Source organism: Oncorhynchus mykiss, chromosome 14 (genome assembly GCF_013265735.2).
Source record: "Oncorhynchus mykiss isolate Arlee chromosome 14, USDA_OmykA_1.1, whole genome shotgun sequence".
Taxonomy (NCBI): domain Eukaryota; kingdom Metazoa; phylum Chordata; class Actinopteri; order Salmoniformes; family Salmonidae; genus Oncorhynchus; species Oncorhynchus mykiss.
In genome coordinates this window covers 23,357,087-23,501,265 of record NC_048578.1, presented here as the reverse complement: position 1 = coordinate 23,501,265, position 144,179 = coordinate 23,357,087, and the positions used below count along the sequence as shown (strand labels likewise).

Genomic DNA, 144,179 nt, shown 5'->3' with positions numbered 1-144,179 from the left:
TAGCGGAGCGGTCCACAGTAGGGGTCGAGTGCAGTTTTCCACACACTGCACTCCCTTCAAATGGAGAAAGTGTGAAGGTCAAAGGTCACACCCCAGGAGAAGGGGGCTGACCCAGAGCCTCATTTGAAGATGGAAGAGGACAGGAAGTGGGTTGAGGGGGGTGGCGGTGTCTAAATAAAAGGCAATTATACGCGTCTAGAGAAAGGGGCTTTTATTCTATCTCACCAAGGCCAAAACACTCACAATCTATATTTCAGTAATGAGATTGGAAGGGAAGAAAAGTTGGTGCATTATAATCATTGCCAAGACATGCAGATGGAGAGAAATTATAAAATTAGCATCTCATGATTTAAAATGGTAAAATCAGATCAAATCATGTCAGACTTAGATGTGCAGGTTTGACGTTCACACTGTGATTTATAATACAAAACCTTCAGTATCTGATTAAATATTCATATACAGAGTCTCATATTGACAGGTATCCGCACACCTTGACTTTTTCCACATTTTGTTGTTACAAAGTGGGATTCAAATGGATTTGATTGTCATTTTTGTCTCAGCTTTGCACATATGGATTGTACAATATTTGCCCATTTATTTTAATTATTTTTTAAAGGTCTCTCAAGTTGTTGATCATTGCTAGATTTTCAAGCCGATTTAAGTCAAAACTATATACGCCACTCAAGAACATTCGTTGTCTTGGTAAGCAACTCCAGAGTAGATTTGGCCTTGTGTTTTAGTTTATTGTCCTTCTGAAAGGTGAATTCGTCTGTGTCTGTTGGAAAGAAAACTAAACCAGGATTTCCTCTAGGATTTTGCCTGTGCATAGTTAGCTCTATTACGTTTATTTTTATCCTTAACTCCCCAGTCCTTGCCAATGACAAGGATACCCATAACATGATGCAGCCACCACCATGCTTTAAAATGTGGAGAGTGGTACTCAGTGATATGTTTAGGGCAAATCCAACACAACGCTTTGAATTCATGACAAAAAGTTACATTTTTTGTTTTGTTGCCGTATTACTAAGTGCCTTGTTGCAAACAGGATGCATGTTTTGGAATATTTGTATTCTGAACAGGCTTCCTTCTTTTCATTCTGTCATTTAGGTTAGTGCTGTGGAGTAGCTACAGTGTTGTTGATCCATCCTCATTTTTCTCACATCACAACCATTACTCTGTAACTGTTTTAAAGTCAACATTGGCCTCATGGTGAAATCCCTGAGCAGTTTCCTTCCTCTCTGGAAACTGAGTTAGAGGAAAGACACCTGTATCTTTGTAGTGACTGGGTGTATTGATACACCATCCAAAGCTTAATTAATAACTCCACCATGCTGAAAGGGATATTCAATGTCTGCTTTTTGTATTTTTACCCATCTGCCAATAGATGCCCTTCTTTGTGAGGCATTGAAAAACCTATCTGATCTTTGGTTGAATCTGTTAAAATTCACTACTTGATTAAGGGACCTTAATTGTATGTGTGGGGTACAGAGATGGGGTAGTCATTAAAACAATCATGTTAACCACTATTATTGAACACGGTGAGTCCTTGCAACTTATTATGTGATTTGGTAAGCACATTTTTACTACATAATTTATTTAGGCTTGCCATAACAAATGGGTTGAATACTTATTGACTCAAGACATTTTAGCTTTTCATTTTTTTATTCAATTCTAAAATGTTCTAACACAATTCCACTTTTCTTTATGCGGTATTGTGTGTAGATCAGTGACACAAAATCGAAATGTAATCAATTTTAACATGTAGCCAAATTCCATAATAAGCATCACAATATGAAAAACATGTCACCACTCTGATTGTCACACTGAAATACGTTTTTATTTTATGGGGTTCAGTGCCACATCTACCCAACTGACTTCTGAATATAACTGACATTTTCAATTACCAGGAGTCCCCCACAAGTAATGACAAACATTCAAAGTCATCAGTTACAAATATAGGCTTTATGTTTCCCAGTCTTATTTGACTGAATTTGCACCTACTTGTAACATATTGGATTACGTTCTCATCTTGGAGGCATCAGATTACTTTTTGTTTTATTTTGGTCCAACAGTTTCTCTTTTGTCAGTCCCTTTCCTCTATGTGGAGAGTGATATTGCTAATACTTACCAATATTATAGATTTATTCCAAAACGTGTTTAATGTGGGCACACCATGATTGACGGGGCAGTGTTGAAATTGGAACCCGTTTCAAGACCAGAATGAGTCCCTGGGGTTGAAATGGGTACCACATGGAAACAATCTACATTAGGCCCGTCCAAATCGGTTACTGCAATGGATACCATGACTGCCTTGGAGGGTTACTCCCAAGGTTGAGTGATAGATGGCCACTTGAGTTGTGACCAGCCAACCTGAGGGAGGGTGGTTGCACCATAGCTAACCATGTATGAAAACAAACTTGATGGACAGCAGTATCATGATCAGTACCCTAGTAAAATAACACTTTTAGGATTTAGATCGAATGCATTGGATATCTGTGGTCAATTTTCCCTAACCATTTCCCTGGCAAAGTCAAAAGGGGGTTGGAAGTGTGTCAAAAGTACCTTTACTGCAAAGTCATCAGGACTAACTTTATCTTGTGGAAACATTGTGGGCTGCCGAATTGCCTCACATTAATTGTCAAAGGGCACCTAGTGGTAAATTGGTACAAAAAAGCAGACATTAAATCCTTTTGAGCATGGTGATGGTGTATCAAAACACACTGTCACTATAAAGATACAGGCAGGTGTCCTTTCTAACTCAGTTGCCAGAGAGGAAGGAAACTGCTCAGGGATTTCACCATGAGCCCAATGATGACTTTAAAACAGTTATAACGTTTTATGCAGGTGATAGAAAACTGATGTTGGATCAACAACATTGTAGTTACGCCACAATACTAATGTAATTGACAGAGGAAAAAGAATAACAAATATTCCGAAACATGCATCCTGTTTGCAACAAGGCACTACAGTCGTGGCCAAAAGTTTTGAAAATGACACAAATATTATTTTTCACAAAGTCTGCTGCCTCAGTTTGTATGATGGCAATATGCATATACTCCAGAATGTTATGGAGAGTGATCAGATGAATTGCAAAGTCCCTATTTGCCATGCAAATGAACTGAATCCCCCCCAAAAAACATTTCCACTGCATTTCAGCCCTGCCACAATAGGACGAGCTGACATCATGTCAGTGATTGTCTCGTTAACACAGGTGTGAGTGTTGACGAGGACAGGGCTGGAGATCACTCTGTCATGCTGATGAGTTCGAATAACAGACTAGAAGCTTCAAAAGGAGGGTGGTGCTTGGAATCATTGTTCTTCCTCTGCAAGCGCCTGGACCGTCTCCTAAAGTTGATTCAGCTGTGGGATTGGGGCACCACCAGTACAGAGCTTGCTCAGGAATGGCAGCAGGCAGGTGTGAGTGCATCTGCACACACAGTGAGGCGAAGACTTTTGGAGGATGGCCTGGTGTCACTTCTCTCCAGGAAAAACATCAGGGACAGACTGATATTCTGCAAAAGGTACAGGGATTAGACTGCTGAGGACTGGGGTAAAGTCATTTTCTCTGGTGAATCCCCTTTCCGATTGTTTGGGGCATCCGGAAAAAAGCTTGTCCGGAGAAGACAAGGTGAGCGCTACCATCAGTCCTGTGTCATGCCAACAGTAAAGCATCCTGAGACCATTCATGTGTGGGGTTGCTTCTCAGCCAAGGGAAGTGGGCTCACTTACAATTTTGCCTAAGAACACAGCCATGAATAAAGAATGGTACCAACACATCCTATGTGAGCAACTTCTCCCAACCATCCAGGAACAGTTGTGTGACGAACAATGCCTTTTCCAGCATGATGGAGCACCTTGCCATAAGGCAAAAGTGATAACTAAGTGGCTCGGGGAACAAAACATTGATATTTGAGTCCATGGCCAGGAAACTCCCCAGACCTTAATCCCATTAAGAACTTGTGGTCAATCCTCAAGAGACGGGTGGACAAATAAAACCCCACAAATTCTGACAAACCCAAACATTGATTATACAAGAATGGGCTGCCATCAGTCAGGATGTGGCCCAGAAGTTAATTGACAGCATGCCAGGGTGGATTGCAGAGGTCTTGAAAAAGAAGGGTCAACACTGCAAATATTTACTCTTTGCATCAACTTCATGTAATTGTCAATAAAAGCCTTTGACACTTATGAAATGCTTGTAATTATACTTCAGTATTCCATAGTAACATCTGACAAAAATATCTAAAGACACTGAAACAGCAAACTGTGTGAAAATTAATATTTGTGTCATTCTCAAAACTTGACTGTACTGTAATACTGCAAAAGAATGTGGCAAAGCAATTCACTTTTTGTCCTGAATACAAAGTGTTCGAATTCAACACATTACTGAGTGCCACCTCATATTTTCAAGCATAGTGTTGGCTACATCATGTTATGTGTATTCTTGTAATCATTAATGACTGCGAGTTTTTCAAGATAAAACAATTAATGGAATAGGGGGCCTCCTGGGTGGCGCAGTGGTCTAGGGCACTGCATCGCAGCACTAGGGAGGGTTTGGCCGGTAGCCAGGTGCACGGTGTTTCCTCCGACACATTGGTGCGGCTGGCTTCCGGGTTGGATGTGCTCTGTGTTAAGAAGCAGTGCAGCTTGGTTGGGTTGTGTTTCGGAGGACTCATGGCTTTCGACCTTCGTCTCTCACGATCCCGTACGGGAGTTGTAGCGATGAGACAAGATAGTAATTTCTAACAATTGGATACCACGACATTGGGGAGAAAAGGGGGTAAAAATGTATTTAAAATAAATAAATAAATGGAATAGAGCTAAGCACAGTCAAAATCCTAGAGGAAAACCTAGTTATGTCTGCTTTCCACAAGACACTGGGAGATAAATTTATCTTTCAGCAGTACAATAACTTAAAACACAAGGCCAAATCTTCGCTGTTGTTTCTTACCAAGGAGAGAGTGAATGAAGTGGCCGAGTTACAGTTTTGCCTTAAATCTGCTTGGAAATATATTGCAAGACCTGAAAGGCTTGTCTAACAATGATCAAAAACCAATTTCACAGAGCTTAACAATTTTGAAAAGAATAATGGGCAAATGTTGCACAATCCAGTTGTGGAACGCTCTTAGAGACTTAGCCAGAAGACTCACAGCTGTAATCGTTGCCAAAGGTGACTCGGGTTGAATTCTTATCTAATCAAGAAATATTCTTTATTTTTTTATTTTTTACAAATGATAGAATTTTCGTTGACTTTTACGTTATAGAGTATTTCATGTAGGAACTAGGAAACTCAGAAATTCCAGACTTCCTAGCTGGTTGTAGTTATACATGTGACTCGTTCAACCAGTTAGCAAGCCGGAAATGTCAGAGTTTCCTAGTTCCGACTAGCACATGATCCCGGGATTATTTTTGCTGCAGATTTTGGTCGGAGTAAACCCTCTCGCTTTGCCTCTTCCTCTCTGATAAAACCACCCCTTAAACTTGTCCAGGTGAGATCTTTTGTCCCTGAAGGCAGTGGTGGAAAAAGTACACAATTGTCACACTTGAGTAAAAGTAAAGATATACTACATGACCAAAAGTACGTGGACACTTGCTCATCAAAAATCATAAATGGAGTTGGTCCCCCTCCTTTGCTGTTATAACAGCCTCTACCCTTCTGGGAAGGCTTTCCACTAGATGTTGGAACATTGCTGCGGGGACTTGCTTCCATTCGAGGTTGGGCACTGATGTTGGGCGATTAGGCTCACAGTCGGTATTCCAATTCTTCCCAAAGGTGTTCAATGGGGTTAAGGTCAGGGCTCTGTGCAGGCCAGTCAAGCTCTTCCACACCGCTCTTGACAAACCATTTCTGTATGGACCTCACTTTGTGAATGGGGGCATTGTCATGCTGAAACAGGAAAGGACCTTCCCCAAATAGTTTCCACAAAGTTGGAAGCACAGAATCATCTAGAATACAATTGTATGCTGTAGCATTAAGATTTCCCTTCACTGGCACCATGCATTGGGGCAGGTAGCGTTCAGATTTTTAAGCGCTTACGCGTTTCAGCACTCGGCGGTCCCGTTCTGTGAGCTTGTGTGGCCTACCACTTTGCGGAAATATGATGAACTGATCTGTTGGAATGGTGACATCCTGTGAAGGTGCCACGTTGAAAGTCACTGAGATGTTCAGTAAGGCCCTTCTACTGCCAATTCTATGGCGATTGCATGGTTGTGTGCTCAATTCGATACACCTGTCAGCAACGGGTGTGGCTGAAATAGCTGAATATAGTTATTTGAAGGTGTGTCCACATACTTTTGTAAATATAGTGGATCTTTAATAGAAAATTGAAAAATACTACTTGAGTAAAAGTCAAAGTATTTGGTTATAAAAATGCATGTAATTGCTAAAATGTACTTAAGTATCAAAAGTATAAATAATTTCACATTATTTATATTAAGTAAACCAGACGGCATGATTTTCTTGTTTTTTAATTTATGGATAGCCAGGGACTCTCCAACATCATTTACAAACGAGGGATGTGTGTTTAGTGATTTCGCCAGATCAGAGGCAGTAAGTATAACCAGGGATTTTCTCTTGATAAATGTGTGAATTTGAACATTTTCCTGTCCTGCTAATTGTTCAAAATGTAACAAGTACTTTTGGGTGTCAAGGAGAATGTATAGAGTAAAAAGTACATTCTTTTTTTTTAGGGACGTATTGGAGTAAAAGTTGTCAAAAATATAAATAGGTACCCCAAAAAATTATTTACGTACTTTCAAATATTTTTTACTTAAGCACTATACACCACTGCCTGAAGGGCATGTGTGCTATGAGCTGTGTTGTTGCTGTTTTGAAGAAATGTTTGGAGTGTGGTCGAGTGTTCAAAGAAGGTATGTTTGTTTGATTTTATCAGTGTCTGCTTATTCAAATTTGTCAAAATGCAAAAGTTTGTGTAAAGTTATCATTCTGCAATAATGTCCTTTGTTTTCAAATTTACTCCATGTGTTTGGAGAGTGTCAGGTTGTCATGTGTTTAGGATCTTATAATCTTAGTTCAGCAACCTCTTCCATGGTGGAAAGTCATGTACAGGTCTAGCCCAGAACAAGAGAACAGGAACTCGATCAGAAGTCATGTACAGGTCTAGCCCAGAGCAAGAGAACAGGAACTCCATCAGAAGTCATGTACAGGTCTAGCCCAGAGCAAGAGAACAGGAACTCCCATCAGAAGTCATGTACAGGTCTAGCCAAGAGCAAGAGAACAGGAACTCCATCAGAAGTCATGTACATGTCTAGCCCAGAGCAAGATAACAGGAACTCCATCAGAAGTCATGTACAGGTCTAGCCCAGAACAAGAGAACAGGAACTCCATCAGAAGTCATGTACAGGTCTAGCCCAGAGCAAGAGAACAGGAACTCCATCAGAAGTCATGTACAGGTCTAGCCCAGAGCAAGAGAACAGGAACTCCATCAGAAGTCATGTACAGGTCTAGCCCAGAGCAAGAGAACAGGAACTCCATCAGAAGTCATGTACAGGTCTAGCCCAGAGCAAGAGAACAGGATCACTCAAGAACATATTTACTGCATCATTCGTTTATTCTGCAGCAGATGGAGTACCGGCTGCAGGAATAGAGAACTAACATTTGTGCGGACAGACATCTTTTTGTGATTACGTCAAGTCTTCTGAATAAGCCATACTTGAACCTGAAATAATATTAGGCCTATGATATAGCTACAAAATGACGGGTGTTTATTTGTATTAGGAACTGGTTTGAGTGTTTTTAATTCTTCAACACGGTCAGTTGAAGTTCTCCTTTATTATTTCTCCCCGCTGGTGGTTTGGGACCTTTCCAACTTGTTGACATTTCCGAATTTCTCCAACCCTTTCCAATTTTGAGTTGTAGACAATCAAAATAAAACCGCCCAACTTTCTTGTGAAAGAAGCGAAGCGTGGATGTCCAGATGAATTGTTTCTCGAAGGCCAGACCAGGCAGTCCCATAGAGACCAAAATGTGGTTGGAGTCACAAAGTGCAAATGAGACTTTTGAAACACTCCAGCTATTCAGCTTTATCTACTATCTCGATTTCAGATCCTTTTCTGTTGGACATTCTACACGTCCTTGTTGGATAAAGCTGATGCTTTCTTTTCGCTGTGGCATTTAAAAAATCTGGGATACAAAAGGATGAACAGTATCCAATTATGTCCAGCCAATGCTAGTAGTCAGAATATTTTGCAGGCTAGCGAGATGGCTCCGCTAGATAAAACATTTTTCAATATCAAGAGCTTCCCTCAAATCCTGCGGGTAGCTTTCTGATGGGCTGGTTATCATACAAAAGGTCACATTCATGAAGCAATTATATCAGAATAATTTTTGGGACTCCAACAAAATAGACTTGTAGAACTCTATAAGACAATCCTGTTATTTTACCAGCACAGGGTTTCCAGTCCGAATCATCTATAATTGAAATGAACACCATTGTATGCATTGAGATACAGTGCTTTGCAAAAGTGTTGAGACCCCTTGGATTTCTTCACATTTTATTGTGTTACGAAGTGGTATTAAATTAGATTTAATTGGCAAAAAAATTCTCAACAATCTACACTAAAAAAATCATGGCTAAAATATAGTCGATGCATAAGTATTCAGACCCTTTGTTTACGCAAGCCTAAATTAGTTTAGGAGTAAAATGTTAACAAATCACATAAGTTCTATGGATTCAGTCTGTGTGAAATAATAGGGGTTGACATGATTTTTGAATGACTACCTCTTCCTCTGTCCCCCATAAATACAACATCTGTGAGGTCCCTCAGTCAAGTACTGAATTTAAAGCACAGATTCAACTAAAATAGCCAGGGAGCTTTTCGAAAGAATCATGAAGAATGGCAGTGATTGGTAAGTGGTAGATCGGTAAAATATAAAATTAGACATTGCGTGTCTCTTTAAGCATGGTCAAGTTCATAATTATGCTGGAGATTATGTATTAAACCACCCAGACACATCAAAAATACAGTTGTTCTTCTGAACTAAGCTGCAGGACAGGAAGGAAACTGCTCAGGGCTGTTACCGTGAGGCCATTTTGGTGATTTTAAAAACAGCTACTCTAGTTCAATGGCTGTAAAGGGAGAAACTTGAGGATGGATTAATATCATAGTGACTCCACAATAATGACTTAAAGGACAGAGTGAAAATAATACAAATATACAGAATAAAAATATTCCAAAACATGCATTCTGTATGCCACAAGGCAATAAAGTAATATTGAGGGGGAAAAATAGCGAAGGAATACACTTTTTGGCCTAAATGCAAAGCCTTATGTTTGGGGCAAATCCAACACATCACTGAGTAACTGCATCCTTATTTTCAAGCATTGTCGAGGCTGCATCATGGTATGGGTGTGCTTGACGTCTGCAAATACTGGGGAGTTTCTCAGGATACAAGTTAATGGGATGGAGCTAAGCACAGTCTGCTTTACACCAGAGACTGGTAGAGGAATTCACCTTTCAGCAGAACAATAGCCTACAGAACAAGGCCAAATTTACACTGGAGTTGCTTACCAAGAAGACAGTGAATGTTCCTGAGTGGCCAAGTTACAGTTTTGACCTAAATCTGCTTGAAAATCTATGGCAAGACTTGAAAATGCCTGTCTAGCCATGAACCCCTACATCTTGACAGACATTGAATAATTTTTTAAAGAATAATGTGCAAATATTGCAGAATCCAGGTGTGTGCAGCTCTTATAGACTTACCCAAGAAGACTCACAGCTGTAATCGATGCCAAAGGTGTTTCTGAATACTATTGAGATTCATATATTTTAGTTATTTAATTTGTATTCATCTTAAATGTTTTTTGGAAATGTTTTTCCACTTTGACATTAGAGTATTTGGTGTAGATTGTTGACAATTAAATCCATTTTAATACTTCTTTGTAACACAATAAAATGTGAAGAAATCCAAGGGGTCTGAATTATATTCCAAGGCTCTGTATATGATTGTATTCAATAACAGTACCGTTTAAGTAAGGATGAGCCTATGGCACTTGTGAATGCATAGCTCTGATCTTTGGTGATTGAAAACTTGGCTTTACAGTCTGGTAGTTTATTGATACTTAATTCCCGGTGGGAAAAATGTGTTCTTTTGTTGGGTCATTGTAAGGTTGTTTGCTAGTTGAAACCAGAAAATTATAGATTTAACTGGTTAACTGAAAGATAACAACAAAAATATGACATTTTTCCTTTATATATTTTTTGACATCATGAAAAAATGTTTGCCTGAAATTTGTAGAACCAGAAAACCAGTTTACTACTATAGTATGATGTTATTATGCCAAATTTTGCTCACTGGGGTTATCTTTTGATAAGACCTGCATCTCTCTTCTATGGTCACAACCTCACCCCAGAGGCTTGGAACTGAAACCAATAGGAAAGGCTGAAATAAAAAGAAAGTGAATTTGAAAAGCAGACATGTTCATTAGCTGGACTCACTGGACCAGGATACTTGGGCCCAAACAATGTGGCACTCTCCTAGCATACAGCACAATAAAACGTCTAATTTCAATACCCATTTATGAGCTCATTAGAGAGAGAGACTTGCTGAAAAATAATAGCCACTCAATTTAAGCCTCACTTTCAAACAAAGTAGTGAAGTAGACTTTAGACTTTTTAATTGATTCCGTTGTGTTTGCTGTGAATTTGCCACTGATTAATTGCACTTCAGTGATCTAAAAAAAAACGACACCAACTGAATGTTCTAACTTTCACCTAAAGTCACCTTAATTAGCATGGATTTGTGTTCTGTGGATTGAGCTCAGTGGTTGCAAGGAGCTCAAGTGGAGAGGTGGTGGTGATAAGCAACGTTAATAAAAGGTTTCCATGGCATTGAAAGCCAAAGCCTTTATGTCATGAAACTGACTGAGAAAAGCCCTCAGACGTCTCGCTGATTTGGTGCTATAATGTGAGCGTGCTCCTTCCTGGTTACGAATATTAACCAGTAGCTACACAATGGAGGCAGGCCGGTGACTTCAGAAGACTTGGTCGTTTACCATTAGATTTTCCATTAGACAGTAGATCTAGTCAATATGGACTAATACCATCTGTTTGCGAGTCTTACTGATGTCAGGAGAGCTCATCATGGAGAAAATGTCTCTATTAATTTCTACAATATGCAATTGGTGTATTATACTGAAAACACCATGTAGATGTTGCTTGTATTCAATATTGTTTATTATTATTTTTTGTATGTGAATATTCAGAAATCTTGGCCCGTATTCAGGAAGCATATGAGAGTAGGAGTGCTGATATAGGATCAGTTTTGGATCTTAATTAATATGATTATATAGAAAGGAGTACCTGTTGATTTGACAATAACCCACAATAATTGATTCTAATACTAGGCGTGTAAATTCTACTTCTGTTATTTGTGTGTAAGCCTACCCCCATTCACTTTTTCCAATCACCCAGTCCTGCTCAGCTGCCATTTTGTGGGTCCCATGGGAACTTCTTGTTCCTGTCAATCTTTAATGGAAATGCCCTTAAGAGGCTTGAGTGCCGCTGGGAACAGACCCTTTCAAGATGTATGGCGTCCGTTTTTTGGATCCAAAAGAAACAGATCCCTTCTTCTGTAAATATTCAGTCCCTGGTCTCAAATGAAAGCCTGTGAGTGAAAGTGAGCTGCACCCACACCCCCATCAGCATACCCTCCAGTCATGCTTTGACCACCACGGGGGAGGAGAGAGGAAGTTCATACCATTAAAAATACCAGCGCTTTGAGCAGTTATTCGTGGGTCCCACAATTTCCATTGATCAGAGACCACATAGGGCGACTGGTTTCACATGATCCCTCTTCTTTGCTTTGGCCCGCAAAAGTAAAACAAAGGGTTTTATTTGTCTGTCGTTCATGCAGCAACAGTATGGTTTATTAAAAACTCTTATTATAATTATCAAGGTTTATTAAAAACTCTTATTGTAATTATCAAGGTTTATTAAAAACTCTTATTGTAATTATCAAGGTTTATTAAAAACTCTTATTGTAATTATCAAGGTTTATTAAAAACTTGTATTGTAATTATCAGGTTGGAGGGAGAGTATGGATGTTCTGTTTATTCAAAAACAACCATACTGATGATTTGAAGTTTGGGCTTTTGTAAAATGTGGGTCTTCAAACATTTACAGTTTGAGTGAGACAAGACAAAGCATAATCTGTGTTGATACTGTTATGTGCAGCTGAATGACATGTCCTTTAGTAACTGAAGTTTAGTCAATAGAATTGTCACAATTTACTCAGGAAATTACTGTACTAAGCAACATGATGGTTTCAACAAACAAACAAGCAGTTCATATAAACAGAAGTAATTAGGAGCGGTCAGTGGGTTCAGTTGATTTTCTATCATTGAATTACTATGCAGAAAAAAGAGGAGAGTGAATCCACAGTAAATGGTTCAGGGTAGCATGAGACCTGGGTTTCAGTTTGAGTATGTCCTAGTATGTAGTGGGAACTGCCTGTGGTTTCATCTCATGTTTGACACGTGATTTCTCTGATAAGTTGTGGAGACTACGGTGGCCCTAATGGGACAGATCAAAGCTGAATCCCTACAGGATCTCTTACATCCACTCCTATTGTGTCATAGACAGAATGACAAATGTACTACAAGATGCAATGGGAGGTTTTATCAATATTATACCAATATATATATGGTATAATATGTGACCAGATCTTTACTCCCTAAATAATAATAGTAGTAGTTGTAGTAGTAGTAGTAGTAACAGAAGTAATATAAGTAGTAGTAGTAAAAATAGTAGTAGTAATACTACTATAGTAGTATTGGTAGTAGTAGTAATATTTTAATTTTACAGTGCATTCGTAAAGTATTAAGACCCCTTGATTTTTTAAAAATGTTGTTACTTTACAGCCTAACGCTAAAATTGATTAAATTGTTTTTTTTATTTCTCAATCTAGTCACAATACCCCATAATGACAAAGGAAAAAAGTTTTTTTGAAATTGGATCAAATCTGAAATATCACATTTACATGAGTACTCAGTACTTTGTTTAAGCACCTTTGGCAGCGATTACATCCTCGAGTCTTCTTGGGTATAAAGCTACAAGCTTGGCACACCTGTATTTGGGGAGTTTCTCCAATTATTCCTAGCAGATCCTCTCCAGCTCTGTCAGGTTGGATGGGGAGTGTCGCTGCACAGCTATTTTCAGGTCTCTCCAGAGATGTTCGATCGGGTTCAAGTCCGGGCTCTGTCTGGGCCACTCAGGACATTCAGAGACTTGTCACGAAGCCACTCGTGTGTTGTCTTGGCTGTGTGCTTAGGGTCGTTGTCCTGTTGGAAAGTGAACCTTCGCCCTAGTCTGAGGTCCTGAGCGCTCTAGAGCAGGTTTTCATCAAGCATCTTTCTGTACTTTGCTCCGCTCATCTTTCCCTCGATCCTGACTAGTCTACCATTCCCTGCCGCTGAAAAACATCCCTGCAGCATGATGCTGCCACCACCATGCTTCACCGTAGAGATGGTGTCAGCGTCCAGATGTGACACTTGACATTCAGGTCAAAGAGTTCAATCTTGGTTTCATCAGACCAGAGAATCGTGTTTCTCATGATCTGAGAGTCCTTTAGGTGTCTTTTGGCAAACTCCAAGCAGGCTGTCATGTGCCTTTTACTGAGGAGTGGCTTCCGTCTGGCCACTCTACCATAAAGTCCTGATTGGTGGAGTGCTGCAGAGATGGTTGTCCTTCTGGAAGGTTCTCCCATCGCCAAAGGAACTCTGGAGCTCTGTCAGAGTGACCATCGGGTTCTTGGTCACCTCCCTGACCAAGACCTTTCTCACCCGATTGCTCATTTTGGCCGGGCGGCCAGCTCTGGGAAGAGTGGTGGTTCCAAACTTCGTCCATTTAAAAATAATGGAGGCCATCGTGTTCTTTAGGACCTTCAATACTGCAGAAACGTTTTGGTTCCCTTTCCCAGATCTGTGCCTCGACACAATCCTGTCCCGAAGCTCTACGGACAATTCCTTCAACCTCATGGCTTGGTTTTTGCTCTGACATGCACTGTCAACTGTAGGACCTTATATAGACAGGTGTGTGCCTTTCCAAATCATGTCCAATCAATTACATTTACTACAGGTGGACAATCAAGTTGTAGAAACATCTCAAGGATGATCAATGGAAACAGGATGCACCTGCGCTCAATTTCATGTCTCTTAGCAAAGGGTCTGAATTCTTATGTAAATAAGGTATTTCTGTTTTTAAGTTTTTGTAAATTTGCCCAAAAAATCTCACATCTTGTTTTTGCTTTTTCATTATGGGGTATTGCGTGTAGATTGATGAGGAAAAACATGTATTTAATCAATTTTAGAATAAGGCTGTAATGAAACAAAATGTGGAAAAGTCAAGGGGTCTGAATACTTTCTGACTGCACTGTATATGCACTTTGATAAATCTAAAGGCTCTACATAGAATACTCTGTATTCTATAATTGACAGTGTTGGGTAGTAAGGTAGTCTGAAGGCCAATTCTGTCTGTAGCTAAAAGGGTAATAAGCCTTTAGCCAATCGACAGTCCATCTTACAGTATGCCCCAGTGGGTTATCACTGTCTCCTTTAAAAGTGTTGCACTCCAAATTCCTATGGCGCCAAATGTCTGCACTATCTAACTTGAAGTGTTCCAAAAAGTTTCCAGAGTAAGATTCAAGGTGCAAATCCATCAGGACTGGGGTTGCAAAGGGAGGCAATATTATTGGTAACTTTCGAAGTTTACCAGTAAACAACCAGAATTTTGGTATCTTTTCAATGATTTTGTGTAATCTATCACAAGAAATCTAGTGGCCTTTTTGTGTACTTCACATTATCACAGGTGTCTGTAATTACAGTATCTGGCCATCTGTGTGGCTTTATTACACGTAAAATATATGAAATAACGAATGAAGATGATTTCAAAATAGAATGACAAAGCTGTTAAACATTATCCTCAATTTAAACCAACTTATTGAACACCGGTGGTGTTTAATAGGAGGGTTTCAGCATGAAATATGAAAACAGTCAATAGTTTGCAGAGTTAATTCAATATAATTCCATTGTTGATTAGATGCTTTAAAAAAAATCTTAGGCTATTTTCTCTGTAACCATGTGGTCTATCTACTAGAAACTCATGGACAATATGGACACAAATACACAAAATGAATACTATTTATCAATAAAAAAAATATATAGAATAAATTACCAAAGTGTAAATTACCAAAGGAATGATAGATTGCCATAGATTCTCTGTTAATGACCAATTACTGAAGATTCCAGTAACTTTATTAAATTACCAGTAACTTTGCAACCCTAATCAGGACACAAAGTTGGCCTGGGACATGAGCTGGAAATGTGATTAGGGCTTAACCTGCTTTGGAAGAGAATGATCCACAGAGCCTTCAACCCAACACTATAATTCTACTATGGTTCCTCAGGAAACACTTAGCATTTATTTGACATAAACCTGTTTACTGTGACACATGATGAAGCCCCTCAAGTGATAGATGCTTCTGTTTAATGCGGTAGTAGTTCTTGGACACTTTGTGGTTTAGGTATAGGCAAGAGAGTCTGCGGTTGCTTTGGGCTGTTTGAAATCCAGAGCTGAGCCAGGCTCTCCAACATACTCACTGAAACGCCTGGGTGCTACTGGGGAAATACACCTTCTCGCTTTCCTGAGAGAGGATACACAAATTCACACACACACACACACACACACACACACACACACACACACACACACACACACACACACACACACACACACACACCTCCCCTTTCATTTAGTAAGCAGTGGTTCATCAGCGGTGGCCTGGTCCAGTGGTTAAGGAAATGGTGATCAGAGGGCGGCTGTTTCAAATCCCATGAGAGGAGACCGGCTGCTTTGTCCTCAAGCAGGGCACTTCCCCAGAATTAAACGCCTAGCCATATGAGTGCTCTCTCCCAACGGTGACTTAAAATGGGCCTTATACATCACAACAGGCTGTAGGAGGTTTTTAAAGATTCATAAAGGAATGCACATTTAATTACAAGAGGAAGTCTAGATTTGTGAGCTGACAATTGACCCTTTGTGAAATGTGAAGTTAATGAGAAATTGCTTAAAATATAATTTTCTATAGAAAACTATTTTCTATATATCTCTACAGCAATACGGTTCATCCTGATTCAGTAGCCCACATAATTGTAATTGAGGTTGTGTTGGGAGTTGCAACACAACTCCATTTGTTTAATGGCAATGTGACAGCTTAACTCTAGCAGAGAAAACGGGCAGAAAGCTGGCTCTCACAGAACTCACTGGAACGTTTGTGTGACTGGTTCAGAGTCTTGGTACAGGAGAGGGAACTCCACCAGACCTTCAAAGGGACAGCTCTTTGGGGAAGTGTTGACAGACTGGTGGTTTGGACAGCTTGCAACCTATTAAACATGCACTACGTACACACACACACGTTATGAACATATAACACACAAACATGTACAGGCATACACACACACACAGACACACACACATAGGGACACAGGCCTACAGGAAGCCACTGAATTATAGATACAGAAACAGGAAATTCCTCCCCCTTACCCTCTGTCACTCAAGCTCTAACCTTGTACCTAATCAATTAGCAGAGCTAAAGGCAATTTGCTGGCCTCCCCTGCAACTCACTGAATGTATCTCTAATTTATGAGGGCCTCTCGAAACCCAGCACACTCTACAGTTCTATAGAGTTCCTACCTAGTGGGTGGCCACTGGGTACTGTGTGTACCCTTGGAAACAGTCATTGCATGTTGCGCAAATCAAAGAGCAAGAGCATGAGATCTAATTTCCATCTGTACAAATTCGGCCCATTGTACAACTATGTGGAAGTAGCCAATGTAACTGTAGACAGATTGTTTGAGAAATAGTCTAGGATTTTGGCTAATCTTACATGGATCTCCAAACCCTCCATATGGTGTCTAAAGCCCCATCCCGAGCCGTCATGGTGTTTCCATTTGTAGAAACCTGACACCGGTCCTTGTATCCAGCCATTAAGTGTGTACCAGCCCCATCAATGCTGCATCTGTGAATCTCCCCAGGAGGCTGGGATGTAATCCCTGTTCCTCCCAGCCGCCAGCGGATCGGGAATCTTCCTGTTCACTCTCTCCCAAGAGGATCAGCTAAACATATTTCCCATGAAATTCAATGAGGTACAAATACCATTAAACATGGGATTTAGTGCGAGACTACTCCTATTGCCCCTATAGGAACAAATATGTTTGAATGACCATATCTCATTCCGGTATTCCTTCCTGTTGTATTCTGGAATTCCTTCCTGTTGCATTCTGGAATTCATTCCTTAAACATAATGCTCATTCTTGATATTGTGACCGTTGACATATAAATTGTATGTTGAAAGTTGCTTGTCACTGTGACTTCACTTGCTCCTTTTCAAACTGGGCTAGGTGTGTCACTCATGCTAGGGACACGCATCCAAGTACATAATAGATCAAACTAAGTGTTGTGGTTGCCTTCGTTTACAAGGGAGTGTCTACACACTGCACATTATTTACTGGTGTCCCTGGCTCATATTTCACTCACTAACATGTAGAGTAAATAACGATGAGTCAGTCCATGGGAATTTCACATGAACTCAGAACACTGTCTAGCAATGTACGAATGGGTTGTTGTCAGTATAAATCAACACAGTGAAGTGATTAAATTATCACAGAGGACAGCATTTCCTTGATTTAAATAGTCACTAACTAATGAGCACGTTCACTAGACAGAACACACAGGGGCTACAGGATGATGATCAATTTTCTATGGGACTGATCAACACATTCGCTTGACGGGTATGGTTTAGTTTGCTTTAAAAATGCATGTGGAACAAGGCTAAAACGCCTATTAAAATGGGAATGTTAACCTCCTTGCCACAGGCGTTAATGGGAAGTCGCTCAGTAGATGCCGTCCAAATGGTTCAACTACATTATATTGCCAAGCCTCCCCATTCTTCTCAACAATGTAATGAGAATTGTCACCTAAACTAATGGATATTCCATAATTATCTCCAACCAGCTTTGATTGTAGAATTATTATACAGTCCCTCCTTTGAGCGGCTAGTTTGATTAGGGTTAAGGTGCAGGAAACCCCTGAAAAGTTAATTGGAGGAATTAAATTGTTAATTTGGTTACTCTTCACTTATGGGAAGCCTCTAACATTTGACATTGCTTTGAAAAGTTTTGACATCTTTGAGCACTTGACAGTAGCCTACTTGGGCACCTTTCGAGTGTGTTATGTAAGGAGGGAAAAACTCGGTCTTGTTTCCAAGGTGATGAGAGACTATCTCAGTGATTGATGTACAAGTCGTGCCGATATGCTTTAATGCCCACTTGGACCCACTGTCGAACGGGAGATGACCACCTTACAGATGTATGCCATATCACTCAATTAAGAGTAAACCGTTCAAACATAAAGTAACATGTTATTTCAAGTTAATTTGACTAGGTACTAAACTATACTGTTGCTCTGTGTTTCTTTACACCTTATTCACATCTATCAATTATAGGCCCGTGTGAAGGGGAGAATAAGTTTACAGGAAACGCAGATTGGAGCAGTAACAACTCTCAAAGTTAACCAACCAAACCAACCAAACAGTATTGGCAAAGGTGCTCCTGAAAAAATGTGTATACAAACAGAAAATCCAATTGATACTGTATAGAAGTTGTACAGATAATAGCAAATCTCCTCTCCCAGTGAAAATCAAGCCATGTTATGTGTGTGTAGCCCGGCTTAAAGATGCACTCTTAAACTTTTGCATAATTTCATCCAATAGTTTTGAAAGTTGTGCTCCAGATCCAAAACGTCTCCCTGTTCCTTGGGCACTAGGTCATCCATTTCGTGTGACTTGTTACGAATTTCATAATTAGTTTGATATCATACGAGTTTAGCAATTTGTATAATATGTTACAAATCCAATTAGTACAATATGTTACAAATATTTATTGTAACAGAGTGTGGCGTCTCGAGTGGCGCAGTGGTCTAAGGCACTGCATCGCAGTTACTAGCTGTACCACTAGAGATCCTGGTTCGAGTCCAGGCTCTGTTGCAGCCGTACGTGACCAGGACACCCAATTGGCCCAGCGTCGTCCGGATTAGGGGAGGGTTTGGCCAGCAGGGAGGTTCTTGTCCCAAAGCGCACTAGTGACTCCTGTGGTGGGCCGGGCGCAATGCACGCTAACACAGTTGCCAGGTGTACAATGTTTCCTCTGACACATTGTTGCGGCTGGCTTCTGGGTTAAGTGAGCATTGTGTCAAGAAGCAGTGCGGCTTGGCTGGGTTGTGTTTCGGAGGATGCACGGCTCTCGACCTTCGCCTCTCCCGAGTCCGTACCGGAGTTCCAGTGATGGGACAAGACTGTACCTACCAATTTGATACCACGAAATTGGGGAGAAAATGTTTTTAAAAGATTCCGGAGTAGTAGGTGCATTATGCCTATTATAATGCATTATGCCTATTAAAATTCATTATGACTATTATAATACAGTATCACTATTATAATGCATTATAGCTTTGCATTGAGAAAAGTGTTTGAGACACTTCTATTGTATAACGATCTTAGCCCTACAGTAGGTGTATGCGTACCGGAGTTGCAGCGATGGGACAAGACTGTACCTACCAATTTGATACCACGAAATTGGGGAGAAAATGTTTTTAAAAGATTCCGGAGTAGTAGGTGCATTATGCCTATTATAATGCATTATGCCTATTATAATTCATTATGACTATTATAATACAGTATCACTATTATAATGCATTATAGCTTTGCATTGAGAAAAGTGTTTGAGACACTTCTATTGTATAACGATCTTAGCCCTACAGTAGGTGTATGCTCTGTGAGATCTGGAAACTAGTAGTTTAAGTAGCCTCCTAGGTGTATGCTCTGTGAGATCTGGAAACTAGTAGTTTAAGTAGCCTCCTAGGTGTATGCTCTGTGAGATCTGGGATCTAGTAGTTTAAGTAGCATCCTAGGTGTATGCTCTGTGAGATCTGGGATCTAGTAGTTTAAGTAGCATCCTAGGTGTATGCTCTGTGAGATTTGGAGACTAGTAGTTTAAGTAGCATCCTAGGTGTATGCTCTGTGAGATCTGGGGACTAGTAGTTTAAGTAGCATCCTAGGTGTATGCTCTGTGAGATCTGGAGACTAGTAGTTGTAGCAGGTTATTTATTAAAGCAGGAGGGAGATGACACCTCCAGCAAATTGCCTTATTATTTATAATGCTTCCTCGCTTGTTGTGTGAGAAGTTTTACAATGACAGCTCTTTGGAGCACTGCTGCTGCAGGGAGGATTAAGTTGAGACCCTATACCACCCGAACACTTCGGTTATAGGTCTTAGCCCTCTTTGCTTCCTCTTGAAAGAGAGTTATTTTGGTCAAGTGGGCTACTTTTTCTCGACAGAGTCTCTTTATCCTTCGGCAGTTGAGCGACACCGTTAACACTTTACTTAACAAACAGTTATAATACCTTATTACTACTTATGTATGCCAGCCTATTATGTGAGATCATATGGCTCTTAATATGTTATACATCTATGCAACACTTCACCAGACATGGCTGTTAGTCAGGATATAATGCCATTATAAGGTGCTAACAGCAAATTATAATGCATTATGACTATTATAATGCAGTATGGCAATTCTAATGCATTATGGCCATTATAATTAATTCTGACTATTATAATGCATTATGACTATTATGACTATTATAATGCATTATGACTATTATGACTATTATAATGCATTATGGCTATTATAATGCATTATGACTATTATAATACAGTATGACTATTATAATGTAGTATGGCTATTAAAATGCAGTATGGCTATTACAATGAATTATGGCTATTATAATGCATTATGACTATTTTAATGCATTATGCCTATTATAATTCATTATCACTATTATAATGCATTATGCCTATTATAATGCATTTAGACTATTATAATTCATTATGACTATTATAATACAGTATGACTATTATAATGCATTATAGCTTTGCATTGAGAAAAGTGTTTGAGACACTTCTATTGTATAACGATAACACACCACAGTTAGTGATCTAACTATATTTGTTACTCTCAACCCTTATTTATAGCCCATGTTCCAACAATGGTCTCTATAGTGTGCTTCTAGCCTTCTGGACCCACTCCATATGTTGATTTGACCTCTCCTTAATTGTATGTTCTGTATGTTATACAACGCATGAAGCAATATAATATATACTGTATATTGTGAAGCCTCCGGCAGTTTTAAGTATTTGTGCCACTGGTAAGCTTTGAAAGGTACCCCTGGCGAACACACAGAACTGAATAACATTTTCATGACACCATTACTATGACAGGGCTCATTATGGAATGCAAATGTATTTTTCTACTTATGATGAAGAAGACAGTCATTTCAAACATGTCAAACAAATCAAGAGACTATTAATGACACAGTGATCTGAAAACAAAAGGGCAAATTACTTGAGATGTTCTTGGGAGTACTAATGTCTGTGAGGATGACAACTTCAAAGAGTTTGAGATAGCACACACACACAAAGATCCTCTGAAAATATGCTTCTGAACGTGAGATGGGCGAGGGGAAGTGTGTGTGTGTGTGTGTGTGTGTGTGTGTGTGTGTGTGTGTGTGTGTGTGTGTGTGTGTGTGTGTGTGTGCGTGTGTGTGCGTGTGCGTGTGCGTGCGCGTGCGTGCGTGAGAGAGAGAGAGAAAAACATCCACCAGATGATTAGAAAAACAGATAGCTTGTATAGGGTAATTGGTTTCAATTCCACTTTAGACTCCTTAAAATAACACCAGGACTTGGCTGTTTTCTTTACTAACACCAGGGCCAGGCTGATTTCATTACTAACACCAGGGCAGGGATGTTTGCTTTACTAACACCAGGGCCAGGCTGATTGCTTTACTGACACCAGGGCAGGGATGTTTGCTTTACTAACACCATGGCCAGGCTGTTTGCTTTTGTAACACCAGGGCAGGGATGTTTGCTTTACTAACACCAGGGCCAGGCTGATTGCTTTACTGACACCAGGGCCAGGCTGATTGCTTTACTGACACCAGGGCAGGGATGTTTGCTTTACTAACACCAGGGCCAGGCTGATTGCTTTACTAACACCAGGGCCAGGCTGATTGCTTTACTGACACCAGGGCCAGGCTGATTGCTTTACTGACACCAGGGCCAGGCTGATTGCTTTACTGACACCAGGGCAGGGGTGTTTGCTTTACTGACACCAGGGCAGGGATGTTTGCTTTACTAACACCAGGGTCGGGCTGTTTGCTTTACTAACAACAGGGCCAGGCTGATTGCTTTACTGACACCAGGGCAGGGATGTTTGCTTTACTAACACCAGGGCCAGGCTGATTGCTTTACTGACACCAGGGCAGGGATGTTTGCTTTACTAACACCAGGGTCGGGCTGTTTGCTTTACTAACAACAGGGCAAGGCTGATTGCTTTACTGACACCAGGGCAGGGATGTTTGCTTTACTAACACCAGGGCCAGGCTGATTGCTTTACTGACACCAGGGCAGGGATGTTTGCTTTACTAACACCAGGGCCGGGCTGTTTGCTTTTGTAACACCAGGGCCGGGCTGTTCGCTTTACTAACACCATGGCCCGGCTGTTTGCTTTTTAACCAAAGATGTCCAATACAGCAGGTATCTTTGCGACCTTTGCCCTCACAAGGTTTTGCATTCTAATTTAGTTAGTTGTGTATTTTGAAGGGATGAAACACACACACACACACACACACACCCACACACACATCCAGCAAATGATGAGTTATGGATCTGAAAACACAGAGCTGTTGATTCAGGTGCCATCTGATTATTTTTGGCCACCAGGAGTGTCTGGAAAATCGGTGATAGATGTTCCAGGCTCACCTCTTCACCCCACTAAAGAAGACAGTAAGGGCCCCTGCTGCGCAAGGACTTTATGAATCTAACGTCTGATACTGCCAGGGGAACCTGATCTTTTTGCTATTTTCCTGAGTTTCTACTAATCTCTCATTAAACTGGCGATAATGGCTGAAACCTGAGGTGCCATCAGAACAAAGGGAGAAGCATTAAAGAAGCCCCATACGGAAAAGATGAAATGCTGAGATATTGTATTATACGGAGCTCTTATGTTTTATATTCTGCTCGTCATAAGAGAGGACAGGAAGGGAAGTCTTTGACGCTTTAAAGTAGCAAGGAGGCAAAGGAGAGTCTAGCACCTCACTGGTTGTGCTGTGGCTGCACGACGGAGCCAAACTTAATGTGCTTCCTGTTGCAGTACAAATTGAATGTTTTTATCAACACCTACTGCTAGATTAATCCAGTGGTGTCTTTCCCCCTGTTCTTTCTCTGTGTGTATATGTGTGTGTGTGTGTGTCTGTGTGTCTGTGTGTGATTGTGTCTGGCCCAAAATAGGTTTAAAGACAGAACTAGGCATCCACAGCGCTGTAACCTAACCCTCCCACACAGTAGGCATGAGACCCACCATCTGTTGTTGTGAGAGGATACCGAGTCACTGTGTGTGAATGCCCACCATGAAATCTCACTGCATTTGAACAATGTTCTGTTTGAGAGCAGCTGTGAAATACCCCCTCTCCATTTTGTGGCTTCATCAGCCCCAAACCTCTCCTGATAGTAAGCAAATATCCAAATCCTTCATTTGCCAGTTAGAAGGGAGCATCTTTATAACCTTTAATATGTGTTCCTATTTAACAATAGTGGTCACACAGGGGGGAAACTATTTAACTAACTTGCAGACTGGTAATCCTAGTAGAAATTAATTTCACATACTCGAGAAATAGACACTGCCATTTCTTATGTATGTTGTTGTTTCAAGTATCAGCCAATCAGCCGTAGCCTTGCTGAGTTGTTAGGCACACACAAAAAGAGGAAAATCTATCCCACAGTTCATGCAACACAAACACCACTGTGTGTGCAATGGAACCTAGCCATGACATCACTGTCCTGGGACTTATGGTAGACTTTTGAAATGAGCCAAATGAATGTTTGGGGTGTAGTGTGAAGTGCTGAAACATATGTAGTCAGACTCTCAATCTCTAAAATAATCACTACGACTACCTCTGGCTATACCTCTCAACATAAAACTCTCAACATTATTGGTCTACTTGAGAATAAGAGCAAAACTATTGGATAAAACGTTGAGTTTAAAACACTGAAAACAGAGTATCCTAGTGGGAAATCTTGACTGGGAGAAATGTCGGGAAAAGCCGCCAGCACTTTGATTTATCATACAAACATCAAAACACAATGTAGAGCTAAATTCGGCAGTAAAAGTAGCCATTAAATGTGTCCAACAAACATTTTACAGAGCGGCAGCGCCCACTTCATCATCCATCTACCTCTATACCACATTGACATAGAAATGATCACAGATACAGTAGTAATCCCTCATTATAAAATGTCCACACCGCTTTGGCTCCGAACGATAGGAAATCAGTGTACCCTCGCCGGCGGCTAGAAAGTGATGCCTGTCCATCTCCTTTGCCTTCAAAGCTGACCCACCATCCCTTCTGAAAGCTAAGCAGTCCAGAGGACTGAGAAGAGCTTGGATTAATTGAGAACCCGGGAGAGTAAAGCCCTTCAGATGGAGAGGGTATGTATTATGAGGAAGGCTTGCCTTGACAAAGCATTCATCTCCTCAATGGTTTCCTTAGGAGTATCCTCAGTGGAGGTGGTTCAGGTCAGATAAGGTTAGGTCACTCTTTCTCTAATGTAAGGAGAAGACTGACATAGCACTCAGAACGTCCCTCAGAGAATGTCAGGGAGACCTCACGGCTTAAGACAAAAATATAAACAAGCTGTACTCCTTTTTTAAGCTCCCTTTCCCTCAGAGAGAGCTTTCTGCTTTTCTTGCAACATTTAGTGTCGATTTGAATAACAAATTCAAAATGCACAGTGCAAATATGTGATTTACCAAAAAATCCCCAAGGCACTTTGTGTCTGTAATTTTTTTATTTATATATCAAACATGGTCAGAGCTAATTTCCCCCCTAAATAAGCAGTACTCACTTTCCAACTGAGATGGTAATGTTGTTTTGTTTTCAAAAGCGTATTAGGAAGTGAACTAGTACAGGACAAACATAAAGTGTACTAGGTTGTTGTACAGTACAATTAGTGATTCCTCTAGATGGCTGCCTGCATGTCAAACAAAAAAAAAAATGAAATGGACAGCACTCCAACATATAATCTTCAGTAATTAATTTATTGACCTGCATGTACACATTTGTGACTCCAATTTCAGCACTCAAAATGAAATAGGCCATCATTATAATTGCCCCCCATTATCACCCATGCCTGTATGGTAAAAAGGAAACCGAAATGGATTGTTATTGCTGTACACTCAAATATAGTTGAAGAAAACCATGAATGACAATCAACAAGACACCAAGCAGCTACAACTGTTCTCCAGTGGTGTCCATTCAGTCTTTAACAAACAGCTGGATGATCCTCTTGGACCTGTGGGCACTACAGCCATCAGACGTCTGGCATTGCCATGAGCCATCAGCCACTGAGGGAATGCTTTCTTTGAAATCAAAGAAAGCTGCTATACTGCCCATGTTGCATTGTGTCCAATGGCAGCAATCCTGCTGGACCTGTAGGCAGCCTTATACTGTGATCCAACATGGTTGACCGACCGGTGGTTATCTCCTGCCAGCTCTGTTTGGATGGATCATGTGGAAACTCAATTGGCTGCTGTCACCATTTTGGAGCTGAGCCAAAAGGTGGATCAATACAGCCCAAATGCACTTCCTGGACGACTGCTGTCATTGAACTTCACTCGTCATGAAATAATCATTGTCCAAATTGAAGACCATGATTATTTGAACATTTTAATCAAGTGTGGAACCAACGCAGCTCTCCAGCACCAGAGTTTCCCAGCCCTGCTCTCTAGATAGAAGATGCTGTGAGTCTCTGACATATTAAAGATGGACTTGACACAATAGTCATATTTTAAACCGTTCAAGAATCAGTGTCATGGTATTAGAAGAGATTTTTACGTGCACAACAAGTCACATGATATTCTAGACATTCTGCAATGCAGAACACCCATCCATCTATCCAACCAACCACCTCCCAGAGCCTTTACCCTCCCTCATCCCTCCCCAGTCATTGTTACTCTTAACAACAAAGTCATAATCCCGGGCTTGCGTGTTTCTCACAAAACAACCCACAAATGGACCAGCTGTCATGGAATCTGGTAGTCTCTTCCAAGATAGAACCATACAAGAGCCAAGAATGGAAAAAAACGATGACTGAGAAAAGTGCTTTACAAACAAGATAGAAATAATAAACAGATACTGAAGCAGACAGCAGCAAATTATTATTTTAGTGCCGAAAGCCAAATATTATTTCCCCCCCAGGAGCTTATCTGTCTCCTATTATATATCGTATATGAATTGTATCCATCCAAAACTTGGTTTTGTTTTAGCACCCCTTTTAATTACACATTTATTTTCCCTCTTGCATGTTTTCTTATCATTCTGTCACAGTGTAATTTAAAGCTTTATTGTGTGTAGACCTATTTACAATTGTCTTCAATCTGAATAAACAATGCTGGCCTTGCCAGTTGCCACGCAAAGTTGGGATAATAAAACATTAAAAAAATATTTAAATTCAACACCACTCCTAAAGTACAGGGACATTTGTATGCATCTTGTTGAATTCAGTCAGACTATCTATTATGGTGTTGTTCATCCATCATTGTTAGTCAGTTTCACTTAATTGGTAGGTATATCTTCTTTTCCAATCGGGACTGAGAAAAATTGGGAAACAAATAGTACAATATAACTTGACCTACATGCCTGTAGCATTGTAGAGGCGATATTATGCTGCGTGAATTTTTTTTTACACGAGCATTGCATGTCATGTGTCACTGTCCCTACCACTCTACGTAACCCCTTTTGCTCCCCCACCCTCTCCCATTCCCTCATGCTCACCTACGTCGCTCTCAGCAGTTAGTCCATCCGAGCCACTCTCTTTCCCACTTACCAACAGAAAATACGTTCGAAGAGGACTTGCTTTCGGCGGAGAAAGAACAGCGGCGGGCAAACACAAACTCTCACATACCTGATCCTAGATGTAGCCTAGATAACTTTTCAGGGTCTATAACACGTTTTACATGATCGTTTACATAACGATTACGCCCGTATTTTAATTTATTTATGTCCACGACATTTGATTAATCCATCCACTTTTCGGGAAACTTATGGAATTCTGAAACATTTAGTGAACAAGGAGTTATTTTGGTTATCAATCCCTTTGTAACAATTCAGTCCACTTGTACAGGAGGATGTATTTGAGTGTAATTTCAAAGGTGTAGGTGTAGTGGTGCGTTACCTGGAATCATTTAAACAGAATTTTACATCGGAAATCAAAATGGACCTTTGGGGAGTTTACCTATTTCATCTCGTCTTCTTCGGTAAGTAAACATGCGTACTTTCTACCTGTACTGCCCTACGATATATTGCAATTAATGAGTATTGATAGACACGTTCCTCTGATAAAGATTTAATGGAATACAGAAACCAAGGAGATTTTCAGTTTTGCAACCTGTTCGCAATATGCAGCAAACCCGCATATTTGGATAACTCTTTCTGTTGAGCAAATAGGCTACTAAAGTATATTTAGGAAAATCAAGTATGCTTTTATTTTCTATCACTGACCTATGTATATTTCAATAAAAAAATGGTCCCACTAGCACAATTATATATTTCGGTGGAAGTTGATTTTATGGTAGAAATTATGAGGAGTGATTTAGTTGTTGCCCTGCAATAATTTAGCCTACATTTTAGTTGTCGGATATTATGTTTACGCCATTTGGAGAATCTGTGATTACTTCCTTGCAATGTATGCCACATTGAATCTCAATATGAGGTCGAAATGTAGTGACTGACTAGCACTTCATAAGTGTTCTATGGTGTCCTGATACCTGTATAAATAATTTATATGGCCCAATAATCTGCATACACCATTATGACGGGATATTGTCAACATGTAGGCTATTGTAGGAACTCATTGAAATTGTGTGTGTACGTGCTTGTGTGTACATTAACTACTCTCTGACAGCATTAGGCTACAACCTAGCCCAAAGACCTGCAGATGATGATAATGAGTTGTTTCATTTTAGTATTCAAACAGGGCCAGATTAAGAAATTGCCTGACCACAACCCCTGTAAACAAATCCATGCATCAAAATGCAATTCGATGGGTAGTAAGTATATTTACTGTTGAAGAAAAAGCCACTTTATAATAAAGCCATAATAAAAAATATGCCTTTTTAAAAACGCATGTCATGCAATTCTACCTCATGTACATGACAGAACACATTAACTGAATGTTTTTTAATACCACAACTTGATTTAATGGCTGGGAAAAAAACGGGGAAAATTCGCACACTTTTTTTTATGAAACACCATTTTCCACCACCATGCAAGAGTGGCCAATGCTACTTCCAGATTTTGTGCCCGCTTTCAGCCAGGGGTAAACAACAGACCACTGCGACCTGATTGGCTGAACGCAATACGCAACATCCTGTGCTATCATTCCTAGACATTAACCACTCTATCATTATGGTTGAAAATGGTGTTTCATAAAGAAAGTATGCATATTTTTCCTGTTTTTTTTCTGCATTCAATCGAGTTAAGGAGGCAATCGAAGCCTTTGTAGCCCGAATGGAGAATGGTTAATGTACAAATTGGTCCACGGGGATACGAGTCTTGTCCAATCTAGCTGTAGCATTCATAGGACTCTATGAATCCTATGAATATCATTCTATCTAATCCTACTTGGGCATATATTTACTCAATTCAACCAGATACATCACATTTTTCCATCACTTTATGAGTGGTCGGACTGCTCTGCACTGAACTGTTCTACTGAACGTTTGACTGATTTCAGAGTAACAGTATAGAAAAGGTGACACATTCCCCCATATTAATAATTTCTACCAATTTCACAGAGGTACTTGGGTGGCTTCGTCATCATTGTTGAATGGCAGACTCTCTCAGTGTGATTGGATGAAGTCGCTATCGATTTTTTGCCTCTGATGCGTGCAAGTGAGAAAGGAGAGCCACAAGTTGTAAACTATCAATGTCTATTAGTCAAGACAACACTGACATGTTCATCCTGACCTTGTTGCAAGGCGGGGGTAATACCATTATGGTTATTGACATGGCCATGACACCAGAGTTGATCATTCCTATCTCAATTGGGAACTGGCATTCCCAACTTATCAACAGCTGGCTAACAGGAGAACAGACATTTACACTAAATCCTGCCTCAGTATTGATATTCTCTTCAGCAACTCTAGGACTGTCTTCATTAGAGAAATGAAGGGGTTGGAGGTGGGGAATTCTGAAAGGAAATGAATACAGTTATGCATTGAGAATCATAACATGATATGATTCAATGTCTATTCAATAGACATAAGGTGGAGAAGAGGTCTGTTTAAGCCAATTGGATGGTCTGCCATTTTCTTCTCTGAAAACGCAAGGCCAATGGTCTTAACATCCTTGAAACTAACCACATCATGTAATTATGCACAAGCGATAGTTAGTTCCTTTGGGTTAGTGTATACCAGCCTTTGAATTTGATTTTGAATTCAAGGTAAGGTAGCTAGAACAGATGAAGAAATTAGGTGTTTGCAGTTGTCATTGATAACGGATGGATCTTGCCGGTATGCATCCACAACAGTAGCTTTACCTCAACAGAAGCATAATGGTGCAATTTTCCAGCTTAAGTATTCAATCATTGTCTTTTGTTCTCACACAAACTTGCTGTATTTTAGGTGTTTTGTATTTACATTGGCACATTTCTGAGGTAATTGCATTGTTGTTGAGCCATTTGTCCAAACTAATGAGCACAGGCAACAATTCACAGCACAGGCACAGTGTACATAGATCACAATTTCTGTAGATGACATTATGCATTTATGTGGCCTACTGACGAGGCAGCAGTGTGGTTGATAAGACTGGGGTTTAACTCACATAACCATGTCAAACAACAGCATATAGATAGAACAGCCTGTTTGATCAAACTGCTCCCATTGCACATCGCTAACACTGGGGATTCATAATGATGTCAATTTCCAGGAATGCAATAAAAGAGCACATACTGTACTAAAGGAAACACTCGGTCTGGGATGGAATCAGTGACCATCTGTAAGAACTAGACTTACACATATTACCATCTTTCCATTTCCGTGGAGAGCATTATGAGAATATATGGTTAAATATAGAAGAATATTCTACAGCTGAATTTACACTGAGTGTACAAGACATTAAGAATACCTGCTCTTTCAATGACAGACTGACCAGGTGAAAGCTATGATCCCTTATTGATGTCACTTGTTAAATCCACTTCAATCAGTGTAGATGAAGGGGAGGAGACAGGTTAAAGAAGGATTTGTAAGCCTTGAGACAATTGAGACATGGATTGTGTATGTGTGCCATTTAGAATATTTAGAATGTAAAATAATATAAATATAAAATATTTAAGTGCCTTTGAACAGGGTATGGTAGTAGGTGCCAGGCGCACCTGTTTGAGTGTGTCAAGAACTGCAACGCTGCTGTGATTTTCACTCGCAACAGTTTCCCGTGTGTATTAAAAATGGTCCACCACCCAAAGGACAACCAGCCAACTTCATATAACTGTCGGAAGCATTGGAGTCAACATGGGCCAGAATCCCTGTGGAACGCTTTCGACACCTTCTCGAGTCCATGCCCTGACGAATTGAGGCTGTTATGAGGGCAAAGGGGGTGCAAGTCAATATTAGGAAGATGTTCCTAATGTTCTGTACACTCAGTGTACAATATATACAGTGCCTTCATAAAGTATTCACACCCCTTAACTTTATCCATATTTCAAATCAAATCAAATTTTATTTGTCACATACACATGGTTAGCAGATGTTAATGCGAGTTTAGCGAAATGCTTGTGCTTCTAGTTCCGACAATTCCAAAACTACTACCTTATACACACAAGTGTAAAGGGATAAAGAATATGTACATAAAGATATATGCATGAGTGATGGTACAGAACGGCATAGGGAAGATGCAGTAGATGGTATCGAGTACAGTATATACATATGAGATGAGTAATGTAGGGTATGTAAACAAAGTGGCATAGTTTAAAGTGGCTAGTGATACATGTATTACATAAAGATGCAGTAGATGATATAGATTACAGTATATACATATGCATATGAGATGAGTAATGTATGGTATGTAAACATTATATTAAGTAGCATTGTTTAATGTGGCTAGTGATATATTTTTTACATCAATTTCCATCAATTTCCATTATTAAAGTGGCTGGAGTTGAGTCAGTGTGTTGGCAGCAGACACTCAATGTTAGTGGTGGCTGTTTAACAGTCTGATGGCCTTGGGATAGAAGCTGTTTTTCAGTCTCTCGGTCCCTGCTTTGATGCACCTGTACTGACCTCGCCTTCTGGATGATAGCAGGGTGAACAGGCAGTGGCTCGGGTGGTTGTTGTCCTTGATGATCTTTATGGCCTTCCTGTGACATCGGGTGGTGTAGGTGTCCTGGAGGGCAGGTAGTTTGCCCCCATTTTGTTATGTTACAAAGTGACAATCAAATAGATTTAATTGTCATTTTTTTGTCAACGTGGAAGATTTTTGATGTATTATCATTTTTATTAATGGAAAACGAAACACTTCATTAGAGAAGTTTTCAACTCCCTTAGTCAATACATGTTAAAATCACTTTCAGCAGCAGATTACAACTGTGAGCCTTTCTGGATATGTCTCTAAGAGCTTTGCACACCTGGATTGTACAATAATTGCCCATTATTCTATAAAAAATGTGTCAAGCTCTGTCAAGTTGGTTGTTGATCATTGCTAGACAGCCATTTTCAAGTCTTGACATATATTTTCAAGTTGATTTAAGTCAAAACTGTAACTAGGCCACTCGGGAACATTCAATGTAGTCTTGGTAAGCTACTCCAATGTTTATTTATTTATTTATTTGCCTTTTGTTTTAGGGTATTGTTCTGCTGAAAGGTGAATTTGTCTCTGAACCAGGTTTTCCTTCAGGATTTTGCCTGTGCTTAGCTCTGTTCTGTTTCTTAGACTCCCTAGTCCTTACCGATGACAAGCATACCCAGATCATGATGCAGCCACCACCATTCTTGAAAATATGAAGAGTGGTACTCAGTGATGTGTTCTGTTGGATTTGCCCCAAACATAGCGTTTTATATTTAAGACAAAGAGTTAATTGCTTTGACACATTTTTCGCAGTATTACTTGAATTATATGTTTTATAATATTTTTATTCTGTACTGGCTTCCTTCTTTTCACTCTGTCATTTATGTTAGTATTGTGTAGTAACTACAATGTTGTTGATGCATCATAATTTTTCTCTTATCACAGCCATTAAACTCTGTAACAGTTTTAAAGTCACCATTGGCCTCATGTATAAATTCCTGAGCGGTTTCCTTTCTCTCCAGCAAATGAGTTAGGAAGGACGCATGTATCTTTGTTTTGACCTGGTGTATTGATACACCTTCCAAAATGTAAAATGAATAACTGCACCATGCTCAAAGGGATATTCGATGTCAGGTTTCCATCTTTGCAAACCATACGAAAACCTCCCTGGTCTTTGTGGTTGTGTGCTTGAAATTCACTGCTCAATATAGGGACGTTACAATTATCTGTATGTGTGGGTTACAGAGATGGGGTAGTCATTTAAAAATCATGTTAAACACTATTGCACAAAAGTTAAGTCCATGCAACTCATTATGTGACTTGTTAGCACATTTTTACTCCTGAACTTATTTAGGCTTGCCATAACAAAAAGGTTGAATACTTACTGACTCAAGACATTTAATTTCTAATTAATTTGTAAACACTTCTAAAAACATAATGCGGTATTGTGTGTAGATCAGTGACACAAAATTTGTAACACAGCAACATTTGGAAAAGTCAAGCGGTGTGTGAATACTTTCTGAAGGCACTATGCTTGTGTGTATGTATGTCTATACACTGCTCAAAAAAATTAAGGGAGCACTTAAACAACACAATGTATCTCCAAGTCAATCACATTTCTGTGAAATCAAACTGTCCACTTAGGAAGCAACACTGATTGACAATAAATGTTGCATGCTGTTGTGCAAATGGAATAGACAACAGGTGGAAATGTATAGGCAATTAGCAAGACACCCCCAATAAAGGAGTGGTTCTGCAGGTGGGGACCACAGACCACTTCTCAGTTCCTATGCTTCCTGGCTGATGTTTTGGTCACTTTTGAATGCTGGCGGTGCTTTCACTCTAGTGGTAGTACAACCCACACAAGTGGCTCAGGTAGTGCAGCTCATCCAGGATGGCACATCAATGCGAGCTGTGGCAAAAAGGTTTGCTGTATCTGTCAGCGTAGTGTCCAGAGCATGGAGGCGCTACCAGGAGACAGGCCAGTACATCAGGAGATGTGGAGGAGGCCGTAGGAGGGCAACAACCCAGCAGCAGGACCGCTACCTCCACCTTTGTGTAAGGAGGAGCAGGAGGAGCACTACCAGAGCCCTGCAAAACAACCTCCAGCAGGCCACAAATGTGCATGTGTCTGCTCAAACGGCCAGAAACAGAGTCCATGAGGGTGGTATGAGGGCCTGACGTCCACAGGTGGGGGTTGTGCTTACAGCCGGGTCAGTCATGGTGTGGGGTGGCATTTCTTTGGGGGGCCATTTGCTCGCCCTCCATGTGCTCGCCAGAGGTAACCTGACTGCCATTAGGTACAGAGATGAGATCCTCAGACCCCTTATGAGACCATATGCTGGTGCCCTGGGTTCCTCCTAATGCAAGACAATGCTAGACCTCATGTGGCTGGAGTGTGTCAGCAGTTCCTGCAAGAGGAAGGCATTGATGCTATGGACTGGCCCGCCCGTTCCCCAGGCCTGAATCCAATTGAGCACATCTGGGACATCATGTCTCGCTCCATCCACCAACGCCACGTTGCACCACAGACTGTCCAAGAGTTGGCGGATGGTTTAGTCCAGGTCTGGGAGGAGATCCCTCAGGAGACCATCCGCCACCTCATCAGGAGCATGCCCAGGCGTTGTAGGCACGTGGAGGCCTCATTTTGACTAGTTTTAAGGACATTACATCAAAGTTGGATCAGCCTGTAGTGTGGTTTTCCACTTTAACTTTGAGTGTGACTCCAAATCCAGATCTCCATGGGTTGATAAATTTGATTTCCATTGATAATTTTTGTGTGATTTTATTGTCAGCACATTCAACTATGTAAAGAAAAAAGTATTTAATAAGAATATTTCATTCATTCAGATCTAGGATGTGTTATTTTAGTGTTCCCTTTATTTTTTTGAGCAGTGTATATATATATATATATATATTCCTGACTATTCTACAGTATTTCGATATATATATATATATATATATATATATATATATATATATATATATATATATATATATATATATATATAAAATATCGAAATACCGTATCTTAGGTTGCTGTAAACCTGATGACTCATTAAGACTAGCTGGTTTTGTGAAACTACAGTAATCTCTACCTCTTTGGGTTCGAGAGAGATGTAGACCAAGAGGGATGATGATCTTCCTTCCAGGGCCTAGGGTCTCAAAGAAGACATTCATCTAACAGGAAGGCCAGATACTGCATTCAGATGAGTTGGAGCTCAGTGTGAATAACCACCTTGTCCACCCCAATGAGAAAGGAGAAGAATTTAAAAAGCCAGAAGAGACTGTCCAAGCATTGATAGTATCTGCATGATGAATGTGCACACGGTTTGCCTTTGACAGATCCATATGGGGGCCAAAACGATACAGGATTGAATACGTTTGTGCAATGCAATGTTCCCTTTTTGGTTTTTCTATTTATTCGCCCACCATGTTAACTTAGAGATACCATCTATGGTACATCAGTCAGATCACTACCATTTGATATCAAGAAGCCAAGTCCAACTGTAGCGCAAGGTGATTGCATTGAATATTATTGGTTCATATTGAATGGGTAAGAAATGATCTCGGGTGGCATCGAGACTAGGAACCATTTCAATTTGAAAATGATTGACAACTACTCCATACCAGGAGTGAGAGTTTTGAATTGGTAGGGATTAATCTAATGGCTGAAAATTAGCTTTAAACTATCAAACTTAAGACATTTCTGCTTTAGAAAAATACAACAGGCACTAATCACGGATAAATGAGCACTTTTACAGTGTGTAATGTTCACACCTGATTCTGTCTGCTTTTCAATATGAGTCAGACGAACCGAAATGCAGACAGAATCGCTTCTAATGGATTCAATGGGTTCCTCACTATTCTAATGGAGTCAATGGGTTCCTTACTATTCTAATGGAGTCAATGCGTTCCTTACTATTCTAATGGAGTCAATGGGTTCCTGACTATTCTAATGGAGTCAATGCGTTCCTTACTATTCTAATGGAGTCAATGCGTTCCTTACTATTCTAATGGAGTCAATAGGTTTCTCACTATTTTATGGAGTCAATGGGTACCTCACTATTCATCATATAGGTCATGTGAGGTTTAAGGGTTTTGACATTGTGGGGCATGACTCGTGTCTTTAATGGAGACAGATAAGCCATCCCCAAGCATGCTATCACCAAGCATATTGGCTGTGCTCTTGTAAGGGATTTGTCACAAATCTCATTTGAGGCAGGTATTACCGATGATGAGCATATAGCAGATGTGCACGGCTTTCTCATGTGGGAGAAATGGCCAAGTCATTACAATCACATCAGATGCTCATATGTATCATTGTTGATGATAAAAAACAACTCCTATTGTTGTCTTCATAATAAGACTTGTCCTCAGGAGTAGGTGTGACCCTTTGTCCTTGTGAGGTAGAACAATAGAAAATGCATCACTAAAAACTGCAACTGATCTTCACATTATAAAGAAATATTAGGAAGCAATCAATTTCAATATTGAATTGTAATGCCTATAATAACCAATATAACAATATTATACTATTGTCACATGCGTCACATCATAAAATTATGTGATTTTGATGTCTTTGAGTAGGTCACATGAACAGATTTCATTCAGATCTTGTTTTTATACGGTAGTGGAAACAATTTCCTCCTCAGATTTGTATCTTTTCAGTTAAGTACCGTAGCCGTTTCATCCCCTGAATAAAAATAAAATCATCAAAAGGATACATACTGTAGCATCCACCTAGTTATCCACCCATCCAGACCCAGTCATTAGTGTTTGAGATGTGATCATCATGATGTTCTTCCTGGTAGAACCTGACGTTAAAAGCTGTTAGCTGCCTCTGTTCCCTTGCTATTGTCTGGGCCTTATAGATGCTTTAAAACCTATTGTCTGGGCCTTATAGATGTTTTAAAACCTATTGTCTGGGCCTTAAAGATGCTTTGAAACCTATTGTCTGGGCCTTATAGATGTTTTAAAACCTATTGTCTGGGCCTTATAGATGCTTTAAAACCTATTGTTTGGGCCTTATAGATGTTTTAAAACCTATTGTCTGGGCCTTATAGATGCTTTACAACCTATTGTCTGGGCCTTATAGATGCTTTACAACCTATTGTCTGGGCCTTATAGATGCTTTGAAACCTATTGTCTGGGCCTTATAGATGCTTTACAACCTATTGTCTGGGCCTTATAGATGCTTTACAACCTATTGTCTGGGCCTTATAGATGCTTTGAAACCTATTGTCTGGGCCTTATAGATGCTTTGAAACCTATTGTCTGGGCCTTATAGATGCTTTGAAACCTATTGTCTGGGCCTTATAGATGCTTTGAAACCTATTGTCTGGGCCTTATAGATGCTTTACAACCTATTGTCTGGGCCTTATAGATGCTTTGAAACCTATTGTCTGGGCCTTATAGATGCTTTACAACCTATAGTCTGGGCCTTATAGATGCTTTACAACCTATTGTCTGGGCCTTATAGATGCTTTAAAACCTATTGTCTGGGCCTTATAGATGCTTTAAAACCTATTGTATGGGCCTTATAGATGCTTTAAACCCTATTGTCTGGGCCTTATAGATGCTTTAAAACCTATTGCCTGGGCCTTATAGACGCTTTAAACCTTGCTGCCCGGAACTTTGCCATTCATCTAGTGCCAATCAGCTTGATGGCTTTGACCTTTCCTCCTGACATTATTCAATACTACACGTAATCATCTGCCTACAATATTAAACCCTACTAGCTCCAGACAGCACATCATTTAAGGAGTTAGGAGCGAGTCACAGTTGAAGAACTCCTGAGGTCCTTGGCTCAATATTCATCTTTGTGGTCATTTGGAAATTACTGTTGATACCGGAGCTAAAAATGCGAAGTTGGACTGAAATGGTACTTGGTAGGGCTAAAAGCTGTGGCTCTCCCCTCACCAGGCCTGTTAAGAAATTCAGGAGATGGCTCTGGGGTTATAGACATACAGTGGCCTCCAAGGGCCAAACAGAGCCTCATTAGTTCGGAGTCTGTCGGCGGTTATCCAGAGAGAAAGCCTGTTCCAGACAGGTAGACACAGCTCCTTTGTGACACAACTTCAAATGGAGGGCTTAAGCTCGGCTACCAAATAGCTACCCAGTCTGCCACTGTGTTTCTGGGACATAGCTATCTTGGGATGACTGACTGAAGTTTTATTTAGGTAGATAGGTTTGTTGGAAAGAGAATGGCCGTCAATTGTCCAAGGACTTACATTTCAAAGTTCCTGTAGTAAGCTGTGAAATTTATATTTAGATTGCACAGATTGCACCTAATGTAGACAATATGGTCTTTGAGTGAGAATGAGTATGTTTACCTAATATTCCATCTGTGATGAAGAGGAAATGTGAGGAAGTGTTTCAAGGAAGACTGACTCCCCTTCAGATGCGACATCAGCAGCCGGATTACCTGCGTCAATCGGAAACAGAGCTGCGGACCTATGGTCCACTATAGTTTTGTAAGATCCTCAGAGAAATCATTTATTTAATTAAATGTCAGACTTTGCAGACTGTTACTGGTTTAAAAAAGGTGAGATTGAAGGTGAAACCATGGACCTCTTTCTGTTCCTGCTGGGATAAATTTGGACTCTTTTGATAACTTTCATCATAGTGTTGTTTTAATGGAGTTATTTTTGTTTCACGTTCCTTTTAATGTCTCTTGCATCAGTAAACATGAGAGGTACTGTGTACAGTTGGTATCTTTAGGATTACATTTTTGTTTTCACCAGGTATCCCTCTCATCTTTACTACCAGAAAATCTAAAACGATTTATGACAGTATTCATCCTTTCTTCATCCCTTTTTAATCCCTGAAGTTTTGGAGATGTAAGCCAAAGAAATTGAGGAAACAGGGGGAAGAGTACACAAAATACATAATTGAAAAATGGGAGATAGAGCCCGGGAGTGAGCTCTAAGAAGACATCGCTGGCAAAGCCGTGATGGATGCAGCTGTCTAATTTCATTGTGGTCGCAACACAGCTTTTATGACAGGCAGGATGAATGGGATCCACTAACTGAACAGGTTTTATATCCATCACTATGCATGTATTATTTGGTTTGTTATTATTTTATTAAACATAAATGTGGCCTCAATCTCCATGGCATGTAATTACTATGGGGCCATTCAAATGTTTGCCTACATGCACAGTGAAGTGAATTACACTGCAGTTCATCAACCCAATAAAATCCAGTCTAGTCAGTAGGCACAGCCAGAATACCAGTGGCACCAAATAGTTTTTTGCCAAAATTAATCCAGTGACGTTTATTTTCATGAGGGGCTCTTCAGTTAATCAAATCCATTAAACCAGTCTAGTGGCCTCATTGTGGTTGTAGATATAAAGTCTGATCTGAAATGTTTGTCTCCAAATAATAAATCGTATCAGTACTGTCTGGCCTGTACCAAGAAATCAGAGATCTTTGCTTGACAGCAGCCCAAATACAGGAAATGGCATAATGGCAACAAGAGACAGACATACCGGTAATCCTTTGACCCCACAGGCCGAACTGTCTTTACTCTGGCCACTCAGTAATTGTAGCCGTTATAAAGCGGAGTCATAGGACACCACTGCCAGCATTGGAAATGCTGTATAACCTTGTAATGTGGAGATGATAGAGGTTGGAGTGGTGCTGCCTGATTTCTCCAGTGTTCCAGGAAAGGAAACAAACCATTACCAAGGCAGCAGACAGGAACCGGCTGGAGGGCACCTGTCTCTGGAAGATTCCGTGGATTTACAACATCTGGTCCATGCAGGAGAGGCTGCCACCTCCGCTCACCGCTACTTGATTCATTATTTCAGACTCAGGGAAGAGGAGGCAAACTGTAATTGCAAATCCTCTATGCACAGAACAAGTCTTCCCCTTGTTCAACATTGGGATGTGTCCTAAATATTTCTAAAACTAAAGCATTGTATTTGGGACAAATCATTCACTAAACCCTAAACCTCAACTAAATCTTGTAATAAATCATGTGGAAATGGAGCAAGTTGAGGTGACTAAACTGCTTGGAGCTACCCTGGATTGTGAACTGTCATGGCCAAAACATATTGATACAACGGTAGCTAAGATGTGGAGAAGTCTGTCCATAATAAGGTGCTGCTCTACCTTCTTAAAAGCACTGTCAACAAGGCAGGTCCTACAGGCCCTAGTTTTGTCACACCTGGACTACTGTTCAGTCGTGTGGTCAGGTGCCACAAAAAAGGAAAATTGCCATTGGTTCAGAACAGGGCAGCACGGCAGGCCCTTGGATGTACACAGAAAGCTAACATTAATAATATGCATGCCAATCTCTCCTGGCTCAAAGTGGAGGAGAGATTGACTTCATCACGGTTTGTAGTTATGAGAGGTATTGACATGTTGAATGCACCGAGCTGTCTCTTTGAACTACTCGCGCACAGCTCGGACACCCATGCATACCCCTCAAGACATACCACAAGAGGTCTCTTCACAGTCCCCAAGTCCAGAACAGACTATGGAAAGCATACAGTACCAAATAGAACCATGACTAGATGGAACTCTATTCCACATCAAGTAACTCATGCAAGCAGTAAAATTAGATTTAAAAAACAGATAAAAAAACACCTTATGGAACAGCTGGGACTGAAGCAACACAAACATAGGCACAGACACATACGATAACATACGCACTATACACACACGTACACATGGATTTTGTACTGTGTATATGTGGTAGTGGTGGGGCCTAAGGGCACTCAGTCTGTGAATGTATTGTAATGTATTTTATTATTGTATAAACTGCTTTCATTTTGCTAGACCCCAGCTGCCAAGGCAGCAGCTAATGGGGATCCATAATAAATAAAAATAAAAATGTGGTCTTACTTTCAAAAATATTATGTCGCTGCTATGCTCTTTGTTTCAGTTTGGTGACTGTTTCACAAAGCCATGCAGTGCATTCACAGCATTACTATAACTGTGATTTGAAATTTAAGCACTCTACCAAAGTATTACAGGGGGAGAAAGCCCAGATTTCCCACAGACGTCACCAGCAAATGTATCCTCTAGGTGAGCCAAGGCACATGACACGAGCCACCAAGTTCTTTCAGCCACCTCATTACTGGGCATCCTCTGAAATGCTGACGGTTGGATCTGTAAAAGGGTTGTGCCTCTGCCATCACTCCGTACCCAATCCCACCCATTCCCATAGCTTGTTAGGCCCTAATTAATTGGATTGAGAGAATGTCAGTATGCATTTGACAGGTCTGTGTGAGTGGCGGCTAAGAACACAGGCCCACTACCAGGGTTCTGCCCCTGGAGAAGATCACTCCATATTAGGCCCATTGACTCTCTCTCTCGTTCTCAGAGGCAGGGGATATAACACAGATTTCGTGTTAACCAGTCAAATGAAGCAGCACCAACCACACTTTGTTTGCTAATGACTTTCATGACTGGCTTGTGATATAGGTATCAACAATTATGGTCTGGATGACTGGTCATAATGATGGTAATATTAGAGGGCAGATACTGTATGCTTTTTTCATGCAAGAACAAAGTTTGTTGATAAAGTTCGACAGATTGTGTGATTTTGCACAAATGTATACTTTAATTGCACCGTACAGTCAGTGCTTCTGATCTTCTCGAAAGACGTGAGGAGGAATGACATTTCACAGATTGGAGGTAAGCCATGCGTGACCAATCCTATGTACAGTGCATGGCATCCATCCATATAAGGCAGTAGCTGAGGAAGTTTGGGAGGCCCTCGTGCCAGCCTGGGTCTGCCACCGAGTTAGACTCGATAACATTACCGGTAGGAGCTGTGACATCACGTGGGGAAAAGCCTTCTGCAACCAATCCTTTCATCAGCCTCCCAAAAATGGGCAGTGTAAACTACAAGAGCCCGAGTCTCAGTCCAAGTCTTTGCCAGCTTTGTTATTTCTTTGCGGGGGTTGATCCATTGCCCTGCATTGTAATGAGTCTGCGCCTCATATTCCAGCTCACAGCATCACACTCAGGGAAAAAAGGGCGTGCAGTGCCTGAGCCATGTTGGAGGAAGGCAGCAGTGCCTGAGCCATGTTGGAGGAAGGCAGCAATGTGGATGAGCCATGTTGGAGGGAGGAAGCAGTGTGGATGAGCCATGTTGGAGGGAGGCAGCAGTGTGGATGAGCCATGTTGGAGGAAGGCAGCAGTGTAGATGAGCCATGTTGGAGGGAGGCAGCAGTGTAGATGAGCCATGTTGGAGGAAGGCAGCAGTGTAGATGAGCCATGTTGGAGGGAGGCAGCAGTGTAGATGAGCCATGTTGGAGGGAGGCAGCAGTGTAGATGAGCCATGTTGGAGGAAGGCAGCAGTGTAGATGAGCCATGTTGGAGGGAGGCAGCAGTGTAGATGAGCCATGTTGGAGGGAGGCAGCAGTGTGGATGAGCCATGTTGGAGGGAGGCAGCAGTGTAGATGAGCCATGTTGGAGGGAGGCAGCAGTGTGGATGAGCCATGTTGGAGGAAGGCAGCAGTATAGATGAGCCATGTTTGGGGGAGGCAGCAGTGTAGATGAGCCATTTTGGAGGGAGGCAGCAGTGTGGATGAGCCATGTTGGAGGGAGGCAGCAGTGTGGATGCGGAAAACCGGCTGCTGCTTGAGATTACCTGCCTCAGTAGTCTTGTACATGCCCTTTGAACCTGAGAATCACCTGTTTGAGGTTAGAGACAACATATGGCAGTGTTGTGCGAAACAAAAGGTCATGTTGAATTTGCTTAAGCTTTCTCCCTTTTCTGTAAGGCCGTTGGTGAAGCAACAAACCTTCCAGACTGATGTTACTGCTCCTGAAAGAAAGTTCAGCATTCTTGGTCGATGTGAGAAAACAAACTAACGAGTCCAAAAGTTAAGAATAGCTATTTAAGAGTTGATTGCTGTTTACCATCATTTTATGACGCAGGTCTAATAACAGGGAGAAATGTGTCAGGTAAATGTTGGTTGCTGGCTAGCTTGCATTTGCTTAGATTCTTGCTCAAAGCTCTTGCTTTACCTCATTTGGTGACTCGCTGTGGGCAGTGATGGACATTCATTTATCTGGTCTGTTACAATGATGCAGTCATTACGCAAGTGGCAAAACTAAAACAAGCGAAATAGTCACATATGTTCCTCATTTGACCTGCTGTTTCCAAGGTTAGGTGGAAAACAACTATATTGGTGAGAGATCCTTGAGTTAGCTAGTGACCTACCTAGCTTGCTAGCTGCAGAGGTGCACAAAGCAAGCTAACAATGAGTTTTCTTTCCAGTGAATAGAATGTGTGTGTATTAGTATTGTCTTCTGCTGCAAGTAGCTGCGTTATAATCAACACCGGGCTGTGCAATTAAATACAAAATAAAGGCAACCATTTTGGGTTACGATTCGGTATCATTTTGGGGAGCCATATTACACACGCGTTGTGGTATAGTTAAGCAATAAGGTCCGAGGGGGTGTGGTATATTTAAGCAATAAGGCACGAGGGGGTGTGGAATATGGCCAATATACCACGGCCAAGTGCTGTTCTTAGGCACAAACCCCCGAGGTGCATTATTGCTATTATAAACTGGTTACCAAATTAATTAAAGTAATACAATTAATGTTTTGTCATACACGTGGTATACGGTCTGATAAACCATGGCTTTCAGCCAATCAGAATTCAGGGCTCAAACCACCCAGTTTATAATGGCCATTATATCAATGCTAAGGACTGTTCTTACACACGGCGCAAAGTGGAGTGACTGGATACAGACTTTAGCCGTGGTATATTGGCCATAAACCACAAAACCCTAGAGGTGCCTTTTTGCTATTATGAACGGGTTGCCATCATAAATATAACACTTAACAAGTATTTGTTCATCATACCCATGGTATATTCAATGTTTTGTCATTCCCGGGGTATACGGTCTGATATACCACGGATGTCAGCCAATCAGCATTCAGGGCTCGAACCGCCCAGTTTATAATGTTTGATATTCCACAGCTTTCAGCCAATTCAGCATCCAGGACCCAAACTTCCCATTTATATAATTTTATAGAACTGCCCAGCTTGCTGTCTTATGGTAAAAGGTTCTAAGTTATAGTAAAGGGTTCCAAGTTATAGTAAAGGGTTCTAAATTATGGTAAAACCGGAATGCACTGTGCAGGTCAGAATGTACTGGAGGCTACAGTATGAATACGACATACATTTTTTATGTTTTATCCACATACCCAAGGATGAAGAGTTGAAAATACATCAAGAGGAGTTATTTTGTTTATATATATATATATATATATATATATATATATATATATATATTAAAATCTAGACCCCCCCCACCACCCCTACCCTGATTGGAGTATACTAACGGACAACAATACTTATTCTGATACTTACGTCAAGAATGGAGGACCATATAAAATAGTATTATATCCACAGATAACTTAGAACCCTCATATACATTCAAGTTTCAATACCCAGAATCCTTGAAAGGCTGCAGAGGCCTCAAATAAATATGAGCTATAGCCTTGACAGCCTCTGTATTCATGGACAAAGAACCCATGCGGGAAAACAATCTATGTGATTATCATAAAATTGTAATATAGAGGCAAATTAAATTAAACCAACTAACCTGTCGGCTGAAGTACAAAATACCATTTTATAGATTTCATTTGAATAGAAGACCATATTTACATTGATTTTCATTGTATAAGAGTTGGTTGGGAAGTATAGAACCAGTCATAAGTTTGGACACAACTACTAATTTCAGGGTTTTTCTTTATTTTTAGTATTTTCTACATTGTAGAATAATAATTAAGACATCAATACTATGAAATAACACATAAAGAGGAGGACATACAGAAGTCAGAAGTTTACATACACCTTAAGCAAATACATTTAAACTCAGTTTTTCACCATTCCTGACATTTAATCCTAGTAAAAATTCCCTGTCTTAGTTAGGATCACCACTTTATTTTAAAAATGTGAAATGTCAGAATAATAGTAGAGAGAATGATTTATTTCAGCTTTTATTTGTTTCATCACATTCAGAGTGGGTCAGAAGTTTACATACACTCAATTAGTATTTGGTTTAACTTGGGTCAAACATTTTAGGTAGCCTTCCACAAGCTTCCCACAATAAGTTGGGTGAATTTTGGCCAATTCCTCCTGAAAGAGCTGGTGTAACTGAGTCAGGTTTGTAGGCCTCCTTGCTCGTACACGCTTTATCAGTTCTGCCCACAGACTTTCCATAGGATTGAGGTCAGGGCATTGTGATGGCCACTCCAATACCTTGACTTTGTTGTCCTTAAGCCATTTTGCCACAACTTTGGAAGTATGCTTGGGGTCACTGTCCATTTGGAAGACCCATTTGCGACCAAGCTTTAACTTCCGGACTGATGTCCTGAGATGTTGCTTCAATATATAATTTTTCTACCTCATGATGCCATCTATTTTGTGCAGTGCACCAGTCCCTCGTGCAGCAAAGCACCCCCACAACATGATTCTGCCACCCCTTGCCTCACGGTTGGGATGTGTTCTTCGGCTTGCAAGCCTCACCCTTTTTCCTCCAAATATAACGATGGTCGTTATTGCCAAAAGTTCTATTTTTGTTTCATCAGACCAGAGGACATTTCTCCAAAAAGTGCTATCTTTTCCCCATGTGCAGTTGCAAACCATAGTTTTGGAGCAGTGTCTTCTTCCTTGCTGAGCGGACTTTCAGGTTATGTCGATATAGGACTCGTTTTACTGTGGATAAAGATACTTTTGTACCTGTTTTCTCCGGCATCTTCACAAGGTCCTTTGCTGTTGTTCTGGGATTGATTTGCACTTTTTGCACCAAAGTACGTTCATCTCTAGGAGACAGAACATGTCTCCTTGCTGAGTGGTATGACGGCTGCGTGGTCCCATGGTGTTTATACATGCATACTTTTGTTTTTACAGATGAACGTGGTACCTTGAGGCATTTGGAAATTGCTCCCAAGGATGAACCAGATTTGTTGAGGTCTCCAATTTTTTTTCTGAGGTCTTGGCTGATTTCTTTAGATTTTCCCATGATGACAAGCAGAGAGGCACTGAGTTTGAAGTTAGGCCTTGAAATACATCCACAGGTACACCTCCAAATGGCTCAAATAATGTCAATTAGCCTATCAGAAGCTTCTAAAGCCATGACATCATTTTCTGGAATTTTCCAAGGTGTTTATAGGCACAGTCAACTTAGTGTATGTAAACTTCTGACCCACTGGAATTGTGATACAGTGAAATAATCTGTCTTTAAACAATTGTTGGAAAAATTACTTGTCATGCACAAAGTAGGTGTCCTAACCGACTTGCCAAAACTATAGTTTGTTAACAAGAAATTTATGGAGTGAAAAACGAGTTTTAATGACTTTCAACCTAAGTGTATGTAAACTTCTGACTTCAACTGTATGTAATCATGTAGTAACCAAAAAATATGTTTTATATTTGAGATTCTTCAAAGTAGCCACTCTTTGCCATGATGACAGATTTGCACACTCTTGGCATTCTCTCAACCAGCTTCACCTGGAATGCTTTTCCAACAGTCTTGAATGAGTTCCCACATATGCTGAGCACCTGTTGGCTGTTTTTCCTTCACTCTGCGGTCCAACTCATCCCAAACCATCTCAATTGGGTTGAGGTTGGGTGATTGTGGAGGCCAGATCATCTGATGCAGCACTCCATCACTCTCCTTCTTTGTCAAATAGCTCTTACACAGCCTGGAGGTGTTTTGGGTCATTGTCCTGTTGAAAAACAAATGATAATCCCACTAAGCGCAAACCAGATGGGATGGTGTATCGCTGCAGAATGCTGTGGTAGCCATGCTGGTTAAGTGTGCCTTGAATTGTAAATAAATCACTGATAGTGTCACTAACAAAGCACCATCACACCTCCTCCTCCATGCTTCACAGTTGGAACCACACATGCGGAGATAATCCGTTCTCCTACACTGCGTCTCACAAAGACAGCGGTTGGAACCAAGAATCTCAAATTTGAACTCATCAGACTTCTTATTGGTGTCCTTTAGTAGTGGTTTCTTTGCAGTAATTCGACCATGAAGGCTTGATTCACCCAGTCTCCTCTGAACAGCTGATGTTGAGATGTGTATGTTACTTGAAGCATTTATTTGGGCTGCAGTCTGAGGCTAGTAACTAATGAACTTATCCTCTGCAGTAAGGGTAACTCTGGGTCTTTCTTTCCTATGGCGGTCCTCATGAGAGCCAGTTTCATCATAGCGCTTGATGGTTTTTGCGACTGCACTTGAAGAAACTTTAAAGTTCTTGAAATGTTCCGTATTGACTGACCTTCATGTCTTAAAGTAATGATGTACTGTCATTTCTCTTTCTTTATTTGCGCTGTTCTTGCCATAATATGGACTTGGTATTTTACCAAATAGGGCTATCTTCTGAATACCACCCCTACCTTGTCACAACACAACTGAATGGCTCAAACGCATTAAGAAGGAAAGAAATTCCACAAAAAACACTTTTAACAAGGCACACCTGTTAATTGAAATGCATTCCAGGTGACTACCTTATGAAGCTGGTTGAGAGAATGCCAAGCGTATGCAAAGATGTCATCAAGGCAAAGGGTGTGCACTTTGTATAATCTCAATTTGTTTAACACTTTTTTGTTACTACATGATTTATTTCATAGTTTTAATGTCTTCACTCTTAGTCTACAGTGTAGAAAATAGTAAAATAAAGAAAAACCCTGAAATGTGTAGGTCTCTCCAAACTTTTGACTGATACTGTACTTTCCAAGCAACTCTTATCTTGTCACTTCAGATGTTGATTATGACATCATAATGTATGCATCTACACTACATCTACACTGATTGTACAAAACAATATGAACACCTGCTTATAAGAAATCCAGCTATGCCCTCCGACGAAACATCAAACAGGAAAAGCGTCAATACAGTGATAAGATTGAATTGTACTACACCGGCCCCGACGCTCCTCGGATGTGGCAGGGCTTGCAAACTATTACGGACTACAAAGGGAAGCACACTCACTGCCCAGTAACACGAGCCTACCAGATGAGCTAAATAACTTCTATGCTCATTTCGAGGCAAGCAGCACTGAAGAATGTATGAGTGCATCAGCTGTTCCGGACGACTGTGTGATCACGCTCTCCGATGCCAATGTGAGTAAGACCTTTAAACAGGTCAACATTCACAAGGTCTCAGGGCGAGACGGATTACCAGGACGTGTACTCCAGGCCTGCGCTGACCAACTTGCAAGTATCTTCACTGACATGTTCAACCTGTCCCTAACCAAGTCTGTAATACCAACATGTTTTAAGCAGACCACCATAGTCCCTGTGCCCAAGAACACCAAGGTAACCTGATGCAATCTATTTTGCTCTCCACACTGCCCTTTCCCACCTAGACAAAAGGAACACCTATGTGAGAATGCTATTCATTGAGTACAGCTCAGCGTTCAACACCAGAGTGCCCTCAAAGCTCATCACTAAGCTAAGGACCCTGGGAGTAAACACCTCCCTCTGCAACTGGATCCTGGACTTCCTGACGGGCCGCCCCCAGGTGGTAAGGGTAGGTAACAACACATCCGCCATGCTGATCCTCATCACAGGGGGCCCTCAGGGATGCGTGCTCAGTGCCCTCATGTACTCCCTGTTCACCCATGACTGCATGGCCAAGCACAACAACACCATCATTAAGTTTGCCGACGACACAACAGTGGTAGGCCTGATCACTGACAATGATGAGACAGCCTATAGGGAGGAGGTCAGAGATCTGGCAGTGTGATGCCAGGATAACAACCTCTCCCTCAACGTGATCAAGACGAAAGAGATGATTGTGGATTACAGAAAAAGGAGGACCGAGCACGCCCCCATTCTCATCAACGGGGCTGTAGTGGAGCAGGTTGAGAGCTTCAAGTTCCTTGGTGTCCACATCATCAACAAACCGTCATGGTCCAAACACACCAAGACAGTTGTGAAGAGCGCACTACAACACCTATTCCACTTCAGGAGACTGAAAAGATTTGGCATGGGTCCTCAGATCCTCAAAATGTTCTACAGCTGCACTATTAAGAGCTGCATCACCGCCTGGTATGGCAACTGCTCGGCCTCTGACCGCAAGGCTCTACAAAGGGTAGGGCGAACGGCTCAGTACATCACTGGGGCCAAGCTTCCTGCCATCTAGGACCACAAAACCAGGCGGTGTCAGAGGAAGGCCCAAAAAATTGCCAAGGACTCCAGCCACCATAGTCATAGACTGTTTACCTCTACCTACATGTACTATACATTTACCCCCGCACATTGACCGGAACCCCCTGTATATAGCCTTGCTATTGTTATTTTATTGTTATTTTATTAATTGTTATTAGTTATATTTCAATTATTATTATTTTTTATTAAACTGGATTTTTGGTTAAAGGCTTGTAAGTAATAATTTCACTGTAAAGTCTACACCTGTTGTATTTGGCGCAACATTTTATTTTATTAGATTTTTACTTGACTGACCAGTTGGATCTCGGTGAAAGCTACAGTACATCAAAGTGGGACTGACAGGTAAATACATCTGGTTAGGCTTTAGTGATGTTAACGATGGTGCTTTTCTCTCTCTAAAAAACACACACACACACACACACACGCACACACACACACACACACACACACACACACACACACACACACACACACACACACACACACACACACACACACACACACACACACACACACACACACACTAAAACAGAAAAACTGACTATAACATTAACTAAGCAATTCACCCGGATCACAAAGGGGTGGTGAGGAGTTGAGGCTTGTTATGAAACAGCTGTTTGATGCTTTTCTGTTAATTTAACTGTCCTTTTCTGGGCATTCACAAATATTTCTGGTTTCATTTTGCCATTCTGGTGCAAACACTATAATTAGTCTACCACTGGATGATTTGTAAATGTCTTATCTTGACCTCTACCAAAACACATTGATAGCGTTAAACCAACCACTTACGGTATCTGCTTATGGTAAAACTTAAGTTATTTTAAGCTACAATGTAGATAATGTGAACCGCCTACCATTATATAGCTGAGCTCCAGGTACCATTATATAGCTGAGCTCCAGGTACCATTATATAGCTGAGTTCCAGGTACCATTATATAGCTGAGCTCCAGGTACCATTATATAGCTGAGCTCCAGGTACCATTATATAGCTGAGCTCCAGGTACCATTATATAGCTGAGTTCCAGGTACCCTTACATAGCTGAGCTCCAGGAAACAAAATATAGCTGAGCTCCAGGTACCATTATATAGCTGAGTTCCAGGTACCATTATATAGCTGAGCTCCTGGTACCATTATATAGCTGAGTTCCAGGTACCATTATATAGCTGAGCTCCAGGTACCATTATATAGCTGAGTTCCAGGTTCCATTATATAGCTGAGTTCCAGGTACCATTATATAGCTGCGCTCCAGGTACCATTATATAGCTGAGTTCCAGGTACCATTATATAGTTGAGCTCCAGGTACCATTATATAGTTGAGCTCCAGGTACCATTATATAGCTGAGTTCCAGGTACCATTATATAGTTGAGCTCCAGGTACCATTATATAGCTGAGTTCCAGGTTCCATTATATAGCTGAGCTCCTGGTACCATTATATAGCTGAGCTTCTCGTACCATTATATAGCTGAGCTCCAGGTACCATTATATAGCTGAGTTCCAGGTTCCATTATATAGCTGAGCTCCTGGTACCATTATATAGTTGAGCTCCAGGTACCATTATATAGCTGAGCTTCTCGTACCATTATATAGCTGAGCTTCTCGTACCATTATATAGCTGAGCTCCAGGTACCATTATATAGCTGAGCTCCAGGTACCATTATATAGTTGAGCTCCAGGTACCATTATATAGCTGAGCTCCAGGTACCATTATATAGTTGAGCTCCAGGTACCATTATATAGCTGAGCTCCAGGTACCATTATATAGCTGAGCTCCAGGTACCATTATATAGTTGAGCTCCAGGTACCATTATATAGCTGAGCTCCAGGTACCATTATATAGCTGAGCTTCTCGTACCATTATATAGTTGAGCTCCAGGTACCATTATATAGCTGAGCTTCTCGTACCATTATATAGCTGAGCTCCAGGTACCATTATATAGCTGAGCTCCAGGTACCATTATATAGCTGAGCTCCAGGTACCATTATATAGTTGAGCTCCAGGTACCATTATATAGCTGAGCTCCAGGTACCATTATATAGCTGAGCTCCAGGTACCATTATATAGTTGAGCTCCAGGTACCATTATATAGCTGAGCTCCAGGTACCATTATATAGCTGAGCTTCTCGTACCATTATATAGTTGAGCTCCAGGTACCATTATATAGCTGAGCTTCTCGTACCATTATATAGCTGAGCTCCAGGTACCATTATATAGCTGAGCTCCAGGTACCATTATATAGTTGAGCCCCAGGTACCATTATATAGCTAAGCTCCAGGTACCATTATATAGCTGAGCTCCAGGTACCATTATATAGCTGAGCTCCAGGTACCATTATATAGCTGAGCTCCAGGTACCATTATATAGCTGAGCTCCAGGTACCATTATATAGCTCTTTATCATTATAAGGCAACACTCCTTGTCTGCTCCTTGCTGTTTGACATTATTTTGTTTTTTTGACTAAGGACGCCCGTTAGAGAGCAAAGAGGTAAAATATATAGCTAGTTCCATGTTGAAGTATATTGCAGTGAGTTAAAAAAATAAAAAATAAAAAAGTTGTTAATTTTCTGTATTGTTGGTGATTCTAGACTTTTCGCAAAACATATAATTGGGCCTTGGCATGTGAATGCATGGCTGCATAGTTGGATCGATGCTTTGTGTTTACAACAGACTATAAAGTAACTGTGAGATTAAAATTGAAAATCAATCCAGAGCCAGAAGATTAAAAAAACTACCCTCTCCTTTCGTTTTTACCTGAAGGGTTCATTTTCAGAGGCAAGTTTGATCATTTTGATTTATCATGTATATAATTCTGAGAAATGTCAATTATCTTTTTCATATAAAAAAAGGGGAATAATGATATGCGTAGGAAATTATCCTGAAACTAGTAGTTAGCTTTTCATCCCAACAAAATGCACCGAAAACACACAGAGGAACAGTAACTCACCACCTGTCTAAAACTCACAGTGACCAGGTGGCTTCTGTCACATCTCCATGTTATGAATCACTTTCATATTATGCTAATGAGGAGAGGGGAAACTTTGGACTCCATTTTCTACCTGAGCCAGTTTATGAGTCTGTGTCTCAGCATGCTTTTATGTTTAACTCTCTGTGTTACAAAACAAATTGTCACTCCTGAATGAGATTCATGTTTTCCTCCTTAAATAATAGAATCGGTTATCATTCATTCCTTAACTGCACCTTATGATACCGCACCACATTAAATAATCTGTTTGATCAAACAGCCCGATTGACTGACCTCCTCTTGGCCAGACTTTAAAGAAGAGTTTAGAATGTCTTGTACAAAAGATACTCTGACTCAACTTCTCTGACCTCTGATTCCAGCTCGTATTGACTCAGTGAAGGTACTTCCTTTTTGATCTTGAGGCTAAAGTTGTATTGGCCCTGCGATCAGTGCTTGACCCTTTCCGTGGGGAGCTCTAATGCAGTGAATCACGAGAGACCCCAGAGGGCCCCCGTGATGGACAATCTCTTCCTCTATATGCCCTCCACTGGATGACCTCACCCATTGAGGGAGACATTGTTTCCTCCAGTGATTGGGCAACTCTCATGCCGTCCGACTGGTCAATTATCTTTTTTTTACCGCGTCCTGGTGTTGACCCAGTTGGAAATGATACTAAACAAAGTCCCAAGTTGAAGCTCCCTGTGCACAATAAGGTTGTTATATAGGGATGACATGGTGTTGTACAGTAAAAATGGCTTGTTAGATAGACAGTGGGGGACATGAGAAAAGGAATAAAGCAATGGTGCTACGAGTGAACATTAAGGCCCTGGAATATCTTTGAGCTTTCAGACCGAACCAGATCAAGACAGATTCTACATTGCCTGACCTCAATTAAAGCTGAGTGTCATCAAGCCTCATAAATTAAGAGTATCGCAATTGTCCCTCTCTCTTTTTACCCCAAACACACAAACTTACAGGTATTACCCTGGTTGCAACTTTTTTTAATCTAAATGGATATAAATCCAGGAAATCAACTGTAAAGCCCTATCTCAAGATCCATGTGAGTGGCCCGATCGTTTCCCCCGACCCCACCATCACATTATGCCTGCTGCCGGTTCCATAGCTTGCGGGCCCTTTACCCAGCATGCTCTGTGGCCAGGGGACCACATAGGGCTATGACGGCGCAAAGTTAAGAGTCTCATCAAGATGTAATGGTGTCTGGCTCCTCCCTCCCACTGCAGCCGCAGCTGAAGGCCACGATGGCTCTCTCTTGACACATCACAGACCAGAAGGTCATCACTCGTATTGGAGAACTCAGGACTGAGCTTTTTTTGTGTGTGTTTGTGTGTCACAACCTGTGACATTAAATCATGGTTCTTCTTGGATGTGATTGGAAAAATGTGACTTGCTCTGTGCCTGTCACATCACACACAGGGTGAAAGCAATTGACCAATTTAGGGCAAATGATGTCAGACTAAATCTATAACTGTTTAAATCGTGAAAGGTTATTTTATGAGTGTCATTCAGAAGACCCATTAGAGACCCATTGAGGTCGGAAGTGAATAGTGATTAGGCTACTCCTAATGGAATGATTAATGATATAGACAAAGATCACTTGTGGCATATTTTAGTGAGGAAACATAGCGGGCTCATTATAAATGTGGGTGTTAATTGCCCTCCGCTTACTGTATGTTAATATGTGCAAATGCTCTATTGATGATTCAGGGTTAGTGTGAACGTCAGATTCCGAAAGCCTTCATCTTGGCAGTCCAAATAACTGGTGCTCTGGATAGCATGTGTCCCTCTGTTTTGTGCTGGTGGGCGTTCAGTACTTTAACAGGAAGAAATGCGGTGAGTCACGCTCTCACCCTCCCGAACGAAGGACGATACGCTGATAAGTTAATTGCGACCATTACGAACCAATAGACTACGCTGTTATAATGTCACTGTTCCCTGTCTTGAGATAAAGTGCCTTTGTGGCGTGACATTGAGACTGAACTTGACAAGCCATCACACACTCAGCATAAGAATTGGCCTTCACTTTCTGCCATCAGACACTTTTTATATCATTGTCGTTTTTTAAATAAATCTGACAAAATGAATCAAATTAAAATCTGAAGAAAATATGCTCTATTTTGCATAGAAAAATGTATGCTTCCACGCTTTCACATTCTCATTAACGATTAGTTGTGTCTCCTCGTTAATAAAATGTCAGCAGCTGTTTCTGCTTTAAAGGGGAGTTACAATGTGAAAGCATCCAGGTAGCAATTACAGATATAGGATCTTAATTTAAGCCAGTTTGCTACAGCAGGAAAATAATCCTGCAGCAACAGGAAATGTAAATTATTATGTGGATTATAATTAATGGACATTTTTGTAGGGGTTGATACATTTTTCGTAAGGGAAAATCAAGTCTGATATTTCTACGAGGAAATCACAAAGTTCAGAAGCCTTTTTAAACCGCAAATACACTACACGTTTTACATTTCCTGCATTGAAGGAAATGTCTCCTGCAACAGGGTGATCAGATTAATATCTTACATCTGTACTGTTGGTCTAGATGTTCTCTGAATATGTTCCTGTTAACAAATCAACAGGGCTTGAAGCCTAGTTCTGTATGTTTATTCATTGCTTGCATAGCATGCTATCTGTGGCCCTTGATTAGATATTCATTCAAGCCTAGTTCTGTATGTATATTCATTGCTTGCATAGCATGCTATCTGTGGCCCTTGATTAGATATTCATTCAAGCCCTGTTGATTTGCATCACACAATACTCCTCCAATATCTCATGAGAAGAAACACCCTCACCTTTATTATTATGTGACATTTTATTCATGTTTTCTTCTCTTCCATTTTTTTCCTTAAATACATGTATCTTGATAAACTGTTTCATGCATCTTTCTCTGTTCTCCGCATTGCATTACTAATTCAGACGCTTCCTTTGCATTGACGTGCTCTGCCATGCCACGTAATGCTCTCATGTACCATTCCCTAGTACAGTACATAAACCATTGAGCCATTGTGCGCACCTGCTCTGTCCTCTCATCACCTCATGTGTGCCTTTTAGACGGGGGAGATAAATGTTTGCTGTCACAGTCCAACCTCCTACCTATTAGCTTTAGCAAAATGGCTGTGAATGTAGCTCGTTGTCTCACCCTTCTAGGTAGCAAATTGTCTGTTGTTAATTGTATATACAGTGTCCAGTGTGCCTATTCCATGGAGACCGGAGTCTTCCTTACAGGACAATAAAAGCGAAGGTGGTTCCGAGAGTTATTAGCCTATCATCTCAGAATGAAGGCTAGGTTTGCTGATGTGCTTGTGTGAGTTGTCCTGTGCTGTGTGTTTGACTCTGTTTGGCAACAGGCCCCGGGCACCCTGACCAGGAGCAGCCAGCCTGTGATATAAGCCCCTGGCAGTTCGGAGACCTTTGGAAAACACCTGAAGGGGAACTGGGGGTTAAGGCTTGGGCACACAGGTTGTTACTTGTGTGCACATATGGCAGACTCTACAAACACTCCAACTAGCCGTGCATGAGGCCGGTTACACGGCAACACCGTCAATCATTCATTATCTAGCGTTTGGATCAAGCTGACATGGATGCTTGTTTGAAGCACGCAGTTCAGGTGGAATAATAACCGACATCTCAAGAGTGTCTCTCAATATAATATTTTGTTTACATTCACACAATTTCAAAGCAGCCAGGGCATTACAAAGCAATTTATAGGCATTTTTGAATGTGCACTGGGGTCTGAAATTTGGAATTTGTTGAATCTTATCAGGGAAAGCGTGCCATGTAGAAAATCAACAGGAAAAGATAGCGAGGTACAGGTGTTTTTTCCTAGTCCTAGAAGAGCCTAGTTCTGTATGTATCGAGTCCTTGTAATGGTAGCATGAGATTATGGCAACGACATGCTCCTGCCTCCAGTGATGGGCCATGATTAATAACTAGGACCATGTTTGTCAATGCCAGAAAGCGGTGGGGAAAAGACATAAGAGCATGAACAGAATTAAAGAAGTAGAAGGGGGCAGGACGGCGGTTCATTCCCTGCTACTTGGTTTTTATTACCTAATCATTACATGGATGTGCAGTATTGTGCATTTTCAATATTGCTTATTATGGAAGGACTTGAATACCCCACGGTAATGTAACACAGCTGCACACACCCAGGGATTGTGCTTGTCTGCTCTTCCATGGTACTCCTTTCTGCAGACTCGAAGGCAACGTTTGGAGATATGAACGCTGTGTGTGTTTCAGGTCCGCTTCCTATTGACAAAACCATTGCCTTTCAAATGAAAGCACCTCTCAGCAAAGACTGGAGCTAGAGAACAGAGATTAGCAGAGACCTACACAGTCACCATTCTTGACATGATGATCTTATCAAGGTGGAGTGTAAAACGTCAATTAGGGGAATCAAGATCTTTCAATGCCTCTCATTCTTCACCGGACGTGTTGGGGGTGTCTGGGGGGGTTTGGTGAGAGTGCGCGTCTGGGCGCGTTCGTGTGAGCATGTGCGTGTGTTGTTACGATGTCTCAAGCTGCCATCTTTCAAATGGGCCGATGATCTCAAACTTCTAGATTGCATGGACTACAGTACCATTTCATTTTCAGATGGTTAATCGCTTTGATTCATATGGCTGTCCATGCCCATCACACAGTCATCCTTCATTTCTGGATTGCCTTTGTACGAGATCAAAAGCATAGTAGCAATGCTGAAAGTCACAGCACCATTGAATGGCTATACTTTATGAGTGCATTATTTTTTTCAAGAAACTAAGCAATGTTACAGTTGACGAAGAGCTTTTTCGCAAATCTGCTGTGTAATGTCGCATGAGAACACATTTCTCCCTGAAAGTCAGCGTGAAAAATAATTGCTTCTCTGTAAAAACAATGCCAGGTTAATCTGTCTTTCCTACCACTCTCATACCAGAATATGTTTGATGTTGAATATGAAGATTGAGGAGAGCTGACATTGCCTCCTTTTTAAGAGAACTTCCGTATTTTGCTGTCTCAGTTCTCCAACATCAATCTATTTGCCTTTGATGTCTGTAATTTATGTTTTTTTTGTGCCAGAAATGCAAATATTGTTGTCTTATCCTGTGCGCTAATTCACAAGACTTACTTTACAAGAAACAACCCCCCCAAGTGAACCCTTTGTGGCCAGACAGTATCATATTACTTTACGGTAGAGATGAGGTGCAGAAAACTCTATGCAGTAAGTAATTTGTTTTTTGCAGCACCTCTTTACTGTAAAGTATCCTGATTGATTCATTGAATTCATTAAATAATTAAAAAGTAGTATGTTACTCCAGCCTGAAGACAACATTGCATACATAAAAAATGACCGAGGACATTAACACAACACAATAAAGGCTGAAGGCTTTTTGGCCACAAAGGGTTAATACACTGTGTGTACTAAACATTAAGAATAGCTTCCTAATATTGAGTTGCACCCCCTTTTGCCCCCCAGAACAGCCTCAATTTGTTGGGGCGGGACGCTGGCCCATGTTGACTCCAATACTTCCCACAGTTGTGTTAAGTTGGCTGGCTAGATGTCCACGGGAAACTGTTGAGCGTGAAAAACCAGCAGTGTTGCCGTTCTTGACACACTCAAACCGGTGCCCCTGGCACGTACTACCATACCCCGTTCAAGGTCACTTCATATTTTGTCTTGCACATTCTCCTCTCCTTCATCTACACTGACTGAAGTAGACTTAACAATTGGCTTCAATAAAGGATCATAGCTTTCACCTGGGTTCCCCTTGTCACTTTATGCCATGGAAAGAGCAGATGTCCTTAATGCAAAGTTTTATTTTTAACAATCTCTGCAGATTACATTCATGGGGAATTCAAACACAAAGCAAATGAATGATTCAATCAAACATGCAGCACCATTTCGAGTTAGCATCACCAAATGGATTCAGGAACTGATATCAGGTAGATCCCTCACAGATGTTTCTAGTTCTCTAAATTAGACACATGTCAGAAGGCACATAACTAAATATTTCAGGAATCTGAAGTGGTGCTTGTGGATATAATTGTAGATTATGGTACCCATGATTAGATGCCTTTAAGCTCAAAGCATTCTGGGAAAGCTCAATAACCTTTGTAAGATTCATCATCAGTCACTCAAGTATTTTAATTTGTCTTTCCAGTGGCTTAATACTATTATTATTAAGGACTTCAATAAGACCAGCAGGCAATCTGAAGTTGGATTGATGAAAAGTCTACTAAGTACTTCCACCCCTTGCCATTATAATAATACTGCATTTGCCGGTTGTGACAGCAACCGGAACTGACTTTTCGTAGCAGGTTAGGATAGCATTTTAGCTATCCCTAACCCTTTTCTTAACCTTAACCGAAGCCTCCTAACCTGCCATGTTAATTATCCTAACCTGCTGAGTAAATTCTCTAACCTGCTACGAAAAAGTAACTTCCGGTCTTAGCTGTGCTCCCTCTGATCAAAATCTAATTTGTCTTTGCCCGGTTTCCAAAAAGCATCTTAAGGCTAGGTTCATTGTTACACCCATCGTCAAATCTCCCAGCTGTTTCGCAAAACCCTACTGATTGCCTATTTTTTGTTTGTTGTCATTTAGCAGACACTCTACTTACAGTAGTGAGTGCATGGATTTTCATACAGGTCCCCTGTGGGAATCAAACCCACAACCCTAGCGTTGCAAGTACCATGCTCTACCAACTGAGCTACACAGGACTGACATACATTGTGCTAGAAAACTCTCGTATTTTAACGAGACCACTCATAGAACAGCTAAGCGTGTCCATTGATTCTTTTTTGCCGTCCCGTGTCAATTTATACACAGAAATCTCGGCTAAACATAGAATCACATGGTTTATCCGTCTTTGTGACCGCCGATGACTACAATACAAAGTTGCCAATGTCTTTGCAAATGATTCAAATAAGCTAAGTATAAAAATATGCTTCAGATGAAAACCTAGATGACTGCATTAAAATAAACAGTAGGCTATAGGCCTATTTCAATCATATTGAAATACATTTCATGTTCAGTCAATTGAGTTATATGTTGCTACTTGTAGGCTACTGTCTTTATTTGTATCAATATATTTCATGATGTGTAGTCTAACGTGAGCAATGATGTGCCAAACCTTGATGTAGTGCAATATAATAGGATAAGCATTAGAATAAGCCGCCTCAATATTTGCAGCCGTACGTGGTAATCTCTCGAGGAGTTGATCCGTCATCAGTATTGTGAAATAATTCTAAGATTTGAATAGAGAAAGCTGATCCAAGAGCAGCACTCCCTTTTCTTTCGATCCTATCAGTATCGACACATGCTCCAGCGACGCACTTAGCGACCGTTCTCTCTGCATGCTGTTTTGGGAAACACATGTAGCAACTTCGGCTGTTGTAGGAAAGATGAATTGTTAAAACAAACGTAAGCCTAAATTCCATCGCTATCGTTAAGGTCTCATTTGTCTTCTGACCTCAATGGGACTTCCTGGATAAAAAAAGGTTAAAAAAAAACGTCTTTTCGTAACATGTCAGATATTCACACGTGACATGACGGTAAACTAAATTAAATAAAATGACACACAGATCCAACATTGTTTATTTGCATTTGGATGGTGATTAAATATTTATTTCACTGGTACTTTATGTCAAAGTCGGTAATTGTATATTCAGAGTGTTGAAACTCTTTCTGATAGGCATTAAGTACACTGATGCATTACCTCTTCCTCACAGCCGTACTGCCTTGCAGGTATATTGTAAAGAGGGATAGGCTAGGCTTAACATTCCACCAGAGTTCATTAAGCTTCATTTTCCATTTTATCTCTTCTGAAGTGGGCCATTAAATGCGTCTGGGTAACTGATCGGTTAATCTCCCAATGATTTATGTGGCAGACAAACTGAGGACTTAACCAAGGCTCCGAAGGCATTGATTACTGACATGGTTAATTGGCTAAACCCACTGGTACATTGAGACGGGATTATTGGAAATGTCAAATCAAGCGCCTCATTTGCATTCCTGATGTATGGTGTCTATTCCAGCTTCTGCCCAGGAAGCACAACTTGACACAAACCATAGAGAAAGGCTGGGAGTTCTGCCTCAAATTTGCAACTGATCATCTGTCCTACTGAGATGTTGGCTCACTTGAGATTTCAAGTTTTTTTTGTTGCAACAAGGGCTAACATCCCTCTGTCCAATGAACTTAGTTGACTTGGGTTGAATAGAGGACAAGTGTTGGGAGTATCCATGCTATGACTCAGGGTCAATACTCTTATAGGGGAACAGTGTTGTTACACTTAAACCTGACCGTTTTAGGTGTCCTTCATCGAACAGTGTGTTGTTCGAAAATCGATAGAACTCTCATGGTGCAATTTTGCTCCACAATTACCCACAGTGTAGAATGGGAGGAAGTTCAGAAGCATGTTCAAATGGAGCATTGTTGTTGACAGGTGTATAAAATCGAGCACACAGCCAAGTCAGTTCGTCAAATTTCTGCCCTGCTAGAGTTGCCCCGGTCAACTGTAAGTGCTGTTATTGTGGAAACGTCTAGGAGCAACAATGGCTCAGCTGTGAAGTGGTAGGCCACACAAACTCACAGAATGGGATCGCTGAGTGCTGAAGCACGTAGCGCGTAAACATTTTCAGTCCTCTGTTGCAACACTCACTACCGAGTTCTAAACTGCCTCTGGAAGCAACGTCAGCACAAGAACTGTTCATCGGGAGCTTCATTAAATGGGTTTCTATAGCCAAACATCAGTGCCTGACCTCACTAATGCTCTTGTGGCTGAATGGAAGCAAGTCCCTGCAGCAATGTTCCAACATCTAGTGGAAAGCCTTCCCAGAAGAGTGGAGGCTGTTATAGCGGCAAAGATGGGACCAACTCCATATTAATGCCCATGATTTTGGAATGAGATGTTTGACGAACAGGTGTCAACATACTTTTGGTCACGTAGTGTAGGTGGTGTTATTGTTGTGGCACCTCTTGTCATCTCAGGAAGTTACTGTAGTTCCACACAAGCTGTCTCACAATTAATTATTTCACAATGTAACAAACTCATCATCTAAAACTACATTTTTCTCTAAAGATTTAGTATCCATAGAACCTCTGTGAAGTATGTGGAGCTTTCGTGACTGACTGGGTTCAACTTGATATCTGTATGCCACAAGACTTTGTAAGTCCACTAAATGAGGTCAGGGAGCTAACCCAATTCTTCAGGTCTCCAGCAACACAGTACCACCTGGGTTCCCCTTCACCCCCCCCCCCCCCCCCCCCCGTTGACCTACACTTCACAGAGAACCATATGGGTCACCCTTCACCCCCCGTTAAACTCCACTTCACAGAGAACCATCTGGGTCACCCTTCACCCCCCTTTGACCTCCATTTCACAGAGAACCATCTGGGTTACCCTTCACCCCCGTTGACCTCCATTTCACAGAGAACCATCTGGGTTACCCCTCACCCCCATTGACTTCCACTTCACAGAGAACCATCTGGGTTACCCTTCACCCCCGTTAACCTCCACTTCACAGAGAACCATCTGGGTCACCCTTCACCCCCGTTAACCTCCACTTCACAGAGAACCATCTGGGTCACCCTTCACCCCCGTTGACTTCCACTTCACAGAGAATCATCTGGGTCAAGGCACAGGGTTCTTGTGTTCGCCAGCTGAGCTAAAGCCTAGGCATGAGCTCAGGGAACTAAAGCCTAGGCATGAGCTCAGGGAACTACAGCATAGGCATGAGCTCAGGGAACTAAAGGCTTGAGCTCAGGGAACTAAAGCCTAGGCATGAGCTCAGGGAACTACAGCATAGGTATGAGCTCTTCGACTGTCCCCATAGGAGAACGATTTGAAGAACCCTTTTTGGTTACTTTAAAGTACTACTTAAGTAGTTTTTTGGGGGATCTGTAATTTACTTTACTATTTACATTTTTGATCACTTGTAATTTTACTTCACTACATTCCTAAAGAAATAATGTACTTTTTACTCTATACATTTTCCCTGACACCCAAAAGTACTTGTACAATGTTTCATGCTTAGCAGGACATGAAAATGGTCCAATTCACACACATCAAGAGAACATCCCTGGTCATCCCTACTGATTATTTATGTGGAATCAGTAAACACACATGCTTTGTTTGTAAATTATGTTTGTGTGTTGGAGAGTGCCCCTATCTATCTGCAAATTTAAAAAACAAGAAAATGGTGCTGTCTGGTTTGCTTAGTATAAGGAATTTGAAATTATTTAGACTTTAACTTTTGATACTTAAGTATACTTTAGCAATTACATTTCCGTTTGACACTTAAGTATATTTAAAACCAAATACTTTTAGACTTTTACTCAAGTAGTAATTTACTGGGTGACTTTCACTTTTACCTGGGTAATTTTCTATTAAGGTATCTTTACCTTCACTCAAGTATGACAATTGGGTACTTTTTCCACCACTGGGACCGAGTTTGAGAAACGCTGCTCTAGCCATTGTTTCCCCACTTACTTCCACCAAATCAAATCAAAGTGTATTTGTCACGTGCGCCGAATACAACACCTTACAGTGAAATGCTTACCATCCAGCGCCATCATTTGATCATTATCTTATCTTGGCATACTCAGCATGAAGACCCCTGCACTTCACTACTGTTTGTAAAAGCCTCAGCAATGAGTGCCCATCTACATCAACCATGTTCAGTCATGACAGTCCTTCTCCTCATCTATCAGCACAAGGCTCCCTGAAAAAAACTCTGAAAACCCCGACAAAGGCTACTCTTAAATTAGACGGAGAAATACAAATTAAAAGAGTATGAAGAGTAGGTTAATGATTGTATTTGAAAATCCCTCATTAATATAATTCAAAGCAGTGTGGAATAGAGAGGGAATGAGGAAGTCGGGTATAAATAATGCATTGTCTCATCATGTTTCATTTGATGAGCGCACCACCGGCCAGGGTTGTATCAAATACGGTTATCCCTCCTTAATCCTCTACACTCTTAGAAAAAAGGTGTTATCTAGAACCTAAAAGGGTACTTTAGCTGTCCTCATAGGAGAACCCTTTGAATAACTCTTTTTGGTTCCAGGTACAATCATTTTGTGTTTTATTTCTACAGAGGGCTCTACATGGAACCCAAAAGGGTTCTACCTGGAACCAAAATGTGTTCTCCTATGAGGACAGCCGAATCACCATATTGGAACCCTTTTTTATAAGAGTGTAAAGAAACAGCAGATTCAGAAGAACACTTGAAGACGATATAAGCCTAATTTTGCCAGCTGTCACGTCATTGTATTGAGACAGATAGAGAGCTGTAAAATGACTTGGGACAGGCTCCCCAAAGCAGAGATAGATTGTTATGGGGGAGTTGGCCCCACAATAGTATATGCATTGGTGGAAGCTCAATATTAGATCCAAATCACCCTACCATATCTAAGCCAATATGACACCAGGGTCGATGAAAATTTGATTGGAGGTACACAACACACTCCCTGCCTCTCAGCCATTACAGAGGGACACATACCGGATTTTTAACAGGTTCGTTATCATTAGGAAATATCTAGGCGTCGGATAAGAACGAGACTGCAGCGTCCATAAAGTGACCATTAGACTTGCCTCCTTTCGGACTGAATAAGTTTGTAGGGGCAACAGTTTTGATTAAATCTATAGTTTATCACTCTCACGTGCTCATTTCTGTTCGTTAAGAACCAAATATATGCTACCTTTTTGTAGCATTTCTGACAAGGCTAAAACAAATTCAGAGGAATCTCAGATTTCTAAAACCAGACAAATGAACTTGGGTTGTGCAGCAACAGAGCTAGTAGCTAGCTAAAACCAGTCAAATGAGAGGCAAGCTACAAGCATAGGAAGCTAGCTATATTTGGCTATGGAAGCTTTTTCCCCATTGCTGAAGTCCTCTGTGTCAACTGTTTGCCTTGACACTTCCGTGTAATCAGAGCACGATCAAATAAGCACAGATAAGATGACGAACGTCCTTGGCTGCTATTGCCAGTTAGCTAGCTACAAGCCAACAAGGCTGTAACGTTACCTGTATGGACAGATCGCGATGCACTAGCACAACTCAATATTTACAACATCTCCCACATTCTTCCAAAAAGTACAGCTAGTTGCTAGCAAGCTAGCTAAGTAAAGTTCATAGTCAACACCAAACTTTGGGAAACTGCCACGCTCCTAGTGTATAATACATGCAATGGGCATTGCTCATCTAGCGTTAACGTTAGCTAACATTTCTCCATACGCTAATCAACCTGGCTTGCTTAGCAATGTAGCAAGCTAACATTACAGCTCTTACCTTATGCATTGATTCAGTCCACTCCCTCCTGTCAATGCATTTTTTTCTTGTCTTTATAATCCACATATGCGCTGACTGATTAACACAGTGTGAAGTTACTATGCAATGTATTCCTGAAAATCTGAAGTTGCCCTCCAAGTGAAAGGTAGCCAGGGGGGTGCAGGGGCAGCCAGGTTAAACAACACCAACATCATTGCTTGCTTGCGTGACCTTTGCCCAATCAAAATAACTTGGTTAGCTATATGACTGTTTTCAACACATCAACTGTTTAAGTCCCCCAAAAAATGGCAAGCAAAAAAAGAAATGTTCAGTCAGTACTGAGGAATTGAACAACAAGAAAACCTTCCTGTCATCACCAGACTTTCTCCAGATATTGCGTTCGTGACAGTGTTCGTAGCATAAGCGTCAACGTCACCACCATGGAATCTGAAGGTCCATGGTTTGCCTCTTGGAGAAGATATTTTGACCATTGTTTTGACACCCCTCTCCCAGTCTCGACACACACACACACTGGCCCGCACACGCATGGTGTGTGCTTATTCCCCCCCCCCCACACCGAGCACGCCATTTTCATGCTTGTGTGACACTTTTGATATTCTGGATTTCCCCTGATTGTCTATGCAATTAAAATGGAGGTCAAAATAAAAAGGGAAATAAAAGTATTATCTGAGTTTTGGAAGGGGGCGAAGGACACTGTCTCCCAGTGTCCTAGCTAGCTACCGGTTTTTGCCCCCACCTCCTTCCTACCTGCTGTGTACTGGATTCCTTCTAGCTAGCTAACTAGCTGGCTAGCTAGTTAACTAACTAGCACACTGTGTCCTTTGCTCCCGCCTGTCCTCGCCGTTGTTAACAGAACTGCGGGAAAGCAGTGCCCAACAGGCGGGGGTGAAGGAAACTGTCTACTGACGTCTTAGCTATCGTTAGTTAGCTAGCTACCTATCCCGCCTGCCCTGTACCAAAGTCCAAGCTAGCTAACTAGCACCCAGTGTCTTTTGCTAACGTCTGCCGAAAATCTGCCCTCGCCGTCGAAAACGTGCCCGAAAGGCGAGAGGGAAGGACACTGTCTACCATTGTCCTAGCTAGCTACTGGTGTTGTCGCCCCCTCCACTTCTTCTGTGGTGTTTATCGGCGGTTAGCATCCAATGTTATGGATTGTACTGGAGCCCTCCCGCCTGTGTACCGGGTCCTAGCGTAAATATTGACCAATTATAAGTATAAAGACGGGTTCCTGAAGATGCAGGAATGCCCACATGCAAGAATGCCCTTTGTTGGCTACCCTTCTCCGTCTTGCTACTACGGAGGAGAGAACGGTGGAGATAGACCAACAGAGAAAGGGTTCCGGTGGTAAGACAGTAGACCAACAGAGAAAGAGTTATGGTGGTAATAGAACAGAGAAAGGGTTCTGGTGGTAATACAGTGGACCAACAGAGAAAGAGTTCCTGTGGAAATAGACCAACAGAGAAAGGGTTCCGGTGATAATACAGTAGACCAACAGAGAAAGGGTTACGCTGGTAATACAGTAAACAAACAGAAAGGGTTCTGGTGGTAATAGACCATCAGAGATAGGGTTCCGCTGGTGACCAACAGAGAAATGGTTCTGGTGGTAATACAGTGGACCAAAAGAGAAAGGGTTCCACTGGCAAAACAGTAGCCCAACAGAGAAAGGGTTCAAGTAGTAATACAGTCGACCAAAAGATAATGGGTTCCGCTGGTAATACAGTAGACCAACAGAGAAAGGGTTTCAGAGGTAATTTACCAACAGAGAAAGTGTTCCGGTGGTAATCGACCAACAGAGGAAGGGTTCCGGTGGTAACATACCAACAGAGAAAGGGTTCCGGTGGTGATACAGTAGACCAACAGAGAAATGGTTCCGGCGGTAATACAGTAAACACAAAGAGAAAGGGTTCCGGTGGTAATAGACCAACAGTTAAAGGGTTCTGGTGGTAATAAAGTAGACCAACAGAGACAGGGTTCCGGTTGTAATACAGTAGACCAATAGAGAAAGGGTTCCGGTGGTAATACAGGAGACCAACAGAGAAAGGGTTCTGATCGTAACAGACCAACAGAGAAAGGGTTCCGGTGGTAATAGACCAACAGTTAAAGGGTTCTGGTGGAAATAAAGTAGACCAACCGAGACAGGGTTCCGGTTGTAATACAGTAGACCAATAGAGAAAGGGTTCTGATCGTAACAGACCAACAGAGAAAGGGTTCCGGTGGTAATACAGTAGACCAACAGAGAACGGGTTCCTCTGGTAATACAGTAAACAAACAGAGAAAGGGTTCCGGTGTTATTAGACCAACATAGAAAGGGTTCTGGTGGTAATAGACCATCAGCGATAGGGTTCCGCTGGTGACCAACAGAGAAATGGTTCTGGTGGTAATACAGTGGACCAAAAGGAAAAGGGTTCCGCCGGCAATACAGTAGTCCCAAAAGAGAAAGGTTTCTAGTGGTAATAGACCAAGAGAGATATGGTTCCGGTGGTAATACAGTAGACCAAACAGAGAAAGGGTTTCAGAGGTAATTTACTAACAGAGAAAGTGTTCCGGTGGTAATCGACCAACAGAGGAAGGGTTCCGGTGGTAACATACCAACAGAGAAAGGGTTCCGGTGGTAATACAGTCGACCAAAAGAGAAAGGGTTCTGGTGGTAATACAGTAGTGTTACTGTTTTCTTTCGTCAAAGGAGAGGCAGACCAAAATGCAGCGTGGTTATTTTGATTCATGGTTCTTTAATAAAGAAACTACACGTGAACAAACTAACAAAACAAGAACCGTGAAAACATAAACAGCCTTATCTGTTGCAAACAAACACTGAGACAGGAACAATCACCAACGAAACACTCAAAGAATATGGCTGCCTAAATATGGTTCCCAATCAGAGACAACGATAAACACCTGCCTCTGATTGAGAACCACTTCAGGCAACCATAGACTTTTCTAGACAACCCCCTCTATACCACAATCCCAATACCTACAAAAACCCCAAGACAAAACACACCACATAATTAACCCATGTCACACCCTGGCCTGACCAAAATAATAAAGAAAAAACAAAATACTAAGACCAGGGCGTGACAAGTAGACCAACAGAGAAATGGTTCCGGCGGTAATACAGTAAACAAAAACAGAAAGGGTTCCGGTGGTAATAAAGTAGACCAACAGAGACAGGGTTTCGGTTATAATACAGTAGACCAACAGAGAAAGGGTTCTGGTGGTAAAACAGTGGACCAAAAGAGAAAGGGTTCTGCTGGTAATACAGTCGACCAAAAGAGAATGGGTTCCAGTGGTAATACAGTAGTCCCAGCAGAGAAAGGTTTCTAGTGGTAATAGACCAACAGAGATATGGTTCCGGTGGTAATACAGTAGACCAACAGAGAAAGGCTTTCAGAGGTAATTTACCAACAGAGAAAGTGTTCAGGTGGTAATAGACCAACAGAGAAAGGGTTTCGATGGTAATACCCTAGACATACAGAGAACGGGTTCCTCTGGTAATACAGTAGACAAACAGAGAAAGCATTCTGCTGTAAATAAAGTAGCCCAATAGAGAAAGGGTTCCGGTGGCAAAACAGTAGACCAACAGATAAAGGGTTCTGCTGGTAATACAGTAGACCAACGGAGAAAGGGTTCCGGTGGTAATAGACCAACAGAGAAAGGGTACGGTGGTATTAGAGCAGACCAACAGAGAAAGGGTTCAGGTGGTATTGCAGTAGAACAACAGAGAAAGGGTTCCAGTAGTGATACAGTAGACCAAAAGAAAAAAGGTTACAGTGGTAATGCAGTAGACCAACAGAGAAAGGGTTCCAGTGGTAATACAGTAGGCCAACAGAGAAAGGGTTCTGGTGTTATTAGACCAACAGAGAAAGGGTTCTGGTGGTAATAGACCATCAGAGATAGGGTTCCGCTGTTAATACAGTAGCCCAACAGAGAAAGGTTTCTAGTGGTAATACAGTCGACCAAAAGAGAATGGGTTCCAGTGGTAATACAGTAGTCCCAGCAGAGAAAGGTTTCTAGTGGTAATAGACCAACAGAGATATGGTTCCGGTGGTAATACAGTAGACAAACAGTGAAAGGGTTCCGCTGGTAATACAGTAGACCAACAGAGAAAGAGATCCGCTGGTAATACAGTAGACCAACAGAGAAAGGGTTCTGGTAGTAATACAGTAGACCAACAGAGAAAGGGTTCTGGTGGTAATAGACCAACAGAGAAAGGGTTCCTCTGGTAATACAGTAAACAAACAGAGAAAGGGTTCCGGTGTTATTAGACCAACAGAGAAGGGGTTCTGGTGGTAATAGACCATCAGAGATAGGGTTCCGCTGGTGACCAACAGAGAAATGGTTCTGGTGGTAATACAGTGGACCAAAAGAGAAAGGGTTCCGCTGGCAATACAGTAGCCCAACAGAGAAAGGGTTCCAGTAGTAATACAGTCGACCAAAAGAGAATGGGTTCCAGTGGTAATACAGTAGTCCCAACAGAGAAAGGTTTCTAGTGGTAATAGACCAACAGAGATATGTTTCCGGTGGTAATACAGTAGACAAACAGTTAAAGGCTTCCACTGGTAATACAGTAGACCAACAGAGAAAGGGTTTCAGAGGTAATTTACCAACAGAGAAAGTGTTCCGGTGTTAATGGATCAACAGAGGAAGGGTTCCGGTGGTAACATACCAACAGAGAAAAGGTTCCGGTTATAATACTGTCGACCAAAAGAGAAAAGGTTCTGGTGGTAATACAGTAGACCAACAGAGACAGGGTTCCGGTTATAATACAGTAGACCAATAGAGAAAGGTTTCTGGTCGTAATAGACCAACAGATAAAGCTTTTTGCTGGTAATAAAGTTGCCCAATAGAGAAAGGGTTCCGGTGGTACCAGACCAACAGAGAAAGCGTTCCAGTGGTAATAGACCAACAGAGAAAGGGTTACGGTGGTATTAGAGCAGACCAATAGAGAATGGGTTTCGGTGATAGAACAGTAGACTAACAGATAAAGCCTTCCGGTGGTAATCGAGAAGACCAACTGAGAAAGGGTTCCGGTGGTAATATACCAACAAAGAAAGGGTTCCGCTGGTATTGCAGTAGAACAACAGAGAAAGGGTTCCAGTAGTAATACAGTAGACCAAAACAGAAAAGGTTACAGTGGTAATACAGTAGACCAAAACAGAAATGGTTCCAGTGGTAATAGACCAATAGAGAAATGGTTCCGGTGGTAATACAGTAGACCAACAGAGAAAGGGTTCCGGTGTTATTAGACAAACAGAGATATGGTTCTGGTGGTAATACAGTGGACCAAAAGAGAAAGGGTTCCACTGGTAATACAGTAGCCCAACAGAGAAAGGGTTCCATTAGTAATACAGTCGACCAAAAGAGAATGGGTTCCAGTGGTAATAGAGTAGTCCCAGCAGAGAAAGGTTTCTAGTGGTAATAGACCAACAGAGATATGGTTATACAGTAGACAAACAGTGAAAAGATTCCACTGGTAATACAGTAGACCAACAGAGAAAGGGTTCCGGTGGTAATAGACCAACAAAGAAAGGGTTCCGCTGGTATTGCAGTAGAACAACAGAGAAAGGGTTCCAGTAGTAATACAATAGACCGAAATAGAAAAGGTTACAGTGGTAATACAGTAGACCAACAGAGAAAGGGTTCCAGTGGTAATAGACCAATAGAGAAATGGTTCCGGTGGTAATACAGTAGACCAACAGAGAAAGGGTTCCGGTGTTATTAGACCAACAGAGAAAGGGTTCCGCTGGTAATAAAGTAGCCTAATAGAGAAAGGTTTCCGGTGGTACTAGACCAACACAGAAAGGGTTCCAGTGGCAAAACAGTAGACCAACAGAGAAAGGGTTCCGGTGGTAATACAGTAGACCAACAGAGAAAGGGTTATTGCGGTAATAGACCAACAGAGAAATGTTTCCGGTGGTAATACAGTAGACCAACAGAGTAAGGGTTCTGGTGTTATTAGACCAAGAGAGAAAGGGTTCTGGTGGCAATAGACCATCAGAGATAGGGTTCCGCTTGTAATACAGGTGACCAACAGAGAAATGGTTGTGGTAATAAAGTGGACCCAAAGAGAAAGGGTTCCGCTGGTAATACAGTTGACCAAAAGATAATGGGTTCCAGTGGTAATACAGTAGTCCCAGCAGCGAAAGGGTTCCACTGGTAATGCAGTAAACAAAAAGAGAAAGGGTTCCGGTGGTAATAGACCAACAGTTAAAGGGTTCTGGTGGTAATAAAGTAGACCAACAGAGACAGGGTTCTGGTCGTAATAGACCAACAGAGAAAGGGTTCCGGTGGTAATACCCTAGACATATAGAGAATGGGTTTCCCTGGTAATACAGTAGACAAACAGTGAAAGTGTTTTGCTGGTAATAAAGTGTCCCAATAGAGAAAGGGTTCCGGTGGTACCAAACCAACACAGAAAGGGTTCCAGTGGCAAAACAGTAGGCCAACTGATAAAAGGTTCCGCTGGTAATACAGTAGACCAGCAAAGAAAGCGTTCCAGTGGTAATAGACCAACAGAGAAAGGGTTACGGTGGTATTAGAGCAGACCAACAGAGAATGGGTTCCGGTGATAGTACAGTAGACCAACAGATAAAGCCTTCCGGTGGTAATCCAGAAGACCGACAGAGAAAGGGTTCCCCTGGTATTGCAGTAGAACAACATATAAATGGTTCCGGTGTTATTAGACCAACAGAGATATGGTTCTGGTGGTAATACAGTGGACCAAAAGAGAAAGGGTTCCGCTGGTAATACAGTAGCCCAACAGAGAAAGGGTCTGGTGTTATTAGACCAACAGAGATATGGTTCTGGTGGTAATACAGTGGACCAAAAGAGAATGGGTTCCAGTGGTAATACAGTAGCCCAACAGAGAAAGGGTTCCGGTGTTATTAGACCAACAGAGATATGGTTCCGGTGGTAATACAGTAGACAAACTGTGAAAGGATTCCGCTGGTAATACAGTAAACAAACAGAGAAAGGGTTCAGGTGGTAATAGACCAACAGATAAAGGGTTCCGGTGGTAATACAGTAGAACAACAGAGAAAGGGTTCCGCTGGTAATGCAGTAAACAAACAGAGAAAGGGTTCAGGTGGTAATAGACCAACAGAGAAAGGGTTTCGGTGTTAATACATTATAACATCAGAGAAAGGGTTCCGCTGGTAATACAGTAAATGTAAGGGTTTTCCTATGGTGAAGGAGAAGCGGACCAAAATGCAGCGTGGTTGTTATTCATTGTACTTTAATAAAGAAACTGTACGTGAATAAACTAACAAAACAACAAACGTGCGAAAACCTAAAATAGTCCTATCTGGTGCAAACACAGAGACAGGAACAATCACCCACAAACACACAGTGAAACCCAGGCTACCTAAGTATGATTCTCAATCAGAGACAACTATTGACACCTGCCTCTGATTGAGAACCATACTAGGCCGAAACATAGAAATACCCAAAACCTAGAAAAACAAACATAGACTGCCCACCCAACTCACGCCCTGACCATACTAAATAAATACAAAACAAAGGAAATAAAGGTCAGAACGTGACAGTAAGCAAACAGAGAAAGGGTTCTGGTGGTAATAGACCATCAGAGATAGGGTTCCGCTGGTGACCAACAGAGAAATGGTTCTGGTGGTAATACAGTGGACCAAAAGAGAAAGTGTTCCGCTGGCAATACAGTAGCCCAACAGAGAAAGGGTTCCAGTAGTAATACAGTCGACCAAAAGAGAATGGGTTCCAGTGGTAATACAGTAGTCCCAACAGAGAAAGGTTTCTAGTGGTAATAGACCAACAGAGATATGGTTCCGGTGGTAATACAGTCGACAAACAGAGAAAGCGTTCCGCTGGTAATAAAGTAGCCTAATAGAGAGAGGTTTCCGGTGGTACTAGACCAACACAGAAAGGGTTCCAGTGGCAAAACAGTAGACCAACAGATAAAGAGTTCCGCTGGTAATACAGTAGACCAACAGAGAAAGGGTTCCGATGGTAATACAGTAGACCAACAGAGAAAGGGTTCTGGTGGTAATAGACCATCAGAGATAGGGTTCCGCTGGTGACCAACAGAGAAATGGTTCTGGTGGTAATACAGTAGACAAACAGCCGAAAGGGTTCCACTGGTAATACAGTAAACCAACAGAGAAAGGGTTTCAGAGGTAATTTACCAACAGAGAAAGTGTTCAAGTGGTAATAGACCAACAGATAAAGGGTTCCGGTGGTAATACAGTAAACAAACAGAGAAAGGGTTCCGGTGGTATTAGACCAACAGATAAAGGGTTCCGGTGGTAATACAGTAGACCAACAGAGAAAGGGTTCCGGTGGTAATAGACCAACAAAGAAAGGGTTCCGGTGGTAATACAGCAGACCAACAGATAAAGGGTTCCGTTGGTAATACAGTAGACCAACAGAGAAAGGGTTCCGGTGGTAATAGACCAACAAAGAAAGGGTTCCGCTGGTATTGCAGTAGAACAACAGAGAAACGGTTCCAGTAGTACTTCAATAGACCAAAATAGAAAAGGTTACAGTGGTAATACAGTAGACAAACAGAGAAAGGGTTCCAGTGGTAATAGACCAATAGAGAAATGGTTCTGGTGGTAATACAGTAGACCAACAGAGAAAGGGTTCCGGTGTTATTAGACCAACAGAGAAATGGTTCCGCTGGTAATAAAGTAGCCTAATAGAGAAAGGTTTCCGGTGGTACTAGACCAACACAGAAAGGGTTCCAGTGGTAAAACAGTAGACCAACAGATAAAGAGTTCCGGTGGTAATACAGTAGACCAACAGAGAAAGGGTTCCTCTGGTAATACAGGGAACCAACAGAGAAAGGGTTCAGGTGGTAATAGACCATCAGAGATAGGGTTCCGCTGGTGACCAACAGAGAAATGGTTCTGGTGGTAATACAGTGGACAAAAAGAGAAAGGGTTCAGCTGGCAAAACAGTAGCCCAACAGAGAAAGGGTTCCAGTAGTAATACAGTCGACCAAAAGAGAATGGGTTCCAGTGGTAATACAGTAGTCCCAACAGAGAAAGGTTTCTAGTGGTAATAGACCAACAGAGATATGGTTCCGGTGGTAATACAGTGGACAAACAGAGAAAGCGTTCCGCTGGTAATAAAGTAGCCTAATAGAGAGAGGTTTCCGGTGGTACTAGACCAACACAGAAAGGGTTCCAGTGGCAAAACAGTAGACCAACAGATAAAGAGTTCCGCTGGTAATACAGTAGACCAACAGAGAAAGGGTTCCGGTGTTATTAGACCAACAGAGAAAGGGTTCTGGTGGTAATAGACCATCAGAGATAGGGTTCCGCTGGTGACCAACAGAGAAATGGTTCTGGTGGTAATACAGTGGACCAAAAGAGAAAAGGTTCTGCTGGTAATACAGTAGCCCAGCAGAGAAAGGGTTCCAGTAGTAATACAGTCGACCAAAAGATAATGGGTTCCAGTGGTAATACAGTAGTCCCAGCAGAGAAAGGTTTCTAGTGGTAATAGACCAACAGAGATATGGTTCCGGTGGTAATACAGTAGACAAACAGCGAAAGGGTTCCACTGGTAATACAGTAAACCAACAGAGAAAGGGTTTCAGAGGTAATTTACCAACAGAGAAAGTGTTCAGGTGGTAATAGACCAACAGATAAAGGGTTCCGGTGGTAATACAGTAGACCAACAGAGAAAGGGTTCCTCTGGTAATACAGGGAACCAACAGAGAAAGGGTTCAGGTGGTAATAGACCATCAGAGATAGGGTTCCGCTGGTGACCAACAGAGAAATGGTTCTGGTGGTAATACAGTGGACAAAAAGAGAAAGGGTTCAGCTGGCAAAACAGTAGCCCAACAGAGAAAGGGTTCCAGTAGTAATACAGTCGACCAAAAGAGAATGGGTTCCAGTGGTAATACAGTAGTCCCAACAGAGAAAGGTTTCTAGTGGTAATAGACCAACAGAGATATGGTTCCGGTGGTAATACAGTAGACAAACAGAGAAAGCGTTCCGCTGGTAATAAAGTAGCCTAATAGAGAGAGGTTTCCGGTGGTACTAGACCAACACAGAAAGGGTTCCAGTGGCAAAACAGTAGACCAACAGATAAAGAGTTCCGCTGGTAATACAGTAGACCAACAGAGAAAGGGTTCCGGTGTTATTAGACCAACAGAGAAAGGGTTCTGGTGGTAATAGACCATCAGAGATAGGGTTCCGCTGGTGACCAACAGAGAAATGGTTCTGGTGGTAATACAGTGGACCAAAAGAGAAAAGGTTCTGCTGGTAATACAGTAGCCCAGCAGAGAAAGGGTTCCAGTAGTAATACAGTCGACCAAAAGATAATGGGTTCCAGTGGTAATACAGTAGTCCCAGCAGAGAAAGGTTTCTAGTGGTAATAGACCAACAGAGATATGGTTCCGGTGGTAATACAGTAGACAAACAGCGAAAGGGTTCCACTGGTAATACAGTAAACCAACAGAGAAAGGGTTTCAGAGGTAATTTACCAACAGAGAAAGTGTTCAGGTGGTAATAGACCAACAGATAAAGGGTTCCGGTGGTAATACAGTAAACAAACAGAGAAAGGGTTCCGGTGGTATTAGACCAACAGATAAAGGGTTCCGGTGGTAATACAGTAGACCAACAGAGAAAGGGTTATTGCGGTAATAGACCAACAGAGAAATGTTTCCGGTGGTAATACAGTAGACCAACAGAGTAAGGGTTCTGGTGTTATTAGACCAAGAGAGAAAGGGTTCTGGTGGCAATAGACCATCAGAGATAGGGTTCCGCTTGTAATACAGGTGACCAACAGAGAAATGGTTGTGGTAATAAAGTGGACCCAAAGAGAAAGGGTTCCGCTGGTAATACAGTTGACCAAAAGATAATGGGTTCCAGTGGTAATACAGTAGTCCCAGCAGCGAAAGGGTTCCACTGGTAATGCAGTAAACAAAAAGAGAAAGGGTTCCGGTGGTAATAGACCAACAGATAAAGAGTTCCGCTGGTAATACAGTAGACCAACAGAGAAAGGGTTCCGATGGTAATACAGTAGACCAACAGAGAAAGGGTTCTGGTGGTAATAGACCATCAGAGATAGGGTTCCGCTGGTGACCAACAGAGAAATGGTTCTGGTGGTAATACAGTAGACAAACAGCCGAAAGGGTTCCACTGGTAATACAGTAAACCAACAGAGAAAGGGTTTCAGAGGTAATTTACCAACAGAGAAAGTGTTCAAGTGGTAATAGACCAACAGATAAAGGGTTCCGGTGGTAATACAGTAAACAAACAGAGAAAGGGTTCCGGTGGTAATACAGTAGACCAACAGATAAAGGGTTCCGCTGGTAATACAGTAGACCAACAGAGAAAGGGTTCCGGTGGTAATAGACCAACAAAGAAAGGGTTCCAGTGGTAATAGACCAATAGAGAAATGGTTCCGGTGGTAATACAGTAGACCAACAGAGAAAGGGTTCCGGTGTTATTAGACCAACAGAGAAAGGGTTCCGCTGGTAATAAAGTAGCCTAATAGAGAAAGGTTTCCGGTGGTACTAGACCAACACAGAAAGGGTTCCAGTGGCAAAACAGTAGACCAACAGAGAAAGGGTTCCGGTGGTAATACAGTAGACCAACAGAGAAAGGGTTATTGCGGTAATAGACCAACAGAGAAATGTTTCCGGTGGTAATACAGTAGACCAACAGAGTAAGGGTTCTGGTGTTATTAGACCAAGAGAGAAAGGGTTCTGGTGGTAATAGACCATCAGAGATAGGGTTCCGCTTGTAATACAGGTGACCAACAGAGAAATGGCTGTGGTAATAAAGTGGACCCAAAGAGAAAGGGTTCCGCTGGTAATACAGTTGACCAAAAGATAATGGGTTCCAGTGGTAATACAGTAGTCCCACCAGCGAAAGCGTTCCACTGGTAATGCAGTAAACAAAAAGAGAAAGGGTTCCGGTGGTAATAGACCAACAGTTAAAGGGTTCTGGTGGTAATAAAGTAGACCAACAGAGACAGGGTTCCGGTTATAATACAGTAGACCAATAGAGAAAGAGTTCTGGTCGTAATAGACCAACAGAGAAAGGGTTCCGGTGGTAATACCCTAGACATATAGAGAACGGGTTTCCCTGGTAATACAGTAGACAAACAGTGAAAGTGTTTTGCTGGTAATAAAGTGTCCCAATAGAGAAAGGGTTCCGGTTGTACCAAACCAACACAGAAAGGGTTCCAGTGGCAAAACAGTAGGCCAACTGATAAAAGGTTCCGCTGGTAATACAGTAGACCAGCAAAGAAAGCGTTCCAGTGGTAATAGACCAACAGAGAAAGGGTTACGGTGGTATTAGAGCAGACCAACAGAGAATGGGTTCCGGTGATAGTACAGTAGACCAACAGATAAAGCCTTCCGGTGGTAATCCAGAAGACCGACAGAGAAAGGGTTCCCCTGGTATTGCAGTAGAACAACATAGAAATGGTTCCGGTGTTATTAGACCAACAGAGATATGGTTCTGGTGGTAATACAGTGGACCAAAAGAGAAAGGGTTCCGCTGGTAATACAGTAGCCCAACAGAGAAAGGGTTCTGGTGTTATTAGACCAACAGAGATATGGTTCTGGTGGTAATACAGTGGACCAAAAGAGAATGGGTTCCAGTGGTAATACAGTAGCCCAACAGAGAAAGGGTTCCGGTGTTATTAGACCAACAGAGATATGGTTCCGGTGGTAATACAGTAGACAAACTGTGAAAGGATTCCGGTGGTAATACAGTAGAACAACAGAGAAAGGGTTCCGCTGGTAATACAGTAAACAAACAGAGAAAGGGTTCAGGTGGTAATAGACCAACAGAGAAAGGGTTTCGGTGTTAATACATTATAACATCAGAGAAAGGGTTCCGCTGGTAATACAGTAAATGTAAGGGTTTTCCTATGGTGAAGGAGAAGCGGACCAAAATGCAGCGTGGTTGTTATTCATTGTACTTTAATAAAGAAACTGTACGTGAATAAACTAACAAAACAACAAACGTGCGAAAACCTAAAATAGTCCTATCTGGTGCAAACACAGAGACAGGAACAATCACCCACAAACACACAGTGAAACCCAGGCTACCTAAGTATGATTCTCAATCAGAGACAACTATTGACACCTGCCTCTGATTGAGAACCATACTAGGCCGAAACATAGAAATACCCAAAACCTAGAAAAACAAACATAGACTGCCCACCCAACTCACGCCCTGACCATACTAAATAAATACAAAACAAAGGAAATAAAGGTCAGAACGTGACAGTAAGCAAACAGAGAAAGGGTTCTGGTGGTAATAGACCATCAGAGATAGGGTTCCGCTGGTGACCAACAGAGAAATGGTTCTGGTGGTAATACAGTGGACCAAAAGAGAAAGTGTTCCGCTGGCAATACAGTAGCCCAACAGAGAAAGGGTTCCAGTAGTAATACAGTCGACCAAAAGAGAATGGGTTCCAGTGGTAATACAGTAGTCCCAACAGAGAAAGGTTTCTAGTGGTAATAGACCAACAGAGATATGGTTCCGGTGGTAATACAGTCGACAAACAGAGAAAGCGTTCCGCTGGTAATGAAGTAGCCTAATAGAGAGAGGTTTCCGGTGGTACTAGACCAACACAGAAAGGGTTCCAGTGGCAAAACAGTAGACCAACAGATAAAGAGTTCCGCTGGTAATACAGTAGACCAACAGAGAAAGGGTTCCGATGGTAATACAGTAGACCAACAGAGAAAGGGTTCTGGTGGTAATAGACCATCAGAGATAGGGTTCCGCTGGTGACCAACAGAGAAATGGTTCTGGTGGTAATACAGTAGACAAACAGCCGAAAGGGTTCCACTGGTAATACAGTAAACCAACAGAGAAAGGGTTCCGGTGGTATTAGACCAACAGATAAAGGGTTCCGGTGGTAATACAGTAGACCAACAGAGAAAGGGTTCCGGTGGTAATAGACCAACAAAGAAAGGGTTCCGGTGGTAATACAGCAGACCAACAGATAAAGGGTTCCGTTGGTAATACAGTAGACCAACAGAGAAAGGGTTCCGGTGGTAATAGACCAACAAAGAAAGGGTTCCGCTGGTATTGCAGTAGAACAACAGAGAAACGGTTCCAGTAGTACTTCAATAGACCAAAATAGAAAAGGTTACAGTGGTAATACAGTAGACAAACAGAGAAAGGGTTCCAGTGGTAATAGACCAATAGAGAAATGGTTCTGGTGGTAATACAGTAGACCAACAGAGAAAGGGTTCCGGTGTTATTAGACCAACAGAGAAATGGTTCCGCTGGTAATAAAGTAGCCTAATAGAGAAAGGTTTCCGGTGGTACTAGACCAACACAGAAAGGGTTCCAGTGGTAAAACAGTAGACCAACAGATAAAGAGTTCCGGTGGTAATACAGTAGACCAACAGAGAAAGGGTTCCTCTGGTAATACAGGGAACCAACAGAGAAAGGGTTCAGGTGGTAATAGACCATCAGAGATAGGGTTCCGCTGGTGACCAACAGAGAAATGGTTCTGGTGGTAATACAGTGGACAAAAAGAGAAAGGGTTCAGCTGGCAAAACAGTAGCCCAACAGAGAAAGGGTTCCAGTAGTAATACAGTCGACCAAAAGAGAATGGGTTCCAGTGGTAATACAGTAGTCCCAACAGAGAAAGGTTTCTAGTGGTAATAGACCAACAGAGATATGGTTCCGGTGGTAATACAGTAGACAAACAGAGAAAGCGTTCCGCTGGTAATAAAGTAGCCTAATAGAGAGAGGTTTCCGGTGGTACTAGACCAACACAGAAAGGGTTCCAGTGGCAAAACAGTAGACCAACAGATAAAGAGTTCCGCTGGTAATACAGTAGACCAACAGAGAAAGGGTTCCGGTGTTATTAGACCAACAGAGAAAGGGTTCTGGTGGTAATAGACCATCAGAGATAGGGTTCCGCTGGTGACCAACAGAGAAATGGTTCTGGTGGTAATACAGTGGACCAAAAGAGAAAAGGTTCTGCTGGTAATACAGTAGCCCAGCAGAGAAAGGGTTCCAGTAGTAATACAGTCGACCAAAAGATAATGGGTTCCAGTGGTAATACAGTAGTCCCAGCAGAGAAAGGTTTCTATTGGTAATAGACCAACAGAGATATGGTTCCGGTGGTAATACAGTAGACAAACAGCGAAAGGGTTCCACTGGTAATACAGTAAACCAACAGAGAAAGGGTTTCAGAGGTAATTTACCAACAGAGAAAGTGTTCAGGTGGTAATAGACCAACAGATAAAGGGTTCCGGTGGTAATACAGTAGACCAACAGAGAAAGGGTTCCTCTGGTAATACAGGGAACCAACAGAGAAAGGGTTCAGGTGGTAATAGACCATCAGAGATAGGGTTCCGCTGGTGACCAACAGAGAAATGGTTCTGGTGGTAATACAGTGGACAAAAAGAGAAAGGGTTCAGCTGGCAAAACAGTAGCCCAACAGAGAAAGGGTTCCAGTAGTAATACAGTCGACCAAAAGAGAATGGGTTCCAGTGGTAATACAGTAGTCCCAACAGAGAAAGGTTTCTAGTGGTAATAGACCAACAGAGATATGGTTCCGGTGGTAATACAGTAGACAAACAGAGAAAGCGTTCCGCTGGTAATAAAGTAGCCTAATAGAGAGAGGTTTCCGGTGGTACTAGACCAACACAGAAAGGGTTCCAGTGGCAAAACAGTAGACCAACAGATAAAGAGTTCCGCTGGTAATACAGTAGACCAACAGAGAAAGGGTTCCGGTGTTATTAGACCAACAGAGAAAGGGTTCTGGTGGTAATAGACCATCAGAGATAGGGTTCCGCTGGTGACCAACAGAGAAATGGTTCTGGTGGTAATACAGTGGACCAAAAGAGAAAAGGTTCTGCTGGTAATACAGTAGCCCAGCAGAGAAAGGGTTCCAGTAGTAATACAGTCGACCAAAAGATAATGGGTTCCAGTGGTAATACAGTAGTCCCAGCAGAGAAAGGTTTCTAGTGGTAATAGACCAACAGAGATATGGTTCCGGTGGTAATACAGTAGACAAACAGCGAAAGGGTTCCACTGGTAATACAGTAAACCAACAGAGAAAGGGTTTCAGAGGTAATTTACCAACAGAGAAAGTGTTCAGGTGGTAATAGACCAACAGATAAAGGGTTCCGGTGGTAATACAGTAGACCAACAGAGAAAGGGTTCCTCTGGTAATACAGGGAACCAACAGAGAAAGGGTTCAGGTGGTAATAGACCATCAGAGATAGGGTTCCGCTGGTGACCAACAGAGAAATGGTTCTGGTGGTAATACAGTGGACAAAAAGAGAAAGGGTTCAGCTGGCAAAACAGTAGCCCAACAGAGAAAGGGTTCCAGTAGTAATACAGTCGACCAAAAGAGAATGGGTTCCAGTGGTAATACAGTAGTCCCAACAGAGAAAGGTTTCTAGTGGTAATAGACCAACAGAGATATGGTTCCGGTGGTAATACAGTAGACAAACAGAGAAAGCGTTCCGCTGGTAATAAAGTAGCCTAATAGAGAGAGGTTTCCGGTGGTACTAGACCAACACAGAAAGGGTTCCAGTGGCAAAACAGTAGACCAACAGATAAAGAGTTCCGCTGGTAATACAGTAGACCAACAGAGAAAGGGTTCCGGTGTTATTAGACCAACAGAGAAAGGGTTCTGGTGGTAATAGACCATCAGAGATAGGGTTCCGCTGGTGACCAACAGAGAAATGGTTCTGGTGGTAATACAGTGGACCAAAAGAGAAAAGGTTCTGCTGGTAATACAGTAGCCCAGCAGAGAAAGGGTTCCAGTAGTAATACAGTCGACCAAAAGATAATGGGTTCCAGTGGTAATACAGTAGTCCCAGCAGAGAAAGGTTTCTAGTGGTAATAGACCAACAGAGATATGGTTCCGGTGGTAATACAGTAGACAAACAGCGAAAGGGTTCCACTGGTAATACAGTAAACCAACAGAGAAAGGGTTTCAGAGGTAATTTACCAACAGAGAAAGTGTTCAGGTGGTAATAGACCAACAGATAAAGGGTTCCGGTGGTAATACAGTAAACAAACAGAGAAAGGGTTCCGGTGGTATTAGACCAACAGATAAAGGGTTCCGGTGGTAATACAGTAGACCAACAGATAAAGGGTTCCGCTGGTAATACAGTAGACCAACAGAGAAAGGGTTCCGGTGGTAATAGACCAACAAAGAAAGGGTTCCAGTGGTAATAGACCAATAGAGAAATGGTTCCGGTGGTAATACAGTAGACCAACAGAGAAAGGGTTCCGGTGTTATTAGACCAACAGAGAAAGGGTTCCGCTGGTAATAAAGTAGCCTAATAGAGAAAGGTTTCCGGTGGTACTAGACCAACACAGAAAGGGTTCCAGTGGCAAAACAGTAGACCAACAGAGAAAGGGTTCCGGTGGTAATACAGTAGACCAACAGAGAAAGGGTTATTGCGGTAATAGACCAACAGAGAAATGTTTCCGGTGGTAATACAGTAGACCAACAGAGTAAGGGTTCTGGTGTTATTAGACCAAGAGAGAAAGGGTTCTGGTGGTAATAGACCATCAGAGATAGGGCTCCGCTTGTAATACAGGTGACCAACAGAGAAATGGCTGTGGTAATAAAGTGGACCCAAAGAGAAAGGGTTCCGCTGGTAATACAGTTGACCAAAAGATAATGGGTTCCAGTGGTAATACAGTAGTCCCACCAGCGAAAGGGTTCCACTGGTAATGCAGTAAACAAAAAGAGAAAGGGTTCCGGTGGTAATAGACCAACAGTTAAAGCGTTCTGGTGGTAATAAAGTAGACCAACAGAGACAGGGTTCCGGTTATAATACAGTAGACCAATAGAGAAAGAGTTCTGGTCGTAATAGACCAACAGAGAAAGGGTTCCGGTGGTAATACCCTAGACATATAGAGAACGGGTTTCCCTGGTAATACAGTAGACAAACAGTGAAAGTGTTTTGCTGGTAATAAAGTGTCCCAATAGAGAAAGGGTTCCGGTGGTACCAAACCAACACAGAAAGGGTTCCAGTGGCAAAACAGTAGGCCAACTGATAAAAGGTTCCGCTGGTAATACAGTAGACCAGCAAAGAAAGCGTTCCAGTGGTAATAGACCAACAGAGAAAGGGTTACGGTGGTATTAGAGCAGACCAACAGAGAATGGGTTCCGGTGATAGTACAGTAGACCAACAGATAAAGCCTTCCGGTGGTAATCCAGAAGACCGACAGAGAAAGGGTTCCCCTGGTATTGCAGTAGAACAACATAGAAATGGTTCCGGTGTTATTAGACCAACAGAGATATGGTTCTGGTGGTAATACAGTGGACCAAAAGAGAAAGGGTTCCGCTGGTAATACAGTAGCCCAACAGAGAAAGGGTTCTGGTGTTATTAGACCAACAGAGATATGGTTCTGGTGGTAATACAGTGGACCAAAAGAGAATGGGTTCCAGTGGTAATACAGTAGCCCAACAGAGAAAGGGTTCCGGTGTTATTAGACCAACAGAGATATGGTTCCGGTGGTAATACAGTAGACAAACTGTGAAAGGATTCCGCTGGTAATACAGTAAACAAACAGAGAAAGGGTTCAGGTGGTAATAGACCAACAGATAAAGGGTTCCGGTGGTAATACAGTAGAACAACAGAGAAAGGGTTCCGCTGGTAATACAGTAAACAAACAGAGAAAGGGTTCAGGTGGTAATAGACCAACAGAGAAAGGGTTTCGGTGTTAATACATTATAACATCAGAGAAAGGGTTCCGCTGGTAATACAGTAAATGTAAGGGTTTTCCTATGGTGAAGGAGAAGCGGACCAAAATGCAGCGTGGTTGTTATTCATTGTACTTTAATAAAGAAACTGTACGTGAATAAACTAACAAAACAACAAACGTGCGAAAACCTAAAATAGTCCTATCTGGTGCAAACACAGAGACAGGAACAATCACCCACAAACACACAGTGAAACCCAGGCTACCTAAGTATGATTCTCAATCAGAGACAACTATTGACACCTGCCTCTGATTGAGAACCATACTAGGCCGAAACATAGAAATACCCAAAACCTAGAAAAACAAACATAGACTGCCCACCCAACTCACGCCCTGACATTACTAAATAAATACAAAACAAAGGAAATAAAGGTCAGAACGTGACAGTAAGCAAACAGAGAAAGGGTTCTGGTGGTAATAGACCATCAGAGATAGGGTTCCGCTGGTGACCAACAGAGAAATGGTTCTGGTGGTAATACAGTGGACCAAAAGAGAAAGTGTTCCGCTGGCAATACAGTAGCCCAACAGAGAAAGGGTTCCAGTAGTAATACAGTCGACCAAAAGAGAATGGGTTCCAGTGGTAATACAGTAGTCCCAACAGAGAAAGGTTTCTAGTGGTAATAGACCAACAGAGATATGGTTCCGGTGGTAATACAGTCGACAAACAGAGAAAGCGTTCCGCTGGTAATAAAGTAGCCTAATAGAGAGAGGTTTCCGGTGGTACTAGACCAACACAGAAAGGGTTCCAGTGGCAAAACAGTAGACCAACAGATAAAGAGTTCCGCTGGTAATACAGTAGACCAACAGAGAAAGGGTTCCGATGGTAATACAGTAGACCAACAGAGAAAGGGTTCCGGTGTTATTAGACCAACAGAGAAAGGGTTCTGGTGGTAATAGACCATCAGAGATAGGGTTCCGCTGGTGACCAACAGAGAAATGGTTCTGGTGGTAATACAGTAGACAAACAGCGAAAGGGTTCCACTGGTAATACAGTAAACCAACAGAGAAAGGGTTTCAGAGGTAATTTACCAACAGAGAAAGTGTTCAGGTGGTAATAGACCAACAGATAAAGGGTTCCGGTGGTAATACAGTAAACAAACAGAGAAAGGGTTCCAGTGGTATTAGACCAACAGATAAAGGGTTCCGGTGGTAATACAGTAGACCAACAGAGAAAGGGTTCCGGTGGTAATAGACCAACAAAGAAAGGGTTCCGGTGGTAATACAGCAGACCAACAGATAAAGGATTCCGTTGGTAATACAGTAGACCAACAGAGAAAGGGTTCCGGTGGTAATAGACCAACAAAGAAAGGGTTCCGCTGGTATTGCAGTAGAACAACAGAGAAACGGTTCCAGTAGTACTTCAATAGACCAAAATAGAAAAGGTTACAGTGGTAATACAGTAGACAAACAGAGAAAGGGTTCCAGTGGTAATAGACCAATAGAGAAATGGTTCTGGTGGTAATACAGCAGACCAACAGATAAAGGGTTCCACTGGTAATACAGTAGACCAACAGAGAAAGGGTTCCGGTGGTAATAGACCAACAAAGAAAGGGTTCCGCTGGTATTGCAGTGGAACAACAGAGAAACGGTTCCAGTAGTACTTCAATAGACCAAAATAGAAAAGGTTACAGTGGTAATACAGTAGACAAACAGAGAAAGGGTTCCAGTGGTAATAGACCAATAGAGAAATGGTTCCGGTGGTAATACAGTAGACCAACAGAGAAAGGGTTCCGGTGTTATTAGACCAACAGAGAAATGGTTCTGCTGGTAATAAAGTAGCCTAATAGAGAAAGGTTTCTGGTGGTACTAGACCAACACAGAAAGGGTTCCAGTGGCAAAACAGTAGACCAACAGATAAAGAGTTCCGCTGGTAATAAAGTAGACCAACAGAGAAAGGGTTCCGGTGGTAATACAGTAGACCAACAGAGAAAGGGTTCCTCTGGTAATACAGTTAACCAACAGAGAAAGGGTTCAGGTGGTAATAGACCATCAGAGATAGGGTTCCGCTGGTGACCAACAGAGAAATGGTTCTGGTGGTAATACAGTGGTCCAAAAGAGAAAGGGTTCAGCTGGCAATACAGTAGCCCAACAGAGAAAGGGTTCCAGTAGTAATACAGTCGACCAAAAGAGAATGGGTTCCAGTGGTAATACAGTAGTCCCAACAGAGAAAGGTTTCTAGTGGTAATAGACCAACAGAGATATGGTTCCGGTGGTAATACAGTCGACAAACAGAGAAAGCGTTCCGCTGGTAATAAAGTAGCCTAAGAGAGAGAGGTTTCTGGTGGTACTAGACCAACACAGAAAGGGTTCCAGTGGCAAAACAGTAGACCAACAGATAAAGAGTTCCGCTGGTAATACAGTAGACCAACAGAGAAAGGGTTCCGGTGGTAATACAGTAGACCAACAGAGAAAGGGTTATTTTGGTAATAGACCAACAGAGAAATGTTTCCGGTGGTAATACAGTAGACCAACAGAGAAAGGGTTCCGGTGTTATTAGACCAACAGAGAAAGGGTTCTGGTGGTAATAGACCATCAGAGATAGGGTTCTGTTGGTAATACAGGTGACCAACAGAGAAATGGTTCCGCTGGTAATACGGTGGACCAAAAGAGAAAGGGTTCCGCTGGCAATACAGTAGCCCAACAGAGAAAGGGTTCCAGTAGTAATACAGTCGACCAAAAGAGAATGGGTTCCAGTGACAATACAGTAGTCCCAACAGAGAAAGGTTTCTAGTTGTAATAGACCAACAGAGATATGGTTCCGGTGGTAATACAGTCGACAAACAGAGAAATCGTTCCGCTGGTAATAAAGTAGCCTAATAGAGAGAGGGTTCCGGTGGTACTAGACCAACACAGAAAGGGTTCCAGTGGCAAAACAGTAGACAGACAGATAAAGAGTTCCGCTGGTAATACAGTAGACCAACAGAGAAAGGGTTTTTGTGGTAATAGACCAACAGAGAAATGTTTCCGGTGGTAATACAGTAGACCAACAGAGAAAGGGTTCCGGTGGTAATAGACCATCAGAGATAGGGTTCCGCTGGTAACACAGGTGACCAACAGAGAAATTATTCTGGTAATACAGTGGACCAAAAGAGAAAGGGTTCCGCTGGTAATACAGTAGCCCAACAGAGAAAGGGTTCCAGTAGTAATACAGTCGACCAAAAGAGAATGGGTTCCAGTGGTAATACAGTAGGTTTCTAGTGGTAATAGACCAACAGAGATATGGTTCCGGTGGTAATACATTAGACAAACAGTGAAAGGGTTCCACTGGTAATACAGTAGACCAACAGAGAAATGGTTTCAGAGGTAATTTACCAACAGAGAAAGTGTTCAGGTGGTAATTCAGTAAACAAACAGAGAAAGGGTTCCGCTGGTATTGCAGAAGAACAACAGAGAAACGGTTCCGGTAGTACTACAATAGACCAAAATAGAAAAGGTCACAGTGGTAATACAGTAGACAAACAGAGAAAGGGTTCCAGTGGTAATAGACCAATAGAGAAATGGTTCCGGTGGTAATACAGCAGACCAACACAGAAAGGGTTCCTGTGTTATTAGACCAACAGAGAAATGGTTCCGCTGGTAATAAAGTAGCCTAATAGAGAAAGGTTTCCGCTGGTACTAGACCAACACAGAAAGGGTTCCAGTGGCAAAACAGTAGACCAACATATAAAGAGTTCCGCTGGTAATAAAGTAGACCAACAGAGAAAGGGTTCTGGTGGTAATATCCCAACAGAGAAAGGGTTCAGGTTGTAATACAGTAGACCAACAGAGACAGGGTTCCGGTTATAATACAGTAGACCAATACAGAATGGGTTCCAGTTGTAATACAGTAGACCAACAGAGAAATGGTTCTGGTCGTAATAGACCAACAGAGAAAGGGTTCCGGTGGTAATACCCTATACATACAGAGAAAGGGTTCTCCTGGTAATACAGTAGACAAACAGAGAAAGCGTTCTGCTGGTAATAAAGTAGCCTAATAGAGAAAGGGTTCCGGTGGTACTAGACCAACACAGAAAGGGTTCCAGTGGCAAAACAGTAGACCAACAAATAAAGGGTTCCGGTAGTAATAGACCAGCTGAGAAAGGGTTCCGGTGGTAATACAGTAGACCAACAGAGAAAGGGTTCCTCTGGTATTACAGTTAACCAACAGAGAAAGGGTTGGTAATAGTCCAACAGAGAAAGGGTTCTGGTGGTAATAGACCATCAGAGATAGGGTTCCGCTGGTGACCAACAGAGAAATGGTTCTGGTGGTAATACAGTGGACCAAGAGAGAAAAGGTTCCAGTAGTAATACAGTAGTCCCAACAGAGAAAGGTTTCTAGTGGTAATAGACCAACAGAGATATGGTTCCGGTGTTAATACAGTCGACAAAAAGAGAAAGGGTTCCGCTGGTAATAAAGTAGCCTAATAGAGAGAGGGTTCCAGTGGTACCAGACCAACACAGAAAGGGTTCCAGTGGCAAAACAGTAGACCAACAGATAAAGAGTTCCGCTGGTAATACAGTAGACCTACAGAGAAAGGGTTCCAGTAGTAATACAGTCGACCAAAAGAGAATGGGTTATTGTGGTGTTAGACCAACAGAGAAAGGGTTCTGGTGGTAATAGACCAACAGCGATAGGGTTCCGCTGGTTATACAGTAGACCAACAGAGAAATGGTTCTGGTGGTAATACAATGGAACAAAAGAGAAAGGGTTCCGCTAGTATTACAGCATTCCAACAGAGAAAGGATTCCGGTAGTAATTGACCGACATAGAAAAGGTTCCACTGGTAATACTGTAGACCAACAGAGAAATGGTTCCGCTGTTAACAGGCCAACATAAAAGGGTTCTGGTGATAATAGACCAACAGAGAAAGGGTTCTGGTGGTAATACAGTAGACCAACAGAGAAAGGGTTCCGGTTATAATACAGTAGACCTCCAGAGAAAGGGTTCAGGTGGTAATAGACCAACAGAGAAAGAGTTCTGGTGGTAATACAGTAGACCAACAGAGAAGGGATCTGGTGGTATTACAGTAGACATACAGAGAAAGGGCTCCACTGGTAATACAGTAGCCCAACAGAGAAAGGGTTCCAGTAGTAATGCAGTCGACCAAAAGAGAATGGGTTCCAGTGGTAATACAGTAGTCCCAACAGAGAAAGGTTTCTAGTGGTAATAGAACCAACAGAGATATGGTTCCGGTGGTAATACAGTCGACAAACAGAGAAAGCGTTCCTCTGGTAATAAAGTAGCCTAAGAGAGAGAGGTTTCTGGTGGTACTAGACCAACACAGAAAGGGTTCCAGTGGCAAAACAGTAGACCAACAGATAAAGAGTTCCGCTGGTAATACAGTAGACCAACAGAGAAAGGGTTCCGGTGGTAATACAGTAGACCAACAGAGAAAGGGTTATTTTGGTAATAGACCAACAGAGAAATGTTTCCGGTGGTAATACAGTAGACCAACAGAGAAAGGGTTCCGGTGTTATTAGACCAACAGAGAAAGGGTTCTGGTGGTAATAGACCATCAGAGATAGGGTTCTGTTGGTAATACAGGTGACCAACAGAGAAATGGTTCCGCTGGTAATACGGTGGACCAAAAGAGAAAGGGTTCCGCTGGCAATACAGTAGCCCAACAGAGAAAGGGTTCCAGTAGTAATACAGTCGACCAAAAGAGAATGGGTTCCAGTGACAATACAGTAGTCCCAACAGAGAAAGGTTTCTAGTTGTAATAGACCAACAGAGATATGGTTCCGGTGGTAATACAGTCGACAAACAGAGAAAGGGTTCTGGTGGTAATAGACCATCAGAGATAGGGTTCCGCTGGTAACACAGGTGACCAACAGAGAAATTATTCTGGTAATACAGTGGACCAAAAGAGAAAGGGTTCCGCTGGTAATACAGTAGCCCAACAGAGAAAGGGTTCCAGTAGTAATACAGTCGACCAAAAGAGAATGGGTTCCAGTGGTAATACAGTAGTCCCAGCAGCGAAAGGTTTCTAGTGGTAATAGACCAACAGAGATATGGTTCCGGTGGTAATACATTAGACAAACAGTGAAAGGGTTCCACTGGTAATACAGTAGACCAACAGAGAAATGGTTTCAGAGGTAATTTACCAACAGAGAAAGTGTTCAGGTGGTAATTCAGTAAACAAACAGAGAAAGGGTTCCGCTGGTATTGCAGAAGAACAACAGAGAAACGGTTCCGGTAGTACTACAATAGACCAAAATAGAAAAGGTCACAGTGGTAATACAGTAGACAAACAGAGAAAGGGTTCCTGTGTTATTAGACCAACAGAGAAATGGTTCCGCTGGTAATAAAGTAGCCTAATAGAGAAAGGTTTCCGCTGGTACTAGACCAACACAGAAAGGGTTCCAGTGGCAAAACAGTAGACCAACATATAAAGAGTTCCGCTGGTAATAAAGTAGACCAACAGAGAAAGGGTTCTGGTGGTAATATCCCAACAGAGAAAGGGTTCAGGTTGTAATACAGTAGACCAACAGAGACAGGGTTCCGGTTATAATACAGTAGACAAATACAGAATGGGTTCCAGTTGTAATACAGTAGACCAACAGAGAAATGGTTCTGGTCGTAATAGACCAACAGAGAAAGGGTTCCGGTGGTAATACCCTATACATACAGAGAAAGGGTTCTCCTGGTAATACAGTAGACAAACAGAGAAAGCGTTCTGCTGGTAATAAAGTAGCCTAATAGAGAAAGTGTTCCGGTGGTACAAGACCAACACAGAAAGGGTTCCAGTGGCAAAACAGTAGACCAACAAATAAAGGGTTCCGGTAGTAATAGACCAGCTGAGAAAGGGTTCCGGTGGTAATACAGTAGACCAACAGAGAAAGGGTTCCTCTGGTATTACAGTTAACCAACAGAGAAAGGGTTGGTAATAGTCCAACAGAGAAAGGGTTCTGGTGGTAATAGACCATCAGAGATAGGGTTCCGCTGGTGACCAACAGAGAAATGGTTCTGGTGGTAATACAGTGGACCAAAAGAGAAAAGGTTCCAGTAGTAATACAGTAGTCCCAACAGAGAAAGGTTTCTAGTGGTAATAGACCAACAGAGATATGGTTCCGGTGTTAATACAGTCGACAAAAAGAGAAAGGGTTCCGCTGGTAATAAAGTAGCCTAATAGAGAGAGGGTTCCAGTGGTACCAGACCAACACAGAAAGGGTTCCAGTGGCAAAACAGTAGACCAACAGATAAAGAGTTCCGCTGGTAATACAGTAGACCTACAGAGAAAGGGTTCCAGTAGTAATACAGTCGACCAAAAGAGAATGGGTTATTGTGGTGTTAGACCAACAGAGAAAGGGTTCTGGTGGTAATAGACCAACAGCGATAGGGTTCCGCTGGTTATACAGTAGACCAACAGAGAAATGGTTCTGGTGGTAATACAATGGAACAAAAGAGAAAGGGTTCCGCTAGTATTACAGCATTCCAACAGAGAAAGGATTCCGGTAGTAATTGACCGACATAGAAAAGGTTCCACTGGTAATACTGTAGACCAATAGAGAAATGGTTCCGCTGTTAACAGGCCAACATAAAAGGGTTCTGGTGGTAATACAGTAGACCAACAGAGAAAGGGTTCCGGTTATAATACAGTAGACCTCCAGAGAAAGGGTTCAGGTGGTAATAGACCAACAGAGAAAGAGTTCTGGTGGTAATACAGTAGACCAACAGAGAAGGGATCTGGTGGTATTACAGTAGACATACAGAGAAAGGGCTCCACTGGTAATCCAGTAGACCAACATAGAAAGAGTTCCGGTGTTATTAGACCAACAGAGAAATTATTCTGGTAATACAGTGGACCAAAAGAGAGAGGGTTCCGATGGTAATACAGTAGACTAACAGATAAATGGTTACACTGGCAATCCAGTAGACCAACATAGAAAGGGTTCCGGTGTTATTAGACCAACAGAGAAAGGGTTCTGGTGGTAATAGACCAACAGAGATAGGGTTCCGCTGGTTATACAGTAGACCAACAGAGAAATGGTTCTGGTTGCAATACAATGGAACAACAGAGAAAGGGTTCTCGTGGTAATAGACCAACAGAGGAAGGGTTCCAGTGGCAAAACAGTAGACCAACAGATAAAGGGTTCCTCTGATAATACAGTAGACCAACAGAGAATGGGTTCCGGTGGTAATATCCCAACAGAGAAAGGGTTCAGGTTGTAATACAGTAGACCAACAGAGACAGGGTTCCGCTGGTAATACCTTAGACATGCAGAGAAAGGGTTCTGGTTGCAATACAGTAGACCAACAGAGAAAGGGTTCTCGTGGTAATAGACCAACAGAGGAAGGGTTCCGGTGGTATTACAGCAGACCAACAGAGAATGGGTTCCGGTGATAATACGGTAAACCAACAGAGAAAGGGTTCCTGTGGTAATACAGTAAACCAAAAGAAACAGGTTCTGGTGGTATTACACCAACAGAGAAAGGGTTCTGCTGGTAATACAGTAGACCAACAGAGAAAGGGTTCCGGTGGTAATAGACCATCAGAGAATGCGTTCTGGTGGTAATACAGTAGACCAACAGAGAAAAGGTTTTGCTGGTATTGCAGTAGACAAACATAGAAAAGGTTCTGGAGGTAATACAGTAGAGCAACAGAGAAATGGTTCCGCTGGTAATACAGTAAACAAACAGAGAAAGGGTTCCTGTGGTATTAGACCAACAGAGAAAGGTTTCTGGTGGTAATAGACCAACAGAGATAGGGTTCTGCTGGTAATACAGTAGACCTACAGAGAAATGGTTCTGGTGGTAATTCAATCGACCACAAGAGAAAGGGTTCCGCTGGTATTACAGCAGCCCAACAGAGAAAGGGTTCCGGTAGTAATCGACCAACATAGAAAGGGTTCCACTGGTTATACAGTAGACCAACAAAGAAATGGTTCCGCTGGTAACAGACCAACAGAGAAAGGGTTCCGGTTATAATACAGTAGACCAACAGAAAAGGGTTCTGGTGATAATAGACCAACAGAGAAAGGGTTCCGGTGGTAATACAGTAGACCAACAGAGACAGGGTTCCGGTTATAATGCAGTAGACCAACAGAGAAAGGCTTCCACTGGTAACAGACCAACAGAGAAAGGGTTCCGATTATAATACAGTAAACCAACAGAGAAAGGGTTCTGGTCGTAGTAGACCAACAGAGACAGGGTTCCGGTGGTAATACCCTAGACATACAGAGAAAGGGTTCCCCTGGTAATACAGTGGACAAACAGAGAAAGCGTTCCACTGGTAATAAACTAGCCTAATAGAGAAAGGTTTCCGGTGGTACTAGACCAACACAGAAAGGGTTCCAGTGGCAAAACAGTAGACCAACAGATAAAGGGATTGGCTGGTAATATAGTAGACCAACAAAGAAAGGGTTCCGGTGGTAATAGACCAACAGAGACAGGGTTACGGTGGTATTAGAGCAGACCAACAGAGAATGGGTTCCGTTGATAGTACAGTAGACCAACAGATAAAGCATTCCGGTGGTAATCCAGAAGACCAAAAGAGAAAGGGTTCCGGTGTTAATAGATGAACAAAGAAAGGGTTCCGCTGGTATTGCAGTAGACCAACAGAGAAAGGGTTCCAGTAGTAATACAGTAGACCAAAAGAGAATGTGTTCCAGTGGTAAATAAGTAGTCCCAACAGAGAAAGGTTTCCACTGGTAATACAGTAAACAAACAGAGAAACGGTTCCGGTGGTATTAGACCAACAGAGAACAAGTTCTGGTGGTAATAGACCAACAGAGATTGGGTTCTGCTGGTAATACAGTAGACAAACAGAGAAATGGTTCTGGTTGTAATGCAATTAAACAAAAGAGAAAGGGTTCCACTGGTATTACAGTAGCCCAACAAAGAAATGGTTCCAGTGGTAATCGACCAACAGAGAAAGGGTTCCGCTGGTAATACAGTCAACAAACAGAGAAAGGTTTACGGTTGTATTAGACCAACAGAGAAAGGCTTCTGGTGGTAATAGACCAACGAAGATAGGGTTTCGCTGGTAATACCGGTGACCAACAGAGAAATGGTTCTGGTGGTAATACATTAGACCAAAAGAGAAAGGGTGCCGCTGGTAACAGACCAACAGAGAAAGGGTTCCGGTTATAATACAGTAGACCAACAGAAAAGGGTTCTGGTGATAAAAAACCAACAGAGAAAGGGTTCCGGTGGTAATACAGTAGACCAACAGAGACAGAGTTCCGGTTATAATACAGTAGACAATGTCGTGGAAATTTCCTCTATTTACCAAATCATGGGAGCAAACCACACACACAAGTCAGAGTTAGTTATAAAAGTCCATCTTTAATTATATGAGCTCTATCACAACCCTGTGACTCTCAGATTGATTCAGTGTCTCCCAGTGAATCCTCTGAGAGCCCCCTTACAATGCAACTGAGTTCCTTTAATAGCAAAGACACACATAGTCAGACAGCATAGACATAACTCATCGTTCAGCTTTGTCTCCTTTCCCAAACCCAGAACCATAAACCAATCCTCCATTACAACAGGCATATATCAAATTGTCATTTAGATACAACCCACTCTAAATACAAACTCCTGGACAAACTCACGGAGAGGAGGGTGAGGCTATAGTTTAAGATAGAAACAACACTGCAACCCTTCTTTCCCCACTAGAAAAGGTAGGGAGTAAAAGATATGTTTACACATGATGACACTTTGACCTCTCCCCTCTCAGCGGCCATGCAACTTAGTCTTGACATAGAACAGATACTTCAACCCTGCCCACAGTATTATACAAAAATACCATTCTGATGAGAATTAACTTACACACATTTGATAAATATAAAACATCTTACATATGTTACCAACAAATTCTGAATCTTCCCTAACAACAAACAGAAAGCTTTCCGCTGGTAATAAAGTACCCTAATAGAGAAAAGTTTCCGGTGGTACTAGACCAACACAGAAAGTGTTCCAGTGGCAAAACAGTAGACCAACAGATAAAGGGTTCCGCTGGTAATACAGAAGACCAACAGAGAAAGGGTTCCGGTGGTAATAGACCAACAAACGAAAGGGTTACGGTGGTATTAGAGCAGACCAACAGAGAATGGGTTCCAGTGATAGTACAGTAGACCAACAGATAAAGCCTTCCGGTGGTAATCCAGAAGACCAACAAAGAAAGGGTTCCGGTGGTAATAGACCAACAAAGAAATGGTTCCGCTGCTATTGCAGTAGACCAACAGAGAAATGGTTCCAGTAGTAATACAGTAGACCAAAAGAGAATGTGTTCCAGTGGTAATAGAGTAGTTCCTAGAGAAAGGTTTCAGAAGACCAACAGAGAAAGGGTTCCACTGGTAATACAATAAACAAACAGAGAAAGGGTTCCGGTAGTATTAGACCAACAGAGAACAGGTTCTGGTGGTAATAGACCAACAGAGAAATGGTTCCAGTTATAATACAGTAGACCAATAGAGAAAGGCTGCCGGTGGTAATACAATAGACCAAAAGAGAAAGGGTTCTGGTCGTACTAGACCAACAGAAAAAGGGTTCCGGTGGTAATAGGCCAACAGAGAAAGAGTTCCGGTGGTATTACAGTAATCTAACAGAGAAAGGGTTCCGGTTGTAATAGACCAAAAGAGAAAGGGTTCCATTGGTAATACAGTAGACCAACAGAGAAAGGGTTCTGGTGTTAATAGACCAACAGATAAAGGGTTCCGGTGGTAATACACTAGACCAACAGAGAAAGGGGTCTGATGGTAATACAGTAGACCAACAGAGAAAGGGTTCCGGTGGTAATACAGTAGACCAACAGAGAAAGATTTCCACTGACTATACAGGAGACCAACAGAGGATAGATTCCGGTGTTAATAGACCAACATAGAAATGGTTCTGCTGGTAATACAGTAGACCAAAAGACAAATGGTTCCGCTGGTAGCAGACCAACAGAGAAAGGGTTCCGGTTATAATACAGTAGACCACCAGAGAAAGGGTTCTGGTGGTAATAGACCAACAGAGAAAGGGTTCCCCTGGTAATACAGTAAACAAACAGAGAAAGCGTTCCGCTGTTAATTAAGTTGCCTAATAGAGAAAGGTTTCCGGAGGTACTAGACCAACACAGAAAGGGTTCCAGTGTCGACACGGTAGACCAACAGAGAAAGGGTTCCGGTGGTAATAGACCAACAGTGAAAGGGTTACGGTGGTATTAGAGCAGACCAACAGAGATTGGGTTCCGGTGATAGTACAGCAGACCAACAGGTAAAGCCTTCCGGTGGTAATCCAGAAGACCAACAGAGAAAGGGTTCCACTGGTATTACAGCAGCCCAACAGAGAAAGGGTTCCGGTAGTAATCGACCAACATAGAAAGGGTTCTGCTGGTAATACAGTAGACCAACTTAGAAATTGTTCCGCTGGTAACAGACAAAAGGGTTCCGGTGGTAATACAGTAGACCAACAGAGAAATGCTTCCGCTGGTAATACAGTCAACAAACAGAGAAAGGTTTCCGGTTGTAATAGACCAACAGAGAAAAGGTTCCGGTGGTATTATAGCAAACCAACAGAGAATGGGTTCCGGTGATAGTACAGTAGACCAACAGATAAAGCCTTCCAGGGGTAATCCATAAGACCAACAGAGAAAGGGTTCCAGTGGTAATAGACCAACAAAGAAAGGTTTCCGCTGGTATTACAGTAGACCAAAATAGAAAGGGTTCCATTGGTAATACAGTAGACCAACAGAGAAAGGGTTCCGGTAGTAATCGACCAACATAGAAAGGGTTCCGCTGGTAATACAGTAGACCAACTTAGAAATTGTTCCGCTGGTAACAGACCAACAGACAAAAGGGTTCCGGTTATAATACAGTAGACCAACAGAGAAATGGTTCTGGTGGTAATACAATGAACCAAAAGAGAAAGGGTTCCACTGGTATTACAGTAGCCCAACAAAGAAAGTTTTCCGGTGGTAATCGACCAACAGAGAAAGGTTTATGGTTATAATACAGTAGACCAACAGAGAAATGGTTCTGATGGTAATAGACCAACATAGAAATGGTTCCGGTGGTAATACAGTAGACCAATAGAGAAAGGCTTCCGCTGGTAATACAGTCAACAAACAGAGAAAGGTTTCCGGTTGGAATAGACCAACAGAGAAAGGGTTCTGGTGGTAATAGACCAACGAAGATAGGGTTCCGCTGGTAATATCGGTGACCAACAGAAAAATGGTTCTGGAGGTAATACAGTGGACCAAAAGAGAAAGGGTTCCGCTGGTAATACAGTAGACCAACCGAGAAAGGGTTCCGCTGGTAACAGCCCAACAGAGAAAGGGTTCCGGTTATAATACAGTAGACCAACAGAAAAGGGTTCTGGTTATAATAGACCAACAGAGAAAAGGTTCCGGTGGTAATACAGTAGACCAACAGAGACAGGGTTCCGGTTATAATACAGTGGACCAACAGAGAAAGGGTTCTGGTGGTAATAGACCAACAGAGAAAGGGTTCCACTGGTAACAGACCAACAGAGAAAGGGTTCCGGTTATAATACAGTAAACCAACAGAGAAAGGGTTCTGGTCGTAATAGACCAACAGAGAAAGGGTTCCGGTAGTAATACCCTAGACATGCAGACAAAGGGTTCCCCTGGTAATACAGTAGACAAACAGAGAAAGCGTTCCGCTGGTAATAAAGTAGCCTAATAGAGAAAGGTTTCTGGTGGTACTAGACCAACACAGAAAGGGTTCCAGTGGCAAAACAGTAGACCAACATATAAAGGGTTCCGCTGGTAATACTGTAGACCAACAGAGAAAGGGTTCCGGTGGTAATAGACCAACAGAGAAAGGGTTCCGGTGGTATTATAGCAAACCAACAGAGAATGGGTTCCGGTGATAGTACAGTAGACCAACAGATAAAGCCTTCCAGGGGTAATCCATAAGACCAACAGAGAAAGGGTTCCAGTGGTAATAGACCAACAAAGAAAGGGTTCCGCTGGTATTGCAGTAGACCAACAGAGAAAGGGTTCCAGTAGTAATACAGTAGACCAAAAGAGAATGTGTTCCAGCTGTAATACAGTAGTCCCAACAGAGAAAGGTTTCCGGTGGTAATACAGTAGACCAACAGAGAAAGGGTTCCACTGGTAATACAGTAAACAAACAGAGAAAGGGTTCCGATGGTATTACAGTAGCCCAACAGAGAACATGTTTTTGTGGTAATATACCAACAGAGAATGGGTTCCAGTGATAGTACAGTAGACCAACAGATAAAGCCTTCCGGTGGTAATCCAGAAGACCAACAAAGAAAGGGTTCCGGTGGTAATAGACCAACAAAGAAAGGGTTCCGCTGCTATTGCAGTAGACCAAAAGAGAATGTGTTCCAGTGGTAATAGAGTAGTCCCAACAGAGAAAGGTTTCAGAAGACCAACAGAGAAAGGGTTCCACTGGTAATACAATAAACAAACAGAGAAAGGGTTCCGGTAGTATTAGACCAACAGAGAACAGGTTCTGGTGGTAATAGACCAACAGAGAAATGGTTCCAGTTATAATACAGTAGACCAATAGAGAAAGGCTGCCGGTGGTAATACAATAGACCAAAAGAGAAAGGGTTCTGGTCGTACTAGACCAACAGAAAAAGGGTTCCGGTGGTAATAGGCCAACAGAGAAAGAGTTCCGGTGGTATTACAGTAATCTAACAGAGAAAGGGTTCCGGTTGTAATAGACCAAAAGAGAAAGGGTTCCATTGGTAATACAGTAGACCAACAGAGAAAGGGTTCTGGTGTTAATAGACCAACAGATAAAGGGTTCCGGTGGTAATACACTAGACCAACAGAGAAAGGGGTCTGATGGTAATACAGTAGACCAACAGAGAAAGGGTTCCGGTGGTAATACAGTAGACCAACAGAGAAAGATTTCCACTGACTATACAGGAGACCAACAGAGGATAGATTCCGGTGTTAATAGACCAACATAGAAATGGTTCTGCTGGTAATACAGTAGACCAAAAGACAAATGGTTCCGCTGGTAGCAGACCAACAGAGAAAGGGTTCCGGTTATAATACAGTAGACCACCAGAGAAAGGGTTCTGGTGGTAATAGACCAACAGAGAAAGGGTTCCCCTGGTAATACAGTAAACAAACAGAGAAAGCGTTCCGCTGTTAATTAAGTTGCCTAATAGAGAAAGGTTTCCGGAGGTACTAGACCAACACAGAAAGGGTTCCAGTGTCGACACGGTAGACCAACAGAGAAAGGGTTCCGGTGGTAATAGACCAACAGTGAAAGGGTTACGGTGGTATTAGAGCAGACCAACAGAGATTGGGTTCCGGTGATAGTACAGCAGACCAACAGGTAAAGCCTTCCGGTGGTAATCCAGAAGACCAACAGAGAAAGGGTTCCACTGGTATTACAGCAGCCCAACAGAGAAAGGGTTCCGGTAGTAATCGACCAACATAGAAAGGGTTCTGCTGGTAATACAGTAGACCAACTTAGAAATTGTTCCGCTGGTAACAGACAAAAGGGTTCCGGTGGTAATACAGTAGACCAACAGAGAAATGCTTCCGCTGGTAATACAGTCAACAAACAGAGAAAGGTTTCCGGTTGTAATAGACCAACAGAGAAAAGGTTCCGGTGGTATTATAGCAAACCAACAGAGAATGGGTTCCGGTGATAGTACAGTAGACCAACAGATAAAGCCTTCCAGGGGTAATCCATAAGACCAACAGAGAAAGGGTTCCAGTGGTAATAGACCAACAAAGAAAGGTTTCCGCTGGTATTACAGTAGACCAAAATAGAAAGGGTTCCATTGGTAATACAGTAGACCAACAGAGAAAGGGTTCCGGTAGTAATCGACCAACATAGAAAGGGTTCCGCTGGTAATACAGTAGACCAACTTAGAAATTGTTCCGCTGGTAACAGACCAACAGACAAAAGGGTTCCGGTTATAATACAGTAGACCAACAGAGAAATGGTTCTGGTGGTAATACAATGAACCAAAAGAGAAAGGGTTCCACTGGTATTACAGTAGCCCAACAAAGAAAGTTTTCCGGTGGTAATCGACCAACAGAGAAAGGTTTATGGTTATAATACAGTAGACCAACAGAGAAATGGTTCTGATGGTAATAGACCAACATAGAAATGGTTCCGGTGGTAATACAGTAGACCAATAGAGAAAGGCTTCCGCTGGTAATACAGTCAACAAACAGAGAAAGGTTTCCGGTTGGAATAGACCAACAGAGAAAGGGTTCTGGTGGTAATAGACCAACGAAGATAGGGTTCCGCTGGTAATATCGGTGACCAACAGAAAAATGGTTCTGGAGGTAATACAGTGGACCAAAAGAGAAAGGGTTCCGCTGGTAATACAGTAGACCAACCGAGAAAGGGTTCCGCTGGTAACAGCCCAACAGAGAAAGGGTTCCGGTTATAATACAGTAGACCAACAGAAAAGGGTTCTGGTTATAATAGACCAACAGAGAAAAGGTTCCGGTGGTAATACAGTAGACCAACAGAGACAGGGTTCCGGTTATAATACAGTGGACCAACAGAGAAAGGGTTCTGGTGGTAATAGACCAACAGAGAAAGGGTTCCACTGGTAACAGACCAACAGAGAAAGGGTTCCGGTTATAATACAGTAAACCAACAGAGAAAGGGTTCTGGTCGTAATAGACCAACAGAGAAAGGGTTCCGGTAGTAATACCCTAGACATGCAGACAAAGGGTTCCCCTGGTAATACAGTAGACAAACAGAGAAAGCGTTCCGCTGGTAATAAAGTAGCCTAATAGAGAAAGGTTTCTGGTGGTACTAGACCAACACAGAAAGGGTTCCAGTGGCAAAACAGTAGACCAACATATAAAGGGTTCCGCTGGTAATACTGTAGACCAACAGAGAAAGGGTTCCGGTGGTAATAGACCAACAGAGAAAGGGTTCCGGTGGTATTATAGCAAACCAACAGAGAATGGGTTCCGGTGATAGTACAGTAGACCAACAGATAAAGCCTTCCAGGGGTAATCCATAAGACCAACAGAGAAAGGGTTCCAGTGGTAATAGACCAACAAAGAAAGGGTTCCGCTGGTATTGCAGTAGACCAACAGAGAAAGGGTTCCAGTAGTAATACAGTAGACCAAAAGAGAATGTGTTCCAGCTGTAATACAGTAGTCCCAACAGAGAAAGGTTTCCGGTGGTAATACAGTAGACCAACAGAGAAAGGGTTCCACTGGTAATACAGTAAACAAACAGAGAAAGGGTTCCGATGGTATTACAGTAGCCCAACAGAGAACATGTTTTTGTGGTAATATACCAACAGAGAATGGGTTCCAGTGATAGTACAGTAGACCAACAGATAAAGCCTTCCGGTGGTAATCCAGAAGACCAACAAAGAAAGGGTTCCGGTGGTAATAGACCAACAAAGAAAGGGTTCCGCTGCTATTGCAGTAGACCAAAAGAGAATGTGTTCCAGTGGTAATAGAGTAGTCCCAACAGAGAAAGGTTTCAGAAGACCAACAGAGAAAGGGTTCCACTGGTAATACTATAAACAAACAGAGAAAGGGTTCCGGTAGTATTAGACCAACAGAGAACAGGTTCTGGTGGTAATAGACCAACAGAGAAATGGTTCCGGTTATAATACAGTAGACCAATAGAGAAAGGCTGCCGGTGGTAATACAATAGACCAAAAGAGAAAGGGTTCTGGTCGTACTAGACCAACAGAAAAAGGGTTACGGTGGTAATAGGCCAACAGAGAAAGAGTTCCGGTGGTATTACAGTAATCTAACAGAGAAAGGGTTCCGGTTGTAATAGACCAAAAGAGAAAGGGTTCCATTGGTAATACAGTAGACCAACAGAGAAAGGGTTCTGGTGTTAATAGACCAACAGATAAAGGGTTCCGGTGGTAATACACTAGACCAACAGAGAAAGGGGTCTGATGGTAATACAGTAGACCAACAGAGAAAGGGTTCCCCTGGTAATACAGTAGACAAACAGAGAAAGCTTTCCGCTGTTAATTAAGTTGCCTAATAGAGAAAGGTTTCCGGAGGTACTAGACCAACACAGAAAGGGTTCCAGTGTCGACACGGTAGACCAACAGAGAAAGGGTTCCGGTGGTAATAGACCAACAGTGAAAGGGTTACGGTGGTATTAGAGCAGACCAACAGAGATTGGGTTCCGGTGAAAGTACAGCAGACCAACAGGTAAAGCCTTCCGGTGGTAATCCAGAAGACCAACAGAGAAAAGGTTCCGCTGGTATTACAGCAGCCCAACAGAGAAAGGGTTCCGGTAGTAATCGACCAACATAGAAAGGGTTCTGCTGGTAATACAGTAGACCAACTTAGAAATTGTTCCGCTGGTAACAGACAAAAGGGTTCCGGTTATAATACAGTAGACCAATAGAGAAAGGCTTCCGCTGGTAATACAGTCAACAAACAGAGAAAGGTTTACGGTTGTATTAGACCAACAGATAAAGGGTTCCTCTGATAATACAGTAGACCAACAGAGAATGGGTTCCGGTGGTAATATCCCAACAGAGAAAGGGTTCAGGTTGTAATACAGTAGACCAACAGAGACAGGGTTCCGCTGGTAATACCTTAGACATGCAGAGAAAGGGTTCTGGTTGCAATACAGTAGACCAACAGAGAAAGGGTTCTCGTGGTAATAGACCAACAGAGGAAGGGTTCCGGTGGTATTACAGCAGACCAACAGAGAATGGGTTCCGGTGATAATACGGTAAACCAACAGAGAAAGGGTTCCTGTGGTAATACAGTAAACCAAAAGAAACAGGTTCTGGTGGTATTACACCAACAGAGAAAGGGTTCTGCTGGTAATACAGTAGACCAACAGAGAAAGGGTTCCGGTGGTAATAGACCATCAGAGAATGCGTTCTGGTGGTAATACAGTAGACCAACAGAGAAAAGGTTTTGCTGGTATTGCAGTAGACAAACATAGAAAAGGTTCTGGAGGTAATACAGTAGAGCAACAGAGAAATGGTTCCGCTGGTAATACAGTAAACAAACAGAGAAAGGGTTCCTGTGGTATTAGACCAACAGAGAAAGGTTTCTGGTGGTAATAGACCAACAGAGATAGGGTTCTGCTGGTAATACAGTAGACCTACAGAGAAATGGTTCTGGTGGTAATTCAATCGACCACAAGAGAAAGGGTTCCGCTGGTATTACAGCAGCCCAACAGAGAAAGGGTTCCGGTAGTAATCGACCAACATAGAAAGGGTTCCACTGGTTATACAGTAGACCAACAAAGAAATGGTTCCGCTGGTAACAGACCAACAGAGAAAGGGTTCCGGTTATAATACAGTAGACCAACAGAAAAGGGTTCTGGTGATAATAGACCAACAGAGAAAGGGTTCCGGTGGTAATACAGTAGACCAACAGAGACAGGGTTCCGGTTATAATGCAGTAGACCAACAGAGAAAGGCTTCCACTGGTAACAGACCAACAGAGAAAGGGTTCCGATTATAATACAGTAAACCAACAGAGAAAGGGTTCTGGTCGTAGTAGACCAACAGAGACAGGGTTCCGGTGGTAATACCCTAGACATACAGAGAAAGGGTTCCCCTGGTAATACAGTGGACAAACAGAGAAAGCGTTCCACTGGTAATAAACTAGCCTAATAGAGAAAGGTTTCCGGTGGTACTAGACCAACACAGAAAGGGTTCCAGTGGCAAAACAGTAGACCAACAGATAAAGGGATTGGCTGGTAATATAGTAGACCAACAAAGAAAGGGTTCCGGTGGTAATAGACCAACAGAGACAGGGTTACGGTGGTATTAGAGCAGACCAACAGAGAATGGGTTCCGTTGATAGTACAGTAGACCAACAGATAAAGCATTCCGGTGGTAATCCAGAAGACCAAAAGAGAAAGGGTTCCGGTGTTAATAGATGAACAAAGAAAGGGTTCCGCTGGTATTGCAGTAGACCAACAGAGAAAGGGTTCCAGTAGTAATACAGTAGACCAAAAGAGAATGTGTTCCAGTGGTAAATAAGTAGTCCCAACAGAGAAAGGTTTCCACTGGTAATACAGTAAACAAACAGAGAAACGGTTCCGGTGGTATTAGACCAACAGAGAACAAGTTCTGGTGGTAATAGACCAACAGAGATTGGGTTCTGCTGGTAATACAGTAGACAAACAGAGAAATGGTTCTGGTTGTAATGCAATTAAACAAAAGAGAAAGGGTTCCACTGGTATTACAGTAGCCCAACAAAGAAATGGTTCCAGTGGTAATCGACCAACAGAGAAAGGGTTCCGCTGGTAATACAGTCAACAAACAGAGAAAGGTTTACGGTTGTATTAGACCAACAGAGAAAGGCTTCTGGTGGTAATAGACCAACGAAGATAGGGTTTCGCTGGTAATACCGGTGACCAACAGAGAAATGGTTCTGGTGGTAATACATTAGACCAAAAGAGAAAGGGTGCCGCTGGTAACAGACCAACAGAGAAAGGGTTCCGGTTATAATACAGTAGACCAACAGAAAAGGGTTCTGGTGATAAAAAACCAACAGAGAAAGGGTTCCGGTGGTAATACAGTAGACCAACAGAGACAGAGTTCCGGTTATAATACAGTAGACAATGTCGTGGAAATTTCCTCTATTTACCAAATCATGGGAGCAAACCACACACACAAGTCAGAGTTAGTTATAAAAGTCCATCTTTAATTATATGAGCTCTATCACAACCCTGTGACTCTCAGATTGATTCAGTGTCTCCCAGTGAATCCTCTGAGAGCCCCCTTACAATGCAACTGAGTTCCTTTAATAGCAAAGACACACATAGTCAGACAGCATAGACATAACTCATCGTTCAGCTTTGTCTCCTTTCCCAAACCCAGAACCATAAACCAATCCTCCATTACAACAGGCATATATCAAATTGTCATTTAGATACAACCCACTCTAAATACAAACTCCTGGACAAACTCACGGAGAGGAGGGTGAGGCTATAGTTTAAGATAGAAACAACACTGCAACCCTTCTTTCCCCACTAGAAAAGGTAGGGAGTAAAAGATATGTTTACACATGATGACACTTTGACCTCTCCCCTCTCAGCGGCCATGCAACTTAGTCTTGACATAGAACAGATACTTCAACCCTGCCCACAGTATTATACAAAAATACCATTCTGATGAGAATTAACTTACACACATTTGATAAATATAAAACATCTTACATATGTTACCAACAAATTCTGAATCTTCCCTAACAACAAACAGAAAGCTTTCCGCTGGTAATAAAGTACCCTAATAGAGAAAAGTTTCCGGTGGTACTAGACCAACACAGAAAGTGTTCCAGTGGCAAAACAGTAGACCAACAGATAAAGGGTTCCGCTGGTAATACAGAAGACCAACAGAGAAAGGGTTCCGGTGGTAATAGACCAACAAACGAAAGGGTTACGGTGGTATTAGAGCAGACCAACAGAGAATGGGTTCCAGTGATAGTACAGTAGACCAACAGATAAAGCCTTCCGGTGGTAATCCAGAAGACCAACAAAGAAAGGGTTCCGGTGGTAATAGACCAACAAAGAAATGGTTCCGCTGCTATTGCAGTAGACCAACAGAGAAATGGTTCCAGTAGTAATACAGTAGACCAAAAGAGAATGTGTTCCAGTGGTAATAGAGTAGTTCCTAGAGAAAGGTTTCAGAAGACCAACAGAGAAAGGGTTCCACTGGTAATACAATAAACAAACAGAGAAAGGGTTCCGGTAGTATTAGACCAACAGAGAACAGGTTCTGGTGGTAATAGACCAACAGAGAAATGGTTCCAGTTATAATACAGTAGACCAATAGAGAAAGGCTGCCGGTGGTAATACAATAGACCAAAAGAGAAAGGGTTCTGGTCGTACTAGACCAACAGAAAAAGGGTTCCGGTGGTAATAGGCCAACAGAGAAAGAGTTCCGGTGGTATTACAGTAATCTAACAGAGAAAGGGTTCCGGTTGTAATAGACCAAAAGAGAAAGGGTTCCATTGGTAATACAGTAGACCAACAGAGAAAGGGTTCTGGTGTTAATAGACCAACAGATAAAGGGTTCCGGTGGTAATACACTAGACCAACAGAGAAAGGGGTCTGATGGTAATACAGTAGACCAACAGAGAAAGGGTTCCGGTGGTAATACAGTAGACCAACAGAGAAAGATTTCCACTGACTATACAGGAGACCAACAGAGGATAGATTCCGGTGTTAATAGACCAACATAGAAATGGTTCTGCTGGTAATACAGTAGACCAAAAGACAAATGGTTCCGCTGGTAGCAGACCAACAGAGAAAGGGTTCCGGTTATAATACAGTAGACCACCAGAGAAAGGGTTCTGGTGGTAATAGACCAACAGAGAAAGGGTTCCCCTGGTAATACAGTAAACAAACAGAGAAAGCGTTCCGCTGTTAATTAAGTTGCCTAATAGAGAAAGGTTTCCGGAGGTACTAGACCAACACAGAAAGGGTTCCAGTGTCGACACGGTAGACCAACAGAGAAAGGGTTCCGGTGGTAATAGACCAACAGTGAAAGGGTTACGGTGGTATTAGAGCAGACCAACAGAGATTGGGTTCCGGTGATAGTACAGCAGACCAACAGGTAAAGCCTTCCGGTGGTAATCCAGAAGACCAACAGAGAAAGGGTTCCACTGGTATTACAGCAGCCCAACAGAGAAAGGGTTCCGGTAGTAATCGACCAACATAGAAAGGGTTCTGCTGGTAATACAGTAGACCAACTTAGAAATTGTTCCGCTGGTAACAGACAAAAGGGTTCCGGTGGTAATACAGTAGACCAACAGAGAAATGCTTCCGCTGGTAATACAGTCAACAAACAGAGAAAGGTTTCCGGTTGTAATAGACCAACAGAGAAAAGGTTCCGGTGGTATTATAGCAAACCAACAGAGAATGGGTTCCGGTGATAGTACAGTAGACCAACAGATAAAGCCTTCCAGGGGTAATCCATAAGACCAACAGAGAAAGGGTTCCAGTGGTAATAGACCAACAAAGAAAGGTTTCCGCTGGTATTACAGTAGACCAAAATAGAAAGGGTTCCATTGGTAATACAGTAGACCAACAGAGAAAGGGTTCCGGTAGTAATCGACCAACATAGAAAGGGTTCCGCTGGTAATACAGTAGACCAACTTAGAAATTGTTCCGCTGGTAACAGACCAACAGACAAAAGGGTTCCGGTTATAATACAGTAGACCAACAGAGAAATGGTTCTGGTGGTAATACAATGAACCAAAAGAGAAAGGGTTCCACTGGTATTACAGTAGCCCAACAAAGAAAGTTTTCCGGTGGTAATCGACCAACAGAGAAAGGTTTATGGTTATAATACAGTAGACCAACAGAGAAATGGTTCTGATGGTAATAGACCAACATAGAAATGGTTCCGGTGGTAATACAGTAGACCAATAGAGAAAGGCTTCCGCTGGTAATACAGTCAACAAACAGAGAAAGGTTTCCGGTTGGAATAGACCAACAGAGAAAGGGTTCTGGTGGTAATAGACCAACGAAGATAGGGTTCCGCTGGTAATATCGGTGACCAACAGAAAAATGGTTCTGGAGGTAATACAGTGGACCAAAAGAGAAAGGGTTCCGCTGGTAATACAGTAGACCAACCGAGAAAGGGTTCCGCTGGTAACAGCCCAACAGAGAAAGGGTTCCGGTTATAATACAGTAGACCAACAGAAAAGGGTTCTGGTTATAATAGACCAACAGAGAAAAGGTTCCGGTGGTAATACAGTAGACCAACAGAGACAGGGTTCCGGTTATAATACAGTGGACCAACAGAGAAAGGGTTCTGGTGGTAATAGACCAACAGAGAAAGGGTTCCACTGGTAACAGACCAACAGAGAAAGGGTTCCGGTTATAATACAGTAAACCAACAGAGAAAGGGTTCTGGTCGTAATAGACCAACAGAGAAAGGGTTCCGGTAGTAATACCCTAGACATGCAGACAAAGGGTTCCCCTGGTAATACAGTAGACAAACAGAGAAAGCGTTCCGCTGGTAATAAAGTAGCCTAATAGAGAAAGGTTTCTGGTGGTACTAGACCAACACAGAAAGGGTTCCAGTGGCAAAACAGTAGACCAACATATAAAGGGTTCCGCTGGTAATACTGTAGACCAACAGAGAAAGGGTTCCGGTGGTAATAGACCAACAGAGAAAGGGTTCCGGTGGTATTATAGCAAACCAACAGAGAATGGGTTCCGGTGATAGTACAGTAGACCAACAGATAAAGCCTTCCAGGGGTAATCCATAAGACCAACAGAGAAAGGGTTCCAGTGGTAATAGACCAACAAAGAAAGGGTTCCGCTGGTATTGCAGTAGACCAACAGAGAAAGGGTTCCAGTAGTAATACAGTAGACCAAAAGAGAATGTGTTCCAGCTGTAATACAGTAGTCCCAACAGAGAAAGGTTTCCGGTGGTAATACAGTAGACCAACAGAGAAAGGGTTCCACTGGTAATACAGTAAACAAACAGAGAAAGGGTTCCGATGGTATTACAGTAGCCCAACAGAGAACATGTTTTTGTGGTAATATACCAACAGAGAATGGGTTCCAGTGATAGTACAGTAGACCAACAGATAAAGCCTTCCGGTGGTAATCCAGAAGACCAACAAAGAAAGGGTTCCGGTGGTAATAGACCAACAAAGAAAGGGTTCCGCTGCTATTGCAGTAGACCAAAAGAGAATGTGTTCCAGTGGTAATAGAGTAGTCCCAACAGAGAAAGGTTTCAGAAGACCAACAGAGAAAGGGTTCCACTGGTAATACTATAAACAAACAGAGAAAGGGTTCCGGTAGTATTAGACCAACAGAGAACAGGTTCTGGTGGTAATAGACCAACAGAGAAATGGTTCCGGTTATAATACAGTAGACCAATAGAGAAAGGCTGCCGGTGGTAATACAATAGACCAAAAGAGAAAGGGTTCTGGTCGTACTAGACCAACAGAAAAAGGGTTACGGTGGTAATAGGCCAACAGAGAAAGAGTTCCGGTGGTATTACAGTAATCTAACAGAGAAAGGGTTCCGGTTGTAATAGACCAAAAGAGAAAGGGTTCCATTGGTAATACAGTAGACCAACAGAGAAAGGGTTCTGGTGTTAATAGACCAACAGATAAAGGGTTCCGGTGGTAATACACTAGACCAACAGAGAAAGGGGTCTGATGGTAATACAGTAGACCAACAGAGAAAGGGTTCCCCTGGTAATACAGTAGACAAACAGAGAAAGCTTTCCGCTGTTAATTAAGTTGCCTAATAGAGAAAGGTTTCCGGAGGTACTAGACCAACACAGAAAGGGTTCCAGTGTCGACACGGTAGACCAACAGAGAAAGGGTTCCGGTGGTAATAGACCAACAGTGAAAGGGTTACGGTGGTATTAGAGCAGACCAACAGAGATTGGGTTCCGGTGAAAGTACAGCAGACCAACAGGTAAAGCCTTCCGGTGGTAATCCAGAAGACCAACAGAGAAAAGGTTCCGCTGGTATTACAGCAGCCCAACAGAGAAAGGGTTCCGGTAGTAATCGACCAACATAGAAAGGGTTCTGCTGGTAATACAGTAGACCAACTTAGAAATTGTTCCGCTGGTAACAGACAAAAGGGTTCCGGTTATAATACAGTAGACCAATAGAGAAAGGCTTCCGGTGGTAATACAGTAGACCAACAGAGAAATGCTTCCGCTGGTAATACAGTCAACAAACAGAGAAAGGTTTCCGGTTGTAATAGACCAACAGAGAAAAGGTTCCGGTGGTATTATAGCAAACCAACAGAGAATGGGTTCCGGTGATAGTACAGTAGACCAACAGATAAAGCCTTCCAGGGGTAATCCATAAGACCAACAGAGAAAGGGTTCCAGTGGTAATAGACCAACAAAGAAAGGTTTCCGCTGGTATTACAGTAGACCAAAATAGAAAGGGTTCCATTGGTAATACAGTAGACCAACAGAGAAAGGGTTCCGGTAGTAATCGACCAACATAGAAAGGGTTCCGCTGGTAATACAGTAGACCAACTTAGAAATTGTTCCGCTGGTAACAGACCAACAGACAAAAGGGTTCCGGTTATAATACAGTAGACCAACAGAGAAATGGTTCTGGTGGTAATACAATGAACCAAAAGAGAAAGGGTTCCACTGGTATTACAGTAGCCCAACAAAGAAAGTTTTCCGGTGGTAATCGACCAACAGAGAAAGGGTTATGGTTATAATACAGTAGACCAACAGAGAAATGGTTCTGATGGTAATAGACCAACATAGAAATGGTTCCGGTGGTAATACAGTAGACCAACAGAGACAGGATTCCGGTTATAATACAGTAGACCAATAGAGAAAGGCTTCCGCTGGTAATACAGTCAACAAACAGAGAAAGGTTTCCGGTTGGAATAGACCAACAGAGAAAGGGTTCTGGTGGTAATAGACCAACGAAGATAGGGTTCCGCTGGTAATATCGGTGACCAACAGAAAAATGGTTCTGGTGGTAATACAGTGGACCAAAAGAGAAAGGGTTCCGCTGGTAATACAGTAGACCAACCGAGAAAGGGTTCCGCTGGTAACAGCCCAACAGAGAAAGGGTTCCGGTTATAATACAGTAGACCAACAGAAAAGGGTTCTGGTTATAATAGACCAACAGAGAAAGGGTTCCGGTGGTAATACAGTAGACCAACAGAGACAGGGTTCCGGTTATAATACAGTGGACCAACAGAGAAAGGGTTCTGGTGGTAATAGACCAACAGAGAAAGGGTTCCGCTGGTAACAGACCAACAGAGAAAGGGTTCCGGTTATAATACAGTAAACCAACAGAGAAAGGGTTCTGGTCGTAATAGACCAACAGAGAAAGGGTTCCGGTAGTAATACCCTAGACATGCAGACAAAGGGTTCCCCTGGTAATACAGTAGACAAACAGAGAAAGTGTTCCGCTGGTAATAAAGTAGCCTAATAGAGAAAGGTTTCTGGTGGTACTAGACCAACACAGAAAGGGTTCCAGTGGCAAAACAGTAGACCAACATATAAAGGGTTCCGCTGGTAATACTGTAGACCAACAGAGAAAGGGTTCCGGTGGTAATAGACCAACAGAAAAAGGGTTCCGGTGGTATTATAGCAAACCAACAGAGAATGGGTTCCGGTGATAGTACAGTAGACCAACAGATAAAGCCTTCCAGGGGTAATCCATAAGACCAACAGAGAAAGGGTTCCAGTGGTAATAGACCAACAAAGAAAGGGTTCCGCTGGTATTGCAGTAGACCAACAGAGAAAGGGTTCCAGTAGTAATACAGTAGACCAAAAGAGAATGTGTTCCAGCTGTAATACAGTAGTCCCAACAGAGAAATGTTTCCGGTGGTAATACAGTAGACCAACAGAGAAAGGGTTCCACTGGTAATACAGTAAACAAACAGAGAAAGGGTTCCGATGGTATTACAGTAGCCCAACAGAGAACATGTTTTTGTGGTAATATACCAACAGAGATAGGGTTCCGCTGGTAATACAGTAGACCAACAGAGAAATTGTTCTGGTGGTAATACAATGAACCAAAAGAGAAAGGGTTCCACTGGTATTACAGTAGCCCAACAGAGAAAGGGTTATGGTTATAATACAGTAGACCAACAGAGAAATGGTTCTGGTGGTAATAGACCAACAGAGAAATTGTTCCGGTGTTAATACAGTAGACCAACAGAGACAGGATTCCGGTTATAATACAGTAGACCAATAGAGAAAGGCTGCCGGTGGTAATACAATTGACCAACAGAGAAAGGGTTCCGGTGGTAATAGCCTATACATACAGATAAAGGGTTCCGGTGGTAATACACTAGACCAACAGAGAAAGGGTTCCGGTGGTAATAGAACAACAGAGAAAGGGTTCCGGTGGCAAAGCAGTAGACCCACAGAGAATGGGTTCCAGTGATAATACAGTTGACCCACAGAGATATGGTTCCGCTGTACTTCAGTAGACAAACAGAGAAACGGTTCCGGTGTTAATAGACCAACAGATAAAGGGTTCCGGTGGTAATACACTAGACCAACAGAGAAAGGGGTCTGATGGTAATACAGTAGACCAACAGAGAAAGGGTTCTGGTGGTAATAGAACAACAGAGAAAGGGTTCCGGTGGCAAAGCAGTAGACCCACAGAGAATGGGTTCCAGTGATAATACAGTTGACCCACAGAGATATGGTTCCGCTGTACTTCAGTAGACAAACAGAGAAACGGTTCCGGTGGTAATAGACAAACAGAAAAAGGGTTCCAGTGGTAATAAACAGACATAGAAAGGGTTCTGCTGGTAATACAGTTGACCCACAGAGATATGGTTCCGCTGTACTTCAGTAGACAAACAGAGAAAGGGTTCTGGTGTTAATGACCAACAGATAAATGGTTCCGGTGATAGTACAGTAGAACAACAGAGAATGGGTTATGTTGGTATTGCAGTAGACCAACAGAGAAAGGGTTCTGGTGGTAATACAGTAGACCAACAGAGAAAGGGTTCCTGTGGTAATAGACAAACAGAGAAAGGTTTCCGGTTATAATACAGTAGACTAATATAGAAAGGGTTCCGGTGGTAATCGACAAACAGACAAAGGGTTCCGCTGGTAATACAGTAGACCAACAGAGAAAGGGTTCCGCTGGTAATTTACCAACGGATAAAAGTTATGGTTATAATGCAGTAGACCAACAGAGAAAGGGTTCCGGTGGTAATAGAACAACAGAGAAAGGTTTCCGGTGGCAATGCAGTAGACCCACAGAGAATGGGTTCCAGTGATAATACAGTTGACCCACAGAGATATGGTTCCGCTGTACTTCAGTAGACAAACAGAGAAACGGTTCCGGTGGTAATAGACAAACAGAAAAAGGGTTCCAGTGGTAATAAACCAACAGAGAAAGGGTTCCGCTGGTAATACAGTTGGCCCACAGAGATATGGTTCCACTGTACTTCAGTAGACAAACAGAGAAAGGGTTCCGGTGGTATTAAGACCAAAAGAGAAAGGGTTCTGGTAGTACTAGACCAACAGAGAAAGGGTTCCGGTGGTAATAGACCAACAGAGAAAGAGTTCCGGTGTTATTACAGTAATCTAACAGAGAAAGGGTTCCGGTTGTAATAGACCAAAAGAGAAAGGGTTCCATTGGAAATACAGTATACCAACAGAGAAAGGGTTCTGGTGTAAATAGACCAACAGATAAAGGGTTCCGGTGGTAATACACTAGACCAACAGAGAAAGGGGTCTGATGGTAATACAGTAGACCAACAGAGAAAGGGTTCCGGTGGTAATACAGTAGACCAACAGAGAAAGGGTTCTGGTGTTAATAGACCAACAGATAAAGGGTTCCGGTGATAGTACAGTAGACCAACAGAGAAAGGCTTCTGGTTTTAATACAGTAGACTAATATAGAAAGGGTTCCGGTGGTAATACAGTAGGCCAATAGAGAATGGGTTCTGGTGGTAATCGACCAACACAGAAACTGTTCCGGTGGCAAGACAGTAGACCAACAGATAAATGGTTCCGCTGGTAATACAGTAGACCAATAGAGAAAGAGTTCCAGTGGTAATAGACCAACAGAGAAAGGCTCCTGGTGTTAATCCAGTAGAGCAACAGAGAAGGGTTTCTGGTTGTAATAGACCAACAGAATAAGGCTTCCGGTGTTACTACATGAGACCAACAGAGAAAGCGTTCCTGTGTTAATACAGTAGACCAACAGAGAAAGGTTTTCAGTGGTAATAGACCAGTAGAAAAAGGGTTCCTGTGGTAATACAGTAGACCAACAGAGAAAGGGTTCCGCTGGTAATACTGTTAACAAACAGAGAAAGGGTTTCCGGAGTTATTAGATCAACAGAGAAAGGTTCTGGTGGTAATAGACCAACAGAGAAAGGGTTCCACTGGTAATACAGTAGACCAAGAGAGAAATGGTTCCAGTGGTAATACAGCAGACCAACAGAGAAAAGGTTCCAGTGGTAATAGAACAATAGAGAAATGGTTCCGGTGGTAATACAGTAGACCAACAGTGAAATGGTTCCACTGGTAATACAGTAGACCAACAGGGAATGGGTTTTAGTGGTAATTTACCAACAGAGAATGGGTTGCCGTGGTAATACAGTAGATGAGCAGAGAAAGGGTTCTGCTGGTAATACAGTAGCCCAACAGAGAAAGGGTTCCAGGAGTAATAGAACAACATAGAAAGGGTTCCGGTGGCAATGCAGTAGACCCACAGAGAATGGGTTCCGGTGATAATACAGTTGACCCACAGAGATATGGTTCCGCTGTACTTCAGTAGACAAACAGAGAAACGGTTCCGGTGGTAATAGACAAACAGAAAAAGGGTTCCAGTGGTAATAAACCAACAGAGAAAGGGTTCCGCTGGTAATACAGTTGACCCACAGATATATGGTTCCGCTGTACTTCAGTAGACAAACAGAGAAAAGGTTCCGGTGGTATTAGACCAAAAGAGAAAAGGTTCCATTGGTAATACAGTAGACCAACAGAGAAGGCATTCCGGTGGAAATAGACCAACAGAAAGGGTGGTATTACTGCAGACAAACAGAGAATGGGTTCCTCTGATAGTACAGTGGACCAACAGAGAAAGGGTTCTAGTAGTAATACTGTAAACCAACAGAGAAAGGGTTCCGGTGGTAATAGACCAACAGAGAAAGGCTCCTGGTGTTAATCCAGTAGAGCAACAGAGAAGGGTTTCTGGTGGTAATAGACCAAAAGAATAAGGCTTCCGGTGTTACTACATGAGACCAACAGAGAAAGCGTTCCTGTGTTAATACAGTAGACCAACAGAGAAAGGTTTTCAGTGGTAATAGACCAGTAGAGAAAGGGTTCCGGTGGTAATACAGTAGGCCAATAGAGAAAGGGTTCTGGTGGTACTAGACCAACACAGAAACTGTTCCGGTGGCAAGACAGTAGACCAACAGATAAATGGTTCTGCTGGTAATACAGTAGACCAATAGAGAAAGAGTTCCAGTGGTAATAGACAAACATAGAAAGGTTTCCGGTTATAATACAGTAGACTAATATAGAAAGGGTTCCGGTGTTACTACATGAGACCAACAGAGAAAGCGTTCCTGTGTTAATACAGTAGACCAACAGAGAAAGGTTTTCAGTGGTAATAGACCAGTAGAAAAAGGGTTCCTGTGGTAATACAGTAGACCAACAGAGAAAGGGTTCCGCTGGTAATACTGTTAACAAACAGAGAAAGGGTTTCCGGAGTTATTAGATCAACAGAGAAAGGTTCTGGTGGTAATAGACCAACAGAGAAAGGGTTCCACTGGTAATACAGTAGACCAAGAGAGAAATGGTTCCAGTGGTAATACAGCAGACCAACAGAGAAAAGGTTCCAGTGGTAATAGAACAATAGAGAAATGGTTCCGGTGGTAATACAGTAGACCAACAGTGAAATGGTTCCACTGGTAATACAGTAGACCAACAGGGAATGGGTTTTAGTGGTAATTTACCAACAGAGAATGGGTTGCCGTGGTAATACAGTAGATGAGCAGAGAAAGGGTTCTGCTGGTAATACAGTAGCCCAACAGAGAAAGGGTTCCAGGAGTAATAGAACAACATAGAAAGGGTTCCGGTGGCAATGCAGTAGACCCACAGAGAATGGGTTCCGGTGATAATACAGTTGACCCACAGAGATATGGTTCCGCTGTACTTCAGTAGACAAACAGAGAAACGGTTCCGGTGGTAATAGACAAACAGAAAAAGGGTTCCAGTGGTAATAAACCAACAGAGAAAGGGTTCCGCTGGTAATACAGTTGACCCACAGATATATGGTTCCGCTGTACTTCAGTAGACAAACAGAGAAAAGGTTCCGGTGGTATTAGACCAAAAGAGAAAAGGTTCCATTGGTAATACAGTAGACCAACAGAGAAGGCATTCCGGTGGAAATAGACCAACAGAAAGGGTGGTATTACTGCAGACAAACAGAGAATGGGTTCCTCTGATAGTACAGTGGACCAACAGAGAAAGGGTTCTAGTAGTAATACTGTAAACCAACAGAGAAAGGGTTCCGGTGGTAATAGACCAACAGAGAAAGGCTCCTGGTGTTAATCCAGTAGAGCAACAGAGAAGGGTTTCTGGTGGTAATAGACCAAAAGAATAAGGCTTCCGGTGTTACTACATGAGACCAACAGAGAAAGCGTTCCTGTGTTAATACAGTAGACCAACAGAGAAAGGTTTTCAGTGGTAATAGACCAGTAGAGAAAGGGTTCCGGTGGTAATACAGTAGGCCAATAGAGAAAGGGTTCTGGTGGTACTAGACCAACACAGAAACTGTTCCGGTGGCAAGACAGTAGACCAACAGATAAATGGTTCTGCTGGTAATACAGTAGACCAATAGAGAAAGAGTTCCAGTGGTAATAGACAAACATAGAAAGGTTTCCGGTTATAATACAGTAGACTAATATAGAAAGGGTTCCGGTGGTAATACAGTAGACCAATAGAGAAAGGGTTCTGGTGGTAATCGACAAACAGACAAAGGGTTCCGCTGGTAATACAGTAGACCAACAGAGAAAGGGTTCCGCTGGTAATTTACCAACAGATAAAAGTTATGGTTATAATACAGTAGACCAACAGAGAAAGGGTTCCGGTGGTAATAGAACAACAGAGAAAGGTTTCCGGTGGCAATGCAGTAGACCCACAGAGAATGGGTTCCAGTGATAATACAGTTGACCCACAGAGATATGGTTCCGCTGTACTTCAGTAGACAAACAGAGAAACGGTTCCGGTGGTAATAGACAAACAGAAAAAGGGTTCCAGTGGTAATAAACCAACAGAGAAAGGGTTCTGCTGGTAATACCGTTGGCCCACAGAGATATGGTTCCACTGTACTTCAGTAGACAAACAGAGAAAGGGTTCCGGTGGTATTAAGACCAAAAGAGAAAGGGTTCTGGTAGTACTAGACCAACAGAGAAAGGGTTCCGGTGGTAATAGACCAACAGAGAAAGAGTTCCGGTGTTATTACAGTAATCCAACAGAGAAAGGGTTCCGGTTGTAATAGACCAAAAGAGAAAGGGTTCCATTGGTAATACAGTATACCAACACAGAAAGGGTTCTGGTGTAAATAGACCAACAGATAAAGGGTTCCGGTAGTAATAAACTAGACCAACAGAGAAAGGGGTCTGATGGTAATACAGTAGACCAACAGAGAAAGGGTTCCGGTGGTAATACAGTAGACCAACAGAGAAAGGGTTCTGGTGTTAATAGACCAACAGATAAAGGGTTCCGGTGATAGTACAGTAGACCAACAGAGAAAGGCTTCTGGTTTATAACAGTAGACTAATATAGAAAGGGTTCCGGTGGTAATACAGTAGGCCAATAGAGAATGGGTTCTGGTGGTAATCGACCAACACAGAAAATGTTCCGGTGGCAAGACAGTAGACCAACAGATAAATGGTTCCGCTGGTAATACAGTAGACCAATAGAGAAAGAGTTCCAGTGGTAATAGACCAACAGAGAAAGGCTCCTGGTGTTAATCCAGTAGAGCAACAGAGAAGGGTTTCTGGTGGTAATAGACCAACAGAATAAGGCTTCCGGTGTTACTACATGAGACCAACAGAGAAAGCATTCCTGTGTTAATACAGTAGACCAACAGAGAAAGGTTTTCAGCGGTAATAGACCAGTAGAAAAAGGGTTCCTGTGGTAATACAGTAGACCAACAGAGAAAGGGTTCCGCTGGTAATACTGTTAACAAACAGAGAAAGGGTTTCCGGAGTTATTAGATCAACAGAGAAAGGTTCTGGTGGTAATAGACCAACAGAGAAAGGGTTCCACTGGTAATACAGTAGACCAAGAGAGAAATGGTTCCAGTGGTAATACAGCAGACCAACAGAGAAAAGGTTCCAGTGGTAATAGAACAATAGAGAAATGGTTCCGGTGGTAATACAGTAGACCAACAGTGAAATGGTTCCACTGGTAATACAGTAGACCAACAGGGAATGGGTTTTAGTGGCAATTTACCAACAGAGAATGGGTTGCCATGGTAATACAGTAGATGAGCAGAGAAAGGGTTCTGCTGGTAATACAGTAGCCCAACAGAGAAAGGGTTCCGGTAGTAATAGAACAACAGAGAAAGGGTTCCGGTGGCAATCTAGTAGACCCACAGAGAATGGGTTCCGGTGATAATACAGTTGACCCACAGAGATATGGTTCCGCTGTACTTCAGTAGACAAACAGAGAAACGGTTCCGGTGGTAATAGACAAACAGAAAAAGGGTTCCAGTGGTAATAAACCAACAGAGAAAGGGTTCCGCTGGTAATACAGTTGACCCACAGATATATGGTTCAGCTGTACTTCAGTAGACAAACAGAGAAAGGGTTCCGGTGGTATTAGACCAAAAGAGAAAAGGTTCCATTGGTAATACAGTAGACCAACAGAGAAGGCATTCCGGTGGAAATAGACCAACAGAAAGGGTGGTATTACTGCAGACAAACAGAGAATGGGTTCCTCTGATAGTACAGTGGACCAACAGAGAAAGGGTTCTAGTAGTAATACTGTAAACCAACAGAGAAAGGGTTCCGGTGGTAATAGACCAACAGAGAAAGGCTCCTGGTGTTAATCCAGTAGAGCAACAGAGAAGGGTTTCTGGTGGTAATAGACCAAAAGAATAAGGCTTCCGGTGTTACTACATGAGACCAACAGAGAAAGCGTTCCTGTGTTAATACAGTAGACCAACAGAGAAAGGTTTTCAGTGGTAATAGACCAGTAGAGAAAGGGTTCCGGTGGTAATACAGTAGGCCAATAGAGAAAGGGTTCTGGTGGTACTAGACCAACACAGAAACTGTTCCGGTGGCAAGACAGTAGACCAACAGATAAATGGTTCTGCTGGTAAGACAGTAGACCAATAGAGAAAGAGTTCCAGTGGTAATAGACCAACAGAGAAAGGGTTACGGTGGTGATACAGTAGCCCAACATAGAAAGGGTTCTGGTGGTAATGCAGTAGACATACAGAGAAAGGGTTCCCCTGGTTATACAGTAGACCAACAGAGAAAGGGTTCCGATGCTAATACAGTAGCCCAACCCTGAAAGGGTTCCGGTGGCAATACAGTAGACCAACAGATAAAGGGTTCCACTGGAAATACAGTAGACCAACAGAGAAGGCGTTCCGGTGGAAATAGACCAACAGAGAAAGGGTTCCGGTGGTATTACTGCAGACAATCAGAGAATGGGTTCCTCTGATAGTACAGTGGACCAACAGAGAAAGGGTTCCGGTGGTAATAGACCAACAGAGAAAGGCTCCTGGTGTTAATCCAGTAGAGCAACAGAGAAGGGTTTCTGGTGGTAATAGACCAACAGAATAAGGCTTCCGGTGTTACTACATGAGACCAACAGAGAAAGCGTTCCTGTGTTAATACAGTAGACCAACAGAGAAAGGTTTTCAGTGGTAATAGACCAGTAGAAAAAGGGTTCCTGTGGTAATACAGTAGACTAACAGATAAAGGGTTCCTGTGGTAATACAGTAGACCAACAGAGAAAGGGTTCCGCTGGTAATACTGTTAACAAACAGAGAAAGGGTTTCCGGAGTTATTAGATCAACAGAGAAAGGTTCTGGTGGTAATAGACCAACAGAGAAAGGGTTCCACTGGTAATACAGTAGACCAAGAGAGAAAGGGTTCCATTGGTAATACAGTAGACCAACAGAGAAGGCATTCCGGTGGAAATAGACCAACAGAAAGGGTTCCGGTGGTATTACTGCAGACAAACAGAGAATGGGTTCCTCTGATAGTACAGTGGACCAACAGAGAAAGGGTTCTAGTAGTAATACTGTAAACCAACAGAGAAAGGGTTCCGGTGGTAATAGACCAACAGAGAAAGTCTCCTGGTGTTAATCCAGTAGAGCAACAGAGAAGGGTTTCTGGTGGTAATAGACCAAAAGAATAAGGCTTCCGGTGTTACTACATGAGACCAACAGAGAAAGCATTCCTGTGTTAATACAGTAGACCAACAGAGAAAGGTTTTCAGTGGTAATAGACCAGTAGAGAAAGGGTTCCGGTGGTAATACAGTAGGCCAATAGAGAAAGGGTTCTGGTGGTACTAGACCAACACAGAAACTGTTCCAGTGGCGAGACAGTAGACCAACAGATAAATGGTTCCGCTGGTAATACAGTAGACCAATAGAGAAAGAGTTCCAGTGGTAATAGACAAACAGAAAAAGGGTTCCAGTGGTAATAAACCAACAGAGAAAGGGTTCCGCTGGTAATACAGTTGATCCACAGATATATGGTTCCGCTGTACTTCAGTAGACAAACAGAGAAAGGGTTCCGGTGGTATTAGACCAAAAGAGAAAGGGTTCCATTGGTAATACAGTAGACCAACAGAGAAGGCATTCCGGTGGAAATAGACCAACAGAAAGGGTGGTATTACTGCAGACAAACAGAGAATGGGTTCCTCTGATAGTACAGTGGACCAACAGAGAAAGGGTTCTAGTAGTAATACTGTAAACCAACAGAGAAAGGTTTCCGGTGGTAATAGACCAACAGAGAAAGGCTCCTGGTGTTAATCCAGTAGAGCAACAGAGAAGGGTTTCTGGTGGTAATAGACCAAAAGAATAAGGCTTCCGGTGTTACTACATGAGACCAACAGAGAAAGCGTTCCTGTGTTAATACAGTAGACCAACAGAGAAAGGTTTTCAGTGGTAATAGACCAGTAGAGAAAGGGTTCCGGTGGTAATACAGTAGGCCAATAGAGAAAGGGTTCTGGTGGTACTAGACCAACACAGAAACTGTTCCGGTGGCAAGACAGTAGACCAACAGATAAATGGTTCTGCTGGTAATACAGTAGACCAATAGAGAAAGAGTTCCAGTGGTAATAGACCAACAGAGAAAGGGTTACGGTGGTGATACAGTAGCCCAACATAGAAAGGGTTCTGGTGGTAATAGACCAACAGAGAAAGGCTCCTGGTGTTAATCCAGTAGAGCAACAGAGAAGGGTTTCTGGTGGTAATAGACCAACAGAGAAAGGCTCCTGGTGTTAATCCAGTAGAGCAACAGAGAAGGGTTTCTGGTGGTAATAGACCAACAGAATAAGGCTTCCGGTGTTACTACAGGAGACCAACAGAGAAAGCGTTCCTGTGTTAATACAGTAGACCAACAGAGAAAGGTTTTCAGTGGTAATAGACCAGTAGAAAAAGGGTTCCTGTGGTAATACAGTAGACCAATAGAGAAAGGGTTCCGCTGGTAATACTGTTAACAAACAGAGAAAGGGTTTCCGGAGTTATTAGATCAACAGAGAAAGGTTCTGGTGGTAATAGACCAACAGAGAAAGGGTTCCACTGGTAATACAGTAGACCAAGAGAGAAAGGGTTCCAGTGGTAATACAGCAGACCAACAGAGAAAAGGTTCCAGTGGTAATAGAACAATAGAGAAATGGTTCCGGTGGTAATACAGTAGGCCAACAGTGAATTGGTTCCACTGGTAATACAGTAGACCAACAGGGAATGGGTTTTAGTGGTAATTTACCAACAGAGAATGGGTTGCCGTGGTAATACAGTAGATGAGCAGAGAAAGGGTTCTGCTGGTAATACAGTATCCCAACAGAGAAAGGGTTCCGGTGGTAATACAGTAGACCAACAGAGAAAGATTTCCACTGACTATACAGGAGACCTACAGAGGATAGATTCCGGTGTTAATAGACCAACAGAGAAAGGGGTTTGATGGTAATACAGTAGACCAACAGAGAAGGGGTTTCAGCGGTAATAGACCAAAAATTAAGGGGTTCTGGTGGTAATACAGAAGACCAATAGAGAAAGGCTTCTGCTGTTAATACAGTAGCTCAACAGAGAAAGGGTTCCGGTGGTAATAGACCAACAGAGAAAGGATTTCAGTGGTAGTTTACCAACAGAGAAAGGGTTCCCGTGGTAATACAGTAGACCAACAGAGAAAGGGTTCTGCTGGTAATACAATTGCACAACAGACAAATGCTTCCGATGGCAATACAGTATTCAAACAGAGTATGGGTTCCGGTGATAATACAGTAGACCAACAGAGGAATGGTTCCGCTGGTAATAGACCAACAGAAAAAGGGTTCCAGTGGTAATAGACCAAACAGATAAATGGTTCTGGTGGTAATACAGTAGACCAACAGAGAAAGGATTCCGCTGGTAATACAGTAATCCATCAGAGAAAGTGTTCCGGTGGTATTAGACCAACAGAGAAAGGGTTCCGGTGGTATTACAGTAATCCACCAGAGAAAGGATTTCCGGTTGTAATAGACCAACAGAGAAAGGGTTCCAGTGGTAATACAGTAGACCAACAGAGAAGATGATCTGGTGGTTAAACAGTAGACCAACAGAGACATGGCTCCTCTGGTAATACAGTAGACCAATAGAGAAAGGGTTCCTTTGGGAATGCAGTAGACCAACAGAGAAAGGTTTCCGTGGTAATACAGTAGGCCAACAGAGAAAAGGTTCCGGTGGTAATACAGTAGATCACACGACAAAATCGATTGGCCTGCTCCAAGAAGCCATTCTTGTGATTATTGTGACTTAGCCATTGTCATTGTTTGTAAGCTTGTGTAGTCAAATTAATTTATGATCGTATGCTATCCATTTGTTGTTTGTATGCTGTTCTTTGTATGACATTTTAATATTTGATAATTAACCAATGATATTAGGCCACTCTTGGCCATTATTACAGACACCTGTGTCTTTTGACACTACATAAACGAGTCATCCCGCAATGTTAGTGATTATACCCTGATGAAGACAGCTTGGCTGTCGAAACGTTGGTAATTACATATTTGCATCTGAGCTCCTAGAGTGTGCGGCTCTCTTTTATTTTATATTCCGCTAGCCAGCACCTCAACTAAATAGGTGTGCGTTTCTTTTTCTTCAAGACCTATTCTTAGCATATCTATAAAGTACATCTTAATTATCCTCAACTTTCTTCCCCTCCACCCTCCCCCTCCCCTCCTCTTACCTGTAGCCCTGCAGGTAGTTCTGTCAGCAGGCAGAGACTGTCTGGTGGCGGGGGACTCGTGCTCCAGCGACGAGACCTGCAGCCCACGTCTGCGGACCCTGCGTCAGTGCGTAGCGGGCAATGGTAGCATGAAACTGGGCCCCGGGGCCCGGAGCCAGTGCGCCAACGCCGTGTCGGCACTGCTCTCCAGCCCCCTGCACGGTTGCCAGTGCAAGCGAGGCATGAAGAAGGAGAAGAACTGCCTCAGCATCTACTGGAGTCTCCATCAGTCTGTCATACACGGTGAGCAATTTAGCCAGGTGCTCGGTCATTTGTATTGGATGGGACAACGGCCAAGTCCATTTATGTAACACAGGTTACAGATTTAACTCTCTACACAGAACATAATGTGGCTTATGCAGCTTAGTCATGATGCCTGGCAAACAGTCAGCTATCAGTCACTACACCTGGTGTCACTGTGGAACAATTGATTGAAGATCCATGGAGAGGGGTATTCTGTATTAACCTGCACAAGAGTTAGTAAACTACTACAGGAAATTAATAATGTGTGAATTAGGCTTGGCCATTATCCAGAGTGTCATGCCTTCATACTGACCTTATACTATACCGGGATATTCAGTAATACCAGCCCTGCTTTCAAACCCCATTGATACTCTGTAATCCGAAGGTTAGCATTGCCAACAACTACATGTAAAATCCCATAGAGAATGCTAACTAAATGTTAATGAGCGCATTGCGAATATTCTGTACAGTTTCTGACCTAAACTATACAAGTAACTCAAACATGCTACCCACAGTTTGCTGCACGCACCAAATAAATATTAGCCAGCAAGGCTCTTGATCCAGGAGGGGATTCTCTGCTGTTGGAAGAAGCTAACCACTTAGCTAGATAGCTATCTAGCTACTAAATTAGCATGCCAAATGCACAACTGAAGAGCATTTAGCACATTTTAGACAGTTAACTTAATAGTTCTACGATATCCAGCTGGAAAACATTTAGTAGAGAATTCCATACCTTAATTATATCACCTGGTGCATGCTGCACAACAGTGAGTGACTCACAAGGCTCCGGTCCCCACGTGGATGGGGACTACCGTAAGCTTCATAATAATGACTGGTGAAATTAAGAAAACAATGTTCTTTCTCTCCTATTGCACAAGTTGACTGCAGGTATTTATTTAAAAAGTAGCTACAAATATTAAAATGTCCCCAAAATTGTTTAAATAAATAGTTTCAATGGTATTGAAAAACCATCCCATGGCTTATTCCAAATACCCCGGTATACTGTATATACGGTATACCATCCAATCCTAGCATGAATCCTGTTCATTAGCTCCAAATGGATAATGTGTCATTACCGTGTCATGCAATGTGTCATTCCATATACTCTCAGGACTCAACCTGGTAGAGAGTTACCCTTATGAAGCCATGGAGAGAGACTACGACTACGTTCGTCTGGCCTCCATCACGGCTGGTAAGTACAGTGACCTCGGTTCGTTTTGATATTACCTCAACCTTTTCACCATGAACCAAAGGATTAATGTTGAAAAGAACCCGTCTTGTATCGTTTAGGTCCCCTGGAAGGCAGCCTTAGGCATAGAATAGTCCACATTGTGTCCTGGAGGCATAGTTAAAAATGAAAGCATTTTCCAAGAGTCTGAACACAATTAGCAATATTACAAATAATATGTTTCAAAGACCCTCATTTACATCTGATTTATCATTTAATTTTGAGGAAGACAAGTACAGAAGAACAATGAACCAGACCAATAGAGGAACTAGATTAGAAATTATTCATACCCCTTCACTTTTCCACATTTTGTTGTGTTACAGTCTGAATTCAAATTAGATTACATAATGACAAAGTGAAAACATGTTTTTAGAATTGATTGCAAATGTATTGAGAATGAAATACTTAAATATTACATTTACATACGGCACCAGTCAAAAGTTTGAACACACCTATTCATTCCAGGTTTTTAAAATATTTTTACTATTTTCTACACTGCAGAATAATAGTGAAGACATCAAAACTATGGAACAACACATATGGAATAATGTAGTAACCAAAAAATTGTTAAACAAATCAAAATCAATTTTATATTTGAGATTCATCAAAGTATCCAACCTTTGCCTTGATGACAGCTTTGCACACTCTTAGCATTCTCTCGACTAGCTTAATGCGGTAGTCACCTGGAATGTATTTAAATTAAACAGGTGTGCCTTGTTAATACTTAATTTGTGGAATTTCTTTCCTTCTTAATGTGTTTGAGCCAATCAGTTGGGTTGTGACAAAGTACTGGTGGTATACAGAAGATAGCCCTATTTGGTAAAAGACCAAGTCCATATTATGTTTTGCTCGCCTGAGATAGAGTACCTAATGATAAGACCTCACTATCTACCTAGAGAGTTTTCATCTGTATTTTTTGTAGCTGTCTACATACCACCACAGACATCGGTCTGTGGCTGGAACTTAAACCACGCTCAATGAGCTGTATAAGGCCATAAGTGTCACCCTTGTTGAAATGAGTGGACCAAGGCACAGCGTGCGTAAAGTTCCACATTATATTCAATAGTGAATCTTACAACAAAAACAGCAAAGAATATAACAAACGTGCAGTATTGCAGGGTTCAATGCAACTATACAAAAACAAGATCCCACAATAAACAGGTGGGAAAAGGCTGCCTAAATATGATCCCCAACCATACCAGGCCAAAATAGAAATAGCAAAGTAAAGAATGCCCACCCTAGTCACACCCTGACCTAACCAAAATAGAGAACAAAAAGGCTCTCTAAGGTCAGGGCGTGACAGTACCCCCCTCTAGCCGCAAAACCTGACTCTATGGGGGAAGGTCCGGGTGGGCATCTAGCCTCGGTGGTGGCTCCGGTTCGGGACATAGACCCCGCGCCGCTCGCTGTTCCGTGGAACCGGACCGTGAATCGGCGCTGGAGGAACCGGACCGTGGATCGTCGCCGAAGACTCCGGACCGTGGTTCGTCGCCGGAGGCTCCGGACTGGGAACCTTTACAGGAGGCTCTGAACTGGGACCCCCACTGGAGTCTCTGGACTACAGACTGTCGCTGGAGGCTCTGGACCGCAGACCGTCGCTGGAGGCTCTAGACTGCCAACCGTCGCTGGAGGCTCTGGACTGCCGACCGCCGCTGGAGGCTCTGACCTGCAGACCGTCGCTGGAGGCTCTGGGCCATGGATCGTCTCTGGAGGCTTCGGGCCATGGATCATCACTGTAGGCTTCGGGCCATGGATCATCACTGGAGGCTCCGGGCCATGGATCATCACTGGAGGCTCCGGGCTATGGATAATCACTGGAGGCTTCGGGCCATGTATCATCACTGGAGGCTTCGGGCCATGGATCATCACTGGAGGCTTTGTGCCATGGATCATCACTGGAGGCTTCGTGCGTGGAGCTGGCACAGGACGTACCAGGCTGGAGACAAGCACTGGAGGCTGGGTGCATGGAGCTGGCACAGGATATACTGGACTGTGGAGGCGCACTGGAGGTCTGGATCGTAGAGCTGGCACAATGCGTCCTGGACAAATGACCACCCTCGCACAGCAATTGCGGGGAGCTAGCACAGGACGCACTGGGCTGTGAAGGCGCACTGGAGACACAGTACGTATGACCGGCACAGGATATACAGGGCCGTGGAGGCGCGCTGGAGGTCTGGAGCGTAGAGCTGGCACAATGCATCCTGGACAAAGGACCACCTTCGCATGGCAAATGCGGGGAGCTGGCACAGGACGCACTGGGCTGTGAAGGCGCACCGGAGATACAGCGCGTAGAGCCGGCTCAGGATATCCTGGACACTGGAGGCGTACTGAAGACCAGGTTGCCGGCACAACCAGTCCTGAACAGATACCCCACTTTAGCACAACAAGTGCGGGGGGTTGGCACAGAATGCACCAGGCTGTGGAGGCGGACTGTAGAACCGGAAAACATGGCACCTGAACGGTGACCAACTCCACACGGTGAGTACAGGGAGTTGATTCTGGTTCCCATCTTGGCTCCGCCAACCACCCCGTGTGCCCACCCAAATCCTCTTGGGCTTCCGTCGTGGTCGCGAACCCCAGTGTCGTTGTTGTTCCTCCCTCGCTGCTTCCGACTGCTCCCATGGCAGGCTTTCGTGTCTTGCCAAGACTTCCTCCCAAGTCCAGGATATTCTCTCCTCGACCTCCTCCAAAGAGCAGGATGCCACGTCCTCCCGGGCACGCTGCTTGGTCCAGTTGTGGTGGGATCTTCTGTCACGCTTGTTGAACTGAGTGGAACAAGGCACAGCGTGCGTAGAGTTCCACATTATATTTAATAGTGAAACTTACAACAAAAACAACAAAGAATTTAACAAATGTGCAGTATTGCAGTGCTCAAGGCAACTATACACAAACAAGATCCCACAACAAACAGGTGGGAAAAGGCTGCCTAAATATGATCCCCAATCTGCCTCTGATTGGGAACCATACCTGGCCAACATGGAAATAACAAAACTAGAATGCCCACCCTAGTCGCACCCTGACCTAACCAAAATAGAGAATATAAAGGCTCTCTAAGGTCAGGGCGTGACAATTAGCAAACAGGAAAACGCTTATCCAGAGGGGGAGCTCCTAGTGGCCGGGGACTTTAATGCAGGGAATCTTAAATCAGTTTTAACTGATTTCTATCAGCATGTTAAATGTGCAACCTGCGGAAAAAGTTCTAGACCACCTTTACTACACACACAGAGATGCGTACAAAGCTCTTTGCTTACAAGCAAAAATTAAAGCAGGAAGTACCAGTGACTCGGTCTATAAAAAAGTGGTCAGATGAAGTAGATGCTAAACTGCTTTGCTAGCACAGACCGGAATATGTTCCGGGATTCTTCCGATGGCATTGAGGAGTACACCACATCAGTCACTGGCTTTATCAATAAGTGCATCGAGGATGTTGTCCCCACTGTGTATGTACATACCCCAACCCGAAGCCATGGATTACAGGCAACATTCGCACTGAGCTAAAGGGTAGAGCTGCCTCTTTCAAGGAGCGGGACTCCTTGAAAGAGGCTGATAAGAAATCCCGCTATGCCCTCCAACAAACCATCAAACAGGCAAAGAGTCAATAGAGGACTAAGATCGAATCGTACTACACCGGCTTCGATGCTCGTCGGATGTGGCAGGGCTTGCAAACTATTACAGACTACAAAGGGGAGCACAGCCGAGAGCTGCCCAGTGACACGAACCTACCAGACGAGCTAAATAACTTCTATGCTCGCTTCGAGGCAAGTAATACTGAAACATGCAAGAGAGCATCAGCTGTTCCGGACCACTGTGCGATCACACTCTCCACAGCTGATGTGAATAAGACCTTCAAACAGGTCAGCATTCATAAGGTCGCAGAGCCAGACGAATTACCAGGATGTGTACTTCGAGCATGCACTGACCAACTGGCAAGTGTCTTCACTGACATTTTCAACCTCTCCCTATCTGAGCCTGTAATACCAACATGTTTCAAGCAGACTACCATAGTCCCTGTGCCCAAGAACACTAAGGTAACCTGCCTAAATGACTACCGGCCTGTAGCGCTCACGTCTGTAGCCATGAAATGCTTTGAAAGGCTGGTCATGGCTCACATCAACACCATTATCCCAGAAACCCTAGACCCACTCCAATTTGCATACCACACGAACAGATTCACAGATGATGCAATATCTATTGCACTCCACACTGCCCTTTCAGACCTGGACAAAAGGAACACCTATGTAAGAATGCTATTCATTGACTACAGATCGGAGTTCAACACCATAGTTCCCTTAAAGCTCATCACTAAGCTAAGGACCCTGGGACAAAACACCTCAGTCTGAAACTGGATCCTGGACTTACTGATGGGCTGCCCCCAGGTGGTGAGGGTAGGTAACAACACATCCGCCATGCTGATCCTCAACACGGGGGCCTCTCAGGTGTGCGAGCTCAGCCCCCTCCTGTACTCCCTGTTCACCCATGACTGCACGGCCAGGCATGACTCCAACACCATCATTAAGTTTGCTGATGACACAACAGTGGTAAGCCTGATCACCGACAACGATGAGACAGCCTATAGGGAGGAGGTCAGAGATCTAAGATAACAACCTCTCCCTCAACGTAATCAAGACAAAGAAGATGATTGTGGACTACAGGAAAAGGAGGACCGAGCATGCCCCCATTCTCATCGATGGGGCTGTAGTGGAGCAGGTTGAGAGCTTAAATTTCCTTGGTGTCCACATCACCAACAAACTAAAATGGTCCAAGCACACCAAGACAGTCGTGAAGAGGGCATGACAAAACCTGTCCCCCCTCAGATCCTCAAAAGGTTTTACAGCTGCACCATCAAGAGACTGACTGCTTGCATCATTGCCTGGTATTGCAACTGCTCGGCCTCCGACCACAAAGCACTACAGAGGGTTGTGCGTACGGCCCAGTACATCACTGGGGCCAAGCTTCCTGCAATCCAGGACATCTATACCAGGCGGTGTCAGAGGAAGGCCCTAAAAGTTGTCAAAGACTCCAGCCACCCTAGTCATAGACTGTTCTCTCTGCTACCGCACGGCAAGCGGTACCAGAGCACCAAGTCCAGGTCCAAGAAGCTCCTAAATAGCCCCCGCACATTGACATTGACTCTGTACCGGTACCCCCTGTATGTAGCTCTTCTATTGTTATTTACTGCTGCTCTTTAATTATTTGTTATTCTTATCTTTTACTTTTTTTGTTTTTGGTATTTTCTAAAAACTGAATTGTTGGTGAAGGGCTTGTAAGTAAACATTTCACTGTAAGGTTACCTGTTGTATTGGGCGCATGTGACAAATACAATTTGATTTGATTTGATGTCAAGAACAGCTCAAATAAGCAAAGACAAATGACAGTCCATCATTACTTTAAGACATGAAGGTCAGTCAATCCGGAAAATTTCAATAACTTTGAAAGTTTCTTCAAGTGCAGATGCAAACACCACCAAGCGCTATGATGAAACTGGCTGTCATGAGGGTTGCCACAGGAAAAGAAGACCCAGAGTTACCTCTGCTGCAGAGGATAAATTCATTAGAGTTACCAGCCTCAGATTGCAGCCCAAATAAATGCTTCACAGAGTTCAAAGTAACAGACACATCTCAACATCAACTGCGTGAATCAGGCCTTCATGGTCGCGTTGCTGCAAAGAAACCACTACTAAAGCACACCAATAATAAGAAGAGACTTGCTTGGGCTAAGAAACATGAACAATGGACATTAAACGGGTGTAAATCTGTCATTTGGTTTGATGAGTCCAAATTTGAGATTTTTGGTTCCAACTGCCATATCTTTGTGAGGCGCAGAGTAGGTGAATGGATGATCTCTGCATGTGTGGTTCCCACTGTGAAGCATGGAGGAGAAAGTGTGACACTGTCTATGATTTATTTAGAATTCAAGGCACACTTAACCAGCATGGATACCACAGTCTTCTGCAGCGATACTCCATCCTACCTGGTTTGCACTTAGTAGGACTATCATTTGTTTTTCAACAGGACAATGACCTAACACATCTCCAGGCTGTGTAAGGGCTATTTGACCAAGGAGAGTGATGGAGTGCTGCATCAGATGACCTGACCTCCCCAGTCACCTGACCTCAACCAAATTGAGATGGTTTGGGATGAGTTGGACCGCAGAGTGAAGGAAATGCAGCCAACATGTAACGTGTGCGCTGGGAGTCGGGAAGCAAGATCAGGGAGTGAATAATTAAATTAATTAATTAAACATAATACAAAACAAGAAACACGAACAACACACAGACAGGAAACTGAAAGAGAAACAATAACACCTGGGAAGGAACCAAAGGGAGTGACATATATAGGGAAGGTAATCAGGCATGCGCTGGTGTGCCCAATGATTGTGACAGGTGTGCGCCATAACAAGCAGCCTGTTAACCTAGAGGCCAGAGAGGGAGTATATGTGACACAAGTGCTCAGTATATGTGGGAACTCCTTCAAGACTGTTGGAAAAGCATCCCAGGTGAAGCTGGTTGACAGAATGCCAAGAGTGTGCAAAGCTGTCATCAAGGCAAAGAGTGGCTACTTAAAAGAATCTCAAATATAAAATAGATTTTGATTTGTTAAACACTTTTTTGGTTACTACATGATTCCATATGTGTTATTTAATAGTTTTGATGTCTTTACTATAATTCTGCAATGTAAAAAACAGTAAAAATAAAGAGAAACTCTTGAATGAGTAGGTGTGTCCAAACTTGACTGGTACTGTAAGTAAATGCACCTTTGGCAGTGATTACAGCTGTGAGGCTTTCTGGGTAGGTCTTTAAGCACTTTTCACATCTTGATTGTGTAACATTTGCCCTGTATTCTTTTCAAAATACTTCAAGCTCTGTCAACTTGGTTGTTGATCATTGCTAGACAACGATTTTCAGGACCTGCCGTAGATTTAAATCAAAACTGTAACTCGGCCACTCAAACATTCACTGTGTTCTTGGTAAGCAACTCCAGTGTAGATTTGCCCTTGTGTTTTCAGTTATTGTCCTGCTTAAATGTGAACTCATCTCCCAGTGTCTTGTGGAAAGCAGACTGAACCAGGTTTTCCACCACTCTGTGGTCCAACTCAAAATCTAGGATTTTGCCTGTGCTTAGCTCCAGTCCTTAACGATTACAACAATAGCCATAACATAATGCAGCTACCACTGCAGAGATGAGGTAGTCATTCTAAAATAGAGTTAAACACTATTATTTCACACAGAGTGAGTCCATGCAACTTATTATGTGACTTGCTAAGCACATTTTTACTCCTGAACTTATACAATAACAAAGGTGTCAAATACTTATTGACTCAAGACATTTCAGCTTTTAATTTTTAATTAATTTGTAAAAAATAAATAAAAACATGATTCCACTTTGACATTATAGGGTATTGTGTGTAGGCCAGTAACCCCCCAAAAAATCTAAATTTAATCCATTTTAAGTTCTTGCAGTAACAAAATGTGGAAAAAGTCCAATTTCGGAAGGCTGATAGGTGATATACCATTTGCCCAAAAAGTATTTTTATGTCTTTCTCTAGTTATTGTATGGTTCTCTGATCCTTCCTTCCCCTTCCGCCAACAGACTCCGAGGCTGGTATGGTGACGGTGAACCGCTGCCTGGATGCAGCCAAGGCATGTAATGTCGACGACCTGTGCCAGAAGCTCCGCACAGAGTACGTATCTGCCTGCATCAAGCCCTCGGCCAAGTCTGGCCTCTGCAACAAGGCCAAGTGCAGCAAGGCCTTACGCCGGTTCTTTGATCGCATCCCTCCAGACTACACGCATGAGCTACTCTTCTGCCCCTGCACGGACACTGCGTGCGCAGAGCGACGCAGGCAGACCATAGTTCCCGGCTGCTCCTTCGAGGGCTCGGAAAAACCCAGCTGCCTGACACAGATGCGTATTTGCAAGGCTGACTATGTGTGCAGGTGAGTGAGACGCTCCAATAACACAACATACTGACTTATATCCTTTGGGACATAGAGCACAATGAGCTGTTACTGTACCACTTCTTTCTGTTCTTGGTCAAGTTGTGCCTCAGCTCGCTCCCAGAGAGGTAGATCTCTGCCAGCTCATCTCTTCCAGTCTTGTACTCTCAGAGTGTAAGATGTTTAACAGTGGCTCCCAAACTTGTTATCACTTTTAAAGAAAAACTGTAACCCACCTACTCAACCAAACAAAGACATTCTTTAGTCCTGACCCAGACAGTACCAGCTGTGACCAACCAGTGGGGCCATGACCCATTATTTGGGAACCACCACTCTATCAACACACAAAACAGAACAAGCAAACCACTCAATCAACAAAATGGTTCAATAGTCTACCCCCAACCCCCCTGGAGAGTGTGCTGCAATAACACATCAAATATTTAACACAGATAAAACATAAGATGGATTAGAGTTATCGCTCATTGCAATCGTTGGTCATGAACATTATTTTCACCCCCCCTTTTACTGCTCTGGGGCTGAACTAATGATTCTGGCTTGTGGAATGAAACAAATAAAATAAACCAATGCCCCTCACTGCAGTTTGCCACATAGCCTTAAACATACGAGTGTTGTACCAAATCTATAGCACATGGAGATAGCGAAACCCTCTCTTCCTCCAGTGAAAACCATTCAATAAAACATGCTATCTTTATGGTATGCCATCATTGTAATTGGTGTCCGGCCCTTGCTCACTGCTAAACAGTGCTAGTTGTATTGGCTCTGTATAGGTCCCGCCTGGCTCAGTTCCAGTACGACTGCCAACCAGCCGAGTCGTCTGCCAACGGTTGCAAGCAGGGGAACTATGGAGCCTGTCTACTCGCCTACACAGGCCTGATAGGTGGGTACAGAGACGGAGAGAGCGAATGTGAAACGGATGGGAGAAAGCCGAACATGTGGAGGAGAGGGTAAATCGATGAATAAAGAACAGGAGAAAGAGAAAATTAAGTGTTTAACATACAGAATGTGAGTGGAGAAAATGTAACTAGCCTACAGTGTACTGAAATGGAGAAAGCAGTTAGATACAGGGGAAATGAGGAGTGAGGGAAGGATAGAAAAGGTAAACTAATGAATAAAGAACAGGAGAAAGAGTGAAAGGAAATTATTACTTTGGAGGGGAAGTGAAAGTTGCTATTTAAAGGAGCTACATGTAACAATTTAGCAATAATTCAGATTCCCTTGTGGTTTTCAAAATATATCTTAGAAATAGCATAAATAGCTTTTGCACTGCTTTCTGACCATAACCTAAATTACATCTGCTGCATGGGCGAAAGGTAATGTTATGTTGTTTATGTTTGCAACCTTACGAACGAGAACCAATCATGAAACAGGAAGATGCTGATGCATGTACCTACACGGAAACTATTTTCTATTTGCAGGTGGAAATGCTAGGTGTACCTTCTTTAATACTGTAGGCCGATAATGAATGAGTTTGAGTAGGATTTGAGTAGATCTTATTTGCGGAGGTTTAAAGCAGTACAGATATAGGATCTTCATTTGAACCGTATTGTCGTAGAAAAACAATCCTGCAGCAACAGGATTTCAAAGTTTAGTCCATAACGTTGCTTGATCAGTGATTAGGCTATTAGCTGTGTTTTATGCACTCGCTCAAAGAACGTCCGCTTCTTTTTCATGCTCTTCAAAAGAGCACAAAGCGACCTAATGCATTTCAAGAGCTTCCTATGGTGCCCTTCAGCACAAACAAACACTTGGCATTTTCATTCCTGGCCTGTATTTATTAAGCACTTGAAAACTTTCCACTCCATTTCAGAACTTGGGAGAGAAATGGCACAACAAACACTTCTAAACGTTTTCAAAGGAAGCACAAATTGAAGCGTATTTGACTTCATAAAAACAAGCAACAGATAACTGGCAAGAATTACCCTCAACACACTTGCATTTCGGCTAATTTCTTGAACAGTATTCCACCTTACATTGTGCGAGTGAACTGTGAATTGCAAATACTGTTCATAAATGTTTTAGTTTCTATAACATTGTAAAAACAGTCTTGTAACAATCGGTCTTTGGAGGGAATAAATATTTGATACTGAATACTGGATACTGAACTGAGCACACATTGTTTCTACAGGCAGCTCGATAACTCCCAACTATGTGGATAACTCCACGTCTAGCGTGGCCCCATGGTGCTCCTGCTCTGCCAGTGGGAACCAGAGAGAAGAGTGCTCCGACTTCCTGGAATACTTCACCGACAACGTCTGTCTCAGTGAGTGGCTCCCAATGGCTCCTAATCCATCAAGTCATCACTGAAAGCAGTCTCCAGTGACTTAGGCTGGAGGTTCCATAGGGCTCTGGTCAAAAGCAGTGCACTATATAGGGAGTAGGGTTTAATATGGGATGCAGCCTTAGTGTGGGGTTGTGTTCTCTAGGCATGAAATGAAGGAAAACAGCCCAAGGTACTATCTGAACTTTTGGAAATATTTTGAAACAGTTTGCTATGGTGTTCCCTAATGAACATGTTTGCAAGGTTTAGACTGGGGAAGAACAAGAGCAACATCATCTTGTATCTCAAAAAAGCGCTATTTCTATAAAGTATTGTTCCTTATGTTCTAATGGTACATGATATGGGGCGGTTTCGTGGAAGGTAGTGATCACTTACAGTTGAATAGCCATCGTGATTGTTAGCGTTGTGTGTGTGACATCTGTAGCAGGTTTTAGGGGATAAAGCAGAACTCAATGAGTTCTGGAGATTTTGCCTGTCGGTGTTTTGTCATGTTTCATGTGCAGTAGCCTATACTCTTAGAAAAAAGCGTTCCAAATGGTTCTTCGGCTGTCCCCATAGGAGAACCCTTTTTTGGTCCCAGGTAGAACTATTTGGGGTTCCATGTAGAACCTTCTGGGGAAAGGGTTCTACATGGAACCAAAAGTGTTAGGTTCTAGATAGCACCTATTTTTTCTAACTATGTACTGGTAAATGTATTTACTATACTTGATTTAGATTTTTGCTTAGATTTATTTTCTCTCTGATGAATGATTCATCCAACACTATGGTTTTCTATTACAATAATTGGTCTGCGCAACAATGCCTTTGGAATTATTCAACTTGTTTTTTTCTTGATGATGGAAATAAGGGATGATGTTACTCCTTGTTGAACCTAGCCTATTTTCATTGATGAATGCCTGCTATATCCTTGGTAATTCCACCTGGGTGTTCACAGTGCCTTCCCTGAGTGAAAAGGAAATAGGTTATCCCTGTGATTCTGAAGTAATCACTTATTTATGAATTCACCCTCTCCGTCTTAACGACTTGTGCATTTTTTCCTGTTTTAACAGTTGATGTAAATATTGGCACAGTAATAATTGCGTTATTACATGTAATAAGTGTAATATCACCTCACATGATGGGAGACAAGCTAGTTCCACCATGGTTTACAGAAAGGGAAACAAGGATGAAAGACAATATGGTGCTTGTGCGATATGTTTATGATCCCTTGTAGAAGATGAAGAGTGCTTTCAACCACATGAACCAGACCTTCACTTTCAGCTTTGTTTCAGGAGCATCATGCGTCAGCACCGTGACTCAGTACATACATTTCCCTGGGATTTTTTCTCTCTCACCCTAATGGTCTTCCATCTCTATTCCAATTTTGCTTATGCCCTTTCTATGTAGTGAATACTTAATTGTCCTTATTATTGACTTTGCTACAGTGTTTTTCATCTGACCTGTTTAAACAGACGGGCTATCTTCCTCCCGGAGAGCGCAAGGTAAATCTGGTTTCCACCTGATAGTATGGGCACAAAGTCAAAATTAGCTTTTTGGTCTTCATTTAAGGTTAGAGAGAGACATAAGGTTTGAAGCATGGATAAGGTTATGGTTAAGGTTAGGTTTAGGCAGGCTTTATGACTTTGTGGCTGTGGTAAATGGTGATGACCAGTAACTCTAAAGCCATCAGATAGCCTCTCCTCTCCTCTCCTCTCCTCTCCTCTCCTCTCCTCTCCTCTCCTCTCCTCTCCTCTCCTCTCCTCTCCTCGCTTTGCCTCTCCTCTCCTTTCCTCGCTTTGCCTCTCCTCTCTTCTCCTCGTGACCTCTCCTCTCCTCAGTGGCCTCTCCTCTCCTCGGTGGCCTCTTCTCTCCATGACAAAAAAAGACACAGAGCGAGGTTCCAGTTTTGTTTGGCCAGTGCCACTCGTCTGTGAGTTAATGAGAGGATGTGGAGAGGCAGGTGCAGTTGGGGAAACCTGAAGAGAATACTGAGTATTCGCCTTTTCTTCTCCACCGAGCAAATCCAAACTTGCCAGAGCCAAGCCGCTCAGGCAGAATGCAGAATGGGTCCTGACTGTGCAGTAACTGAATGTGGGCGTGATTGGAAATTGATGAAGACGTGTCAGGTCCATTTCGGGAGCCTTGAGTCAAATTGTCTCTTTTCAAACTGTGGCTGTTGTCATCTTGTTAAACAGGGAATGCCCTCCTGGCATTTGGGAGCGGGACAGATATGGCGCCCACTCCCAGCCTATCGGGACTGCTCAGCCCTGCCGCAGGCAGAGAGAACCATGCCACCACCCCTCTGCCTGCTACCGTGGAGACCACACGGAATGTTCCGGACCCAATTATACCAACACAGGTGTGGTGATTGTTTCATCAGGGTCAGAGCTAGAATGGGATAAAATAGATACTTGTTCAGTTGTTTGTATAGTGTAAAGATTTGCCAAGAGTTGAAACCTTTGCCAGTTAAGTTCGGGGAGGTTACAGTTGCATATTTACAGTACTCCCACCCGATCACCTTTGACCTTTGAAATTTGAATCAGAATGATGGAGCATATCTTAGATTTGGCACTCGACAGTGAATAATACCTCCCTAGTTTTGTTCTGTTCTGTTTCAGGCTAACCATGTGGGCTTCAATGTTTTTTGGTCAACATTGATTTCTCTTTCTCACCCTTAGGCCAGCGGAAATGACCGACTGTGGGGAGATTCTACCCTCCCATTGGATGGGCTCCCAAACTCTGCCCCCGCACTTGGCCTTCTGCCTCCAACGGCCTTTACCAGCCTTGTGCTCCTACCTCTGCTCTTATATGGACATTAAAGGAGGAAGCACTGCCAAGGACCACCCATAGAGCAGATGGGATGATTTGTTGACAAATTCTAGAGAAATTTGACTCTTTGGCCAATAGGCTTCTCCTCCTCCGAAACATGTACAGCATAGTCGTTTTTATATTTTTGTGTCTTAGTGGTTCAACTGCATCTGCGAGCCCTTTAAGTGTACAGAGAGGGACTGAGACAGATTGAAACCAATCTGTACACTTGTACATTGTTATCGCTTCAAGTCAAGATAAAAGTACTTTTTATGTGGACTAACCTACCATCCAGCTATCCAAGCACATCCATTGTTTTCAAGAGTGAATTTAAAAAGCACCATTGGAAACTACACAGTTATCCTTTAAGATCTATATATATAAATGGAAAGCTCTTACCTAAAATGTTGTCAATGAACTGCGAACTTTGTCTTTATTTGGTACTCAACTGCACAAACTGATTGGAAAAGACCCTTGAGGATATAAGTGCTTTAATACCGTTCGCTTTGACTTGACTGAAGGAGGAACATTATTTCTAATCAATACTGGAATGGTAGAGATGGACAATGGAGCTACGGCTTATTCAGCCATTCTGGACAAATACCCTGACTCAGATCATTCCGAGTGTTCATTGTTCTCACTAATGATTAGCTAAGTGTTCATTATAAAACACTTTCTTCTCCTTTGTTGAAATGAAGTTATGAGCAAACAGATTCTCTTTGTGTACAGTACCATTGTTCTGCGTTTGTGTGGAAGCACTGCCCTCTGTTCCTCATTGTGTAAATGGACATTGTTTAAAGGGTGTTGGAATCGGTGTGCCATATAGGAAGAAAGACTTGTGTCTCAACATTTCGGGCTAAATTTGACCCTTTTCACACTACTGAGCCTAGCCAAGAGAAGCCGAGCTGTACTGTGCTGGCCTCTTAACGCAGCCACCATAGTTGCTGAAACCATGCTGGAATGCACAATGTGAAAAGAAAATGCCAGAGCCAAAAGCAGAGTACAGTTTGGGTCAGCACAATAGTGTGAAATGCGGTATATATTACCTGTTCATAATAAAAGATGGTCATGAATGATGTTATCGGGAGGACGGAAATGTTCCAATGTCATAGGAATCATTTGAATTGCTGCCAATAAAAGCTGTCAGAAAATCCAATGCTTCTCTCTTTCCGAATATACAGTAAATGTCCTGTTCAGTGATTGGACAATAAACATCCTTATCAGTTCTTCAAAAAAGCAATTAGATTATGACAATTCAAGCAGATTTCTATCCCATAGAGCTTTTGCTGAGTACAGTAATATGTCTATTTGTTTATGTTTGTTCGAATATTAATTGGACCATAGGGGTATGGGTTGGACGCAATTAACGGCTTGATTAATTAAAGTTGAAAAGTTGAGGTCTTATCAGGCACCGTATACGCAAAGAACACTAATGACAACTCTAAGTATTCTGCACATTTCAATAATGGAAGAGAAGGATGCCTTGGAGAGCGCCATGATTAGAAAATAAACAGAGAAGTAGCTGTGAGGTAGAATCAGTCAGGTGAATCCAAGCTGTTTCACTCTCAAAAACAACCGTCTGGTGGCCAGCTCTTCTATGAAAAATTATTTGTAAACCAGGGAGTGGGTTGGCAGTGTGTATTACTACTGTAAGCAAAGGGCTCTATACAGAAATTCAGCTTTACAGTGTGATTGAAATTTAAAGGCAATCCCTCTCATTGCTAATGGAGCAGTGCGCACGCTCCGGCACTCCACATTCTTTAAACCGCTCCGCTCTCACATGAAAAAAAACTGCTGCTCCCGAATTCGCTCCATTAATTAAAATCACAATTCAACCAACACCCATCTATTTTTGTGACTACCTGGAACTACCATTTGGTTTTGAAGTTCTGAAACAAAACCACATGATTTGAATGAAAAGTATTTTAATGAACATGAAAAGGTCTCATAAGAAGGACTCATAATTTCATGTCATATTAAACAGCATATTAACACACTAAATAGGTCAGGAACCAGATAGGGAGCCTATTATTTCAATTATTTCAAGGCTATAGCCTACAAAGAAATACATTGTGAAGCATTTGCGAGTGCGACACTAGGCTGGTAATGTAAAGGAAGTTTGTTCTGAAGTGTCTATTCTATATGTGAGAGATATAAGAAAGATCAGGAAACATATACTGTGTATATTTTATTTACATGTATTTAACCCCTTATTTCTGTCACTAAACAGTCTCCATGTATACTTCCATAATTTTGACTGGTACCTGGGGACCGTTAGACGTGTGTAGAGCAAAACAACCAACACATACTAACTATTTAGTTTGTGAGAGTCTCACCTTTACACAGAGGGGACATATTAGTGTGTAGCCCAAACTGTTCGGATGCTAGAGACGGAAGTTGGCAGATCACCTGTACTAACTTCAAATGAGTCGTAGAGCAAAATGGAGAACACCATTGTGTTTGTGAGAGTCTCATCTTTCCGTAGACGGGTTATAATAGTTTTGAAGGCCAAACCGTTCGGACGCTATAGATGATTTTGTGTGAAGACCGATTTTTGGGATGTCTCATGGTCTGAATCACATTTCTGCGGCAATTGTCACATCTGCTCCTGCCACACCCCCTAGTGACATCCGTTGTCTGCAGCCATTCCCCTAGTTCTCCCTCTCTGTGTGTGATTGTGGGGTTGGAGACAGGTGTGCTGGAGTCAGAGCAGTTCCCCACCAGCTCCAACCCGTTCCATAATCAAGACCTCTACAAATACTCAGTCCTGCCACTTCCACTCTGCCAGATCGTAATCTCCGTTCAGTCAGTCATGCTTCTAGGTGTTTGTTATTATTTAAGATCCTGTATCCTGCTGTGCCCGGTTTCCTTGCCTGACACTGTTTCTCCTCTTACTACAGTCTTGCTGCTCTGACTCTGGTTCCTGTCTCCTGTTCCACATCTCACCATCCTGCTACCCTGTTCTGGATTCAGCTCACCATCACTCCCTTGGATTCCCCTCCAGACCTGTTTACCCTGTCCCAACACAGCGCACTCCAACCTCAGCCTCCACATCTGGTTTCCTACAACTCATCTGAGCTTCCCTGGATCTGAACTCCATATCTCCCTGTTACAATAAATATATTGGTTCATTCATCCCTGTTTTCTGGTCTGAGTCTGCTCTTGGGTTCCCCTGTGCTGCCACCTAACAGATGTGATACAAAAGTGGATTTGGTGGATTGAGATGCAGCCAATGCAAAAAAAAACAGATATCTCTAGTTTAAATTGACAGATTTTCATGTTTTATTTTCATGTTTTATTGTTTCATGTATTATTATATTAATTATATTTCCACGGGGGGCGCGGATATCAACTCAACCATAGGGAGTTCAACATTTCATTGCATTAAATCATTATAGTCAATAAATTGTGCAAATTGGCTGTGACTTGGAATTAAATACAAATTATTAGGCTCAGTCTACAGTGACTTTGAATGAATTTGTAGAAACAAGAGTTTGGCCAGAGTCTGTGGCTTGAAGCTCATGCGATGGTGTCTAGAGAGAAGGCCAGCAGCTGAGAATATCCTCTCTATGCTTGCAGAGCCACTGGGGATGCTAAACACCTACAGGTGTAACCCTATCAAAATGGAAAGCTCCTTGAAAGTGGGAATAAAGATCGGCTCGTCAATACCTAGTCAGTTGAACAACTGAATGCATTCAACTGAAATGTGTCTTCCACATTTAACCCAACCCCTCTGAATCAGCTGCCTTAATTGTCACCCACGTCATCGGCGCCCGGGGAACAGTGTGCCTTGCTCAGGGATGTCAAGCCTATTGGGCCAAAGTCAATTTTGGCCTATTGTATAGATAATAGAACAAAAATTAACAAACATTTTAAGAGATCTGAGTTTTTATTTATAAATACAATTATGAATTTAGTTAGCTACCAACCTCGTTCCTTTCTGTTAACATGTGCATGTAATAAGTACACCATCATGCTATTTCGCGAACTCCGTGACAGTAGCTGAAGCAAGGGGCTATAGCGGCACACAAGTACACTACAAATGCCTGCTGGGTCGGGCATGCCCTGAGCTCGTGAAGTGAGCGCTACTGGAGCGAAATTGGAGCTGGCGAGAAGGCCGACACGCTCCAGTCAAATTGGGCTTTTTCACAAGCGTAGCAGGCTGTGAATTCTGCAAACAACATTTCCAGGATGGGCTATTAGCAGGACAATAGACTCTTCAACCTTTACAAAAGGATAATCTAATAGCTTGGCTATTGTAGGAGTGAAAAACAATCCCCCCCAACTTGCAATGTATTAAGTACTCTAAAGTTTTCCATTTCTAACTCATGCAACCGCAAATGTCGGATCAAGCATATACTGTATTGTATTTATGCTTTCATTAATAGAATAATGATAAAAATACTCTTTCAAAATGCAGATGTTTATTTCAACTATCAGCAGGATAATATGGAATACATATCACTGAATGACAGAGCCTGGGGACTGGTCTTAATAAATCAATCAGATTTTTATTTGGAAATGTTAGGATTATTTTGCTCTTCCTTTGCAGTCACTTAGTAGTTTAGGCCTACTCCCAACCGGTCCCGCTGTACAGCGCCATATTTTCTTAACTGAAACCCTTAATTAAATCGCTTTTCCTGTGATTGTAAAATGAATCATCTGATGCATTGGTCCAGAGCCAGGTGGTATTGGCAAAGAGTCACTCGTCATCGGCTGAGAGTCAGGTGGCATTGGTGGAGAATGACGCGTTGAAGAAGCCGAGGAACGAGATGTCGTCTAAATCGGAAATTACCTTACTCTTCTATCGCTCAATCTGTAACGCTTCAGCAATCCAGATTGGATAGAGCCCTAAATCAAGGATACCTTGTTTACGTCAATGTGAGATTGTTGCAAGGTTATCAGTGGTTAAACCACTCTCAAGAGGTGACTTCCAAAAGACAGTACTACAGGGAAAACCCCTGTTCGCATTTGTAGGCCTACTTTGTTGATATGAAACAGATTGTAGCAATCAATATGAATACTCAGTTGGAGTTGTTCGGATGATTTCCAGTGAGAGGGATGTATTGGCTTGGTGCGACTGTATACTCAAATCATCACATAGCATGACTGATGGCTTTTAATTTAACGTTCTGTGAGAAAAACATGGAACAGGTCCACATGGCTTACCTCGAATGACCTGGCTACAATTGTATTCAATGGATTTTTTATCCCAGAAAAGAGGTCTCTCTCTCTCCAAAAAAGAATTACACTGACCTTTCATTGTGGTGTATCATGCCATGCGGCCATAACACACCACAAAATATAACAATGGTGTGGCTATGATTCTGAATGCGGCTGATAGTAATATTGGAAGTGCGGTGTTGAGAGGATATCAGCGCTGCCAGGTTTGTATCACCGTACACCACTGGACTTGGCTGCACTCCCAGGTATGCGTCGGCATTTCTTTCACTATCCTCTCTGACAATGCTTTTGATTAGCCCAAGAAAACATGTATGGCGTGATAAGGAATGAAGAAAGCCCACAACATCAGAGGGAATATAAAAAGAACATTTATAATTTTTATGATGAGTCTAGGCCTCTTTTTTTTTTTTACTGAGCAGAAAATTGCTTTTGACATTTAAAGACTACAGAAGTAATAGACGTCCTCTGAGAATGTGAATAGGCTGTTTCCCATTTATTTTTGTGGATCCGTTTTACTTTCGGCTTCCGTTGCAAACACAAATGCACAAAAAATGTCAGGGGAGGAAGAGATAAGAGTAGTCTTTGAACCCAGAGAGCTTACTGAAAGAGCTGCCGTAGAACCATAGAACCAACATAAAAACTTGGTTGGAAGTCGCCGAAAGTAGACTTTTACTTTAAAATAAAATAATCAATTCATATTGACATTGAAATTGCTTAATATTCATTGGGATACACAAGTGTAAACACATATCAAATGTATGCTTGCTTTTTTTAAATGTAATTTGATAGACACTACTCATCCCAAAATTCCCAAACCAGAATATGTAGTTTTGTGTAGCCAAGAATCCTATGAAACATTCACTGTATCATATTTATCTTGTCCAATATTGAAAAGCATTTTTTAAAAGAGTTACCTGAATTACAACAATATGGGCAGTAATTAATTGGATAGCTGCAAAACTGCAATCAAAATCTGTTGGGGGGTTACAAACTTCATAAGTAATTGAAATGGTTATGCTATCTCCCATGTTAAAGCTCCAAAGGAATGTGCAATTAATGGACATTTCATGGTATGACTTCAGTTATGGATTGATGTTGCTACACATGGAATCCCTCAATTACTTGTTACCAGACAGTGCAGTGACACTGCTCTGGCCTCCCTTTAAGATGGGTCTAATATTTCATGATTTTGGTACCACATGGTGATGACGTGACCCTCTGCAAGAAGATACAACCTATATACAGTACTCTACAGGATGAGTGAATATTGCCACAGCACTTGTTTTAGCTCGAAAGTGATGAAACTCAGTGGCAGCTAGTGACCTACAAATTTCCGGAGGATGATGGGATGAAAAATATTTTGAAGAATAATAAAGCTAATGGGGTCGCAATCTTTCATGTTCCAAGCCACCCTCTCCAATCTTTCATGTTCCAAGCCACCCTCTCCAATCTTTCATGTTCCAAGCAGCCATCTAGAATTACAAATAAGAATATAAATTGAAGACTGACATCATAAACAGCTAGGTGAAAGAAAAGAACAGTAATTATTTGTACCTGACCTTTTCCTTCTGCCATTCCCTTGCTTCCAATATACATGTATTCCCCCCAAAAGCTGCAGGGACCTTTGGGACTATCAGTTGGCCAATGCCCGATTCACCTCAATTTCTACCCAATGACGGTTTCGAATTCAGACACCATCAATGGAAACAATCGAGTATTGCCCTGGGAGTCTTGCAACCCTTTGCCATTTATTGCAGAGTCCCGAGTTCACCTGCAAATATCTACCCAGGGTTTTTTACCAATCATATTTTTGTATTCCAAGGAGTTGCTTGCTTTTTCCATTACCTTCTAAAGCCCGCCTTTGCAAAGGAGAATTGGGATCGATTTGGCCCAGCTCATTGCTGTAAACACTGCAACAAAGTAGAGCCTGTGTTCATGAAACATGTCAACTTAACTTTCTCTGAGCTCTACTCTCCTGAGTAATGACTTGTTTGTAGCCATTTTATGAGTTCAACCCCTAACAATGAAACACAGAGGTAAACCCCATTGCTTGCCTTCTCTAAAGCCTGTGACAAATGCTCACATCAACTTAGTATTTACTCTCAATTTGGAAATTGGGGAAAGGTAATACTATATTGACCTTGTACGTACACAAAAAAACACATTCAAAACCACGCCCCTGTTTTCATTGTCGTCCATTGAGATGGGTGAGAGTTATGTTTGCTTTGCACAGTTGATCAAATTTCCGTCATACACTCAAATAACTAATTGAACTTCATTGAAATGGTGTGAGTTTTATGTGTTTTGCACAGCTTTCATCATAAATTATGATAACTATTTTCTCTAGTTGTCTAAGGAGGACACACAGAGTAAAGCTGTGCCTTTGTGTTTGAGCTTTATTTGGTTGAAAATGTAATCCACATACTGTAGCCTGTTTCCACAGTTTGGCTTTAATCAGTCCAACTCAGTGTTAATAATCTGTCTGAAGGGCATTGCTGTGTTTCCCAAGCAGGAGCTTCATCTCTGCTCTAGCTCAGTCCTCAACACTGACTGGGTTGAGGCTAATGCAAACCTGTCACTGCACTGCACAGTCTGGAACAATCAACTAGCATTCAATGACATTTGAAACTAAGTATTTTTGGAACATCAGCCTACTGTAGTCGACCTGGGTCACATGCATGTCAAACATGTTAAAATATTTGTGCTGAGCTTTGAGTTGGTTTTGTCACGGATCCCTCCGGAACTTTCATTACGCACACCTGTCCCCTATTCCCACTGATTGTATTTGTATAAATGTGCCCTTTGTTTCACCATTGGGCAGTCGATTATTGTTACAATGTCCGATGGTCGTGTGAGTACCTGTGCTTTGTTGTTTTGGCTTTTGTGCCATTGTGGAGTGTGCAGATGATTACTGGTCTCGTCCCGTGTGTTAATAATCATTGTGTGCTTGTGTTATTTATTCAAGGTACTCCTCGCTCTTTATTTGGTTTTCAACCCTGTGTTTTTGTTACGTGTTTGTTTGGTCTTCGTCCCCGTGCCTTTACACAGCATGCCATAACTTGGGCTAAACAAAAAATCCTATTATGCATTCCTGCGCCTGTCTCTAGAATCATTCATACCAACGTGACAGAATAATTG

General features: G+C 42.3%; 2 protein-coding genes across 3 annotated transcripts in view; both read left to right on the top strand.

Moving 5' to 3' along the window:
* The window catches only part of LOC110489003 (SET and MYND domain-containing protein 5), a 14,330-nt gene extending 13,633 nt beyond the window's left edge, over positions 1-697 (top strand). Inside the window, exon 13 of the mRNA XM_021561535.2 lies at positions 1-697. This exon is cut by the window's left edge and continues 2,334 nt beyond it. The gene's annotated coding sequence lies outside the window, so the exon portion shown is untranslated.
* A 26,255-nt stretch (positions 698-26,952) lies between these two features.
* On the top strand, positions 26,953-139,238 carry LOC110489002 (GDNF family receptor alpha-4). Of its 2 annotated transcripts, XM_021561533.2 has the most exons (8): positions 26,955-27,444; positions 121,333-121,608; positions 122,720-122,800; positions 130,426-130,771; positions 131,560-131,669; positions 132,918-133,052; positions 135,245-135,408; positions 135,728-136,484. In XM_021561533.2, exons 1-8 carry the CDS (start codon positions 27,402-27,404, stop codon positions 135,866-135,868), a joined length of 1,296 nt encoding a protein of 431 aa, XP_021417208.1. In that variant the 5' UTR covers positions 26,955-27,401; the 3' UTR covers positions 135,869-136,484. The 2 variants fall into 2 exon arrangements, with proteins under 2 accessions (XP_021417209.1, XP_021417208.1); XM_021561534.2 differs by lacking the exons at positions 135,245-135,408; positions 135,728-136,484 and adding an exon at positions 138,758-139,238 and having other exon boundaries at positions 26,953-27,444.
* The last annotated feature ends 4,941 nt before the right edge of the window (positions 139,239-144,179 follow it).

Bases quoted from the DNA above. Each gene is read 5' to 3' on its own strand.
- LOC110489002 (XM_021561533.2), top strand. From the start codon at position 27,402: ATGGACCTTTGGGGAGTTTACCTATTTCATCTCGTCTTCTTCG. The intron at 122,801-130,425 runs GTAAGTACAGTG...TTCCGCCAACAG, and splicing joins TCTGGCCTCCATCACGGCTG to ACTCCGAGGCTGGTATGGTG. The intron at 135,409-135,727 runs GTGTGGTGATTG...TCTCACCCTTAG, and splicing joins ACCCAATTATACCAACACAG to GCCAGCGGAAATGACCGACT.